This window comes from Gordionus sp. m RMFG-2023, chromosome 5 (assembly GCF_954871325.1).
Source record: "Gordionus sp. m RMFG-2023 chromosome 5, tfGorSpeb1-WG-v2, whole genome shotgun sequence".
Lineage (NCBI taxonomy): Eukaryota > Metazoa > Nematomorpha > Gordioida > Chordodea > Parachordodidae > Gordionus > Gordionus sp. m RMFG-2023.
In genome coordinates this window covers 19,837,035-19,966,006 of record NC_088779.1, presented here as the reverse complement: position 1 = coordinate 19,966,006, position 128,972 = coordinate 19,837,035, and the positions used below count along the sequence as shown (strand labels likewise).

The 128,972-nt window shown below is 26.1% G+C and overlaps 6 protein-coding genes across 13 annotated transcripts; 3 read left to right on the top strand and 3 right to left on the bottom strand.

Annotated features, from left to right (window-relative positions):
- Positions 1 to 30,373: 30,373 nt before the first annotated feature.
- On the top strand, positions 30,374 to 37,555 carry LOC135929552 (GPN-loop GTPase 1-like). Of its 2 annotated transcripts, XM_065466186.1 has the most exons (6): positions 30,374 to 30,577; positions 30,618 to 30,856; positions 30,899 to 31,068; positions 31,108 to 31,128; positions 31,172 to 31,391; positions 37,236 to 37,555. In XM_065466186.1, exons 1-6 carry the CDS (start codon positions 30,428 to 30,430, stop codon positions 37,384 to 37,386), a joined length of 951 nt encoding a protein of 316 aa, XP_065322258.1. In that variant the 5' UTR covers positions 30,374 to 30,427; the 3' UTR covers positions 37,387 to 37,555. The 2 variants fall into 2 exon arrangements, with proteins under 2 accessions (XP_065322258.1, XP_065322257.1); XM_065466185.1 differs by having other exon boundaries at positions 30,899 to 31,128.
- LOC135929553 (peptide methionine sulfoxide reductase MsrB-like) lies at positions 37,022 to 42,752 on the bottom strand. Of its 4 annotated transcripts, XM_065466188.1 has the most exons (6): positions 42,679 to 42,697; positions 40,802 to 40,891; positions 40,675 to 40,758; positions 40,540 to 40,616; positions 37,906 to 38,056; positions 37,022 to 37,789 (listed from the first exon to the last, which is right to left on the bottom strand). In XM_065466188.1, the coding sequence occupies exons 3-6, from the start codon at positions 40,753 to 40,755 to the stop codon at positions 37,691 to 37,693; spliced, it is 408 nt and encodes a 135-aa protein (XP_065322260.1). In that variant the 5' UTR covers positions 40,756 to 40,758; positions 40,802 to 40,891; positions 42,679 to 42,697; the 3' UTR covers positions 37,022 to 37,690. The 4 variants fall into 4 exon arrangements, with proteins under 4 accessions (XP_065322260.1, XP_065322261.1, XP_065322262.1 ...); XM_065466189.1 differs by lacking the exons at positions 40,802 to 40,891; positions 42,679 to 42,697 and adding an exon at positions 42,367 to 42,495; XM_065466190.1 differs by lacking the exons at positions 40,802 to 40,891; positions 42,679 to 42,697 and adding an exon at positions 41,631 to 41,655.
- An 8,874-nt stretch (positions 42,753 to 51,626) lies between these two features.
- LOC135929893 (uncharacterized) lies at positions 51,627 to 53,722 on the top strand. Its single transcript, XM_065466630.1, has 5 exons — positions 51,627 to 51,828; positions 51,966 to 52,013; positions 52,091 to 52,162; positions 52,252 to 52,488; positions 52,897 to 53,722. The coding sequence occupies exons 1-5, from the start codon at positions 51,643 to 51,645 to the stop codon at positions 53,458 to 53,460; spliced, it is 1,107 nt and encodes a 368-aa protein (XP_065322702.1). The 5' UTR covers positions 51,627 to 51,642; the 3' UTR covers positions 53,461 to 53,722.
- A 2,950-nt stretch (positions 53,723 to 56,672) lies between these two features.
- Positions 56,673 to 100,544, bottom strand: LOC135930021 (probable phosphorylase b kinase regulatory subunit alpha). 2 transcript variants are annotated; one of them, XM_065466788.1, is made up of 32 exons: positions 100,491 to 100,544; positions 97,812 to 97,942; positions 95,326 to 95,565; positions 84,318 to 84,453; positions 83,189 to 83,271; positions 81,648 to 81,728; positions 81,176 to 81,274; positions 80,902 to 80,943; positions 80,722 to 80,826; positions 79,971 to 80,024; positions 78,875 to 78,997; positions 78,448 to 78,543; positions 77,880 to 77,987; positions 77,420 to 77,498; positions 75,985 to 76,119; positions 75,415 to 75,524; positions 75,117 to 75,261; positions 74,241 to 74,316; positions 73,941 to 74,035; positions 73,324 to 73,497; positions 72,778 to 72,927; positions 72,220 to 72,373; positions 71,717 to 71,795; positions 71,244 to 71,321; positions 67,352 to 67,510; positions 66,243 to 66,372; positions 60,000 to 60,092; positions 59,626 to 59,711; positions 58,021 to 58,179; positions 57,778 to 57,831; positions 57,289 to 57,492; positions 56,673 to 57,100 (listed from the first exon to the last, which is right to left on the bottom strand). In XM_065466788.1, the coding sequence occupies exons 2-32, from the start codon at positions 97,890 to 97,892 to the stop codon at positions 56,900 to 56,902; spliced, it is 3,609 nt and encodes a 1,202-aa protein (XP_065322860.1). In that variant the 5' UTR covers positions 97,893 to 97,942; positions 100,491 to 100,544; the 3' UTR covers positions 56,673 to 56,899. The 2 variants fall into 2 exon arrangements, with proteins under 2 accessions (XP_065322860.1, XP_065322859.1); XM_065466787.1 differs by having other exon boundaries at positions 100,439 to 100,505.
- Positions 100,545 to 104,471: 3,927 nt separating this feature from the next.
- LOC135929887 (ribosomal RNA processing protein 1 homolog B-like) lies at positions 104,472 to 107,031 on the top strand. Its single transcript, XM_065466621.1, has 8 exons — positions 104,472 to 104,603; positions 104,652 to 104,731; positions 104,776 to 104,919; positions 105,790 to 105,996; positions 106,112 to 106,176; positions 106,396 to 106,567; positions 106,619 to 106,716; positions 106,808 to 107,031. The coding sequence occupies exons 1-8, from the start codon at positions 104,501 to 104,503 to the stop codon at positions 106,977 to 106,979; spliced, it is 1,041 nt and encodes a 346-aa protein (XP_065322693.1). The 5' UTR covers positions 104,472 to 104,500; the 3' UTR covers positions 106,980 to 107,031.
- A 7,950-nt stretch (positions 107,032 to 114,981) lies between these two features.
- Positions 114,982 to 121,698, bottom strand: LOC135929872 (BUD13 homolog). Of its 3 annotated transcripts, none has more exons than XM_065466607.1 (6): positions 121,435 to 121,698; positions 121,231 to 121,391; positions 121,005 to 121,183; positions 120,705 to 120,835; positions 115,914 to 116,086; positions 114,982 to 115,265 (listed from the first exon to the last, which is right to left on the bottom strand). In XM_065466607.1, the coding sequence occupies exons 1-6, from the start codon at positions 121,491 to 121,493 to the stop codon at positions 115,084 to 115,086; spliced, it is 885 nt and encodes a 294-aa protein (XP_065322679.1). In that variant the 5' UTR covers positions 121,494 to 121,698; the 3' UTR covers positions 114,982 to 115,083. The 3 variants fall into 3 exon arrangements, with proteins under 3 accessions (XP_065322679.1, XP_065322678.1, XP_065322680.1); XM_065466606.1 differs by having other exon boundaries at positions 121,005 to 121,186; positions 121,435 to 121,696; XM_065466608.1 differs by lacking the exon at positions 121,435 to 121,698 and having other exon boundaries at positions 121,005 to 121,049; positions 121,097 to 121,186; positions 121,231 to 121,254.
- Positions 121,699 to 128,972: the final 7,274 nt, after the last annotated feature.

Here is a 128,972-nt window from a genome sequence, read left to right as displayed (position 1 = left end):
AAAATTTTAGCATTAAAGACTTTATGAAAAAAACTAAAGATAAAAGTAGCAATAATCTTGAGGACCAAAGAAGAGGATTCAATAATAAAGTTGGTGATGAACAAAGTATATTTTATACAGTTTTTTAAATTCAAACTTTGATTTAGTTGAAAGACGATTAATTGTAGTTTTAAAAGATATAAATATTGAAAACAAAATGTTATAAGAAAGAAAATAGGAAAATAAATTTATATATAAGTCTGTGTCCAAAATGTTTTGAAAAAATCCTTAAAATTTTCACAAATTAATAACAAAACACTTTGGACATTTAAGTTTTAAAAAATAAAAATTTATTAGTTAATTATCTTTTTTAATGGAATGTTTCTTTTTCACTTGATCATAATTGAAGTTATATGTTTTTCCTATTTACTCCCAAATTTGCCTAATTTCTTTAGAATTTCTATTTAAGTCATTTTTCACCAGAGTATTAAACAATATTGATTTCTTTAGTTTTCAAGTTAAGCAAAAATTGCTATACAATATATTTTCAAATGGAAAATTTTTTTAAAATTTTTCTATTATAATCACATAAAGTGATGTCAAAATATTAGCTAAATAAAACATAGTAAATATTTTCTATATAAATAGTCAATATCTTAAAAAATCATACACTATTATTCTTTTTACATTAATAAAGATAATATTGGATAATTGTTTACTCAATCATTCTTTCATAATTTGATAATTATATATTTATTTGTTTATCCTAACTTAATAATAAACTATATTTTAATGAAAATGCTAAATAAATTTAGAATAGTTTGCTTATTTATATATATTTTTGAAAAATGGACACTATAATATGGAATATTACTTTTTATATATTATATTTACAAAAATAAATACACTGAAAAGAAATACATTTTAAAATTAATCTTATTTAAATTCATTGAATAATGAAGAAAGTATTGTGAATGACATGATTGTTATTTTCATAATTTCTTCCAAACATAATTTCTTCCAAACATAATTTCTTCCAAGATTTTAGGTGTTTTCTAACATACTAGATTTTGATATGAGTTAACATCGTGTATGTCATGGCTATGACTGCAAATTAACCAGCATCTATTATTTGTGTGGCTATGTAATTTAAGATTATTACTACAGCTGCTGAGAGCATATGATTGCATAATTAAGATGAGCAACAATGATCAACTGTCCAGTAGTTTATATAGGATTAAAAATGGAAGATAACCTTTTAGAAATTTAATATCTCACAATAATTTTCTCGATTACTTATCTAGCTTCCATCATGTCATCTAAGAGGAAGCTCTAACCACCATATAGTTTTATGATTTGGATTGGTCGTTTATATTCTCTTCTTCAAGAATTGTTGATTTGGTTAGGCCTATAAAATTTTCCTTATTAGTCCATTCTATAAAACTTTGTCTAAAATGGTAAGAGAGAGTTATATTAGTTTTATGACCTTTTGTTAATGTTAGTTGCTTATAATTATATTGCCTTATAGGGTTTTTAAAAACATTAACAATTGAGGCATATGTATGAATTAATTAATCGGTTTTATCACTTGTAATTCTTTAGACGCGAAATTTTTATATCAGCAATTTAAAATACTTTATACTGTAGTAAATCGATTTTGTATTGAAAAATATATAGAAATGTATTGTTTTAATTATTAATATTCTAGTTTTAATTATTTATATTCTAGTTTTAATTATTTATATTCTAGTCTTAATTATTTATATTCTAGTCTTAATGATATTCATATTCTAGTCTTAATGATCAATATTCTAGTCTTAATTATTTATATTCTAGTTTATTTTGTACGTATAATATAAAAAAAACAAAATATGAAAATAAAAATAATCTTTCAAGAGTTTAGTAATTTTTAAAAATATATTAATATATAACCCGGCCGAAGGCCGGGCTAAAGCGGGCCGAAGGCCCGCAAATTAGGGAATATGGGGGCGAAGCCCTCCATAAATTTTTTTTAGTTGAGCCCCCTGAGATTGTAAAGGCTAGCGACGCCCCTGAGTGTCTGCTCCTTTACATCGATTAAAGAGTGGGCATGGATATCAGTAGAGCAAACTACTTTGAAAAATAATTAAAGCGTTTTTATCAACTGGTAAGACGTTAATAGCTTATTCGCCTGATTTGTCGATTGTACTTGAAATAGACGCTTCAGCTATGGGTTTTGGTGCAATAATATTACATATTTACCTAGTGGCAGAACAAAAGAATGTCAAGCTGGTGGAAAGGAATGATCAAAAGAATGTTAAGCTGGCGGAATTTACTCAAAAAGTTTAAATTATCCTTGAAAATTCTGAGATAGAACTATTAGGAAACATGTTGATCAGTTGCTGGAACGAGTGGTGTCATCGCAACTTGATAAAACAGAGGGAGCAAAACTTGTAGAGTGAAAAAACTACTAAGTATCGTGCGATGTTCTTCACAAAATCCCGAGGTACCAAAAAAACTTGATTATTTAAACTAATTTTGGGGAAATATAATGTAGTATATATTATTTGTGTGTAAATTATTATTTTAGAATTATACATAATTTTAAAAATTGATGTTTAAAGTATAGATTGTATGACTAATAAAAGTATTTGATTACATAATAAAAACCAAAATTAATTTTAAGATAAATTGCTTAAGGAATAAGAATTTCCTAGGTTCAAATGCTTGTAATTTAATTATTGTAAGCTAAATTTAAAAAATACCGACTGTCTGTTGGTACAATTGACGAATATATAATCGCTGAGGTTTTTATAAATGTAAATTTACTTAGTTTTTGCTAGAGTAATCAAGTTGCTATTTATATTAATGGTGAAGGATGAGACACATGTATACATAGGCGTAGCCAATGGGGGGGGGGGCAAGGGGAAATTTCTCCACTCCCCTTCAGAAATTTATCACTTTTTGTGAATATCATTTTAAGCTAATAAAAAATATCCCCCTTAGTCCTCCTCCCACTTCCTGACCCCCAAAAATGTATGCATATATCTTAAACAATAATTTGAAATAAAGAATGTAAAAGTTGATATTTTTTTATAAAACTATTCAACATAATTTATACATTTTTGGAAAAAAGCATATAAAATAAGTGAACCAAAAATGTTTTTTAAGAAATGGAATATAAGGCAAAGATAAGTCTTAAGACAAAAGTGAAATGTATTATAATTATTAATAATAGATCCATAAAATTATTAAATAATATAATATATCAAATATAATTTTTTATAAGGTGAGTAATTTTAATTTATTTATCTTCATAAAAGTAAAATATAATTATAAAACTTTTGATAAATTTAAATCATAAATTAAATAAAAAAATATTAAAGCACAATACAAACAGTGGAATATTATATGTCGTAGATATACAGTATATTTAATTTTATCAATTATCATATGACAATCAAGTAATTTTTACCAATATAGCGCATTATATATTTTACAGAAAACTATAAAATATTGATAAGGACATCAGAAAATATCTTTTAAAGACATTGTGGGATGAATAATATGAAGATTAATTTTTAATATCATTATTTAAAATAAATAGATGGCGTTAAATATTTGAATGCAAATTGTTGCAATATTTATTATCAAGAGCATTAATTAGTAAAATTTGTTAAAATATTAACTGTAATATATTCTCTAACGTCAAATATGTTTGTAAAAGTGGAATTTTATATAGTATTTTGTAACTAATTCTATATAATAGAGGAATATCAATATTCTACTTACTTTTTATAAATAAATTTCTTATACTTGTTTGGAATAAATTATTACTATGCTTTTATATTAATGTATATACAAGTAACTTATTATATTTTATATAAACTAATAAAAATGTATTTTGAGAATGACTAACCCTTTTAAATTAAACTAAAAAGGAAAGCAGAAATTTTAATTGGAGAATAATGTCTATGATTGTTTGCGATATATAAACCCCACTCCCTCGCCCATGTAGACGCTTGATGAGTCATTAAAATGTCAAAAATATTATTACCTTATGGATGATAACCACAATCCCCATCGTAGCTCCATCATTGTTTCTTTGAATAAGACGTTTTGAATCTTTCAAACCGTTTCGAAATCCATAAAGAAAAAAACACATATCACTCCTTTTTATAAACTTAAACAAAACATTGCTATTACAATAATTCGGTCTAATTATTTAGGGTTTAAAAATTCCTACCCCAACATTCACCTAGCATTCTTTTTAATTTTATTTTAAATTTAATATATTTGTTCTTTATTTGAATATTTTTCATGATTTTAATATAAATTTATGTGTAAATTTTTAATACATTTTTTAAAACAAAAACTAGTTTACATAAGTTACGTGTACATCAATCAGTGGCTGCACTAGGAGAGGCGCAGGGGTTCGATCTTCCTGAAAAATTTTATAGCCCCATTTTTTTAATGGCTCCTTAATATCCCTTTGAACTAAAAATAAATTTTATTGATTGCCCCATGAATGATTTCTTTTATAATTCTATTAAGTAATATATAGATTTAATTTTATTATTTAATTATTAATAAGTCTATCTAAATTTAAAATACTATTATTTTAATTATTAGATTAAATTAATATATATTAATTATATTTTCACCATATCAGCTTGCAATCAAACTCTGTATTAAAAATAGAATAACAATATCACTCACTAAATATTAATTTAGCATTAACAGTTGAAGCTAAATTGACTTTTTTAAAATCATTATATAGCCCTAATTAAATAAATATAATCATTTATTAATTGAAAATTAACAAATTTTTTATTGTAATTAGCCGAGTAGTATTGTTAAATGGTTGGTTTTTTTCGACCAAGAACTCGAGTCGAAATCGTAAAAATCGGCCTAACCCTGATCCTGGGTCGAAAAATTGACAACAACTAAACCCGAGCCATGAGGCCTGTTGAGCCGACCCGGGTTGGCTTGCTGGGTTGGCTTGATGGATAGGCCTGCTGGGTTGGCTTGTTGGGTTGACCTGCTGGGTCGGCCTATTGGGTCAACTTTCTGGGTGTGACAGCAATCATTAAATACTTAATTTAAGCTTTAATATTCTCAGTAGCGTCACTGGGGGGGGGGGAAGAGCAGGTACTATAGCCCTCTAAAAAATTAGAATAGCCCCCAAGCGAAAAAAAGTTTTTTCTTAATGGCTCCCTAATATCCCTCTGAACTAAAATAAATTTTTTGATAGCTCCCTGAACGATTTCTTTTATATTTCTATTAAGTATTATATATAGATTTAATTCTATTATTTAAAAATTAATTAGAATATCTAAATATTTATAAAATGAGTGCTATTTTAATTATTAAATTATATTAATTGTAATACAAATAAATTATATTTTATCATTTAAAAATTAATAAGACTATTTGAATTTTTATTAAATGGCAATTTTATTTATTAGATTAGATTAATACATATAAATTATATTCCCTATGTCAGCTTGCAATCAAATTCTGTGTTAAAAATGGAATATCAATATCACTCATAATGTCTAAATATTAATTTAGCATCAAGTTAAATCTTAATTGATTTTTATTATTTAGATTATTTTATAACCCTAATTAAATAAATATAATCATTTATTAATTGAAAATTAATAAAAAATATAAGCCTGGAACAAATATGAAATATATTTTGAACAAATATGAAATATATTTTTATTAGTTTATATAAAATATAATAAATTACTTGTATATTTAATATAAAAGAATGGTAATAATTTATTCTAAACAAGTATAAGAAATTCATTTATAAAAAGTAAGTAGACATAATTGATATTCCTCTATTATAGAGAATTCGTTATAAAATACTAGGTAAAATTATAATTTTACAGACATATTAGACAGTTAGAGAATATATTACAGCAAATATTTTATCAAATTTTTATAATCAATGCTCTTGATAATAAATATAGCAACAATTTGCATTCAATTATTTAACGCTATCTATTTATTTTAAATAAAAAATGATTAAAAATTAATCTTCATATTATTCAACAAAAATGTCTTTAAAATATATTTTCTGATGTCCTTATCAATATTTTATAGTTTATAAAATATATAATTCGCTATATTGGTTAAAATTACTTGATTGTCATATGATAATTGATAAAATTAGATGCTATATATCTACGACATATAATATTCCACTGTTTGTATTGTGCTTTAATTTTTTTTATTTAATTTATGATTTAATTTTACCAATAGTTTTAAAATTGTATTTACTTTTATTAAGATAAATAAATTAAAATTACTCACTTTATTAAAAATTACATTTGATATCTCTATTATAATTTTCCGATGTCCTCACTACGTCATCGTTACGTCATGTCATTGGTACGTATTTATTTTTATTTTTTTTATTTGTTGATTTTATTTTATTCATACAGATGAATGGAATTGATGGTGTACACATACCTAACATGGATTGAGAGAAAAATATTCTCTCAAATTTGTAAGTATGAATGAAGCTTTTTATTTCACTTAATCCTTTCTTTATTTTTTAGATTACCTTACCAATTTTCATCACATATTATCAATTACACATTAATAAAATCTTTTTATACTCATATTTTTCTTTCATAACCAATAATTAAGAAGATAACCAAGTATAAAATATTTAAATATTCTTATCCTAACCTATTTATAATCTCCAATCCTTATAAATAACTCTTACTTTATTTTTATCCCCTCCTTTAATGAATTTACAATTAATTAACCTTAATCTTAATAACATTACATTCAATCATATTTTTAACTTTTAGAATATCATAATAGGCTTGATAAGTCCCCAAAAAATTTTATCCTGATGACAGCCAAACCTTATCTAGTGTTGTTAAAAAGTCGAGTCGCCCGACTCTGACTCAGAGTCTGAGTCGTTAGTCGAATTAGTCGACTCACTGAAGTCGAGAACTCGAGTCGTGAACTCAAATCGACTCATATCGTGAACTCAATTCGACTCATATCGTGAACTCAAGTCGACTCAAGTCGTGAACTCATGTCAACTTGAGTCGAGAACATAAGTTTTCCACTTGAGTCGTGAACTTAAGTCGACTAGAGGACGAATATTTCGAATAGGTGTATAATATTATTTTTGTTACAATTAATTTGTGGTATCATGCAAAAATTTTAAGCAAAATTTGAATTGATAAGAATTTAAAATCTTCTTTTTTAATTAATTTTTTTGTGAATTATTAATCTTTTAGTTGAAATCTTTTATGAGTTTATTTTTATCATTTTTGTAAAATTATCTTTTTTTTTAGTATATTAAAAGAACTAGTTTAAATAATTTATAAATATTTATATTAAATTTTTATGTTATTTTGCATGATCGTCTTATAATATTTTAATGTGACAATTGTCATGATATTTTTTAACATTTTTAAAATTTTTGTTACAAAAGGGTAAAAATATAATTATATTATAAATATGTTAATTTATAATTGACGCAAATAAAGAATTATCGCGCTAAAAAGAATAAGTAGTAGAATAAGAATTTGATAGTCTGGTTTCTTTATTTAATAAAACATAATGAACAAAATTATTTATCATATAAAGAAAATCGTTTATTTTTTTAACGTAAAAATTATATGTTCTTTACACAAAATCTGGATAAATATATATATCGTAAATATATTTATGATCAATCAATTGTGGCTAAAGGCTTCATATATAAAAATACAATAATATATTATTTAGTGAATATTTTTGTAAGTGTAAAAAGTAATATCGATTAAATAATATATTATGCAACATGCACCACTTCCAAAAAAAAAAATATATAAAAAAAAATATTGAAATAAAAAGTGAAAGAACCTACAATTTATAGGGAATAAAAAGCTCGCTTGGCATGCGAGAGGAAATTTAGATTTACTTTAAAGAAGAAAATAATAACAATAATGCAAAAAGAACTATAACAAACTTTGACCTTAAACAAAAAAAAACAAATTGTTTAGTCAAGTGGGAAAACATAGGGTAATAATGAGGGGACGGATTATGTATTATTTTGATTTGAAAATATATGTATAAAGGGGAAATGGCACCATAGTTGTACATGATAGTTTTTTATGTAATTACCCTTAACAAAGGTATAGATTACACTATCAATAGGTACAATTAACACTATAGGTGTCCAATAAACAATAATATATTTGGAATAAAATTGGTTAATGATGCTTATTACCAAGTGAATGAATGGAAATATTCTAAATACCAACCTAATTTGCTAAATACCGACCAAAATTTATTAAAATGTAATAAAACCCTTATTATTTAATATATTATAACGGAATCACGTGGTCGAGTCCGGCCTTCTATATATCATCCCCTAAGGATGGAACCACAAGTTAGATTAAGAAGAAAAACATAACCATTTCAGGGATTCGAACCTGCGACCATGGGATCAGTAAGTGAAGCTCTTGCCTACTAGACCATAGAGGCTTTCCAAAAATCATGCTTTTTCAAATATATATTATAAATATATTTGGTAGTGCCTATCCAAATGAAAAATAAACAAAATTCAAATTTGATAGGTAGCACCTTAAGGTAGTAAGCATCATTAACCAATAAAATTCATATAATGAAGAAAATGGCTAATGGGGAAATGGCACCATAGTTGTACATGATAGTTTTTTATGCAATTACCCTTAACAAAGGATCGGTGACCAATCATCACTAACTATATTTGGAATAAAATTAATATAATGAATAAAATTATTTAATCAAAAAAAAACAATCATGAAAATATATGATAAAATTTGAGGATGATTATAAAAAAAAATATAAGAAAAGCGTATTATCATTGACAACAATTCTAATTAAAGAAACTTTATGATCTAAATGAAAATTTTGACCTTAGAAAATTTGAATTTCCAATGACATTACTGATCCTCTCAGTGACAATACCCCCACGCCATAATTGATCGATGTTCACTTTAACAAAAACGGAGTTGTGTAAAGTTAATTCTCAAAATTTTATTCTTTTAAAATTAAGGTCGTAAATCAAAGTAATTGTCATTTAAAAAAAATCTTTTATTTATTTTTATATCAACCGATTTCTATTCGAAGCGATAACGGATTATTAAAAGTTAAAAAATTAACCCTATCTCACATCTCTTTAGTATTAAAATCAAAATTGAATCTAATCAAATCAAATTATTTGTTCCAATCTAGACCACATAAAGGTGGTCCCTCCCCTTCCAAAACATAAAAATCGAAATATTTCATCGTATTTAGAAATTTGACCTTACAATTAATAACTTTACCAATGACTGTGATAGGCGACCCTTCATCCGAGAATAATTTCTTCGAACAACTCTTCAACTCCACATCTTCATCCTTCGCAAGCTTTTCAAACTCTTTCATGGGCAAGGATGACACCGGAGAACCAGTATCTATCATAAAAGAAAAATCATAATTATTAACTTGAAGGTCAACCATAATATCATTAATAAAATTAATTTTATTTCTTGGCCTTAAATTATAAGGGGTTTGTATCATCTCCGTCTTTTTGAAATTGTTGTAATTGCTGTTGTTGTTGTTGTTGCTGCTGCTGTTGTTGTTGCTGTTGTTGTTGTTGTTGTTGGTCCTACCATTATATTTGTTTTCATTCCATGTCGTATAGCATTGTGCACCATATCTGTCATCTTTTCTCCATGTTTCTTTTTCAATGAAGGACTTTTTATTATTAATATCCAATGATTACCATTTGACAACAATCTCCTCAATGATAATCAAGTCTGTCGTGTTTTCTTCTATCAATCTTGTTTTCAATCTTTCATTGTGACAATTAATAATGAATTGAACCGCTATCAATTCTGAATTAAGGCCAGATTCGCACGCTTTCAGCCTATCCAGATATTCTCTGGATGACTCTAATCTATCTGGTTTAGCACTAAAAACTTCCATTATACGCGTAATTTTTATTCTTTTCAACTTTTTTTTGTATTAAATCCTTCATTTGCTCATAAGATAAATTATCAATCGAATCCATTATACTCACCGACAAATCTTTATTTATTGTCTCGAACAGTTTATATTTCTTAGTGGGTTCATCAGTTATGTTTTCGGCAATAAATTTTAGGTCAAGGGTTTTGAGTAAGACTTTTATGTTATTATTTCCATCCTCCACCATGACGCAAATAAAGAATTTTCGCGCTAAAAAGAATAAGTAGTAGAATAAGAATCTGAAAGTTTAGTTTCTTTATTTATTAATAAAACATAATGAACAAAATTATTTATCATATAAAGAAAATCGTTTATTTTTTTAACGTAAAAATTATATGTTCTTTACACAAAATCTGGATAAATATATCTATCATAAATCAATTTATGGTCAATCAATTGTGGCTAAAGGCTTCGTATATAAAAATACAATAATGTATTATTTAGTGAATATTTTTGTAAGTGTAAAAAGTAATATCGATTAAATTAAATAATATATTATGCTACAATAATTTCAATGATGATGTTCCTTTGTAAAAATGACAAATATCATAATCTGTATTAAAACATATTAGTTTATTTTTGACATTAATGGGTAAAAATATAGATATGTTAAATTAAAATTTCAGTGAAGATTTCCTCTAGATAAGTGACAATTGTCATAATCGTTATTTCTAAAGTTTTTTGAAATTTTTTGACGCAAATAAGTAAAAATATAGGCTGTAAATACGTTTAATTAAAGATTCAGTGAATATGTACCATTGTGACAATTGTCATAATCGTTATTTTTTAAGTTTTTTGAATTTTTTTAAAGCAAATGGGTAAAAATATATATTGTAAACATGTTAAATTAAAATTTCAATGAAGATGTGCCATAGAAAGTGACAATTGTCATAATCGTTATTTTTGAACTTTTTTAAAGTAAATAGGTAAAAATATATATTGTAAATATGTAAAATTAAAATTTCAGTGAAGATATACCATAGAAAGTGACAATTGTCATAATCGTTATTTTTGAACTTTTTTGAATTTTTTTAAGTAAATCGGTAAAAATATATATTGTAATAATGTTAAATTAAAATTTCAGTGAAGATATACCATAGAAAAGTGACAATTGTCATAATCGTTATTTTTGAACTTTTTTGAATTTTTTTAAAGTAAATCTGTAAAAATATATATTGTAAAAATGTTAAATTAAAATTTCAGTGAAGATATACCATAGAAAAGTGACAAATGTCATAATCGTTATTTTTGAACTTTTTTTAAAGTAAATAGGTAAAAATATATATTGCAAATATGTTAAATTAAAATTTCAGTGAAGATGTACCATAGAAAGTGACAATTGTCTTAATCGTTATTTTTGAACTTTTTTGAATATTTTTAAAGTAAATGGGTAAAAATATATATTGTAAACATGTTAAATTAAAATTTCATGAAGATGTAGCATATAAAAGTGACAATTGTCATAATTGTTATTTTTAAAGTTTTTTGAAATTTTTTGACCCAAATGGGTTAAAATATATTGTAAAAATGTCAAATTTAAATTTCATGAAAATGTAGGAAAGTGGCATTTGTCATAATCGTACATTTTTGAATTTTTTTTAAGTAAATAGGTAAAAATATATATTGTAAATATGTAAAATTAAAATTTGAAGATATACCATAAAAGTGACAATTGTCATAATCGTTATTTTTGAACTTTTTTGAATTTTTTTAAAGTAAATCGGTAAAAATATATATTATAAAAATGTTAAATTAAAATTTCAGTGAAGATATACCATAGAAAAGTGACAATTGTCATGATCGTTATTTTTGAACTTTTTTGAATTTTTTAAAAACTGGTAAATATATATATTGTAAACATGTTAAATTAAAATTTTAGTAAAGATACCACAGAAAAGTGACAATTGTCATAATCGTTATTTTTGAACTTTTTTGTTAAAACGAGGTGACTTTTAGCCTACGCCCGTTTATCTTATTAGGCGAGGAGGAGAGCACACTTTTTAATTACATAACCATTTAAATTTGAGGGTAAGGAGATTGATTTTCAAATCTACATGTATAAATAAATTTCTTGATTTGAAAACTATTTAAATAAAAAAAAAAGATTAAGTTTTGTTAATTGGTTAGTTGTGTACCCCCCAGACCCGTGGTTTGGGTCTAAAAATTGACTAAACCAGCTCTGATCACGAGCCTCTGGAAAAGACCCGAGGTTCACACACTTAATCGCCACATCTAAAAAATGCGAACATGTATTTACTTTAAAAAATAATACAAAACGATACTGAATTTGTTATTATTTATATAAAGTATTTAAGAATAAATTTGAGGGGGGGGGGGGGGTTAATTAAACCTTTTTTCGCAAAATCGATTTTCCTAATTCTTCCTCAAAAAAATTTTTTCTCGCAATTGATCAGACGTACCATGTTTTCTTTAAAAGTCAAAACAAATCTTTTCCTCTTTTAATAATTTTTTTTCAAAAAGGCCAAAACATAGTCATGGCACATTTCCCCTATAATGTCAATATTATTTTTAATTTCATATAATAAAATATCGAATCCCGGAAAAAACCCCCGAAAAAACCTCGGAATAAAAACCTCCTGTTGGGACCTAATAATATCGGCATATTTTTATTTGGATTTAATAAAGTATAGGCAAATTAGTATTTTAGAAAAAATTATTATAGAAATATAATTTAATAATAAATTTTTTTAGGCCCCAATTCATTACTTAAAGATTACTCATATACCCTCCATAAAAAATGCTGATGTTCAAATTGGTACTGGGACAAAAAAATACCCCAGTAAAATAACCCATGTATTACTAATTTTCGTAAAAATTATTTGCTATAGTAATAAATACAATATCCATCCTTAATTACTATATTAAGTAGACTAAATTTGACAAAATTTGCAATAAGATCTGTTTATTTAATTGAAAAATCATTATGTATACACAAATTTAATAATTTAGAATGATAATTATATCGGTTGACATCAAATAAAAGTGAAAATCGCCCTCATAAAATCTAATCTGGAAGGCTTTGCACCCTATCACGGTATTCCTCGCAAAGTTTCTTTAACCGAATCTGGGTATTATAACTCTGCGATTTTATTTTGGTGTCCAACTACCTACACGCCATCGTTCAAATCGGCAGCAACCTCGCATTTAATTTTATTAATCAATACACAAATTGATGGGCGTTTATTCCCAACCAGATATGAAAAATGATGCCAGCCTTCGCATTGATTATTTGTGGTTCTTCATCAGATAGGGTGCTCTCATTCACGTTCCAAGTTTCTGGAGGGAATCGAGGCCCAATTCGACGTGTCTGGGATTGAGAAGTGCCTCTTGTGACCTCCCTTGACTCCATTGATGTAATTTTTATCGAAATATTCAAGAATATCTTTACCATTGGTCGGAGTAACGGATCTCAGGAATGCCATTGCATTGCCCATATCACATAAAGGAACAAATGCTAAGCCGTCCCTCATGCCACAAAAGAAGCTTAGGGCTTCATCGGTTCTGTATTGGCTTTCCAGACCTAGCTTTTGTAGTTTTCTATGGGTACTTTGACACAAATGGTAAATCATCCTCTGATTATAATATGATCCCCTAATTGAAAAAACAAATATAAATAATTTAACATATTAATGATCATACCAATGACAGTTTTAACCTCGCTCATAGCAAATTTTTCGAAATCCATGTATATATATAATGGATCAGGGAATAAATCCCTTTCTTGACATTTAGATAATATTATTTCAAATATTTTTTTGCTGTGTTTTTTTGGGGGGAAAGGGGTGGGTACTGATAGATAATTGCAGAAAATTTTTTGGGGACATAAAATTTCCACCCATATTAATATAATATGCCATGAGAACTCACTTATAAATTTATCTATCAAAATTAATTATTGCTAGGTTATACTAAAAAAATTAAATGAAAATTGAGAAGAAAAAAATTGAGAAAAGATCTGAAAAATAAAGATTAAAATAGAAAATAAATGACCATCCCCTCCCCCGTCTCTCTCTCCCATTGTTATTTAAAATTTGTAACAATAGCAAGATTTTTTGGTTCTTTAAATTATTTCAATTTAAAATGTATTATTTATATATTTAGTCTTAAATTTCAATGATTATAGCGCCTCGATGGCACCAGTAAGTTTTTTTTAAATTTTAAAAAAAAAAATTCTTATTTTAATAAATGGTTCAGTCTCAACGCTACACCCTTACTAAAAATTTCATAATTTAGTAAAGCATAAAAAAATATTCTATTTAAATTATGATCAAAATATTTATGATAATATAAAAAAATTTTTTTTATTATTTACTCATATTATTTGTTATTATCATGCAAAATGAATCCAAATTTTTTGTGTTCGAAAGCGTTCCTATTTTTTTTAAAATACCATTTAAAAAATTTTAAAATAACAATATTTATTTATTTTTAAATGTTTTTTTTTTATATGTATTACATGATTTTTAAATAAAAGAATTAAGATAATATATAATTTTTACGTTGATAAATCTCATTTTGAACCTTTGCGCAAATAAACAAGAATATCTTTTAGTTCAATCTCCACTAAAAGTTCTCATACACAGTGGCGTAGTCAGGATTTTATCATGGAGGGGGGGGGGTGAAAAAAATTTCATTTTTTTGAACACTTAATTGCTTATATTTTTGGATTTGTTAAAATTGTTTTATATTTTCATATAACAAAATTTTAAGGTATTTTATTAAATATTTTACATTCCTTTATTTAATCATGTATGTAATTTTATTAATTAAAATATTTTCAAAATGTTGATATTTTATATAATACAGATTTTAATATTAAAAATTATAATGTATAAAGACTCTATTTTAAAAAAAGTAATTTTTTACAATTATATAAAGTATTTAAAAAAATATGATGGTATTATCTTATAAATAATACTTTTTTTACAAAAAAAAATTGATTATATATTAAAACTAATAAAATTTTATTGCTATTTTTTGATTTGAATTTAAAATGAGAGATCTACTTTTCTCTGAGATTTTGCTAATTCATCTAGAATCAAATATTTATCTAAAATAATCTCCTTATAACTATTCAATAGGGTTAATCCATTTAAACGTTTTTCACCGGTTGTGTTTCTTAAATAGGTTTTTAACCTTTTTAAAGTTGAAAAAGACCTTTCATTAGTTCAGGTACTAATTGACAAGGTAGCTAAAATAATTAATAATGTTTTGATATTAGGCAGGGAATCTAAAATGAAATTACACATGGAAAGGGTCTGCAGAGCATTTTTTGATCTCAAAGAATACCCTATTCTGTCAAGATTTTTATACCAAAATTCGACATCACAAAGTAACTTATCTGAACCTACTAAATCATCAGCATAAAACTCTGAGATTTTTTTAATATCCTCTCGTGTTTCAAGTGTAATCAACCGTTTAGACTCAACCGGCAAAAGAAAATAAAAGCTTTTTAAAATATAATTATGACTAATAAATCTTTCTTTTAATTGACTTAAAAATGTAACAATAAGGGGAATAAAAATGTTTATTTTATAAAAATCCTCAATCGTAGATGCATCAATATTTGATCGATTGGATTGTCTAGAGACTACTCTAGGTTTAAAAATTTCAATTCCAAACATATTAGCAATCTCCTTTACTTTTTCATATATATCATGAAATTTTTCATCCACATTCTCTCTGATATTTGTTAATATTTCAACAATATCCTTTGCTCTAAATCCAAATCAATTTTATGTAGCATTTTGCTAAAATCATATGTATAATTAAATAAAAAATAAACACATTGAATTAAAATTAAAAACTGTAGCTTAATAATAGCCTGCAAAAGATTTTCGGCATCTGCTGAATCTTTTTCCTTGCTTGATATATAAAATTCTAGTGCTGCAAAGACAACATCATATATTTCAATAAAGAGTTTCACCGACTCTTGTCTTTCGATGAATCTGGTGGGACAAAATCTTTTTAGTTTTTTTTTTTTGATTTTTTGAGTCAATATCATAATACGTTTGAATAAATAACTCCCTGGTGTGAAATAGCTGCAAACCCAAAATAAATATAAAAATAATCAAATGTGTATATCTATTATTATTTATAATAAATTTAAAACATAAAAATTAAGCGTTTATTAAGAATTTATCAAATTAAAATTAAAAAATTTTAAAAAAAAAATTATTTTTTAATTTCTCATGGGGGGGGGGGGGGGTTGAACCCTTAACCCCCCCTCCCCCCATGCCTACGCCACTGCTCATACAACTAACATTAAAAACGATCCTAATTTTTCTTCGTCTATATTATTTCTCAGCCTATTTTTTATATTTTATTAAATGTTCTCTCGCAATTAACTTGAGTAAATGATAAAGAAATGTATTTATATGTGAAAAATAAATTAGTGTATGCACTTGTGTGCATATTGTATCTTTTAAGAATTTCATACAGGTATATTAAACAATTGTTACATTATTATCACAATTCACATTCTGAGTTATTATCTTATTCTACTTTTTCATTAGACTCCTCACCTGCTCATACGATATCATCGCGTTTCATTTAATTCTGCTATTAAATCTTTGAATTCACAGGCAAATGAACACAATTCGTTACATGATTTAACATTCAATATATTTGTTGTGTCACTTTTTCCAAGGCCTTTTCAGAAATACCTTTACTATTATTTTTATCAAAATGCCTAGGATAATATTGCACATTCAAAATAAACTCTATTTTGCAGAAAACCGTTCTGATGTTTATAATTTGATCAATTATAGGACGAAATACTTCGACCCTATAATTTCAAATCAAATCCAACAAGTTTTTTTTTATCTCATTAATTTTTCCGACGATAACATCCACAACAGTTATCGATAATCTGGTATTTAAAAAAAAGTTATGAAGAATATATTTTTTAATGTTTACCTAATAAATTTTAAATAACAAATAAAAGTTGTTTATTAGCCTGCCCATTGTTAAAATTTTTCAAAGGTCCGTTAGCAGTTTTTAAATGATTTAGCTAGCCAGCCCAATTTGATAGAAGGGCGTGGGCTAAAAACCAGATTATTTGGGTAAAAAAATTCAAAAATATTTTAAATAACGATTAACTGAAATTTTAATTTAACATGTTTACAATATATATATTTACAAGTTTGCTTTAAAAATTTCCAAAAAGGTTCACAAATAATGATTATGACAATTGACACTTTTTTATGGTCATCTTCACTGAAATTTTAATATAACATTAAAACGATCCATATTTATTCATAATTATATTTATCTATCCATTAAAAAAATATAAAGATTATAAATAATAATTACCAGTTTCATATATTCTTCATCTCCACAGGTCCATTATTTGTTCCTCCCAGCTGACATCTTCTCCAATTAATCCAATATCTTCACTCCAAAATAGCTAACAAAGGACTCCTTAAAAACCAACCATGTGATGATCACGTTTTCCCCCTATCCACCAGGAAAACTTAATTCCCCTGTCAGAAAATAACTGACATTTGATGTATTAAATTAAATTTATTTCTTCTTTTTTTCAACAGCTACAACAAACATGTTTATAATATATATTTTTACTTATTTTCTTTGAAAAAATTCAAAAAAGTTCCAAATAACGATTATAACAATTCTAACTTTTCTATGGTACATATTCACTGAAATTTAATTTAACACTTTTAAAATATATATTTTATCGATTTACTTTAAAAAAATTCAAAAAAGTTCAAAAATAACGATTATGACAATTGTCACTTTCTATGGTACATCTTCACTGAAATTTTAATTTAACATGTTTACAATATATATATTTTTACCCATTTGCTTCAAAAAAGTTCAAAAATAACGATTATGACAAAATTTTTAATTTAACATGTTTACAATATATATTTTAACCCATTTGCTTCAAAAATATTCAAAAAAGTTAAAAATAACGTTTATGACAATTGTCACTAGAGATCTGCAAATTTAGGCCCGGCCCGAGTCTCGGGCCTAATTCTATTTAAAATAATCGGGTTCTGGCCGGACCTAATATTTTTTAAAAAAATCATCCGGGTCGGGCCTAATATTTAAAAAAAAATTCGGACCGGGTCGGATCGGACTTAGGATATTTTTTTAAATATATCTAAATTTAACAATTTTATATTGAATATTTTATGTCAATAAAAATATTTGATTTTATTTATAGAAACTAAACTACATATAACATATGTCTTTTATTTTGAGTAATTATAAAGATTAATTTCTATATTTAAATAAATTCGGGCAGGGCTGGGTCGGTAAATTTTTTTAAAAAATATTTCGGGCCGGGCTTGAAAAATTAGGCACGATGCAGATCACTTATTGTCACTCTTCTATGGTACATCTTCACTGAATTTATTTTAACATCTTTACAATATATATTTTTACCTATTTACTTTAAAAAATTCAAAAAAGTTAAAAAAATAACGATTATGACAATTGTCACATATCTATGATACATATTCATCGAATTTTTAATTAAACGTATTTACAATCTAAATTTTTACCTATATGCGTCAAAAAATTTCAAAAAACTTTAGAAATAACGATTATGACAATTGTCACTTATCTATGATACATCTTCATCGAATTTTTAATTAAACGTATTTACAATCTATATTTTTACCTATGTGTGTCAAAAAAATTTCAAAAAACTGTAGAAATAAAGATTTTGACAATTGTTACTCATCTATCACTGATTTTAATTTAACATATTTACAATCTATATTTTTACCTATTTGCGTCAAAAAAATTCAAAAAACTTTAGTAATAACGATTATGACAATTGTCACTTATCTAGGGTGAAATTTTAATTTAACATATTTACACTAAATATTTTTCCCTATTTCAGTCAAAAAAATTCAAAAAACTTTAGAAATAACGATTATGACAATTGTCACTTATCTAGGGTACATCTACACTGAAATTTTAATTTAACATATTTACAATTTATGTTTTTACCCATTAGCGTCAAAAATAAACTAATATGTAGATTATGATAATTATCATTTTTAGAAAGGAACATCATCATTGAATTTATAATTTAATATCTTTATAATATAAATTATATTATCCTTTTCTGTCAAAGATTTCATAAATGTTAAAAAATAACATGACAATTATCACAAAGACGATCTGTAAAATAACTTATAAAAGTTTAATATAAATATTTAAAAAATTATATAAACTAGTTCTTATATACTAAAAAAATAGATAATTTTACAAAAATGATTAAAATAAACCTATATAAATAAAAGATTTCAACTAAAAAAATGTTTATTTAAATAAAATTTACAAAAGAATTAATAAAAAAAGTTTATTAACAAAAAAGAAAAAATCATTTAAAATTCAAATCAAATTTTGCTTATAATTTGGGCGTGAAAATCATTAATTAATTGTAACAAAAATGATATTACTTAACTTACATTGCAGCTTATCATTTTTTATTAAAAGATATCAAATTTCATTAATATATTATAAAATAAAAAATATTAAATTATATCATTTCTTTAAAATATAATAAATATCTAAATATAAATAAAATAAATTATTTTACTAAAAATAAATAAATAATAATTAATGCTTGTAATTTCTATTCACGACTTACTCAAGTTGGAAGTCTAAATTAAAATAAATAATTTTATTGTTAACAATGACATATTATTTAGTTATTTAATGGAACTATTATTATTAATTATAATACATTTCACTTTAGTCTTGAGACTTATCTTTGGCTTATATTCCATTTCTTAAAAAACATTTTTGGTTCACTCTTTATATATACTAGTAGAAAGCCCGTCAAAAATGACGGGGAATCAGATTTTTATTCATTTTTTACGATAGATGTCATGCCAGGTTCTAGCTCACAATATTAGGAAGCATCCAAGATCTTATAATTTAAAAAAAGTTTATCAAGCCCAGCTCAACCCTTAATAATTTGTAAAAGATATTCCCAAGTCAGGTGCAAGCTAAGATTAATTTTGAGGTTCCAAGCCCAGTCCTACCCATTATAATTTTGAAAATTTTTTCCCGCCTCGGAGATGGTTAAATTTTTAATATCATCACATGAACGGGAAATATCTGATTTACCAATTAGTCTAATATGGAAAAAAGACATGTAAATTCCGTATTAAGGGAAACTGGGAAGGCCTGGGCAACCACTTATTAAAGAATCATGACAAATAAAATTAAAATAACCGACTCTTATACTTTTTTGTAATATGGTCAATTAAAATTATATCTAAAAAATATGTTGTTTATTATATAGGGTTATTGTTGTTTTTCAGATAAATTTAATGTATGTCTTGCATTTCTGAAATTATTTGTCAAATAATTTGATAAGGGATATATTTTTTTTTATGTTAAGTAAAAAAAAAATGCTGTCTATTTAAATTACAAAAATACCATTAAACACTAATGAAACTTATATGCAAATTATTTATATATTGGATATTTTTTTTTATTGACATATAAATTTAGGATAATTTTTTTAAAAAATAATGAGGATTATTTATTATGTATTTGGTAAAATTAAGAGCAAATCCTTGTTGGCATTTTAATTTTTGATGGAAAAAACGACAAAATAAATCTGGGCGGTCGTCTGGAGAGGAAATAATTAATGTATAATTTTATATCATTTAGGGTTGTAGATAAAAGTGATGACGGATTAACAAAGCAGTGTACAAAACACATTACGTCCTGATAAAGATGATATGCCTATGCCTTGGGATACTGGTAAAAGAAGAACGCAAAACGATATTTCTGTCAATGTCAGAATTGGTATCCCCCTCTAAAATAGAATCATGAACGACAATGTTAACTCAACCTTAAAACGGTCGTAAGTATTGTGATAAAGGCCACGACAGAACTACTGCATATATTTCCATTAATAAAGTTGATGAAATTGGCATTCAAGTTTGAACACGCAAAACGATATTTCTGTCAATGTCAGCATCGGTATCCCCTTCTAAAATAAAATCATGAACGACAATGTTAACTCAACCATAAAACGGTCGTAAGTATTGTTTTAAAGGCCACGACAGAACTACTGCATATTTTTCCATTAATAAAGTTGATAAAATTGGCCGTACTGTATATTCAAGTTTGAACATTCCTCTAAATATTCATGAAAGTTTCTCAGAGAATCGGATAAAGTAATATTTATATTAACTCCTAGTGAAGTGAATGATAGTACAGAATTAAATGTTTATATTTGTTAAAAAATAGGCGGAGGCATAGGGATTGGTGGTGATAGTATAATTTGGTGAACTGGGTGAAAATAAAATAAACATAGATATAAAACATGAGATAAAAAAAATAAATAAACCTCCAGATGAGTTCATTTCAAGCGTAGTTCTTTATTTTGTCTACCAGTAACTCTAGAACGGGTAAGGCGTTTTTTTAATCATCATTATTTTCTTTGCTTATCTTTATTAATAGATTCATAATGTTTTGTAGCAATGTGAGGGATTAGGGTTAGCCTAGACAAATAAAGAAATCAAGCAAAAATATAAATAAACTATTGTTGAAATTAAACAAACATTAAAATAATGTAAAACCAGTAGATGGGTCAATATTAGATGCATATTTCTAGTAGTTGGAAGGCCATCATCAAAAAATTTTTTTGGGGGACTTATCAAGCCTATTATGATATTCTAAAAGTTAAAAAATAACAAAGAATGTAATGTTATTAAGATTAAGGTTAATTAATTGTAAGGTAATTAAAAAATAAGATTAAAAAAGGGGAGAAAAAAGAGGGTATAAATGATTATATTATAAAAATTAAATTAAAGAATTTATAAGGTTTTGAGAAATAGTGGTTAATATTGATAGAGATAGAAAGAAAAGAATGAGATAATAAAATTTAGTGATAAATAAATTCATTAAGGGAGGGGAAAAAATAAAGAAAGAGTTATTTATAAGGATTGGAAATTAAATAGGTTAGGATAAGAATATTTAAATATTTGAATATACTTGGTTATCTTCTTAATTATTGGTTATGAAAGAAAAATGTGAGTATAAATAATTGTAATGTAAGTACTGACAAAAATTGTATGTTCAAAATAAATATACAAGTTGAGTATCTTGTAGAGATTTCATTAATGTGTAATTGATAATATGAGATGAAAATTGATAAGGTAATCTAAAAAATAAAGAAAGGATTAAGTGAAATAAAAAGTTTCATTCATATTTACAAAGTTGAGGGAATATTGTTTAATTCAAAGACGATTTTTTAAATCTCTTAATCCATGTTAGGTATGTGTACACCATCAATTCTCGAAAATCCATTCATCTGTTTGTATAAAATAAATAAAATCAACAAATAAAAATAAATACGTACCGATGACATGACGTAGCGATGACATGACGTCACGATGACGTAGTGAGGACATCGGAAAATTATAATATAGATAAATGCTTTTTTCCAAAAATGTATAAATTATAATGAATAGATAAAAATATATCAACTTATACATTCTTTCTTTCAAATTATTGTTTAAGATATATGCATACATTTTTGAGAGTCAGGGAGTGGGAAGAGAAGTAAGAGGGATATTTTTTATTAGCTTAAAATGATATTCACAAAAAGTGATAAATTTATGAAGGGGGGAGGGGAATGCCCCCTCCCCCACCCCCTGGCTATGCCTATGAACTAACTATATTATTCATTTTTAAATTTAATTATTCCTCTTCCTAAAAATATTTTCAAGGTCCAAATAAGTATAAGAGATTTTTTTATAAAAAGTAAGTAGACATATATTTGATAATCCTCTATTATATAAAATTGGTTATAAAATATTAGGTAAAATGCCACTTTTATAGACGTATTTGACAGTTATAAAATTTAATACAGTTAATATTTTAATAAATTTTACTAATAAATGCTTTTGATAATAAATATAAGTAACAATTTGCATTCAATTCTTCAACGCCATCTAAATGAATGTAATAAATTAGATATTTTTTCTTTTATTTTTTACATGTTTTTAGGAAAGCTAGTTTTTTCTTATTTGAAAAACAGTTTTGAGTTAAATTTTTAATACTAGTATATTTTTGATATTTTTACAAGCTACTAGTATTTTAAGATATAATATACCAACTAGAAATGGTGCGACAAAAATATATAAAAACTTAAATGCTTTCATCATATCACTATGTTCCTTATTTTATAGTTACAAAATGTTAATATCCTTGCCTTGTATATAACTCAAAACTTCAATATATTTGCATAATTATTTCTTCTAAAGATTTTTACTGTTTTTGTTTAATCAATTTATATAACATAATAAATTCTGATAAGATTCCATAGTGAGTGTCATGGCTATAACTGCAAATTAACCAGCATCTATAATTTGTTGGCTATGTTATTTAACATTATTACTCCTACTGCTGAGAGCATTTGATTGTATAATTTAAATGAGCAATAAGAGTCAACTGTCTAGTCGTTTATATATCATTAAAAATGGAAGATAATCTTTTAGAAATTATATATCTCACAATAATTTTCTTGATTACTTATCTAGCTTCATAATGTCGTCTAGGTCTAACACCATATTTTCAATTAATGATAGATATTGCCTCAAGGTAGTACCTATCAAATTTGTATTTTGCATTTGGATAGATACTACCAACTTTATTTGTAAAATATATTTGAAAAATCGTGATTTTTTTAAAGCGTCTGAATGCCTAGTCAGCAAGAGCGTCGCTTACCAATCTGATGATTCTAGGTTCTCGAATCCCAACAAAGATCATGTGTTTTGTCTTATTCCAATTAGATGGTTAAGTCCTTAGGGGGGGGGGTGATATATATGTAACCGAACTCGGCCACATGATCCCGTTAATATATGAGGTAATAAGGGACTTATTATATTTTTAATAAATTTTGGTCGGTATTTTTCAAATTAGGTTGGTATTTATAAAATTGCTATACATTGAATTGGTAATATCCAGTGGCGTAGACAATCCCCCCCCCCCCATAACCTCCAATTTTTTTTTTATAAATTTTGAAAATGAAATATATTTTAAAAATCAAATAAGAATTTTTAATTTTAAATGATGACATGGTTTAAAAAGGTTAATGATGCTTGGTACCTTAAGGTACCATCTATCAAATTTGAATTTTGTTAATTTTTCATTTGGATAGGCACTACCAAATATATTTATAATATATATTTGAAAAATCGTGATTTTTGGAAAGCCTCTATGCCCTAGTAGGCAAGAGCTTGGTTTACTTATCCCATGGTCCCGGGTTCGAATCCCAGGAATTATCATGTTTTTTTTCTTATTCTAACTTGGTGGTTCCATCCTTGGGGGGATAATATATAGGAGGCCGGACTCGATCACGTGATTCCGTATTAATATATTAAATAATAAGGATCTTATTACATTTTAATAAATTTTGGTCGGTATTTAGCAAATTAGGTTGGTTAGAATATTTCCATACATTCACTTGGTAGTAAGCATCATTAACCTTTAAAAATATATATTAAAAATTATATGTAAAATATTAAATAACAATAAAAATATATTGTAAATTTTTTTGGCATAGTTAAATTAGATATTTATAAATTTAATAATAAAATTTATATTTTTAAACTAATTAGATAGTTTTAAAAATTTTAATTAATTTTTTATAATTTTTAAATAAAATAAAAATTATTTAATTTGGTAAATATAAAGAGAAAGTAAAAGTGATCGCTAATGTTTGGGATTAAAAATTTTAAACTTAGAGTAGTTTCTAGGCCCTTTCCCTAATATCAAAACTTTTTATTTTAACTACCTTATCGATTAGCACCAGCACTAATTAAAGTTCTTTTTCAACTTTCAAAAGGTTAAGAGCCTATTTATAAAATAGCACCGGTGAAAGCCGTTTAAATGGATTCGCAATATAATTAAATATTTATAAGGAGATTATTCTAGATAAAAATATGATTCTAAATGAATTAGTCAAATCTCAGAGAATAGTAGACCTCTCTTTATAAACCCAAATCATAAAATTGTTTTATTATTATAACTAGGAGAAAGCCCGTCAAAAATGACGGGGAATGAGATTTTTATTCGTTTTTTTTACGATATGTGTTATCTTTTATTATTTAAAAATCATATCCAATTTATATTCTTTTTAACCCCCACCCCCTTAGGTCAAGTGCAACTAATGCATTTAGTCTAATCCATTAGGAATACGAGTGGAAACTATTTGTCAAAATATATTTAAATGAGCTTTTACCCCATATCAAAATTCTTTGTAAAAATATTACTGATTACATAAGACTAACATTTAACATTAAAAAATTTCAAGACAGGTCCAAGTTCACAATGTTTGGAAAAAATTTCCAAGCATCCAAGACCTTATAATTTTAAAAAAGTTTTTCAAGCCTAGCTCAATCCTTAATAATATGTAAAATATATTCTTAAGTCAGGTGCAAGCCAATATTAATTTTAAGGTTCCAAGTCCAGTCCAACCCATTATAATTTTGTATTTTTTTTCCACCTTGGAGATAGTTAAATTTTTAATTGATTTATCATCACATGAAGGGGAAATAACCAATTTACCAATTAGTCTACGGGTTAACTCCTAGTTAAATATACAAAAAAATAGGTTATCTCCGTAATAACGGAAACTGGGAAAGCCTGGGCAAACCAATTATTAGAGAATCATGTTGTATCATTATGTGATCATAAAAAATGGGAAGTTTTGGGGGCGCTTTTATTTTTCTTTCTACACCAAATGAATTGAATTAATTTATAATTGACTAAACATTGATAAAATTTTTAGAAAAATGCTTTCAGACGCTTATAAATCATAAATTTGTACTAATGTTTTTTTCCATGTATGCTGGTTACTATAGCGGTTAGACACTAATAAAGCACAAAATATTGACAAATTTTTTAAATAAATTTTTAACCCCTCCTTTCCCCTCAATGGATCAATCATGGCTACGCTACTGGCAGTATCTATCATTAACCCATATAGTCTTATGATTTTGATTAGTCGTTTATATTTTGTATTAAGGACTCCCCCTAAAAAAATTTATTCATTCGAGCACCCTGAGATGGTAAGGCTAGTGATCCCCTGAATATTCTTAAAACTGCTTGAAGGAAGTAATAATCAAATTCTGAAATTCTAAGCCCGTTAATTGATCCTCCAGGATCTTCAAACCGCATACCGCTAAATTAACACTTCGTGAGTTATAATTAAAATAGAAAGGTTTTGGCACCTTGCCAAAATCTAAATTAAAGAAATCATTTTTTAAAACTATTTAGTGCCTTATTAATTGATAAGTCGTATTCTTCGAATGGAATGTCAAAAATTAATCTGAAGTGAGTTACATCAAAATAAAAGAAAACAATAAATTGGCGAAAATTACTAAAACTTATGCATTTGTTCAGCCCAATTTACTTTCATATCTGATAGCGAAGTGTAATTTGAAAAAAAAATAAGTAAAACCAATAATATCTTAAAATATTAACTACAATTCAAAATTCAAAATAAACATTCGAAAAGTGAAAATCCAGCACATTAAGTAATGCAAGATAGCCAAAGGCTGAATTATGTAGACCTAAAGATTTCCAGTAAATGTGGAGACTAACCTAATTCCCTTCTCTCTAAAAAAATTCTGGCTAAGCCTATGTGCAACGTAGCGATATAATAAAAATCAATGTTTTATTAAATTATATAATCTTTATAAATATTTTTGCTTTTTCTTAATTATATAGCATCTAAAATAGAGAACATAAATATCATTAAAATTGTATGAAATATTTATAATCTGTCATTTGACCTGTCCTATATGACGATTAAATCTGACAGAGCCTCGATTTTCTGTTTTAGTTAGAAAACCTATATAAAATTAAAGTTTATGGAACGGCCTGGGCACAATATAGCGAAGACCGAAACAGCAAAAATCAGGGAACATTTTTAAAAATGTTCCCAAAAATGTTCCCAGTATGGCGAAAATTTTTGATATGAGAAAAGTATATAATTAGTTTTACAATGAAAATCCCAACAGTCTCTGAAAATTTAAAAACAATTATTAGACGTAGAGAATTAGATATTCAAGTATAATAACTTTTTATAAACTTTTATTTGTAAATAAAATATTAATTAGAATCAAAAAGGAAATAATTTCATAATCTATAAAGGCTGAATATATCTACTATAAGAAGGGTAAGAATGCAACTTATTTTACCTTAGGAAAAAGGTGTGGAGGCCGAGTAAAATTAATGGCTGATTACAAATTTATCATAAATATGAAACATGATATAACTTGCAAATTAAATCAAGGTACATAAATTTAATTTTATACAGTAAATAAATTTAATAATTTAAAGGCAAATTCAATTCATTCCTCTCATAAGAGATAATCAATCCTTTCCTCTTGAAAGTATAAATTTTTTACCAATTGTCTTTAGTATGTTCAATGATTTTAGAACCCTAATTTAATCCATGCAACCTATAATGTAGTAGAAAAAGATGCAAAGGCTTTGCTCTGCTCACTACCATTGAAAGTATATAGCCATATTTTACTTTATTTATTATTATAATATTAAATTTAATTTTTTAGATGCAAATTCAATTCAGCTTGCAAATGATAATAAATCTATATTAGATGATGGTGATTTTCCAATAGATTTAGAAATGCTCTAATTAATTTACATCAATATAGTTTTTATATATATTTAATATGCAATATAGATATGAAATATGTCTATTCGGTGTTAATATATTATATGAATGCATATTGATGATTGTGTTATTATAATATTATATATTATTCTGCAAATATAAATGATCAACCTATCTATGCAATGTATAAATACTTAAAATAATTCATTTATTAATATATAAAGAAGTCTTTAACACTAAATATAAAAAATCTAAAGCTTAATTCAAGGCGTCGCTAGCCTTTACAATCTCAGGGGGCTCAACTCCAATTTGCAGGCCTTCGGCCCGCATTTACCAGGTTTTATATTAATACATTGTACTTTTTTAAAATTTGCTAACTCTAAACAATTATTCTGAAATTCATATTTTGTCATTTATTATATTTTGCATACAAAATAAACTAGCATATATAATTAAACATATCTAAAAATAATATTTTTATAATACAAAATCTATTTATTACAGTAGACACTCTTTTATAGAATGGACTAATAAGAAGAAATTTATAGGCTTTACCAAATCAACAATTCTCGAAGAAGAGAATATAAACGACCAATCCAAATCATAAAACAATATGGGAGTTAGAGCTTCCTCTTACATGATGTAAGCTAGATAAATAATCGAGAAATTTATTGTGAGATATTAAATTTCTAAAAGATTATCTTACATTTTTTATGATATATAAACAACTACACAGTTGACCATTATTGCTTATCTAAAATATGCAATCATATGCTCTCAGCAGCTGTAGTAATAATCTTAAATTACATAGCCACACAAATAATAGATGCTGGTTAATTTACAGTCATAGCCATGACACCCATGATGGTAATCCATATCAGAATTTATTATGTTTAGATAAATTGATGAAACAAAGACACTATAAATCTTTAGAAGAAATTATGCAAATATATTGAAACCTTGAGTTATTTACACTGCATGGATGCCATATTAGAAATGAAACATTTTGTAACTATAAAAAATAACCAGAGTGATATCATTAAAGAAATTAAAATTTTATATATTATTGTCGCACCATCTCTACTTGGTATATTATATCTTAAAATATGTAATAATATCAAAAATATATTTGTATTAAAAATTTAACTCAAAACTGTTTTTCGAAAAAGAGAAAAATAGCTTTCTTAAAATCACGTAAAAAAAGAGAAGAAAAGATATCAAATTATTACATTTATCGCAGAATGATTAATAAAATGTTTTTTTTAAAATTATTTATAAATAAATAGATGGCGTTAAATGTTGAGCAAATTGTTACTTATATTTATTATCAAAAGCATTTATTAGTAAAGTTTTAAAAATATTAACTGTAATATATATTATAACTGTCAAATACGTCTACAAAAGTGGCATTTTACCTAATATTTTATAAATAATTATATATAATAGAGGATTATAAAATATATGTCTACTTACTTTTTATAAATAAATCTCTTATACTTATTTGAATTTTGACCTTGAAAATAATTTTAGAAAGAGAAATGATAATTAAATTTAAAAATAAATAATTTAGTTGATTAGGGATGTTAAACTAGGCTAATTACAATATTAATGTTGTTAATTTTCATTAATAAATGATTATATTTATTTAATTAGGGTTATATAATAATTTAAATAATAAAAATCAATTAAGCTTCTACTGTTAATGCCAAATTAATATTTAGTAAGGGATATTGATATTCTTTTTAACACAGAATTTGATCACAAGTTGGCATAGTGAAAATATAATTTATATGTATTAATCTAATCTAATAATTAAAATAGTAATCATTTAATAAAAATTTAGATAGCCTTATTAATTTTTAAATAAAAAAATTAAATCTATATATTACTCAATAGAATTATAAAAGAAATCGTTCAGGGAGCATTAAAAAAAATTATTTTTAGTTCAAGGGGGTATTAAGGAGTCATTAAAAAAAAATTTCTTCAGGGGGCTATTCAAATTTTTCAAGGGGCTTGAGCCCCTGCGCGCCTTTCCCCCCATCGACGCCACTGGCTTAATTTGAAAGGGACACTTATCAAATAAGTGAATGTAAAAGTTATTATTTACAATATTAATAATTTAAAAAAAAAACCCTTCATTTACTATGAATGAATATTTATAAGAAAGAAAGATATTGTTTACCATGCTTCTAAATTAAATTTACAAAAAATCATTATTTATAAATTGGAAATATATAAATACCATGTTTAGGATTTAAAAATGATTCATATTATATTAGGCAATAACAAGTGTAAAAAAATAATAACATATTTATTGCTCTATAAGTTATTTTGTATAAATCATTTTTATAATATATTTTATAAATTAATATTAAACATTATATTTAATTAAAAATACACTACCTAAATAAATAAAATATTAGTATTTTATTGATAATATTTAAAGAAGATAAAGTTTATATAACGGCCATATATATTAATGTAATATACAAAAAATTAATATAAAAATTATATTTAATTAAAAATACATTACTATTTTATTGATAATATTTAAAGAAGATAGAGTGTATATAATGGCTATATATATTAATGTAATATACAAAAAATTAGTATTTATAAATTGACAATATATAAATACCATGTTAATAACTTAATTTATTTGGAAAAAATTAACATATTTATTAATATACTATAATATATTTATTTATGACTTTTTAGTGGAGTAATACATTATGAGAACATTTTTTTATTTTTCGCTATTCTGATTTTCGCTGTTTCGTACCGAATTCTATGGAACTTGAAGAAAAAATAACTGCACTATCGGAGACAACTCCATCTGAAAATTATATAGGTATATCAAGTAAAATTTCAGACACCGATTTACCCATATGTTTAATTATACTTGGTATGGCTGGATCTGGAAAGACAACATTTGTTAATGTAAATACAATGATTAATAATGAATTGAATTTTATTTAAGAGTTTGGCAACATTTTTAAACAATAATCAAAGCCCTCCATATATCGTAAATCTTGATCCTGCTGTGTATAATACGCCATATAAATGCAATATCGATATCAGAGATATTATAAAATACAAAGAAGTTATGCATAAATATAATCTGGGACCCAATGGTGGTATTATGACATGTTTGAATCTATTTGTTACCAAATTTAATCAGGTTGTTGATATAATAGCTACAAAAAAGGGACAAAATAAGTAACTTATTTTTTTTTATCTATAAGTGTAATTGTATTGTAGGTATGTTATATTTGATACACCAGGGCAAATTGAAGTTTTCAATTGGTCAGCTTCTGGATCAATTATTTCTGAAACATTAGCATCCACATTTCCTACAATTATAATATATATTGTTGACACTCCTGCTATTCAAAGTCCTATTACTTTTATGTCAAATATGATTTATGCATGTAGCATCTTATATAAAATGAAATTACCATTTATTTTAGCACTAAATAAAATAGATCTTGGTATTATTTTATCATAACTATTTGAATAAACCTTTTTTTTAAGCTGAACCTAAATTTGCAATTGAATGGATGAGAGATTTTGAAGTTTTTCAAAATGCAATTGAAGATGATACCTCATATTCATCAAATTTAATGAGATCTCTTTCCTTAGTACTTGATGAATTTTACAGTGTTATTTCAACAGCTCAAATATCTTCAGTTAATGGAACTGGATTAGAAAATTTAATTGATGAAATTAAAAGTGCAGTTAAAGAATATAATGAGTAAATGAAAATTTTATCACAAAGTTACATTTTATTTTAAACATTATATAAAATTATATTTAGTTTGCTTATTTTGTGATATTAAGTTATGATAATTTTTAATATTTCTGAAAGTTTAGTTAATTTTCTTAATATTGCCCTTAAGCAGGGTTGGGAAGTATCATAATACTTATATGTATTTTAAATACAAATACTTATTTTTATTTAGAATATATATGAGTTGTAAAAATTAAAAAATATCTTGAATTTATTACAATTTGAAGTGAATATAGATATTTAGTTTTTTAAATTATATTATAAATGTCAGAGACCTACAGGCCTGGCCCTAAGCCTGGCTATAGGCAGTATTTTAATTTTTTTAAATATACCAAGACCAGGCCTAAAAAATTTTTTTTTTAAAATACTGGGCCAGACCATATATTTAAAATAAAAATTAAGAATAAATGTAATATAAAAAAATACAGGCCTGGTTGAAATTTTTTTTAAAAACAAAATATCTGGGCCAGGCCTAAAAATTTAAAATTCTGCCAGGCCATGCAAATAGTACCTCTGCAGGTCTGATAAATGTAAAATTCATAATTTATTACTTAAATATTTTTGTGATTCAAATTAGAAAGGAATAAAGTAATATATATTTTTACTATTTTATAAAAATGAGCATTGTTCATAATACTGAAAATGAATTTGAAGAAATATTTTTTTTTAAAGATGATGATGTAGAAATTGAACTAAAAAAATGTAGTCAAAGAAATACACAAAATTAGTCATCATTCATCACTGAAACAACTAAAAGATGCCAATTCAGGACACTGTACTGTTTATTCTTTTTTTTAAAAAGTACTATTATAACATTTTGCCACTTTTCAAATTTATATATAGCAATGCTGTTAAAATCTTAACTATGTTTTACTTACTAAGTAAATAAACTTAAATAGCCAAGTTATTTATATAGATATGAGATACGCTCACACCCTAATATGAATTGATAGGTTGGTTATAGAAAATCGATCATATAAATTATGATTGCCCCAAATAAACATGATAGGAAAAATTATAAAAATGCATATTTTGACATATTCTGTGTAAAAAAGAAAAATTATTCTTTAGCGATATTATATAATCGATAATGCATTTGTCATAAATATCGTTGTGATACTGGCCAGAAAAATTTAGCGGCACTATCAAAATATAATGAAAATTTTTTTGGAGGCCCAACAAGCTTTTTATAAGTTTGGTCGACCTAATATTTTATGAAAAGGGTGGGCAGGTCAAAATAATGGACTGATCATATAATATAAAAAGACTTGTTGATAATTTGTGATAAATTATTCCCTTACTAAAATGAGTTAGATATTATCTAATGTTATATTATATTGAAGGATGAATAAATTTCACATTTAAAGAAAACGTTGATAATGCAATATAAATATAAATTAATAGAAGAAAAGTATATAATTTTTTTATATTCATTGAGTTTATTATTAAAGCAAATTTAAAACCAGAGTTGTTAAACCCTACTTTTAAAAGTAGCACACTATTAGCTACTATTTTTTAAATGTAGCTTTGGCTACTATTTGATAAAAAATTTAGAAATAAATTTGTTTTATTTTTTGCTTATAATGTAATTGTATAGTATCAACATTTAAAAATATTTAAATATAGTTAGTTTTGATTATAAAAAAATTATGTAAAAATGTAATAAAAGTAAAATAACTATTTATGGTAATATTCATTTTTTATAAAATCATTTCTATACTAACATATCCAAGTATAGAGCGACGATCAGAAAGTATAAGTTTTGCCTAACTAAATAATCTCTCAACACTAGCACTTGAGGGCAAGGCAGTATTTAATTTTATATACATATTTTTAATATAAGAAAAATTATCAAAAATACACATTTGAAGCTTTAGAATTAAAAATCTCGTCTAGAGAATTTTCTATTCTATTAGTATCCTTTATTTCAAAAAATTATCAGTGAAAGTCGTTTATGTTGTAACTAGGGCATCTTTGTTTGATATGAAACTATTAAGCTTTACCATGAGCCTAACACGTTGATCTTTAGCATTATCGGATATGGCCAGTTTAGTTTAAAATTGGGATGAATCTTAAATTTTATTTGCAAGTACATCGTATGTCTGACATCCTATTATCCTTCGAGGGCTAATGCTAGAGATCTTTTTTTAAAGTCTTAGGGTCTAGTCAATGGCATGTGATTCCCAAATAAGCTCTAAAAATATTAACATCAGATCAATTTATAAATATAAATAAGTTTTTACCTTCTGTTATGTGTCCACTGCTGTGGTACATATATAGGATATCTCGATAACTCTTCTATTAGAGCATCTTTCATCACTTCAAAGTTATCTGCTATCTTAATCATTAGTGTCTGGTGACATAAAATTGTTTTACCAGGGGTAGAGAAATCATCATGATGAATGATGGATTATCAACCATGGATATTGGCTGAGTTATATAAAATTGTAAAATCGACAATGACTTTATCAGCCATTATCTGAGAAATATTGGCATGTGCAATATTATTAATCAATTTAACTTGAATTGAAGTCTTTTTGGACGTAGTCTCCCCTATACTTAAATTATTACGATGTTTTTCTTATTTAAAACTCTTGGCATGAACATTCTTATAAATAAATACTATTAGAATTTAAAAGTAACAATTACCTTTAAGTGTTTTTTGAAGTTATAGTTACTAGATTTATTTGAGGATATATTTTTTTTTTACATTTTAAACAAATAAATTTGTAGCCTCCTTTTGTTTTTACATTAACAAATTTCGAAATGGAAAATGTGCATTATTGTTATCAAGAACATTTTCTTCTGGGGTACCTTTCATTTCATTAATATACATTTTATAATTTACACCAGATGAGGTTTATATTAGAAATTGAAAATATAAATTTCAATTTCAAAATTAAATAATAAAAATTATTATTATTTAATGTTTAAATTTTCATATTTATAGTTAATTCATTATATTTTTAAAAAGTTTCAAAAAAGGAGCGCGCTAAAAAAATTAATAATTGGAAAAATAGTAACCAAGTTCATATAAAAAACAATTAACGATTATAAAAATATAGCACATATATTTGTATATAAATTTTAACAAAAATAAATAAAAATTAAATTTTCATTACGATCGCAACTTATTTTTCCCCGTAATAAGGAAATTTAAGAATTTCCTACCAAAATACCAGGAGTATTGGTGACAAGTGGGATAAAAATTACTTAAGCGATGTCTAGATATGTGTTTATTTTCAAAACTTCTGCTGAATTAATTGCTAGGGCATTCTTTCTGGAATTTTAAAAAAAAATAAAAAGAGAAAGATAAAGAGCTGGAAGCACGTAAAGGAGAGAAAATGTTAATGATTACGATTAGGAATGATATTATTTGATGAAATAGATAAAACTAAGATATTTAAAATGAATAACTGCCTTAGCCTTGCCAAAAGAAAAGTTTTTTGGGTTAATTAATCTTTTTATGAATCTATCTGTATAACTAGTTTTTGAAAATGATATAGACCTTGCTATAGGTGTAGTAGACTATTTAAAAGGACCATTTTTTTAGATAAAAACAGGTGGCGAAATAAAATTATGGGACCAGCACTACCACTCTCAAAAATAAAAATATATTAATAGAATCCCGATTATGGTCCACTCAAGGGATTTATTTTCAATCACATGACTTGCCAGATTTAAAAAGTTATTAATAAAAATGATTACCCTCAAACTTTTAATTAACCATAATCCATATCTCTCTAATTTTTAGTCCTACATATATTTAATTTTAAATATATTCCATCCTTTTAAAAATTTCCCTGAGTTGAGTTATTATACGAATCCCATATTAAAAAATAGAAAAAATGTACAAAGATCATCAAAGTAATTTTAATGCTTTACATTAATTATACTAACCATTTGTCAGATATAAATTAAATTTACAAAAATCGGGCGATGAAAATTTAAAGAAGTGATTTATAGATGGTGCACAAAAAATGATTTAAAGTTGAGAAATAAAACAAAATTATTGTAAAAAATTTCTCATATTCAGATATGGGTAATTTCATGACAAATCGACAAAAATAACGTTATTTTCAGACAATTATTTTCAAAGTGGACGAAACTTGGCATGAAGGTTTAATAGATGTATATTTTAATCAAAATTTTAATGCCCTAGAAATATACGAGTTATGGGCCTTCAAAGTTCAATGAGAGCCTTTTTCTCTTATAATGAATTCTTAATCATTTTATAGCCCTTAAAATTCTCCTTAAGAAAATGCAAAAATTATTTTAAATCTTCAGTGTAAAACAAAAAAATATTTTGAAAAATGCCCAATTTAAAATGACGAAACTCATGAAATGTGTTTATTTATTACCAATAAATTTATATATATAAGTAAAAATATTAATGGAGAATAATTTAAATTTTATTTAGTTTTTAATAATTTTAGGTATAGAAAAATCAATTATAAAGGCGTTTGAAACGATGAAACTCATCAAATATGTTTATTAACAATATATTTAAATATTGAAGTAAAAAGTATTAGTGGAGAAAATAAGAAATTATATTTTATGTTTTTTTAATTTTAGAAATAAAAAAGCAATTTTTGAGGGCGTTATTTATAATATACATTTTATATTATAATATTTATATTATAATATACATTTTATATTATAAATAACCATTAATATTTCTATGAAATTATTATATACACTAGAAATATTTTAAAACTATTTATTTTTATACTACAATAAGAAAATATATTACAATTATCTTTATAGATAGCACCCTATATAATTGCCTTTTTTATTTCTAAAATTATAAAAACTAAATAAAATTTTAATTCTTATTTTCTCTATTAATACTTTATACTTTTATTGAGTTTCATCGTTTCAAACGCCCTTTATAATTGATTTTTCTATTCCTAAAATTATAAAAAACTAAATAACATTTAAATTCCTTTTTTCTCTATTAATATTTTTACTTAAATATAAAAATTTATTGGTAATAAACACCTTTCATGAGTTCATCATTTTAAATGAGGCACTTTTCAAAATATTTACTTTTTTTACCGGAAATACAACATTGAAGATATTTTTAAAATAATTTTTGCATTTCTAAAGAGAATTTTAAGGGCTACAAAATGATTAAAAATTTGTTAAAAGATGAAAAGGCTCTCATCGAACTTTGAAGGCCCATAATTTATTTGAGCTAGAGCATTAAATTTTCTTATATAAATTATAAAATCTTATCCTTTATGCCAAGTTTCATTCATTTTAAAAATGGTCGTTTAAATACTGGTTTGTCATGGAATTACCCATTTATCATTTGAAGATTTTTTTTATCTAAAATAAAAACACTTGGAGAAAAAATAATTTATTCGTGAAATTTTTCCCATGTAATACAAAAATGCATTCGATATTCGTAGCATTATAATTTTTCTAATGGTAAAAAATGGGATATAAAGTTTTTATTTTATTTAAATAATATTCGAATAATTTGATATTTAATTTATTTTTACATATTTTAAGTTATATAATCTTTTAGATAAACAGGTTTTTGTCTACTTCGATATAAATAAATATTGTTCGAATAGATAAATATTCAATTCGTAAAATCGGAACATTATTTTATAAAAATATTTCTGCCAAATCTGATACCTACCATAATTTATTATCCCTGTCAGATGTCATTTTAATATCAATTTTATCGAAATCATACTTTTCTCCCACTAATGAATATAATTTAAAATGTTTTTATTAACTAATAAGAATGTTTTTATATAATCTAATATTTTTTTACAATTTATATTTTACAATAAGAGAATATAAAGTACAATTCGAAAAATTACAGCAAAGGAAAAAAGAGATGAAACTAAAGGAAGAAAAGGGGAACCAGGCATCAATAATAACTATACACGAAATTCCTCTAGTGAAAGATATCGAAAATCACACAAAACCATCAAATACTTAATCATTTTACTAATAATTATAAAAATATAAATAGTATTGTGTGTAACTATAAAGTCTATTATTCTGTTTAATTGAAAAGACAGTAAATTATAAATAAATAGTATATTATTCTGTTTAATTGAAAAGACAGTAAATTATAAATAAATAGTATATTGTTGCGATGATTTACAAAAAAATAATATATCTGAATAAAATATTTACAATATAAAAGGTTTGAAATAAAGTAGCCAATTTAACCGGTAGCCGAATACGAAGATTTAATTTTATTTATTTTGAATTGACAAGATACAAGATGCCGATCTTGCTTATTTTTTATGGAAATTTAGACATTTGCTATTTATGCAGTAACGAGCACCCGTTTCCGTAGGGCCATCGTCAAAAATATGGCCTAAATGAGACCCACACTACAAAATCATATAAAATATATTCACCAAATTTAATATTAATTTTTTTTGTTATATTATAAGTTTATGGGTTTGTACATCAAGTATATGCGAATTTAATCGCAATAATATATTACCTTTTTGCACATAACTTCAGTGCGTTTCATTCCGAGAGTCGAGTCGTCTTGGAATATCACGGCCGATTCGGGATTGTTGGAATCTTTTATGGCTCCGATGGCCTGGTCAAAAGAGGGCCAACCACACTGAGAAGCAAATTTGCTTTCCGAGCTAAAGATATATTATTGTACTATTAATAGTAATATTATAAATTGTATTGTAGTTTTATAGTCATAAATAAATGGAATGAGAGTAGAACTCTGCAAATGCGATTTATTTCGGTCCAAGGGTATATTTATTTTTGGGCCCGATCCAACGGTTTTTAAAAATATTTTGGAAATTATAGGCCCGGTTTCAAACCTTGCAGGGCTCTGTGAAGGGCTGTGTCGATCTACATATTTTCATTGATCCGATATTTATATTGATTTACCACACCCTTTGAATTAAATGTAATTAAAAAATCCATATTTTCTATGCAAAATATCGAATTATGCATTTAATTTTAATTTTTTTTTCCGATATATTATAATATGTGTATGTTGGTATGAATTATAAAATTGTAATATTTAATATATAAAATTATTATATTATTTTTCAAATAAATATGAGAGCCTCTATATTTTCAGGCAATAAGCTTCTACGATGTGGACTATCTACATCTTCTGCCGTACTGTAAATAGCCTCAGATGGGACATTTGTTGCAAGAGGCGTCAAAAAAAGTTTTGACAGAGATACTTTTCAGTATTAATTCTCCAATAGTCAAGTGGATCCATAGGTGATATAATATCAATGTTATTAGAGTTATCTAAATAAATAGACATAAGTATTTTAAAATAGTGGGTTTCATAGACCCAACATTTTGTTTGGTTTGAAAAATAATCAGATACCACCCAAACAAATGGGTCAATCATATTCTAACCAATTAACACTAGATAAAAATTGTTATTATACCTTCTAGATATAAAGATTCTTTTAGATATTCCTTGATTTCTTTCAAGTATGGCAGGTCATCTACAACTATCGATTTTAATTCAAATAAATAAAATTTAGGAAGTGTTGTGCATTTCCATTATTTTAAAAATAAATAAAAAATCTTTTGAAATGTTATAATTTAAATAAACTATATAACATAAATAACAAAAAAGTTAAAGAATAGGATGTTTTTTTATAGGTACCGACCCGATCCGATATTTTTTGAAAACCGTGCAGATTTGATCCGATATTTAATATCGGCACAGCTCTAGTCATGATATTAATTTTTTTCTTAAATATTAATTAATTTTCTTGATTATTATAGTTCTAACTTCAGCTTAATCAATTTTGCACGAAAACGATTTTTTTTAAAAAATGCTAAAGATCTGGATTAAGCCACTTCATCACTCTCTGAACCTTAAGATTCATCCAATAGATTATCATGAATTAAAAATTCCACCAATTCAATTTGGAACTGATGATAATCCATGTTATTTCTGCTGGGATAACCTGCCTCGATTCTGTCTTTTTTATATTATAGCCCTGCTGCCGCCGAAAAATCAACGAAGTAACTAAATACTCGAATGGTCCATTTTTTTAAAATTCTACTTTAAATTGAGTAATTTGGAAATACTTTATCTATATTACCAACTCAATCCATATTTTTATTATATTTCAAAATACAATATGGATAGCTAAAAATATACTTTTCTTTTGATTGCCGACAGAAATCAAGGTTCTGATTCATAAAATATAGACATCAATTGAACCGCGTGCTTACTCAATAGGTCAGTTGAAAATACTACTTTAGTAGGTAGGCAGTCGATTTACTTTTACCTGAAATCCCCCGTTTCCTATGGCATACTTTTAATTGTAAACTACTAAAATATCTATCAAAAAGTATAAAGGTATTAAGTGGTAGCCTATCACATAATATTAAAACTATTTTATCAGATGGATATATAATAAAATCAGTAGAGCTTCCCTTTCCTTCATTTAAATTTTCGAATGTATTGGAATATACTTAACATTATCGCTCTCTGACATATCATTGAATCTAGAAATAAAATAAAATCAATGAATCTAGAAATAAAATAAAATCAATAAATCTTATATTAACTATGTAGTGTGAAACCTTTCGCCAAAAAAATGATAAAGAGATATTATCTTCATCATCAGATTTTGAATCTGCTATTAAAAATTCACTTATCTCGCTAATATTGAAATCTATAACATAAAATGTATACATAAAGACCTGATGTATCATATTGGATACTTTGATCAAAATTGATTTTAAAAAAAATTTAAACAAATAAAAAGTTGAATAAAGTTAAATCGTATCATAATTTATCAATTATTTAGGTAAAAAAAATTAAATAATTATTTGTTTAAACTCAATTTTTTTTAACCTTTCCTAAAAATTTTACACGTCATATGATATAGCAAAATATTGGAAAATAAATTTTTAGAAAAAAACGCGCTTTTTATAGGTATTTATAAATAGTATTTTTATAATACATTAGTATTTATTAATTTATAATTAATATTTTTAAATTAATATTTCATAGACGATATCCCGAGTGTGAATGGGAACAATCAATTCCATATAAATTATATGAATAATATTTTCTTTGGTCGAAAACTCTAAAGTTTTATAAATAATACTTGCAAAAAATATATACTTGAATAATTTAGCTCCACAAGCTTTACAGGAATAAGTTCCATTAGCCGAAAAATTCCAAAAATCTCCCGAAAAGGGCTTGAATAATTTATAATTATTGGATAAAAAATTAATATTGAATATTTTTTAATAAAACCTTTTCTGTCCCCTTTTTTCTCAATATTTCATATTCCTCAGGAGTCAGTCGCTTTTTAAATTCTTCCTCCGATATGGCCATATTCTAAAAAAATGTAATATTTATAATATAATTTTTTTGTATTTGCCTAGGGCTCGACAACTGAACAAATTTAATTTGTATCCTTTTGATTTTCAAAAAAGTAGCCTTTGTTTTTATGGCACACTTGTTCGATACTCTAAAATTATAAATATATATACAAATTCTAAAAAGATCCGTCAAAATTTATGCCATTTTTTCCCAAATGTATTCGATACAATGCAGTAAAAAATCGGTTCATTTCTGATACAATTCAACCCTCTAAAGGTTAGTTGAATTACTTTTCGATACAATTTGAAAATTATATTATACTTGTAAAAAAAACGAAATATTTTTTATAATTTATTGCAAAAATTCTAGGATTTTTTTAATTTTTTTTTTATTTAATAACGGTAAACTACTCAAGTTGTCTGGCCTGCAGAGAAGTGTTCTCAACCATCGAATTTATTTTTTCTCCTTATAGATATAACTTGACAGAAGTGCATCTGGAAAATGTTATAATTTTACATGGTTCAATATTATTATTTAGGTAATAGCGATAAAATTTTTAAAAAATGTGCCTTTTTAAATAGCTCTTGGTATCTTTAAGAATGCAAAGTATAGGCTTTGGTATTGGTGCATCTCTGGTTTGTATATTGAAAGGTTTCAACCGGTTATTAAAGTTTCAAACCAAACCAGATCCCTATTTTATTTTATGAAAAAATTTAATAAGAAAATTAAACAACTAAACTATAAACCTATGTTTTCATTATGCTAATTTTTTGGTATAATTTTCTTCTTTCAAAAAAAACTTTTATTGTTTTGCTATTTGATTAGCAAAATTTGTTTTTGGTTCGAGCCCTAGTATTTTATGTTTTTATTTGTAATTATAAATTCACTTTTTCAAATTTGGAACAATATGATCTGTGTAAAATTATCGGAACATAACTTTGAGAAATTGGGTTTATAAATTTCTTAGATGTCACTCTAACTTTGAGAGTTCTCAAAAAATTCACTAAAAAATTTACAAATAAAATTAAAAGGCAAAAAAGAATGTTGAAAATAACACCATATAATAGCCCCCTCCCTCTACCCCCAATGCAAATAAAAATATCCCTACCAAATATGCATAATAAAATCAAATATAAACTTTATTGCATCAAATTTAAAATGATTGCCAAGTATAGTAATTGAATAATTAATGTATGGAGTTATATAGCAAAATTATTGAACTGTGATATATCAAGTTTAGAGAATAGTATGCTCTAGGTTGATTGATCATAGCTAAATGTTTAATACCACTGATGACATTAATCTAATATATTTAATTTTGAAAAACTATGTAAGTTGTCATCTTCTGTATTGTTAAAATAGACGACAGTATTAACATGTATTCTTGAACAGTATAAATCTTGTTAAATCTTAAATTGTTTGTAATTTCTCAAATTCTTAACAAAGTTTTAAATAAACTAACAAATTTAATAATTTATATAAATTTAATGATTAGGAATAATTATCACTTATTATACTGATTAAATGATTAGTAAAAAAATAATTAACTAGCATTTCATCAGAAATACATAAACATAAAATTAATTTTTTAAATTCTCTAAATAATATTTTTTAATTCTAAACCTTACAAGTTGAATGTAGGATGGATCTAGAATATAATTAGATCACGATGGGGCATAATGTCCATGAAAAAATATCAAAAGATGTCCTGCTATAGTGCTGTGGGCATTATGTCAGCTTACTTATCTTAACTATTAAAAAATGTAAATTTATAACCTTGTATAAATATATTTTTTAGCAATAACATTATACTAATTATCTAGGAATGTCTAATATACTGTATTTTAAATATATAATGTATAATATTCATGTAAACATTTAAATATAAACTTAAATATTAATGAATGATTTTAAAAATTGTTTAAAAAAATTTACTTTTAAAAACGCTTATCAGCTGTTTATGAAATTTTAAATAGATAGCTGTAACTTTAAGAAAGATTTTTGAAGGTTTATAAACAAAAATCCTTCATTTATAATACTAAACTTTTAATCAAAATTATTTATTCTTATTAGATAATTTTAATTTACAAAAAAAATTTGTTATATATGTAATATATGACATGGGTTAGCAACAAAGAATTTAAAGAATTATATGACTAAATTAATTATATTTATCATATAAAACATTTTATTAAATTAATACATTATCAAAAGAAAATAATTTACAAAAATCGAATATAATTTTATCATAAAAACTAAAAACTTTTAATAATGTTCTTTTTAAAAAATAAATAAATAATATCACTATTTATAATAATTTTGAACATAAAATTAATAATCCAACCAAGTATCAAGCAAGATTAACTTGCAATATATTAATCTGGCAAAAAATAAGCTAAAAGATAGGCTTATTATTATTTATTTATAAAACTATCCTTGATCGACCATATTCAGATCCGAACTCCAATGATAATATGAATGAGATTGAAACTTTTTTCAGAATAAATAATCCCAAAATGCTAATTTATTTTTTAAATGATGAATCTGTTAAAATTATGTGCAAATTTAAAAAAATATTTATAGAATATATAATATACATCAGGATTTTATAAAGTAACGACTCCATACGAATTCTGGAAACAACAAAAGGTGTCTTGATAGGCGTATTGATAATAGCAATTTTCTAAAGATAGGTGCCCAGCAATAAAGGTGTCTTGCCCAAATGTTGGAAAACCTGCCATTTCTTAATATCATATCATTCGTCTGGATAATCAAATAATGACATCTGGACCAAAGGTAATGTGGTAAATTTTAATTATGATACCGGTAATAAAGTTTTGATTATATATCATGAAATCTGAACAAAAGGGAATCAGCCCGCCTATATATCCATTGACACCATAAGGACGCCTGTTGCAGGGGCGTAACCAAGTGGTGGGAAATCCCCATTCTCATAAAAATTTGTCTGTTCTAGTGTAAATTAAATATCATTCTAAGCTATACTCCCCCCCCCCCTCCCCTCACGTAAACATTATACTTAAATAAAAATTAAAAAATAATTATTGATAATGTACAACATACCCAAAAGTCTATAATAAGTAGACCGAAAGACCTCCAATAATATATAAACCCTAAAAACACATATAATATTGCCCCCCACTCCACCCCAACCCCACATTAATGATTGCTGACCAATTCTAACAAAATTTGTCTACTATGAATTTTGGAATTTGGATTAAAAATTACAAAAAAGGTAAGAGGCGAGCCTGATATGGGTTATGATTAATTATTATTTAGGGTAGATTATTCATTAAGAATATTTTAGAATGATTTAACAGAGCACATAAATTATATATTACGTTATTAATTCATGCATTATTTTAAAAATAAAATTTTTATTTAACATTTGTCTGATTAAATAGTTAATGAAACATTAAAAGACATTATGATGTTTACAGGAGTCGTAGAAATCAAACAATTTATTCTTAAGCCCATTTCTGATGGAAGAGTAGTTTTTAGATTTTGCATAAAATTGATATCATTTCTAGAAGAAAGAATATTTAAATATTTTGCGCCTGCTGCGCGTTTGGAATGCCTTTTAAAACATAAATTTTCTGGAATGGTCCCGTATAAATTTTTCCTACTATGGTTATTATTAGAGATAAATTTTGGAAATAATTTGGCTTCCCATTAGGTATTTTATTTGGGTTGACCTATCTCTGTGCCCAATATTTTCATAATAAAATAACACATCTTACAATTTACAGGTTTACCCTGGGTTATAAAAACGTAAACACTAAGGAGAACAGCTTTTATAATTTTTAAATAGAAGTTTTATATTCCCACCTCAATGTATTAAGAACTAAAACATGGGAGATATTAATCTCAATCTGGCAACTATTATTTAATATTATCATTATACAGTTGCATGAATAAATGGAAGGCTGATGTTTCATGTTTCATAATAAATTATCCTGCTGCATGGATTGAATTCTGTTGCAATGGCCTAAATATTATTTTTTTTAAAAATATTTTGTAATTTATTCAAATAAAAATAATTTGTCAAATTAAAACAATAAAAGATCATTAGAATATCTAACAAATTCAAAGGCCCCAGGTAGCTTGGAGGTTAGATTTCAGGGGCGATCATGTAATTCCATGATTTTAAAGCAACAATATCTAAATCATTTTATGGCCAATGTCTTATAATGTGATAGAAAGTTAAGGGAAGTGATGCGTAATGAATCAAATATAGATTTATATATATATCTACAACTATGGGCATTTAAAAATAGAATGGATGAAATTTAATTCAACACACAATCTGTTTATTTAAACATCAGGCAATTATCATAAGTCAACACAAGTATAATTTTAGTGGATTAATCTATTTAATATTGTGTATTTGCATATCTTTCAGGATATGATTGATAGATTTTAAACTCATGATCCATGATAATTTTTGAGCTATCATATATTTTGGCGTCCATGAAATATTCAAACGATACTATAAACATGGAGAAAATATCATTTTAAACATACATAACTGATTGGACAAGGTATGAAGAGTGTGATGTTATAGCATAGAGAGGAAATGAGTTTCAGGAATTGATTACAGATTAAACCCTTGTTTTCGGCAGCGTCTAAATGAGTGAGGGGAGGGTGGTAGAAACAGTTTGCATATAATTTTTTGAGGGGTATAGGGGGTAGGCGCTTAAGGGGGTCAGATAAATTTATTGGGAGGTTATCTATTAAATTTTGATGATAGGGAAAAATATATTGCTGTAAAAATTAATACTATTATAATACAATGATATTGCTAATCATTGACCAAATCTATATATTGCAGGCAATCATATACATTATTTTTCATAAATGGTTTAGACATTCTCAGCAAACTCATATTCATGCCAAACAATATATTATAATAATGCATTCATTGTAAATGAGGGGATTTTTAAATTGAATTCATGATCTAAAAAATAACTCTTTTATATTTACAATATTTTGGATAATTAGTAGTAGAGTTAAAATAATTTAAGTCATTCTTTTAAAAATTTATGAAGGGATAACTATTATAATTAATAATATAAAAATATCGCCCCGAAGGAGACTAAATTTTTTAAGTAGGCATAGGTTTTTGAGAGGTTTAATTATAATAGTTATCCCTTTATAAATTTTTAAAAGAATGACTTAAATATCCATCCTGTCATGTAGACGCTGATTTTCAGATATTGTATCTCAACCTATATTTAGTTTCTAATAACCTGATCAAAGTTGAGATACCAAATTATGTATAAGTACATAATCAATAAAATCCTAATTTAAGTAATATCGCGAAAAGAAAATATCTAATTTGCCAAACAAGCTGGACATAATTCATAGGTTTAACTAAAATTTTGCAAAAGGGATGTTGGGTGGGGGGTGGAGTGGGGTCACTATTAGGTTTTCCCCCATAAATTTTATTGGAGACCACCTACATGTTGCAGAACTTTGGCTAAATTACATTTTTTAAATAATCATTTTGATTTTTAATTTTTTTTTTGAATTAGTCACTATTTTAAAGAGAACACCCATCCGACAACGCCTTTGAAATGAAAGTATCCGAACTTTTAAATCTTTTTTTGCAATAGTATTCCATCTTATTTTCTTGCTCAATGCATTAAACCCATTTTTATATATTTATATATTAACAGATCTCTAAAGCATACCCTGGCTTCTGATCTGCGCAAATTAGCATACTCAGTAGCTCAGAAATGCCTAGCATAACGTCAACTGGTTTCACCATCAAACCCTGGTAAAAGATTATAGTGATTTCACAATCAGCGTTTAAGCCATCATGGTGACGATTTAAACAAAAATAAAAAAACGGTATCATAATTTTTTTAAAAATATAATTTTTTTATTGACATTTTTATTTACTAATAAATAATACACATTTATAAATATATAATATATAAAATTTTTTTATAAAAAAAACTTAATTATTTTTCCCTTATTAATATCGACTTTTCCCAAATTAGTTTGCCGTCTGAAAAAATAGGTATGAATATGGTATTATTAAGATGTTCTTATTTAATCCTATTTATTTATATTTTCTGTAGATCTTGGAAGTTGGAATAAGTCAACAACCGACAAAATGGGCAAAAATTCTATAATTGGAACCATAATATCTGATCTATATTCAGTCCTCCTTTCTTTCTAAGAAAATTTTATAAGTGTAAATAATAGAAATTGACAATATTCCATAAAATAGGCAATTATTTAAAAAAATTTAACAAAACAATTAATTAGAGCCAACCACCTTAACCAAGGTAATGAATTTCATAAAAATGGAAACTTAAAACCAGTTACCAAAGTATGCGTTACTCGTTGGCGTTACTATGGCGCAAAAATTATTTCCCCCCATTCATTTCATCGTTATATTTATTTCACTAGTCACAAAATTCTCCTAAGAAATAATTACACTAAAATGATACACTTTCTCTACTGGTGTAAGAGATTGAAATTTATCAATTGTAAATAATAATATTACAGCTATTTCGGCTTCTTTAATTGCTTTTGATATGAATTTAACAAAGATTTTGTGGAGATCAAAATTTTTTTGGATTTGGGGAAACCGATATTTTTAGCCAATCATGAGTATTTTATTTAAAGTCTGGCCCTTATTTTAAATTTTTGTTATTTTATGGCCAGGCCAGGAATTTTTAAAATTTTATCATTTTAGATAACACTAAATCAGTTTTTAGTGATCAATATCAACACTTATTTTTAGATATTCCAGTCAGTGTTATTACCTTATAAATATAATTTGACATAAGAAAAAGAATATTTTAATCAGAGTTGTTAAACGCTATTTTTAAAAGTAGCGCGCTACCGCTATAGCTATTTGTCAAAAAAAGTAGCGCGCTATTAGCTACTTTTAAGCTAATTTTTATAAAAAAAATCAGAAACAAATGAAACAAATTTTTTTTATTTATTTTTTGCTTATAATGTAAATGTATAATAAATAATATATAAAAATCAACATTTATAAATATAAAAATATACTTAGTTTAGATTATAAAAAAATAAGCAATATAAATAAATATTTATTTTAATTTGTTGCATTTTAATAATAATATTTTAATATTATCATCCCCAAGTCTAGAGCGACGATCAGAAAGTATAAGCTTTGCTTTACTAAATAATCTCTCGACACTAGCACTTGAGGGCAAGGAAGCTCTAAAAATATTTAATCAGATCAATTTATAAATATAAATAAGTTTTTACCTTCTGTTATGTGTCCAACTATCTGCCGGTGTACATACATAAGATATATCTGATAACTCTACTATTAGAGCATCTTTCATCACTTTGAAGTTGTCGGCTATTTTATTCATAAGTGTCTGGCGACATAAAACTGTTGTGCCAGGGGATAAAGTTTTAATCATCATAGTAAATGATGGATTATCAACCAAGGACAATGGCTGAACTGTGTCAATAATAAAATCAACAATTACTTTATCAGCCAATTTTTGTGAAATATTGGCATGTTTATTATCAGTTAATTTGGTTTGGATAGTATTTGTATTTTTGAATGAAGATTCTCTTATACCAAAATTTTTTATATGTTTCTCTATTTCCTTATAGCAATTAGCGTGAACAGTCTAATAAAATAAATAATATTATAATGTAAAAATAACAATTTACCATTAGGTGTTTCTTCAGGTTATAGCTACTCGATTGATTTGATGATATATTTTTTTTACATTTTAAGCACAGGAATTTAAATCCAGATTTTGTTTTAATATTTATTTTAAAATTTTTTTCAAATCTAGGGAATGGGAAATCGTTATTAGAGCTATTAAGTACATTTTCTTCCATTGAATCTTCCATGTCTGAATCACTTTCAAGGATCTGGTTATCCATGGGCGATGCCATTTTAGATTATTAACACAGATTGAAAATATAAATTAAAAATTGAAAATATATTTAAATTTCAAAATTAAATAATAAATTATAAAAATTATAATTAATTATGATATTATATTTAAATTTTCATGTTTATACTTACATTTATTATATTTTTTAAAAGTAGTGAAGTAGCGCGCTAAAAAATTAAATAATTTTAAAAAAAGTAGCGGCTATTAGCAATAGCTACCAAAAAAGATAGCACGCTAAGTAGCGCGCTACTTTAACAACTCTGATTTTAATCTTATAAGCTTAATATAATTATTTTAGGATGAGCGCTAAAATTTAAAAAAATATAATTCTAATAAGTTTGTGTGTAAAAAGTGTCACGTTTTTTTTTTCAAAATTAAATAATATTATAATTTCTTTAATAACTGGGTCTGAACTGTTATTCTTATCTGAACCTTAACTTGAACCGAACCTACACGGTATGATTCGGATCCTTGACTAATTATTCTGTGATAAAATCATTAACTAAGGATAATAATATTAGGAGTTAAAGTTTTATTAGGAAGTAATATTTTTTATGATTGGATTATTGAAAAATTGATATAATTTATGTGTAATGAATTTTATTTTATTTTATGTTGTATAAGTCATATACAGCGACCGATACAGCTATTTGCCAAATAAAGGTAGCGCGCTACCGCTAAACCCGTCAAAATCAAATAGCGTGTAATTAACTATCGCTACTTTAAAAAAAAAATTACTAAGAAATCTTTTTTTATTTTTGGTTATGATATATAAAAAAAATCAACATTTTATAAATTAAACTAAAAGTATTTATATATTAATCTCTTTGAAAAAATTTGTACGAGTACTCTTAAAATAAAATATGAATAGAATTTAAAAATAAAATTTCCTTTATAGATGTTTTTTAAGGTTGTATCGAATTATTAAAAGATATTTTTTTTTACAATTTAATCATGAATTTATAGCCCGATTTTGATTTTTCATACTTATTAAAATGCATTTGAAATTTTGGAAATGGAAACTTTTCAAAAATTCCATTTTCGTCTTGTGTAACTTCTTCATTAATATTCTCATCTGAATTTGACTCACACGGTTTTACATCGATATCCTTTGCTTCCACAATTTTGATAATTTATACTAGTTGATTTGGGTTTACAAATTCAAAATAAAATAATAAAAACTAAAATTATAATTCATAATGAAATTATATTTTAATTTTCATGTTTAAAGTTATATTTTAAAAAAATAGCGCGTTATAACTGAAGCCTATTTTTTAAAAAGTATCGCGCTATTAGCTATAGCTACCAAAAAAAGATAGCGTTCTATGCTAGCGCGCTACTTTAACAAATCTGGTCATTTATTATATAATATTTTTTAATAATTATTTAATAAAACAATTTATTCGAATAGTTCAATTACGAATTTTATTATTCACAAGAATAGCAAACTATTTACAAATAAAAACGAATCAATATTAATGATGCACTATTTCACGATTAGTATTTAAATATGCTCGGGATTAAACAAGAGCAATAGATAATAAATCCTTTAGCTTTAATTTTATTGGCCTTCAACTTATCGGCATCTTCCAATCCCGGTCTCTCCTGGGAGATGTGATATTTCATCGAGTTTGAGGGGAGTCGAAGCTGCTTCCAACAAAATATTTCGAATTTTTTTTAAAATTATACCTAAATTTTATTTTATAGTTACTTGCAAAGCTTCTTTCCCCCTTAAAGACTCCACTGTTTCTAAGGCCTAAGATTTAAGAGTGAATGGGATGTTTGCCAAAAGGAAGTATGACAAAAAAAATAAAGATTACTAATTAGATAAAAATCAGAATAAATAAGATTATTCATTAAAAAATTTCTTTTATGATTTATAAATAAAAATTTAAAATTATGATAACCCTTTCAACTATTTATTATAGATTTAATTTTGTTTGATACCTTATACTCTATATATGATTTGATCATCTCTTGGACTGGTTACCTGCATTTACATATTATCGATGAAAAATACATTTATTTAAGGTAATTATTTGACCTTAAGTATATAATTTAATTTCATTATCTTTATTTTCATTTAAAAAAAACATTGAAAAAACACGTTTACATGGATTAAAATATCGTCAATTGAAAAATACCTGTCCTGTTCTTAATCTTTACTTGTTTTCTTACTTTATTACCTGTTCTAAAAATTTTAAAATGTGGTTTTATTCAATGTCTTTCCATATAAAATTACAATTATTACATATAAAATTTTCTTTTTTTTAATGAAAATCATTACAAAAAACACATGCCATCTTATAATAATCTTGTATAGTATTTTCGAATATGTTACTGTAATGTAAAAAAAGAATATTATGGTTTTAAGCTATTTAAATCACACTGCAAAAACTAGGACATTTGTTTACTCTTTATGATAAATATAGTTGGACCATATTTTTCAATTTTGCCACAATAAATATTTATTTTTTTAGTAAAAATTTACTAATCTTTAAAAAAAATAGTTATCAAAAATCCTTATTCAAAATTTCTTATCATCATTCTTTTATCATTTTGGACCAATCGATTGAACTAATTCTGGAATTTAAAGTATTTTTTTTATTAAGTGATGAATATCCGGTTAACTTTTACTTTTCATCTAAATGTAAAAAAGGTAACAAAAAATAAGTATACCTATAAAAAACTGGACAATTAAAAAATATTTAAATTGTTTATTCATTTTTTTCCCGGAAACATTAAAACTTTATATAGTATACCCTTTTATTAAACTAAACAAAAAATGTCACACGACTGTGTCACAAAAATCAATTTTTTAACATATACATAAGAAAAAATAATTTTATTTCTTAATTCGGCAACGACTTTTTCAAAAATCTTTATATTTCTAAAGAAAATTATCGAAAAAAAAATTTAATAAAATATATATACTTTCTTAAAAGCCTGAAAAAAATTTTATTTAAAAAGAATTATGAATTCTAGAATTCGTTTTGGCCTATTCGTTATATCATCGATCATCCTTCTCCTATCACTTCCAAAATCCATTATTTGCAAGGATAAAAAATTCAAAAATCCTAAAACTAACAAATTTCTCTTTCGCAACACAGACGTAAATCGCATTAATATTGGCAGATGTCGCACTCATTGCTTGAATCAGGTAATTTTATTTTTTATTGATAATTTTTGTAAAATTTAAAAATTATAAAAAACATTAATATATATAATAATTAATTCTACCTCTGTTAATTTTATAGTATAATATGATTTATTTTTTTTTAACATAAATGAATATAGTTTTATCCGAGTATTGGCAACGACACATATCAGAATAATATGATGATGGTAAGATTTTTTGACATAAGCCATTTTTACCTGAATGAAATATAACTAACGTCTTGATATTTATTTTGTTAATTTAGTGCTGGGATTTGTGTGAAATGTTATACATTCAACCTATATGGGAAAATGTCTGCATAGAGTCATCTATTTGCGTAAGATTATTGTTTAATATTTTTTTCAAAAAAAATTTGAAACAAAATTTATTCCTTTACCTTTTTTTAATGACTATTTATTTTTACAGTTCTCTGGTTGCCAAACATCTTGTAATTTCGTATCAAGAAACCCTAAATTAAATCCGTTAAGATTTGTAGATGGACGGGCTTACAAAAATGATATTTTAAAAATTGAATTCGAAATTAAGAAATATTCTCATCATAATTCACTCTGCTTTCACTGGAATCTCATAGAGGAATCAGCAGGATCCATAGTCTACGTTGTGTTTCGAAGAAGTTTCAAAAAATGGGAAGAACTTGTACAGGTTTTTTTATTTTAAAAAAAAATAGAATTTGTAAATCAAATATTATCATTTATCCTCATAGTAATATCTAAGATTTAGTAAAGTGGAAGAACCTTTGAGTTTTCTATTTTACCATAACTTTTATTGAAAGATTTAGGCCCAATTTTTTGGAGGCTTTTGGCAGGATTTAATTAAAAATATAATTTACCTAATTTTTTTTAAAAAACTTTTAAACATTTTAATAATAATATTATATACTAATTTTTTGGGAAGGTAGCCTGATGGGATGCAGAAGGATAATTTTTATTAGCTAAAATGATATTTACGAAATCTGGCAAACTTGCTAAGGAGGGGGGGGGGATTCCCCTCATATATCAATGTTTATAATTATTTTAACACAAAACTATTTTTATTTATTTATGATCAAAGACAACGCTAAACGAGTATTGCGAAAAGGGAAAGGTAAAGCGCCGAAATCCTAAGTACTTAATTGTAGCTGTAACAGAAACTGGTTTATTAGCCTTGGATATAAATCGCTATAAATTAATCGAAAAGTCATTATCAAACGTGATCGAAAATGGCAACCATCATTCTTCAAAATTGATGGATGACATCTTAAAAATTGAAACATCTACTAATCGTAAGAGAAGTTTATATAGCAATACTTTATCGCCTAACACCAGTTTCAAAAAACTAAAAAGAGATATTATTATGGAGGCCTGTGTTATAGTTTTTTTAACGATATCCTTGATCATCATAACTTTTTATTTATGGATATTGGTAAGATACAAGGAACCGAACGTTCAAATAGCTTTTCAACCCGCCGATGTAGAAAATGGAAAGAAAAATAACCAGCCCACCGGACATAAGTCAAACATCCGCAAATTTGTCAATCAAACGTACATTTTATCGCTGATTTTCGTTAATAAAATACCGCATAAATTCGTTACCAAATTTTTAACTCCTAAATTGACAAAACCTTTTTACGTATAAAAGATTTTTTAAAAAAAATAATAAAACGCGTCAAAATTTGGGTTTGTTTTTTTACAAAAAAAATGGATCTAAAAAAATCAGTCATTTAATTCGTAAGATGAGCAAAGATCAGAGTAGAAATCGTAAACTTAATCCACAAGCTTTCTAAACTTCCCACCAAGCGCGTTCAGCTCCTCACGTCAAGAACAATCCCTAATTATCTTATTTATAAATAATCACTTATTTTAATTTATATCTTCGAAAATATGGGTAAATGTGTGAAATAAAAATGATATCGTTTATTTATGACAAATTATAATCAATATATTACTAATAAATTATTTTGCAATATTTATATAATTATCAAATTTTTTGAGGTTGATTTAAAAAAAATTAATTCCCAAAATGGTGTTTAATAAGTTTAAAAGTTAAAATAAAATTATCCAGAAAGTATCAGAGTTAAGGTGCCAGTAAGACATTACATTTTTGAAAGAAAATAAAAATGATAATGCCTTTGCTACGCTAAATAAGCAAGAACAATGTAGAGATAATTATTTATAATTAATTGTTGTATAAAAACGGTTGATAAATTATTATTAAGGTAACAATTTTTGCAAACATTTTACACCTCATTACTTGAAAAAAAACAAGGCTTTAAAAACAATACAAAAGGTATAAATGTACATATCATTTTTAAAACAATTTTTTTCTTAATCATTATCATGTACAAAGACACAATAAGTTATATTAAAAAAAAGATAAATAGCCATTCAATTTTTATCATTTACATAATTTTTTTCATATTTTATGATGGTCAATTTCTTTACCCAAAAATAATTATTAAAATTTTTTTGTAATATTTGATTTGATATCAATCTGTTAAAAATAACACCTTCCTATTAAAATATGCCTATTTTTTGAAGATTCTTTATATTACAAGTTTTTTTTCTAACCTCACATTTCACAATCCTACTCGAAAAGACAAGAAAAAAATGATTCAAAAACTACCGCTTCTTATTCATTTATCATTCTATTTTATACCATAGCCTTGATATTCTACCCAGTATTATAAAATATTAAATTAATACAGGTAAATATTATCGTGATTATAATAATAAAAATTAGATTTAACAAAGTTTTATTATATACCGTTTTGGAGTTATTAAAAATATTGATTTAATTTTTATCTTACGTCTATGCTCTGGTCATCCATTATTTTATCTGAATATATTATTTCATTTTGTTCAAGTATTAATATTAAGAGAACTTGCTTTATACTTATTATAAGATAATTAATTTAAAAAAAAATTAAATGTAGGTTGGTCACTCATACCCATCTCGCTTCAAAAGATTTAAAACCCCACCCGGTTATTGTTTTAATTTTTGTTACCCGCTCGCTTATTAAATTTTTTTTTACTATGCTGTGGGTCACTTTTTTTCCCATACCAAGCAATGCCACTGTCTATATGAGGATTTAAAATTATAATTTGAGTTATTTTTTTTAAAAAATTATTTGCAGGTCACCAAAGCTAGGTTCGATAAATAATATAATAAGACAAAATAATGCGTCTTACAATTAGCTCCTTAGGTATAATAGTCTTTCAGCGCGGGAGAATAAATTCGTTGTTGGTCCTTTTAATGATCTTACTCAAAACCTGTACTCCTCAAATCTTTCCTCAAATTTATCAAACGCATAGAATACATCATAAAAAGCATGCGAAAACAGAGAGAGAACCAATAGACCCATTAAAAGAATTTTTGTTAGAAAAATTAGGTTTAAAAAGGGTGGTAAGATATGCTGAAAAACCCACATTACAACCAGATCTGATCGTCCCCAAAAAGGTTTTTTGTCAAACGACTTCCACGATAGATCTAACCATAATGCTGGGCAATGCTTTCAACGCTCGTTACATGTCAATCAGTAGACCATCTATGTACTCGCAAATTCAATTAAATCCTAGCACACGTTCTATAATACCAGAGTTCAAAGGCTTTATAAACGACGAAGAGTACACGTTATCAGATGAAATTTTACCTTTCGCAGTGGGCCCACATTATACAAAGGAGCTTGTTCACGTTGCCAATAAGAAAGAAATCAAAAGAGAAATCCCCCGCACCTTCTCCAAAACGACCCATAGAAAGACCCGAATCAATTCAACGATAATATCTTATTCGAAGTTAGCTCAATCTTTATCTTTGACCATCTACAACAACAAATCGACGAGTCATATTAATCAGCGAAACAAGCGTTCGTATTATCAACCAGCTCACAAAACACAAAGAAAAAACTCCAAACACTCACCCATATTTTCTTCACCCAAAAGTGAAAATTTCAAGCCTTGGAAGTGCGAATCCAAAGAGATTTGGAAGGACTTGGGCCCTGACCACTTTCCCCGATACCTGAGAACTATCGAGTGCATTACCAAAAAATGCTTTTACTCCTTTTACAATTGCGTTCCTAGGGCGTTCACCGTAAAAATACTCAAAAGAAGAAGAAAAGAAAAGGCTGGGTATTCCTGCATAGATTCGACCAGTGACGAGATTCAATATGAAAACCAATACAAGCTAGCGATAGAAAATAAAGGGGTTATGCAAAATTTTTACAATTCTTTCCTCGGCGATGGTAAGTTACAAAAAGAATTCATGGAGGAATGGCTATTCGAAGAAAGGTCCGTCGTGTTTTGTTGTGATTGTGGACATTCGTAAAAATAAAATCGATCGATTCAAATTTACTTTTTGGTCGTAATTTTCGGAAAATAAACAAATTATTATAAATTAAAAGTGTGGGGGGGGGAGTTTAGAAGTCGTTTATTTACTCAAAACCTAACATTTCCAACCAAAAGAGGCTATAAGATCCACCATTCCACCCACTTAACTCCCCTTAAGGAAGCGTCAAATGAAATATCAAGTCAAGAGATCGCGTACTATAAATTATCTAAATTTTTTTTTATATCACTACGTCGCATCGGTTGTTTAATGATAAATGTATATAGCTTTATTAAATGTTTTTTTTGTCAAATATTTATAACAAATATTATTTATATTATAATACTATATAAAAATATCGATAATAAAAATAATTTTAAAAAAATATTATTTTTTGACAATTTACTTACAACAATTATTATATTTTAATGCAGCACATGTAAAAAAGAGCGGGAAAAATATAATGATTTTTTAAAACATTTTAAAAATAAAATAGTAAATAAGATACTTGATATAATAAGATAATAAACTTTTAATAATGCAGGGTATTAAAAAAATTTTTAAAATATACATAAACTAAACTGTAAAACGAAGAAAATTTCTTTAAAATATATGTACTTGTTAAACAGAATCCTAAGATAAATAAGAGATTTTCTTAAAAAATGGGGGAAATTTTGATTTATTTTTTCGAAACAAAAAACGATCCAATTTAGAGGTAGTTTTTAAAAAAGGTACATCTTTTTTTATTATTTATTTAATTGACGTGGCATTGAGATTTTTCGTCCAAAAGTTCTATCTTTATAATACCGGCCAGGGATCTGCACATGTAACTTATGGTTCCATATTTGCCACTAGGAGCGGAATCGTAAAATATCTGGCATATACCCTCAACTCCCCCGCATGACAAGGGCTTGGAACCAGCGCAACATAGAGTCGCATCCCCGTCTACTTTTTTCTTTTAACAAAAAAATATTTTGCGGAAATACAAAAATTATTAATTTATCTTTTTTTTTAAAAATAAAACTTAATAGTAAGTATCCCATATCAATTCATTTATTCATTAACCTAATAACTATGGTAGATACTTATTCTCTTCTTTTAGAAAGAGATATGGACTGTTAGCTTATTAATAATTAAATTTACCTGATCGTTCAAAAATATTTGATTAGCTTTTTGGACAATTTTATCCATATCGATAACATTGGGAAATGTAACGCGTAATTGCGCATCGGTTAGAGCTATGAGAGAGGATAAACCCTCAACTATCAATTGCCGGTATTCTGGATGGGGTAAGAGGTTAATAATGGATTCTATGTGGAGAGAAAATTTCATTTCTTCTGGCGTCATCTTTAAAGTGTAAATAAATAAATAAAACATATTCAGTTCAATTGATTTTTTTAAACTATTCGGGAATGAATATTTGAAAAAAGAAGAGGACATGAAGATGAAAAGAATTCTGTTTCCAGAGTCAGGCATAGTTAAAAAATGTAAACAATTAATTTTTTGAAAATGTATTAATTTTAAAATACAATTTATAAAATGAAAATGAATTGGTTTTTAAAAGGACAGTGATAGATGAAACTTAGTTTTCGCCGAGATGTAAATATAATTAATATATAGATAATATTCGACCTCATTGGTGAGATTACTATCGATCAATTTTCCGGCTACCTGCAACGTATGGCACTTGTAAATAATAAATAAAAATTTAACATTTTGAGGGCCTACAAATTCATTTTTTCCTCTTCTTATCAAAATGATGAAATATAAATTATAATTAAAAGGAACGCTAATTTAATTAATAGTCCTTAATATGATGTAAGTTTGTAAACAAAAACAAAATTTATTTGATATTTTTACTATTAATAAGCTTACTTTTTCTAATATTGACCAAATATTTGGATAAAAATTGACAGGAACTCTATTCAGGGAGCCATCGAGTCTACGCCTTCTTAACCATTGCCCGTGCAAAGGAATCTCAACTTTGTTAGGATCTTTAGCATCAGTTAATGCGCCTATGCGACTGCTAATTCTCTGCGAATAATATTTAAAAAATACTTTTTTATTATAAACCCAAATGAGTAGCGTATATAACCTTATGAAAATGTAAAGGCTTATTCATTCATTTAAAAAAAAGAAGTTATAATCAAAATAAAAATCTCTAAAGATTAAAATCATCAAATATTACCTCAAAATCTTCAAAAACTTTATTGAGGGCCTAGCTTATTCCATTTTAAATGAACCCCCAACGCTAATACTGCTACAATAATTTATAGGCCAAATTTTGTTCAATGCAATAAAAGTAAATTGTAATTTAAATTTTTTTGTAAATATTACTAAGTTGTGCTTACAACGTTCAAATTATATGGGGTAGTAAGTAAAAAAACTGTTTTTTTCGAAAAAATATGGTGAGCGGCGTTTCATTTATTCTAAACAAATTTTGAATGAAAAATTCTTTTATTTCTTTTTTTTAAGAAGAGCTCGTTTATTAAAAGTTTTCATTCAATTTTAACATTAATTTTAGGAAAAACATAATTGAGTTCCTAAAAAGGAACAATAGTTAAATTTAAAAATATTGAGTTGTGTGTTCTGTCTGAGGAATAGGAATTCCCTTGATTCAGATGTTTACGATTAGATTTTGTTAAAATTTTTTTAAAAATAATTATTTTTATTATCATTGTCATAATCTTATATATGATTATGAATTTTATAATAAAAAAAAATTTGTTAACTATTTTTTACGCGTATATTTTTCATCATTTTTCCAAGCTGCTCATTCACGAATCCCCATTTTTTATTTTACGATTTTTTAATTAGGGAATTAGGGGTCTTCATTTTCTCTCCTGCCAACCAAAAGTCTTGGCACGGCCCAGGATATAATCATCTCAATTATAATGAAATGCTGTCAAAAAAGATTTGTTAGAGTGCCTTAGTCCAGTAATTTACATTTTGCCACTACTTACATTTCTACTTTAGATAGTGATTACTTTCTATAATATAATCACCCCCCCCCTCCCTCTCTTAACTACTCAAATAAGGGTCAAAAGTCATTTAACATCATAAAATGGAAGTAAAAAAAGGTGTATTGATAATTAATTTGTTGTCTCGGCTTTAAAGAATAATTTGAAAGGGCTAATAAAATTTTCCCTGATTCCCGGACATATTCTGAAGATTTTGAAAGACAAAAATACCCCATAAAAATTTTTTCGAAATGGGGGGGGGGGGGGGGAAGTGCATAAGATTTTACTAAACAACGACCAAATTTTATTAAACTCTTTTTTTAATTAATCTGGAACTTCGTCTAAGAAGTTGTCTCCTAAGTCCAGAACCTATGAACTACTTGAATTTACAACATCAACTTAACAAATTAAAACTAGGGGGATGTTCCTAATATTTGCATTTTTATGGAATTTTTGTCTTAATATCGTTTATTTATTTCATTGAAAAGATTGATCATGTGTTAATGAAAACAATGTATACCTTTTTCATAGACATTTTAAAGTCATCAATGTTGCGAGGTTCTTTAATAGAAACTGTGCCATCTTTCTCGGGAACCCAAGTGGATCCTGAAAAATATTGAATTATTTTCTCTATATTTAAAAAGACAAAATTACCGAGGGAGAAATTATTAAATAATACTGTCAAGCAAATCATTTTAAAATCGATTGTATAAATTTTTTTAATTAAAAAATTCAAGTAAAAATTTTTAGACATAATTATGGTTCCTTTTTGGGGACTCAATATAAAATTGTATTATATAGTTTTTAATTTTTATAGTGTTTGTAATATGATAGAAATTTATAAAATAATTTACTTTAAAAAAAATATATTTATAATATAATTTTTTTATAAACCTATATTAAACTCGCGCCCACTCAAAATGTTGTACAAAATCATTTTCATTTCGTAAGGACTTAGATTTAGCAAATAATCGGATGCTTCTTCCCCTATATTTATTTTTATATGCATAATATGTAAATGTAATAAAAAATAAATTAAAAATAATAATGATCCCAACCTCCTAACCCTGGGTCAAAAATGACCAATTTTCATTGTATAATTAAAGATTAGGATTAAATTGTTTGTCATTTTTGAAAACTTTTAACCAGAAATAAAATCCAAGAATTTCGAAAAAAATTAATATTTTGCTTTATTAATTAATAAACGGGCATTATATTTTTTAGAAATTGGATAGATGATACCCGCCAGTTTAACTGAATAAAAATTTTAAAATATTTCGGGCCAGGCTCGGTTTACAAAAATATATTTTAAAAAAATATTCGGAAAATATTTAAAAAAATAATGCAGGAAATATTTCAAGATGTGCGAGAATCTGTCATCCTAATAGGAGAACCCAAAAGCAATGTTTATCGGGAGAAATGATTTTGAAGTCAAAGATAATAGAGATCTCAAACCTTTTCCTATTCGACAAAAATTAGTTTTCGCGGCCTCAAACTCGACGGATTAACTTGAAACAACGACACATAAAGAGCCAACTAAATAATATTTGCCAATATATCATACAAATCTAAATTAAAGTTATTCTTAAGATCTTGATCTTTACAGGTCATGTATACCTATATCACAAAAATTGGAAAAAGACCTAAAGATTCCTTTTTCAGGAAATATTAAAGTAACATATCCAAAATTGAGCAAAGAAGGGGAGAACTATGACAAAAATTAAAATATCAGGAGAAAAAACAAAGTAATATATCCAAATTTGAGCAAAGGGGAAAACCATGTCAAAAATTAAAATAGTCAGATGGAGAAAAAAGTAACATATCCTTATTTGAGCAAGAAGGAGAAAACCATGACAAAAATTAAAATAGTAAGCAGGAAAAATAAAATAATAACCTTTGATAGACATTGTTGCCAATGATATCAATACTAACATAGACTGATGATTCATTCATTAAAACGCATTTAAAAGTGTGACATTAAAGTCTGCCATTGCTTTGACGAAATGTAAAAGGCATTTACACGAAATGATTTTCAATAGCCTCTACTTGAGCCAATTACGATGACTTAAATGTATGAACACCTTTAATATATGAGTCATCAATTCTAGATAAGTAATAATGTCTGTTTGTCACTCTTGCGCCACAATATTGAATGAGGTATTCGGAAATGCCTTCATTTATGCCAGTTTCGTTACTCATTCTGGCCTTTTAGTTGAGAATATGAGTCATTAAAGTCTATGGTGGTAAAAGGTTAAATTGGAATGTTTTCGTTACCCCCTATTCTGGCCACTTAAAAATCTAATCTATCGAGTCTACGTGAATGAGAACAAAAATTACTGTATTTAAAAATACAACAGAAATCAAGATAACTCCCGCAAGTTAGCGAATATCTATAAAATTATTTTACAAAATTCTAAATAAATTTATTTGCTAAAAATAATTTTGTGCATCAATGGTATTATATATATAATTAATGGGCGTGATGGCTAAGCAAGGATTTATAAATTCCTTTGCATGATGAAAATATCCTTCACAATCTTGAACTTATAGCTATAGATATAAATGGGGAAAAAATAATATATAAGTTTTAATATTACATATATTTTTTAGTCTTAATATTTTTACTTTTTAGATAAAAAGGTGTTAAATTAAAGTATTTCAAAATATATTTTAAAAAGTAAACAGATACCTCTAAAATAGTATATAGATATAGATACCTTTTATACAACTCTGATTTTACAAAAGAAAAAATTCTTTATTTAAAAAAAGTAAGGAAAAGAATATAATATTTAAAAAAAAATTTCTTTTATTTATTAAAAAAATAAGCATTTTTTTATTTGCTTCCCCAATACATATTTTTTAAACGTAAAATTACACAATATATTCGCAAGATTTTCTTTATTTATTAAAAAAAATAACCAATATTAAATTTGCTTCCCTCATGTGTAGTAAAAATAATAGTAATTTTTTATCGCAGTAAAATTAATATTAACATTTTTAGGTTATAAAAATAGTGTTGTTAAACGGCTCGTTTTGAGCCAATTTTTAAAAACGGCGAACTAAATATTTCATCCTGAGAAATAATATGCAAGCCTGAAGATTTTGCTCATGGAAGGAACAAAGGTCTATATATATATTATCGAAATCTCGATGCTTAGGCAATATTTTTCTGGCCAAAATATTGAGTTAGCAGTTTTCAAAAATAGGCTCAAAACGAGCCGTTTAAAACACTATATAAAAATTATATTAATTTTTTTAACGAAGTCAGATAACATATAATAAAGATTCTATTAAGTTTATTTAAGAATTTTGTAGAAAAAATTTAAAAGGAAGCAATGCTTCCCTTGCTTCTATGGAAGCTTCGTCACTGCTTCCAGCAATGCTGAATCCTCGTTCAGAAGAAGCACTAGTTGCAGGAATTGTCAATATTTTTATTGCTAATCTAATCTTGATAGCTTTGGCAAATCTCTTTCTTGTCGTTTCCACCAAAGTAGTTTTAAATATACAAAAAAGTTTATTTATTTTAAGAAAAAAGTTTTTATGATGCCAAAAAAGGACATTTTAATAATATCCAAAAAATTCATAAGAATAATTTTTTATTAATATCTACTTAAATGATTTAAAATTTTTATTTACCCACCCGTCAATTGTCTAAATTTTTTAACCCGCCCATAGTTTAAAACTTTTTTTAACCCGCCCGCCCGTTCTTAAATTTTTTTTGCCGGCCCGTTTAAATGGGCGGGTCGACCGAAACCCCGCCCAATGCAGACCTCTAATCCAAAGTGCCTATCTAGTGGCGTTTTTGGTATAAATAATAAGTTTATAATTGAAGTATTAAATATATTTTGTTTCATCGAAAAATGTAATAGGTCATCATCATTAAATTTACCTACACCCCATTAGATTTTGAAAGCTAACCTCGTCCCGCTCACTATAAAAAACACGTTAAAAATAATTGTTGTATGACAAATGAGCATTCTGGTTTTTATAAATTTTAATGATGTACAGGAATGCACACGCTACCCCAAAACAGGGAAGATATGGTCTGAATTAATGCTAGGAAGGATCATCAGACTTCGACTAGATATATTAAAAAATAAAATCTCGAAAAAAGAAAATTCAATACCTAAAAAAACATCCTAGCTAAAAGGAGAAAAATGTCCAGGGACTACATCTGCCATATATTATATTTCCTAGTGGGCCTGGGTTTTTGAAAAAAAGGACTTGGGCCTAAAATATTTAAATTTAAAATATTTAAAACAGTTGCTAACTTAAAAATATTATAAATTTTTTCTTCTAATAATAATAAATTTTAGTATTTTAAACAAATGATTTTCTAAACTAAATATATAAACACTGTTTATTTTCATTAAATACAATAGGTTAAATTTTTGGATATGGGCTTGAGGAAATTTTTTGAAATTTATTATAATCGTGGGAATTTTTTAAAATATTGTAATCTCCAAGAAAAAGGTGATTATTCCTTGTGTTCAAGAAATTATTTATTATTTAAAAATTTATTTTTTATTTTTTTACTTTCTTTTCTTTCGATATTATAGGATTGTATGCTATTTTTATTATTGATTTCTTTTAATGTATAAGAATTATAATGTTAATATTAAAGTTTAAATCGGTTTCGGATAATATTTATTTTTATGAATACGAGAAATCGACGGAAAAATCTATAAAGACTCAAAATCTTGAAATGATTATTATTATGTTTTAATTTTAAAATAAAACGAATAATATCTGTCAGTGTAAATTTATCTTACGTGAATTACCATATTTAATATAATAAGTAAATCATAATAACAATAATGATATCTATAATACAATATTATGCTGGAGATTAGTGTTGTTATCGACTTAGTTGAAAACGAAACCAAGTTTTGGGTGGAAAAATCGACCCGAAACTGATTTGTTTGAGTATGAACGAGTCGTGAATTCAAGTCGACTCGATTCGGGAATTCAAGTCGGCTCAAGTCGTGAACTCAAATCGACTCAGGTAATTAAGATTAAATTAAACGTAAGAGAGAGGCATCTTTGGCTAGAATATTATTAATTTACTTAGTTATATTAAAACAGGAGGAATGCCATTCAGGAAATTAGCTATTAATATCAGAGACCTGCAGGCCCGGCCCTAAGCTCGGCCCGGGCCGTATTTTAAATTTTTAAATATACCCGGGCCGGGCCTAAAAAATTTTTTTTTAAACATATCCGGGCCGGGCCTAAAAAATTTTTTTAAAATATATCCGGGCCGGGCCTAAAATTGTTAAACCCGGGCCGGGCCTTAATATTTTTTATAAAAATTTTTACATTATGAATTAATAGTTATAAGATTATATTATATTATAGTTATGATTAATATAATATTGGGTGATGGTTAACACTACCTAACAACCCACAGATCGATCTAATTATTAATTTCCTGCAAATTTATTCAAAGTATTAATATATTTTTTTATAATTCATATCTAAATTTTTACAACATATTTTACCAAAACAATCAAGGAATATCTTAAATAAGCCCCAATATTCAAGTATTATTAATATATTTTTTTATAATTCATATCTAAATTTTTAGAATATATTTTACCAAAACAATCAAATAAAGGAATATCACTTCTTAAAGTTTGTAATACCTTTCAAAGCGAAAAGGAGAAATAAAATTGATTTTACTTAATATAAAGCATTTTTTAATTGAAAAATTTGTTTTACACAAGTATCATTTTATTTCTCTTTTTCTCTGTCCCAAATTCAAGCAATTACGTATGTAGTCAGGGACAGATCGCAAAATGACGGAAAACTATATAAAAGATTATATTAAATTACAAGAGGCTCAGGAAGTAAATGAAATACCATCGACCAGTCAAATTACGACTGTTGTTAAACAAACTGAATCGTTTTATGACAAATGGGGCGATGGTAAATCTGGTAATATGTCAATACCCGATGATGAATATTATAATTACATAAATAATAGATAAAACATTTAAGGTGGATAATTTGTTAGAGTGGTGGGCGGCTCATCAAAGCGAATTTCCAATTTTAGCAAAATTGGCAATTCCTGCTTTAAGTGCAAGCTGTGAGCGGTATTTTTCCACTACTGGAAGAATTCTTGAAGAAAGAAGAAGTAATCTTCAACCTGAAAAGGTAGATATGCTTCTCTTTCTTCATGATAATTTGTGAATTTTTAATATCTTTCTTGAGTATAGGGTTTCGTCAATCATGCTGGTTTTTTACTTTGCAAACTGTCAAATATTTATTGCATTTATTATATTTACCTTGAGTCATGAAAGTATTTAATCCAACATTTTTCATTATTTTTTTTTACAATATTATATAATACAATTATCTTCTTTTGTTAAAAATTTATATTATAAAATAAATTATATTAATTTTGTGCAATTAGATTATATTTTCAAAATACTATTTATTATACATGCATTTTTTTAAATAGCGATTTATTTTTATTTTATAAATTAAATACAATATATTATATTCTCAAAATATTTTCCATTTTTATAAATTAAATATTAGTTTTATTTTTTTTAAATGTAATATAAAATATAGTATATGACAAATATTATTACCATTTTTATGAATATTAGTTTTATTTTTATAAATGCAATATAAAATATAGTATATGCTCAAAATATCCATTTTTATAAATAACAGTTTTATAAATTCAATATAATATTCTCAAAATATTAGCTTTTTACATGTATTTTTTAAATAATAAGCGATAATACTCGCTGAAAAATATGGTAAAATACCTCATAGGTGAATTTTTGTATATACCAAGTCGAATATAATTTAAAAAAATTCCGAGCCGGGCCTGAAATTTTTAAATCCGGGCCGGGCCGTAAAAATTTTTTTTAAAAATATCCGGGCCGGGCCTACAAAATTTAAAACAGGGCCGGGCCGTGCAAATGGTACCTCTGCAGGTCTCTGATTAATATAAAAAAAATTTATTTTTTGACTTTTGGATATATAAAAATATTAAATTAATAATTAACTTATGGCATACCAAAAAAAAATTTTTTTAAATTTTTGGCACTCTTTTTTGAGATATATTTAAATACATTTATCGGTATTGAAATATTTTCGCATTAATTGTAAATAATATTTTAGTACCTGAACAGTCCAAAACTCTGGCCAACTCTGAAGCCATAACTTGCAGAATCAGACCTGTCCTGAGTCTCAACATTTCCTTGAATAAATTTGGCTCAGTTATTATCATTATGGAAAGGTACACCAAAAGTTCCTATAGTTGTGAATACAATATAAGTTATATGAGGATTAATGATTATCTTTTTATGTAGCATAAATTGTTAAATGTAGTAGCATCGTTCGGGGGATGGGGCAGATAGGCCCAAGCTTCCAGTTAATTTATATTAAGTAAGCAAATATATTATGTATTAAGTAATCATCTTTGGATATAATAAAAGTCTGGAACAAGATCAGAGCAGAAACCTGGAAACCACTTTTAAAACCATTTATAAAAATTTCTAGAACCCGGTAATAACAAAAGTGCACGTAATTTATATATAATGTTTAAAAATGTTAAGTGATTAATTTTAGAGGGTTTATTTAATTGTTTAAATTTTTCTGTTGATTTTTATATAACAAAGTTTGCAACCAACCTTTAGAACCAAATTTAGGAACGGGAAACACACTTTTCAAAATTTTAGGAACCAGATAGAATGGGAGCCTTTTTTGATAATTTTTCTAAAAAGTGAGCCTCTCCACAAATTGGAAAAGAAAACGACGCCATTGGTTTAAAGTAATAATAAACTTCTTTGATAAACCTCTACGATTAAAACAACAAAAAAACAAAATCATTCCAAATAAATATTTTAAATTTTTTAACATTTCCAATAAAAAAATCAATGCTCCCTCGACTATCAAAACAAAGGCTAAAATATTTGATTTTAATTTCTATCGTATTTTATATTTATTTCTATACATAATCGAATTTTGAGCGCGTTATTTAAAAATATTTCCCCTAAAGATGGTGACAATATGAGATTTGGCCTAGCTCGTTTTTTATATTATTTTGAAGGCAAGATAGAATCAGGTTTTTATGATCAGCTACTTCCCGATCCTGCAAAAGGTAACAGAGTAGGCTCATTTGCAATAGAAGGAATTTTAGCCATGAATTTAGATAATTTAATTAAAACATTATAATTTATAAAAATTAACGTAGTGCTGGAGTATATATTTAAAAGAAATTAAAGTTTAACCTGAGTCAACATAGCGGTACTACTATCCCCACCGTAAACGTCATTAATGAGGTCTCTAATTTTATCTGGCGGTAAAGGGTGGGTAATTATTTTTTCCCTGGGCTCAGGTGGTAGACCCACGGTAACTTGTTTTTGATGAACCAATAAATCGGTTACAATCTGATATTATTATGTTTTTTTTTGAAAATGTGCAACAATAAGAAATATGATAAAAATATGGTTTGAAGATTAAATCTTGACATTGAAAAATAAAATTTAGCTTTTATTCAGAAGATTTAAATGTATCTGAGTTAATACTTTCAGAATTTAAATCTTGGTATGAAAGATAAACTCCAAGAAACCCATGGAAGCATTGTATACTTTAGAATACATTTATGAGCTTTATCCAAAGTTATTGAGATTTCTGTATATTAGTCAATAGCATAAATGAGAGTACGCTTTCTTCCGGAGAATAAAAACTTAACTCAGATAGGACATCAGAAAATCGATTGAATGGGTTAGAGATCTAATCCCCAATACAAAATAACTTATTGAAAAATTGTAACAATCGCAAAGAATATTAAATTTTCATATATGAACGATATTTTGATTAACTTTTTATAACATTATATTCGCTCTTAAATATTTTCATTTGTGTTCCAAATTGTCATTTTTAAAAATATGATAGATCTATTTAATTTTATATGATGAATAGTTCTAATAAATTTTAATGTTCCAATTTTTTTAAATAAATATTTAAAAATCACCCCCCCCCCCCCCACCATCTTCCCTGTTGAAAATTCCAGGCCACACGTCTAGAAGGAGGGGTAGATAATATCAAATTTAATTTAATAAATGACATGCATGTTTTTTTGGTAGTTTGAAAAATAATGTTATAGTATTTTGCGAAGAATAAAACTCTCTCAATTTAATTGTGAAGAATTAAAATATATGTCACAATGGATATACAATGATAACATTTTCCTATTTTTTGAAGAAATTCTATGATACAGCTGTAGTATTTTCAATATAATTTATTTCCTTTACATTCTTATTTTTTTTTATCATGCAGAACTTTTTTAAATATTATTTCTATTTCCTCTAGGTTTCTCTTGTTTTGCGGAATTCTGATATGAAATTGATATAAATTTAATGTCATCGGTTATTGATAACTCTTAATTTGTTTTATGTTAAATCTTTAAATTTCATCACTTTTATGTTTTTCCTGTAACAACTAGGGTAGTCAAAAAGTTCCAATTCCCTAATTAAAGATTTAATAAATATGTTTTTATATGAAGTAATTCTTGAAATATAATGTTAGAAGTATTGAAATATATTTTTCTTCTATTCGTTATCGTATCGCTTTCTTTTTCTATTCATCTATTATATTCATAATAAATATAATAATGAAAATAAACATTTTAGAAAAATACAAATATAACAATAAACAATTCAATACATAACATTTATCTCCAAATTGGTTTCGTTCGTAATTTTTTCGGATATTGATCTTGACTTGTAGTTTCTAACTTTTGTGATATTTCCTTCAGTTTCTTAAATTGTATTATTTTCCTCCCTCTCTTTTAGGTTTATTTCATCTATATTGTTTACTATCACTTCGGTTCTCTCTTCTACTTCGTAATCTTCAGTTAATATATTTTCGGTTCCTTTCCTATTCAGTATGACGTATAATCGTTCTACCCTCTATACTTACTTCATATCGTAGTGATCCGAGTATGCTTTTAATAATGGCTTTTCCCCATTTTTTCCTATATTATTGTAAATGCGCGACAACACTTCTTCATTTGTTTCAAATTTTTGAGTGTATTATTCTAACTTCTCCTTTGTTCTCCCGTTCGAATATTTGGTCTCCTCTAGTTTAATTTTTAATAGTACTTCGGCGAGACTTTGTTCATTTTCTGCCCCTGGTGTATTTAGGTAATTATAGAGAAAAATAGCTAAACTAGTTTCTAAATCCCCTGGTTGCTTTTATTCATGCTCTGTTTAAAGGTTCGAACTAAACGTTCAGTCATGCCGTTAGTTTAAGGATGGTATGGACTTCCGTGCACTAATTTTATTCCGTTTTTTTCGCAAAAATCATTATATTCTTTACTGCTGAATTGTGGCCCGTTATCAAAAACGATTATCCAAATCTGGCAAAGATATTTTTTAATATTTTTATCGTGATTTCGGTTGTAGTACTAGTCACGGGAACTATTTCTGACCAACGACTGCTAGCATCTATCCCTACCAACCAATAATGATTTTGAAATGGTCCAGCATCATCAATATGTACTCGGTGCTATGCTTTTAATGGTTTTGGCCAATTTTAAATTGACGTCTTTTGAGGCATATCGTGTTGTTCCTGGCATCCACTACATTTTTCGACCCATGTTTCTATATCTTGGTTTATATTAGGCTACATCACGTATTGTTTTGATCTCATTTTCATTTTTACCATTCCAATATCTATTTGATGTATCATGTCTAACACGATGTTTCGGTATTGTTGTGGTATTATAATCATTTTAGTTCTCCAGAGTAAACAACCTCTCTCTGTTGTAATTTCCTCTCTCCTCTGGCTATACTCCTTTAAACATGTATCATAGTTTATTTGCCATCCGTCTATTGTATATCTGTATACTTTAGAGAGTATATCATCTTGCATTTTTTTTCTTTCAATCTCATTTGTATTTAAAGGTGTTTGTTCTCCCATCTGTATTTGATTTAATGTTTCTTCTTTTGATATTGTGGTTCCCTGTATAGGTAATAGAGATAGCATATCAGCATTGACTAGTTGTCGACTATTTTTGAATTCTATTTAATATTGGTAACCTGCTAATAATAAATCCCATCTTTGTATTTTGGCAGTAGATGTTGTTGGCAGGGACCCGGAGTGAACCTTAACGAACCGTTAAACCATTATAAACCGTTATAAATATCTGAACCATAACCGTAACCGATATAATTATTTTTTGAAGGAGTAAAAAGAACCTTTATAAAAAGCTGTTAAACCGGTTTAAACCAGTTCAGTTTTTATATTTTAGAAATAGAAATAATTTGAATATCGAGAATTATATAAACTTGCTCTTAAAGTACTGGCGTTCCCTGGGCTTTTTCAGGGCTAAAATTTGTGTTATAGTCACAACGAACAAAAAGGAAACCATTTATATTAGAAAATATATTACTTATACTTTCAAATAATATATTTAAAAATGAGTTATTCTGAATCTTATATATTTTTTTTTATATATAATTCATAGATGCTTATAATAAAAATAAATTAGAAGATGGTGTTGCTTCAATAAAAAAATTTCTAACCGGAATGAACTTTATAATTAGAACCGAACCAAACCTTTATAAATTTCTTCTTAAGAACCGTAACCTTAACGTAACCATTATATTTTTTTACATACTGAACCGTAACCAAACTGAACCATTATAAATAACGGTTTGGGTCCCTGGTTGTTGGTATATCTTTTCTTGGATTTAATGGCTTGTGGTCTGCTTGTAATGTGAACTTTTTCCGATATATAAATTCTTTGAATTTTGTAACCCAATGATATTTAGATTAACTTTTTAAGTTATTATAAAATGTTTAATTTTATATTTTATTGTGATTTACATACCATAGCTATAACATTTTTTAACCGTATTATATTCGTTCTTAATATTTTGAATTTTCCAATATTTAATTATTAGGGTTCGAAATTATCATATTTCCAAATATGATTGGTTCTAATAAATTTTATATGATTATTAGTTCTAATAAATTTTTAATGTTCCAAAAAAAATCATTTCAATATAAATTACCCCCCCCCCCCCCCCGTAGAAAATTCCTGGCTAAGCGACTAATTGTTTTAAATCTTGTAAAAATCTCTAAAAAAATTTTTGTAAAATTTAAAAATTATACCTTGGATAAATTGTCAACTCTTTTTTTCAAGAGGCCAGCTGCATGCCTGACAAGCCACCATTGCTTGGCGTGACAAGCCTTAAATAAAAATCACAAAATGCTAAAATAAAATTAACTTTTCATAATCAAAAAATTATATAATCAAGTCATTGCATTATATTATGTTAATGGGAAAATCTGACAAAAAGATATGACATAAATACCCCAATTTTGACAAAATATTTTCAAATATGTGGAAAGTGAATTTTAAACAGTAGGTGAAGTTAATCTTACCTTTGAAAATAATAAATTAAGAATATTTTTGCCCAGTAGCATGTTAGAGTTTTTACCCAAATCATGACAAAACAAAATTAAAAAAAAAACTATGGAAGGGAGTTGCTGTAAAAAAATATATTTATATCTATCTATAATTGGAAATCAAACAATAAATAGTTTTGAAATAAAAAGAAAATTGATAAAAAAAATTTTCAAACCTTGTCATAGAGTTCTTGCAAAAGATCTAATACAGTAATGTTGTTATTCTCCTCAACGTTAACCACCCATTCTGGACCCCTTATTACCAACATAAAATGATATGATTTATATTTTTAATATATATTTTACCTTGTAGATATAAGCTGTTAAACCAAATTACTGATTGGCGTTCTCAAATAGACCCTAATTTAAGATTTAAAAAAAAAATAAATTCACTTATCTCTCCGTCATGTCTATAATGGTGCGAAGCGACGCTCAAAACCTTTTGATTTAACAATGCCTTAATAGTATAGCGATCAAAATTTCTTAAAAATAGGTATAAAATTTGAAAATAAATATAATTTTACCTAATTGATACATTTTAAGTTTTAACAAAATATAGTAATCACTATATTCTAAAGTCAAATAGCCCTTTCCTTCTAAATTTTTTCAATAATATTTAAATATAAGCAGTTTTAATTAGAAGGGAGAAATAAAACCCAATTTTAAAAAAAAATTTCACTTCGTAATATAGAGATAATGGATGATGTCTGCTTGCTCGTTGAGAGAATCGGTTTGGACTAACATTTTGATGAGTTCGTTAGTGTCTACTTTGTGGTAGGAGCTACTTTCGACATCTTTGTTCCATTCAGTAAAATGGTCGTAGTGGGTATCAGCTTTTCCAAAAAAATGCGAACATAGAAAAAATTATTATACTCCCAATTCCATTAATTTCCATCTATCACATTGTATGCGAGATATCAATTCGACATCGGCCAAAACTTCAAATCTTGGCACAAAATTTAATACTACTGGACTTTAAAATTCGTCCTTGCTATGAGCTTGATAAATTCTCAAAGTGAAATCATTCCTCTTTTGAGCATTTCAATATTTTAATTTTTTCAAAAAACTAGCAAAATTAATTTAGATTCTAGTTTTTTTTTAGAGAGACTAAACATTATTACTATTTTAAAAATTTCTCTTCCCATCGACACTTGTTATATTTGTGTAACTGTTGATATTTTAGATACCACGGAAGCTCAAATTAAATAAAATTTTTTTCTCTTCTCTATTAATTTACAAGGGGACGGATGAAGAACTTGATGAGTCAAGCTTGATAAATCAAGTGTTTTGGACTCTTTTTCGACACTTAACGTGTTCGTGGTGGGAATAACTTGTTTTTTGGCGGTTTCTTTCATATCCTTAAGATGAGCTCGAACCTTTAGTAAATCTGAGAAAATAATAATATTTTTTGAGATGTTATATTTTGTCCATAAAAGATTTAGCGTTATGACTGTATATGGTTAAGAAAAGTTGGTTAATAAATTTAATATTCTGGGTCGACAAAAAAAATAAGGTTTATTAAATAAAATTAAGGCAAAAAATATAGAGAAATTTTAAAAATTAATAAAATAATCTTGTAAAATAAACCGACACAATATATATTAAATATTTATAATTCAGCAATACCATATGCAATGAATATTGATAAGATTTTAAAATCAATGAAAATAGCAATATAAATAATTCCTAAATATTAAAAAAAAATAATATAATATTAATTAAAATAACATGATTAGAATTTACGTAATAATTTTACTGAGTGAATAGTAGTGTGTTAAATAACCTGGGTTCGTTTGTTCCAGTGATATTGATTTAGTCCTCTTAACCAAGCCCTTACAAAATTGCGTATACCGTCTCATATTGGCCCAATGCATTTTGCTATTTTTATGGATGGCGGGGGATAACTGAGGCTTAGTTATCTTAGCCTGTCCCAGTATGTGATTAAGCGAATGCGATTCTTGGCGGTTAAGTTTATGTTTTTATCAAATATTAAAATACCGAAAAATGTTTAAATCGATGATGTTATCGAAAATTAATTAATTCTTATAGAAATATATAAGGGAGATAAATAGTAGTGACTCTTATGTAATTATTATTTTTTACATAATTTTATCGCCCAATACGCATGCTTTTGCTTAATTTTAAGCAACGAGCCTTCATTTAAATCATGATAATAATTATTGTAGTCCATCATTTTGCCTAACTTATCTAAAGTTTTAATTAATATTATTTAATTAAAATATAAGCTTAATTATTTTAAATAATTATGCAATAAGATTAAAGGAGGCGGAAGAGCACGAGTCTTTGATGCTATAAGCGTTTTTTTAAAATATAAGACACATTAATTATCGATAACATAAGTAAAAAAATATTATCAAAAATATAGTTATTTATAAATACCAGATGATTTTCTCTCTTCTATATTATCAGTTAGCCATGAGATATTGGTTATACATGAAGTGCTCAGGAAATCGTTTAAATAACCGATTTGAACCCTTTATTCAAATGTTGATTTAAATATTATGATATTCTAACAATTGTAAATAAAATTTAGTAGTAAACAAGGGGGGGGGATTAAAATCAAAATCTAATATGATTTTCATAAAACCTTATCATATCAATGTCTAATGTTCATATGGTAGACAAAATAAATCCTTAACTTTTACTCATTAATATATTTAATTTTTTTTTGAATATTACCTAACACCGCCAAGGTATCCATCTTTGACCTTACAAAGTGTAGTTATTATCGATTTATATATTTTCCCGTTATCATCTGTTGAGTGTGTTATGTTTAAAAAGTTAAAAAAAAATTCTCACTAATAGAAAAATATATAGGGGAATGGACAATAAAAATGAAAATGTCACAGTTTACAAGTAAAAATTAATTAGAGCCCTACATAGGGTACATTTTTTAAAGTTTCATTTATTCTTTTTTTCTTTAAACTAAAAAAAGAATCATTCTTTATTGCTTTAAACTAAAAAAAGAATCATTCTTTATTGCTTTAATCGATGAAATTATATGAATCATATGAAAATATTATAAATTATTTGTAATCGTAATAAGAATTATTCGCTAGCATTCAAGATGTTACTTATGGATTTTTTTTACTATTTATCATTTTTTAAATATAATAATCCATTTTTTCACTTTTTAAAATATTTAAAAAAAACAAATTTCGAATAAAATAAAGGTTTTTTATAATTCGTACAATAAGAAATTAATCGATTTAGTATTTGTCAACCTAGTCTTATCCGAGAATTTTTTATCTGATCGACCACCCTATTTTTTTCAAAGATCCGAATTGAGTCCGAACCGAGAAAAAATTTTAAAGTATAATATTAGACTGAAAAGAAAATATGATTAAGGGGAAGCAAAATAAATTTTTGGTGTATTTCCTTTAAAGGAGTATTTATAAAAGATATCAGTAACATAAAATAATTTAAATGGCGCCGGCTTATCCGCATTAAGTCGGATCAGATCGTATTAAGATGGGTATATAAAAGGCTTTAATAAGAACATTATTAATGTTCAGGATGTAATAATGAATAAATGAATATGAAATGTATCCTTACCTACACTAGCCTTTTGTAAATGCAATAACATGGTAGGTCTTCCAACTTCTTTCCACGAATTTGAGAGCATACCAAGCAACATTTTAAACATGTCAACGTATAAGTCCTGGTCCGATGCCATGTAGAATTCAGATTGATCCAAATACTTGTATTTAAAATATTATTCGTTATTCGAGTAAAATTACAAAAAAATTAATATATTATTATTTCCAAATATTTGTTATCTTTTGTTAAATTTTGAAAGTTTTCTTAAATTTATATTTTTGATTCGATTAGTAAAATGTGTGATGATGATTACATGAGAAGTAAATGCCAATAATCGTTCTTCTAGTGTGTATAATTTACAAGTAGATAGTAGAAAGGTTTCGTTTAATGGTCTACCAGATAAATGCAATTTTTTATTGACACCTAATAATAATATATATACAAAATATATTAAATTACTTTATATTATTCAACATCATAAATAAAAATTTAATGAGAATTTTTGAGTGTCACAAAAGAATAGCAAAATTGCTTTAAGTATCATATTTCATATTTGTTCTATAAATATCTATTTAAAACATGCAATAATCAAATTTAAATTAATTAATATTTAAATATATAATTGTCAAATATTTGAAAAATTTATATGAAAATAATTTAATAAAATAAAAAAATATGAAACTTTACATAAACATAGTTTATCATAAAATAGAAGGTTCCTGTAAAAACCAGGTCAAAATATATACAGATTTTTTTTGTTGTAACAATTAAAATCTCCCAGTATATGACTTGAGGGTATCCTCCTCTTACCACGTATTTATACGGTTTACCCCAACCAGATATTCGTAAAGAAAGTATCAAAATTATATATAAACCCAATAACCTAGATAGCTGTAAATTTTAGTGAGGACCAATGAAGGATGCACTTCGATAGGATATATCTCTTGACTCGTTTGAACTGGAATGTCTAGCTCTTTTAATTCGCTCTTCATATGATCGTCTCCAGCTATAACTACAACTATTTTAAAATTTCAAAAGAAATAATTCAAAAAAAAGAGCTATGGGTAAGGAAAAGAATTGCAAATATTTCATGTAAAGGGTGATTGAGTTCTAATTCTAATTTGGTTCAAAATTGAGTTAAAGTTTGTGTTGGTAAATTGTTACACTCATGGCGACTACAAAATAATGTTTAGCCAAAAAATCACCTAGGCAAAAAAAGCGTTTCACAACTTGAGTCGTAAAAGATAACTTATTCCTAGAAGATTGGCCAAAAAAATACGCATCTTAAAGCTGAGTCATAACGCTTCATGCCTCAGCTAGTCTCGGTAAACTTCAAGCGTAACAATGTCTCATCACTAGTCAGGGTCCAAGATATAACCTTAAAAGTCCCCATCACCATTGAAAAAATAATTTTTAATATGATTTTATTTTCATATAATAAACTACATTGATTAATGATTTTTTAGAGTTAGAATCCTATAATAATATTATTATATAATTTCCATGCTTATGTTAATCCAACTTTTAAAGTTGGTAGATTTATATCCATATTATTTGAAAAATTATTTTATTTTTTTAAAATATTTTGATTTGCATTGTAACATTTTAGTATCATAAATTTTTACCTTACTTTGCATGTCTGAATCGCATTAACATTCTTTTTTCCCTTTATGAGAAAAATATAATAATAATAGATATTAGCGATTAATTGTTCATTCAGGCGCACTTTAAACAATTCTCTTCGCGACTCTTTTATTGCTAATCTCAGGAATAATGATGACATCGAATTATGTTTACTAACCATAGGCGGGCTACACTTGATTTAAATGTACATAAACTTCATAACAAAGACATCATGAAAAGTGCTTTAGACCTGTATGGGTATCGGAGGAGACCATTTCTTTCACCGCCAATTTAAATCAACAAGCTATAACTGCAACTGGTACGTTGCAATATATTTCTAAATAAAACATAAAATTAAACTATCGCCAATTCTTCGGGAGGCAACAATTTAGGCTTTGGCCGATCCATTTAAAATTCAACAATTATCAGTTTTTAAACAACTAAATTTATTTTATGTTTTGTCTAAGACAGTCTATTTTTTATATAGGGAGAAAATTTGAGAGATATGCAACGTAAAGCAAAAATTTATAAAGATAATAAAAAATATTATTATGTATAAAACACATTATACGGAAATAAAACTTATTAATTATAAAGATATAGATTAGGTAAGCTACAAACATGCCAATTTAAAAAATTGGATTAACATGAGCTTGCAAATCATATAAAATAAATATAAAACAATTGTATCAGACCTTGTACAACAAGTTCGGGCCTTTGTTCTATGTTGAGGCGACGATTCAAAGGATCAATCTCACCCACAGCTATGTAACTCTTTATTATATTGAAGAAATTAATATAAACAATTATTTTTTAAAAAGAAGTAATTTAGTATTCTTTGCTTTTAATTTAATTTTTTATTTTTTTAAATTTTTATGACACACTTTAAGTGTTATTAATCCATAAATTTCCCATCGCCGTTAAGTGATTAGCCTTCAGATTAATTTAAAATAACTCATTTATTCTATACCAGCGAAGCAGGAATAACTCCATTCTTTTTAATAAGTAAATATTCTTTGCATTCGAAGAATAAATTATAAACTTAAATACAAACCAATAATTATACAATTAAGAAAAATTTATATTTAACTATTAATATAAAAGTGCTTACAATAATAATTAAAATAAACATGCATTTAAAACATTATTATAAACTTCCATCAAAAGGCAACTGATGATATAAAGAGATTGACCAATCAGCGAAGGCAATTTACCTTTGGGCACTCGATCTTGGCTATGTGGGCATTGGTGTTCAAGGGGAACCTACAAATTTAAAAAATCATATAAAATTAGAGAAAAATAATACTAGTATTGTGCCGGGAAGATGAAACCCCCCTCCCTCCCTCCACTGCAAAAGGTTAATTTTTTTCAAATCATATTAAAAAACTATAAGTATATTAATAAACTAGTATATTTATATTAATACTTTGTAAATGAAAAATTTATTGTTCAGAAGTATTTATAGGAGAGATATGAGGAGGTTGACTTAAATAAGAGGGCATAATCTTATAACAAGGAAAGTTCATAGCTAAATTTGTTTTTTGGATGAAAAGAAACTAAAAAGTACATTTTATCAATATCAATCGTTATGAAAGTAGAAGTAATAAAAGAGAAGATGTGAGAGAGTTTGCTAAGCTAGTTTGGAATTTGGAAAGAAAAAAACACGGAATTTAACGATGAACACTGATAGATAAATATAAAAAAAACAACTTAAATGAAGTACTTTTTCCAAAGGAACAGAATATAGTTCAGGCATAATTTTGACTCCATCGCTCCGATGTATCATCACTTTTTCCAAAATTCCGTCATAATACTCGAGCTTTAAAATAATGTATAAAAAAATTTTTGATCATTTGTATCAATAAAAAGTAGAATTAGATATTTATTTTATTATTTATTCATTTCCTTCTATCTTTCCTTCAATCAGATTTTATTAAATTATATTACAAATACACAAAATAATTAAATTAAATTTATCTCGTTAAACGGATTTTTTTGAATAAACTTTGATGCCAGCCACCTCTTTTAATTCAGTTGCTGATTAAGGGATTAACACGGGAATTTCTCTTCTACTTCTACTTCAACATATATAATATACATAATATATACATTATGTATGTAAAAATTTCCAATTCTCAAAATTTATATACTCGTTCTTGATTTTTCTGGAATACAGCATCGATTTTCATTAAGGCGAAGAACATGGGCCATTCGCATTCGATGTTCTCAAAAGTTTTCAATTCGTAAGGTTCGTAATATTGCCTGGACGCGTCCTATTATTTTTTTTAATGAATAAGTAAATGATCATTTTTAATTAATATATTTTTTTTGAACATTTCTAATTAAAAAAGGACAATTTAGCAAACTGTCCAAATAATAAGCGCTAACAATGCCAATGTCTTAAATATATCCGAGAACTGATAATTTATAAACCTCTTTTAAAAAAAATAACCATTTAAAATCGTTCTAATTTATTGATGAAAGATATAATTTGACTCAAATGGTAGAAACAAATTTTCGGGATTAAAAATTATGATTTGTTATCAGTCAGGCCTAGAATTTATAACTTGGTATCGGCTAAAAATCGACTCATAGGTGTGCACCAAAGAAAATATGCTAAACACTGCGCGAGTTAATTTATTTTTGTTTTCTTTAAAATTATGCTTTATTTTCAAAAAAAAAACTAAGGGGCTTTAATATAAAATGACCTGGTTATAAATATGCAATCTCGGAATTAGTACAATATAGTAAATTTTTAGTGCATAACCATCTAGGAATATTAATAAAACTTTAAAATAAGTCATCAACCAAAAAATATTTTAAGGAGTCGGTATCGGCAAATGAAATTAGACTGTTTTCGCCGATCCGATCCTAAACAAATTTCCGATTTGATCCTAAAATTTTTTTTTGATTGGCCGATTCTAATGCCTTCTAATAATAATCTTGTCTTATAACGAGTTTTAATGTTAAATCAATATTCCAAGATGTTAATGCATAAAAAAATAGGTATAGCCCTAAAGAAACAAATGCTGAGGTGATAATGTTAGACTAAAAACGAGGATTAGCCATTTTCTAGAAAATTGGTTAAATGGGCAAATATCCAACTATAATAGAAAGCCGGGAATGCAATTTTCAAGTTTTCAAAATTTAAACTGGACATGAATGTATAAAAATTTTTTTATCTTGTATTGTGCAATAATATTTAATATAAATTTATTAGATAGCGGAAAGAAAAACAAATAAAACCTCTATAGCTGTGCAGTACCCATCTCTGAGAAATCTTTTAAAACCGTATCTACCCTAATAAATATTTTTTAAATCAAAATAAGGTTATTAAATATTGACATAAAGTGCAGATCGAAACATAAAGACTAGACTAGATCGCGGTTCGGAAAATACTGGTCAGTCAGTCGGTCCGGATTCTGTCCTATATCATTTTCAAAAAGATTTTAAGCTCGTTTTTCTTTGCTTAATTTTGTTTTGCATAATATAAATTAGAAGCTTTAATCGTTCGTCTGATATGAATGAAGTGGACAAGTTATCATTTTTACATTATATTATGCAAGAAAATTTGTTTAGTCAAATTATCGCATGTTATTTTGAAGTAAAGAAAATTGCGTAGGAAATAGTTTTGGAAAAATAACATCTTAAAAATAATCTCATTAGGAAAAATAAATATATTATTTAAAATAATATAGAATTTAAGAAATGTAAAATAATTTGATTTGAATTATGATGTGTAAAATTTTTTATATAGTTGTTTAAGTCAATAGTATATGATAACACCCAGACTAACATTTAAATGTCTATCAATACAAATCAGCTGATGGCACATTTTGACTTTCCATATAAATAATTTACATTGAAATTTTATAAACACTTTATAATTATCTGGGAAACAAAAATGGCATGTTGCCAGCTGATTTATATTTAACGACGCTTCTAAAATGCATTTTGATGAATGAATAGTATCTACGCCATTGGTTCAAATATATACTTGCAATTTTTCGATGATAACTTGTTTGGTGTGTTTAACGAGGCTAATACTGTCAATGGCAAAAGCTGGATATCCTATTAAGAACAATATGGCAGAGTCAACTTCCTAATTTAATGTTACATGTTATTTTGATTTTAAAGGAATGAGAATCCATAAAACATAATTTTAAAAAAAAGTTACTTTGGAATTAGATTCACGGGGCAGCATGGATTCTAAAACTATCTAAAATATAATAAATCAAATTGATTAAAAATTTTGAATTATTTCCATTTAAATTTCTCGCGGAGTGCCAAGTCGTTAATGCAAATTATTAATAAAAATCTAATCGTATCAGATCGAAAATAAAAAGCTATATTATTATCCATATAATTAGTATATTATACTTGTTAGAATAATCCAAAGTTTATCTTTACGGATAATAATAAGCTTAAAAATGATAAAATATAATTCATACTTCGCATTGTTGTGATTCACCTGCCACGCAATGTATAATTGAACTATTGCCCCCGGCGGCTCCAAAAAGATCTAACTCATTTAAACTGTCTAAAGCTGCCTAAGTATTATACATACAAAAAGATAGCTAATATAAATTTTCCTATTAAGAAAAAAAATAACATTTAAGCCGTGTCTTGGTTCGTCTTATTTCTAAACAGTAGTCTGTTTACCGTCTCATCTAAAAGACTAAAAAGAAAGAGTATAATTAGATTGACCCAGGTAACGCATCTTTGTGAGTCTTTCCAAACCAAAATATTTATTTAAAAAAAACCAAAATAGAGTGTCCATGAACTGGGCTAAACAGAAATAGACTTAAAAAAATAAGACGAACCAGGACAAGACATTAATATTTAAATGTAATTTAAAAACTAATTCTTGTGACAACCATATATAAAATGCATTTCATATAAATAAATTTAAAAAAAAATTACTTTAGCCATTCCTATAGAACTGGAGTTAAGTTCTGGCAAACCCTGATTAGTTTTTTGCCCTCTTTCCCATATACCGTAATCCTAATTAAAAAAATATTTTAATTGGTTCTAATATTATAAACATTAAGAAATTTGAAGGTGACCATCTGGTGGGTGCTAAACTAATGTATACAAAATTAATCAAAATAGTTTCAATCAGAGATGTGCAAAGCCCGGCCCCTTAAGAATTTTGCATAAGTTCGCCAGGGCCCGAATTTTTTTGACCAGTTTAGGCTGTTAATAAATATCAAAGAGTGCGGTCATGCAAGTTAAAATTTTACTAAAAATCCGGCCTAGCCCGTTAAATTTTTTTTACTAATTTTCAGGTGATCACATTTTTATTGTCTATATCTAAATCTATATATTGAATATTCGGAATTGTTATAATTAACTTGTTTAAATTTTTATGAATTTGCTTTTTTATTGTTTCATTAATTTATCAAAAAGAGATTCCTTTATATAATGAATGAAAAAGGAATCAAATAATTTATTCAAAATGGGTGGGTTAGCTAATCAAATTTAAATGGGTAATTGGTTAGGTAATTCGAACATGGGCAAAGGTTAAAAATTTAAAATTGATGGCTATCCACCCATTGCAAAATACTCTCCCCTAAGGGGTATAGGATTTTCTGATAGAAGGAAACCACTTTTAGGCAGATTTTTCAGAAATTAATTTTATTGGAGGTCTTTAGGACCACTTATTGCAGGCTTTTAGCTATTTTATATTTATACCAAAATAATTTTGGGGGTTTACTTATTTTTTTATAAGCTTTTTTCTAAAAATTTTGAATTACAATTCTTCTCTATATTTTATATATATACATACATACATTTTTTGGAGAGGAAGGTGTGATGAAGGGGGGAGGGAGGGTTTTATGAGGGAAATTTTTATTAGCTTAAAATGATATTTACGAGAACAGACAAATTTTCGATGGGGGAATCCCCCCTCCCGGTTACTCGCTTAACCCCACCCCTGTTTGAGGTTAATGGCTTTTCTTAAATATTATTAATGTTAATTAAGATTACAATTTATTGAATTCACTCTTTTGGGCACTAATGCTGTCTATCGCTATTGCTAAAATTTTATAATGATGAACAGTTTGAAAAGATGTTAATATTTTTATTTCATTAATAGCAAACAGTATTATATATTTTGTAAAAATTTTTGAAAAAAAACAATAAATAATAGGGTATTAAATTTTAAAAACTTTTTTGAAATTAAAATAAAACAATATAATTATAGGGTGATACAAACCAAAAAATGAGAGGAGAGATGAGAGAGGAAAGGAGATTAATATTGAAATTGAGAATATAAAATGTAATGAAGTATATAAATATTAGCTAGAAATTTAAAAAATTATTTCTTTTTGTTTGGCCTGACCCGAATATTTATTTAAAAAATTTGCCTGGCCAAGTAGAAATTTGCAGATCTTTAGTTTTAATATTTCGCAAAGTATTAAGGATTTTATAGTAATATAAACAAGTTATTAATTTTTTTATACAGCTGTTCTATAGGCTTCTTCAATATAAAAGACCATATTTTGAATGAAAGAGACTTCGTCCAAGTTAAATATAAGTTGAAGACCTAGATTTATGTTTTATTAAATAGAGTATAATACATATAAGTCCGTAGATATATGAATCTTGATACAGATTCTTTATAAAAATGTCTCTTAGATACAAATTCAAGTATCTTATTAAAAATATCCCAAAATATATAAGGTATAATACTTGAATATTTACTTAATAAGTGTAGCTTGTTACGATACTTTTTATGAAAGAAAAATTGATATCATCCTTATACACAAGCCACCAAATAAACCTTTCCAGAAGAACTATCCCAAATTTTCAAATTTTTCAAATGATAAAAGACATAATATTTCGACGACTATAATAAAGTATTCCTCTTATATTATATTATTATAATTGAAAACAAAGAGACATTAACAAAAATTTTTTTTAAAACAAATACAATCAACAAATCGATATTACCCAAATATTATAATCTTTATACCATATTATTGTATCCAAAGAGGCAATTCAAAATGTTGGATAGTGAAATAAATAAATATATTTTATTCTATACAGTAAAATATGATGATTGTTTTAATAAAATGATTAATACATATTGACAAGTAATCATAAAATTAAATTGTCTAATTTACAAACAACAGTTAAGTTTGGCATGCCAAAATATAAAATAATAAGTTATAACATAGTTAAAAAGGAAAGAAAAACAACAAAGAGAATGCAAGAATCCACAGAAAAAAAGAAAGTGTCTTATATAAAGATATGAGTATGTATTATATTAAAAATTTCACGGTCTCAACTCTGTATACAGTATTATGACGAATAGGGCTAGCAAACAAAAAAGAATTTGAGTTTTTGTTTTGAATTTTCAAAAAAACTTGAATTTTTTGAACATGAAAATTTTACAACCAAAATTAACAATTTAAAACAAAAAAAATAATTTTAAAAATTAAAAATCTAACTGCATTATTTGTCTTTTTCCTAGCTCTATCTATATCCCACTTAATATTTATATATTTAATTTTAATAAATCCCATAAAAATTGAATGGGCAAGGCATTTTATTAATCATATTTGAGAAAGCTCTAATAGTTAACAATACCTGAAGCCGTCATTTGGGCTAAAATAAGAAGATACAAAGATATTGCATCGATTTGAAGATGACCCCACTGGAAATCTTGAACTATAGTGTTCATTGTGTGAGCGTTAAACTTTGCATGGAATGAATCTTTAGTGCTCTAAGAGAAATCATATATATATATAGTAAATTATAATATAAACAATTTATTTAACTATCACTATCATTTTAATCACTTTTCTCCTATATAAATAGACAAACCCCGACAACAATTATTTAAAGAGTAAATCTGAAGAGAAAGAGGTCGGTCTGCCCAATTTTATTTTTTAAAAAATCTCGTATGGGGTTTTCAAAGTTCCTGAGGGATTTTCTTGATAATTCTTGTAAAAAATTATATGGTATTGTCACATAAAATTTACTGATGTAAATCATAAAATTGATAAAATTTAAGTCATATTAAAAACAAAAGTAAAAAAAATATTCAATTTAGTTATCAGTTTAAATTCAATAAATGGATAAAATTAATTTCCACAATAATATATTCATATTCAACTTCAGATTGGAGGACTCTAATTTGAGGTGTTTAATGCTCAAAACCTGAAATTTCAAATAATTTTTTTTTATTAGGAGAGATATATTTGTATTCCTTCTTTAAAGTAGGGTATGAAATGATTATTAGAAAATGCACAATATTCACATTATAAATTATAATTTTTAAAAATGTTTTATTGAAACTGTAAAATATTTATAAATTTTTTAATTGAAAAAATTAAGGAATTTTATTCATAAATAATAAAATATAGTCATTTTTAAGCATAATGTTCCCTTTTAATTGTCCTATTCGATAACTGAAATTACTAAATATTATTTGTCTAATTTAGCTAGAAATAAAATCTGTAAAATAAATCAAGTTTAATGTTGGCATTAGAATTAAACTAGATAGTCAAATCCTCCAAAAGTGTAAATAAGTTAGTCTGCCATAATAAAGACGATATTGAAAAGCATTTGTCTAAATTTTTCAATGGTGGACCTTGATGTATGTAAACTTTAATAAATGAATCGTAATTCTAGGTTAGTATTAGTACTGATGTCATTGATCAAATCACCTCATACCTACTAAATATATTTAATTTTGAAATGGTAGGTTCTCTCCTATAAATTTATTTTATTTTATATGCATCAATTTATACTGTCACCTCCATAGGTGCAACCAGGATTTAGCGAGGAGGTGGGAGCGAATAGGTGGGGTTTTCCGCCATAAATTTTACTGAGTCATTAGGTCTACTTTCTGTCGACCTTTGGCTATATTCAATTTTAAAAAAAATAACTTTGGGTTTCACCTTATTTTAAATAAAAATTGAATTAATACTTTTTAAAATATATCAAATTACTTATTTTCCTTTCGAATTCTTCTTTCAAGTTATAATTAAATAAATTTTTTGAAGAGAAAGTGGTGGGGATGCGTAGGCGGGAATTTTTTAAGCTTAAAATGATATTTAAGAAAATAGGGAAATTTGCGATGGCGGGGGGAATTCCCTTCATGGTTAAGCTGCCTCTTCTCTTTTTTTACAATTTAAGTAACAGCAATATTTCTGATCAATTATTAATATAGTTTTATTTGTAATAGATCTGCCCAAAGTGAGCGAACGTGAATTACATGGAGGCCCGCCCTCCATATAATTATGCCAATTTTTTCAGGGTACCTTTTGCAAAAATAATTAAAATATAGACAAAGCATTATTAAAATTTCTTTTATTATTCCTTTTGTTATTTTAATAATTTTTGCAAATATTATAATTTTATATGAATGGGTTTGGATTTAATCGTCAATATGTTTCATTAAATCATCACAACACTGTATGCTTCTTTTGATTCATAGATAAAAAGGAAATGTGAATAATGATATAATCGAAATATAATCATTGAAATAATTGTTATTATGATAAATAATTTTAATATTTATCTATTTTTTTTAATTTATAATTCTCATTCAATTCGAATTGAAATGAGAAAATTTAGCAGGATGATTTATAAAATAAACATCACTTTTCAAAAATTCAATTTAAGATCGGAATCGGATCGACCGATAAGTGATATCAAGACCGTTCATTTTCAGTTATTATATACTTACAGTTTACGTTACCTTCTTGTGGGTATTAGTAGTTAATTATTATTTTAAAAAATTTGTGATAATTTCAAACTGTGGATTAGCACTACTTTTGTATAAAACTTAATAATAATTGATGGAAATTCAAAATAATTGTAATTTAATAAAAATACCTTTTTTAAAAGGATTATGTACTCAAGTATATATACCGCCCTCTATTTTATTAAAATATATTTGTATTTATAATTTAAAGGTCAGCAAATTTTTGGAGGTATTAAATTCGAATAACATCTGTTATAAATTTAAATTATCTTAATCATTTTTAAAACATATTTTTAAAGTTAGTAATAGTTGATAATACCGTAATTTAATTTTATATTCATATAAATTTATAATAGACCTGGATAGTTTCATATAATTTTTTTTACTAAATTTTAATGAATATATTATTTAATATAAACAAGAGCAGTTAGTTACTTTAGTTGGATATTTTGCAATATTCTATGAAAATTAAAAGTTGTCAAGCATTTTACTTTTAAATTAAAAATTTGATTATTTATTATATTATTCATACTTGATCTGATATTGTTAATATAAATTACTTTTATTTTTAATAAAATGATAAATTATAGTTAAATTAGATAAAAAAATTTTTACTAAAAGAGCTAGATAACTATTCAAACGCTTTAAAACCGATTTCAAAAAATGGTTTGTAATGATATATTTAACTATTTCGGATAAAAAATAAGAAAAATAAGTATATAAAAAAACATATTGTAAAATTATAACAAACCTGGATATATATAAAATTAAATCTTTCTAAAAAAGCAATGACTAAAAAAAAAATTAAGAATGGTTAAAAATAGATGATTAAAGAAACTAAACTAATAATTTTCAAAAAAAGGTAAAGGGTTATCCAAGTAAGTGGTGGATGCTCAGGAGATCGACAGATCTCTAAGGGGAAGAACGAATAAAAAAAATAAAAATAAGATAAAATTTAAAAGTAAAAAAAACCCATTTTTTCATAAAAAAAAGTATTATCTTAAGAATTAACCTTAAAATTGGTTTTAATTTAGGATATCTTTATTCATATAAAATTTTATTAATATTTCGTTTGCACGTTTTTTTTTTAAAAAAAATCAAAATTATTTAGGACAGTGCGGGTTTTCTATAATTTTGAACCCAATGGATATTTAAAATTTTAATAAATTTATGGCCCGAATATAATTTTTAAAATTTTGTTATTTTTAAATACAAATAAATAAAATAGGCTATAATTTCGTTTAAAAGTTTCATATCTAAAATTTTATCGAACGATAAAATAGAGTAATCATGAGCCCAATTATTATGGGAGACCAGTTTATAAACGAAACTTGTAATTTTTCAGGCGTGATACGTCATAAGAAATGATAATCATTTTCCAGTTCGCAAAAGGAAGATTTATATGATTGCTCAAAAAGTTCTTACGCAGAATAAATTACTGATAGTAGAAGTTAGTGTTTAAAAACCTCACGATTTTGGCCAAAAAAATAAATATCCAGGGTTCGAGATTTAGCCAGAATAGAACCAAACCTTTTTCAAATTTCATGGCTTAGATTAATAAAATCTTGATGCCATTTTTTTAAAATCGCGCAAATAGATGTATTAAAACAACAATAATAAAAGTGCAAAACAGTCCGAAGCCGGGATATGGCCTAAAGTATGAAAAAAATATAGAATAAATTTTTAAAAAAAATTAGAAAGTTTTTTTTTCTCCTAGTTAATTCAAATAAAAAGAATCGAACTTTTGCGGAAATTAAGACAAATCAATTAGGGATTTATTTATTTATCTTTTATAAAAATGCGTGAATTCATTATAATTTTCAACTAAAAATTTCGGATAAGACCGGGCTCGAACCAATTTATTTTACATACCTCCAAGCAGAGTTGTTAAGGAGCGCTACATTTTCTCAAAAACAGCTGGAGCACCCCTCCTTTTTAAAAATGAGGAGCGGGAGTAGCTCCTTTTAAGGCTGGAGCGGAAGAGCGCCGCTCCACCGATCCTTTAAATTTAATATATAAATTATATTATTTTTTAAATATTAATAATATTTGTTAATTAAAATTTAATGAAAATAAAATTTTATTTTATTTAAATTTATTCATTATTAAATGTTGAGCCGAGTTTTATATTGATTTTTCATCTAATCATTTTAAACATTAAACATCAGTTTTTCCTTTTTATATATTGAAAATTTTTTGAAAAATCTTGTAAGTCATATTAATATTCATTTTATAGATATATAATAAAAAATAGTTTTAGATATTATGGATTTAGAGATCATAGAAGAAGAAACCGAATTTCCATTTCTACCATATAAAAAATATTTCAAGCTTATAGATGATACAGATGATAAAGTCAACTTAAAGGCGAAATGCCTATTATGTATTAACAACAAAAGGATATCTTTCTCTAAAATCTCAAGCTTTAATTTAAAAAAACATTTAAAAGTAAAATCAATTTTGGTTTATTTTGTAATAATTTTTTTAAAATGGTTTTAATTATTTTTGGGCAATTCATTATATTAGTTGAGCTTGGGTTGTCAGATATGATGCTTTTTTATATTTTAATATTTATTTTAATTTTCTCATTACTTGTTCAACCTCCTTTTTATACATTTTTTTTCTAAATTTAAAGTATTTTTTTAAATTGAATTGTAACATCCAAATTAAAAATATACATTTTATTATGGTAAAATTTATATTTTATTTAATCTTAATTTGATTTTTTCTTATTTTATTTTGATCAATAAACTTGGAAAATAATTATTTATTTTTATTTTATATTAATAAAATAAGTAAAACAAAATAATAAAAAAATATACAAAAATAAAAAAAAATAAAGTACCTAAAAAGATATTTATACTGCTCATTAAATATTTGTCAATTTCTTATTTAAAAAATCTACCTTAATAATTTGATGTTTTAGATTATCAGTTAAAAATAAAGTTGATTAGTACATGTTAATCAATAATCAAAAATTGAAAATCATATCAATAGTTATAATAAAAAAGATATTAGCCAAAATATAAAGTCTTCTGAGAAAAAACAGTCAATATTAAATTTTAGTCAAAAAATATATGAACCTACAAAAACTGAAGGAGATAATGCAATCATTGATTATGTCATTGAGACACTAGTTCCTTTATCAACTGTAGACAATCCTAGCTTTGTCAAAATGATAAAAACGTTTTCCCCTTCAGCAAAGGTAATGTGCCGCCAAACACTAATAGCAAAAATAGGTTTGGGTCATTCCACGTCAAATGAGCAAAAAAAATGAGATTTTCGGCCGACCCCCTTCGATTTTTTTAAAATTTGGTAAGCAAAGAAAGGTCGATGTAACTAAGAAATAGCCAAAATTTTAGCCTACTAACATTTATATTTTTGAAGATATTAGGGTTCAAAGTGTCAAAAATGACGTATTTTTACCATTATCTGCCTTCATTCAATTAAGCATATCTTAAAAACTACATAATTGTAAATAACAAATTTAATATCAAAATTACATACAAAGATTCTACTTTTATATAAAAAAAATTTTTTATTTTTTTTCCCAATTTCCGGTCATTTTATTTAATATATAAGGACTAAAAACGATTTTTTGGAAATAATACGACCTTCAATTTTTTTAAAAAATTTAGTAGACATTATTAAACTCTTCCTTTATATTTATAAAAAAAAATTGGTCTGGGACGCGGCCATCTTCATTCTCAAAATCGATAAAAATGTTTAGAAAAGTGTATAAATATTTCCCCGAAAGGGGGCGTCTTTGTATAAAATTATATATTAATAATTTTTTAATGGTTTTTCTTGGACTATTTGATATAATTTAAAGGATTATTCATCTTGTAAGTGAAAATAACAATAAATGGGGCTTTCATTCAATTATAGAAATTGTCTAACGATAACAGAAATTCAATTTATTACTTTATTTATAATTTATTATAAAAATTTTTGCCCATATAACATATATTTAATAAATATTAATAAAATATGTTTAATTAAGTTTCGAGTTCTTGAATATATGAATCAGAATCTTGTGCATTTCATATATGGCGCCCTAAATATTAAAAAAATTACTATAATTTAAATTTAAACTTACTTTTAAAAGATTCTAATTTTTCGGTAGCGCATTTACTTTCTTGTGACGACAATGTATAGTATAACTACGGCCAGTAGCATTTAACAGTGAAACTAATGTTAAGATATGACATTTGGGCAAGCAAAGAGTGTCGTCTATCTTGGAAATGTAAAGGAATTTGAAGGTCCGGATGGGTGTAGAAACTTTATATATATTTCTTCCTGCTTTTGATTTTTCACTAAAACAAAGCTAACCACCAATTAGAATCATAAAAATAAGTTAGGTATCATGATATTTCTTCAATAATTATACTTTCATCATTATATGATAACTATTCCAAAGTACTTTCTATTAAATTGCAATATATTTTACTTTTAAATTATGTAGATCTGTTGGAATCAAGGTGTATTTTGTGTGTTCCAGGTATAGATCTAGTTTTTGAAAATCTTTCCCTGAGTAATAGATCTTCGTAATCATAATTTATTTTGGTCATCTATTTTAATATTTTCTTTAGCTAACTCGTACAATTCATATGATGTGTACTTTGAGTAAGGCCTTGTAAACTAGCTCTAGCGGCTCATCTTTTAACAGTGCCACCAATCCCATCACAAACACTTTTCCCGTGTGCTGTAGCAGAAAAATGCCATTTCGCCTGTACCCCGAAATCCATCTCATGATGGCAAATATTAATAAAATTTTTACGTTTTTGTACTGTGCAGCGGATCCACCGAAAAATAAAAAATTTTATTAATTAAAAAATTTAGCAATGTTTTTTTAAAATTATGTACTGCTATTGTATTGTGTTGCAAAGATTCGGATATCATTACATAATTTAGGCAACAAATATTGGCAAAATTATCTTTAAGTTCAATTTTAGATTGTTTTGATACAACGATTGTTGCGTTGAAATAAAAAAATGATAAAGATTCCATTTATTTTAAAAAGGCATTAATAAATTCACCTACTGGTTTGGTTATTGTTTCAAGGGTGGTTCTATCTACGGATAGCCATTGTTTGTATGTTATAAATTCGATGTCCTTAGAACGAAACAATATTTCTATTTGATCGCGTAAATGTGTTGACCCTGGACAATTATCACATTTGCCCATATAAATGGATGGTTGAGGCGAATTACAAATTATTAAGTGTAAAATATGTTTGTATGTTTTAAAGGGCAACATATCATTGGTTAAATTTGATCCAATGATCATTAATTTAAATTTTGGTGGTAGCTGCAATCACATACATGTGTACCACTACCTTCAACGAGTATACAATTTTTGGGCGAATGCTTGCGAATTTCGAAAAACCAATTTTAACATCAGGCCTCATTTCTTTAAAAAATATATAAATTTTTTCCAAATTATCTAAAATTAATCTCTTATGGTATTCTTTTTTCCGTCTTTGGTCAAAATCGAAACGCAATCTTTCTTGTCTGGTATGATTCTGCTTATTTCGTCCATACAATAAAATTCTTGTACAATTTTAACTGTATATTCATCTATAGTTTTTCCAGGCTTGGGGTTAGGTGTTGATAGAAATCAAAATACCAAGAAATTTATTAAAAAATGAATTAATATAGTGAGTATGTGTTATTGAATGAATAAAACCCTTTCGCGCTTGAAATATTTCCCATAAACAAAAAATACTTGTACTTTGATATAATAAAATAATCATTTTGACATAATAAAATAATGATTTTGACAGGTTAATGATAAAATATGAAATAATAAATATTGTTTTATAAATTAATATCTCTAAGTACCAACCATTAGTTTCTTTAAATATAAAAATTAATTGATTAAAAATTTTAATGACAAATGATCTCGCTGGGCGCGAAAGGGTTAATCAATTTTAAAATTTTTATTTATTTTATTGATTGAAACACTTATTTATTGTTATTCTAATTTAGAAAGACTATGCCGATTTTAGAAAATCCGATCCAATATTTATATTGTTTTGGGTAATTTTATGATAATACTTTTATTTTGTATATAATTTCATAATAATAATAAATTAATATTTGTAATATTTTAAAAATTTCAAATTATTTTAAAAAATTGAGTAGAGAAAATTTTGATATTATTTTTGGCGTCTATGAAATGAACAAGATTCTGATTCATATATTCAAGAACTATAAACTTGGTTGAATATATTTTATTAATATTCATTAAGTATATGTTATATGGGCAAAAAATTTTATAATAAAGTAATAAATTGAATTTCTTTTATCGATAGACAATTTCTATAATTGAATGAAAGCCCCATTTATTGTTATTTTCACTTACAAGATGAATAATCCTTTAAATTATATCAAATAGTCCAAGAAAAAACATTAAAAACTGATTAATATATAATTTTATACAAAGACGCCCCCTTTCGGGAAAATATTTATACACTTTTTTAAACATTTTTATCGATTTTGAGAATGAAGATGGCCGCGTCCCAGACCAATTTTTTTTTATAAATATAAAGGAAGAGTTTAATAATGTCTACTAAATTTTTTAAAAAAATTGAAGGTCGTATTATTTCCAAAAAATCGTTTTTAGTCCTTATATATTAAATAAAATGACCGGAAATTGGGAAAAAAAATAAAAAATTTTTTTTATCTAAAAGTAGAATCTTTGTACGTAATTTTGATATTAAATTTGTTATTTACAATTATGTAGTTTTTAAGATATGCTTAATTGAATGAAGGCAGATAATGGTAAAAATACGTCATTTTTGACACTTTGAATCCTAATATCTTCAAAAATATAAATGTTAGGAGGCTAAAATTTTGGCTATTTCTTAGTTACATCGACCTTTCTTTGCTTACCAAATTTTAAAAAAATCGAAGGGGGTCGGCCGAATCGTGGTTGATTTGTCATGGAATGACCCGTTTGCGTTATGATAAAGTGATGGATGATATTATAGAAATGCTTTCTGGAGTATCTTATGTGTGTACCACAGCTGATTTCTGGAGTGGATTTAGAAGGTAGTGCCTATATTTTTAAATGTGCTTGATTAATTTAACTTGTAGAGGTCTTTTTTGGGTGTAACAGCTCATTGGATTGACACAAAATCATTGCAAATAAAATCAGCAGCTTTAGCCCTAAGACGTGTTCAAGGCAAGCATACTTTTGTTGTTTTGGCCAAGATGATAATTGATATACATAAAAGCTTTAAAATTCAGAATAAAGTGATAAAAACCATTACTGATAATGGTAGAAACTTTGTGAAAGCATTCAGGTAATCTTAAATATTTATTTTAAAATTATAACTTTCCTTTTATTTTTTAGAATGTTTGAAGATAAAAGTTCTGAGATGGATGATGATTTCCAATTTCTGGATATTGATGATATCCTAAATAATAGGGCAGAAAGCTTTGATTATCTCCCTCAACATTCACGATGTGCTTGCCACAATCTCAATTTGGTGGCAACAGTTGAAGCAGAGAAAGCTTTAGGTGATAGAAGCTTTCAAATAGTATCTCAAAGTTTATTCCAAAAGTGTCAATCTTTGTGGAATAAACAAAATATGTCTACAAATATGGCGGACGATATTATCAGAAAATTGGGTAGGTATCTAATATGCCCAAATTCCACTAGGTGGAATTCGTATTATGAGTCTATGGTTTTGCTAGATAAAATATTAGATGAAAAACAAAAGGACCTTGATGAGTTGTGTGATAACCACGGGCTTATACGTTTTAACTCCCAAGAACGTAAATTTATTAAAGAGTATAGTCAAGTAAATATTAATATAATCGTTATCTTAGTGAAATAAATAAATTTTAGGTTATGGAGCCTATGAAAAAAGCTCTAAAAATCCTTGAAGGGGAGCTTCATATGGACATGGGTTTCCTATGTCCAACCATTTCTAAACTTATTTCAAAATTAAACGAATTAACAGATTTAGAGTTTTGCCAACCTCTTGTAAAGTCTCTTATAAGCGGTATTAATAAAAGGTTTATAATAAAAAATAAATTATATCTATTTAAATAACTTTATTGCAGATTTTCAAATATTTATAATGATGATAATATCATTGCAGCGATTGTCCATCCTGCATTCAAATTGAATTGGGAATGGATAAAAAATCCAAAAAATATGGAACTAAAAGGCAGATTATTTAATTTTTTAAGGAAACAAATACCCGACGGAAAAATAGCTACTACTAGTTCACTGGAACCTTGCAATGATTTGGAAGATTTCTTTGGATTCCATGAAATTGATCACCATGATGATAATATATTGGATAGATATTTTTTAAATAATGATAGCAAAATTACTATTTTTGAACAATTCCCTGAATTAAAAAATATTTATATAAAATACAATACCCCGCTTCCCTCTAGTGCTCCTGTGGAGCGCCTATTTAGTATTGCAAAACAGGTCTTAGGGGAGAGGCGTGGGTGTTTGTTAGATTCTAATTTAGAAAATTTATTACTTTTAAAAGCTAATAAAAGATTATAAATATTATGATATATCATATAATATAAATAAAACGTTTTGATAAAAAAATATGATTTTGTTTCGTGTACCTTCTAAAAAAATGAAAATCAAAGGAGCGGTTATGGAGCGACACTCCATTAGTTGGAGGAGCGCTCCTTTTATTATGTAGTAGCGGGAGCGGGAGCTCGCTCCTTTTGAGAAGGTAGGAGCGGTAGCGGGAGCTCGCTACTTTTAAAAAGGAGCGTTAACAACTCTGCCTCCAAGTATTATATGTTCGCAATCAATTGCTACATCAAAAATCATAAATTGGGGTTTGCCCTATCGTAAACCGCAAAATTAAGATTAAAAAAAAATTAGAAGAAATGAAACCTGGGAATATTTGAATTTCTCCAGTTTGTCCCTCTGTTTAAGAAAACAAACTAACAAACTACGCATTAACTTTATACAATTCTGTTCAAGTTCGTAGGTTTTGGCCTTTTCCTCATCCTTATCGGCCACTTTCTTGTAAGCTAAAGCAAGACTCCAAATTGCCAGAACGGCGAAACAGTTGTCTCTAACCCATGCGTCCTGGGTATTGGGGATGGATGGTATAAGGCTTGTTATAGGGTCCTTTTTAAAAATTAAATATGATACAAATTGATATTTTATTTGGTAGAAAAAAAAGAGAGAGAAAAAAAGTTCGAGAATTTGGAATCGGAAATCAAAAGAAATTTAAATTATGAGCTTAGATTACTAAAAAAAGAAAGGAAAAAGTTTGCCTATAATTAAATATGTATCGAATATAGTGTAAAAAGTATACCCCAATTTCTAAGTGACCTCGTGATTGAAAGAAATTCTAAAAATTCGATCGTAATAAGAAGTGAAAAATTTAATTGGCAGTTAAAAAAATTTTTTAAATCAGAGGTTTTAGAGTGGGCGATATTTTTTTAAATTTTGTTTTTCAGGGTATGATGGACGTGAAAAAATAATAATAAATTGTGCGCCTATATATAATGTGGTAAATTTATTCCAGAATAAGAACTAATCTGGATTTTTCTCATGGTGATTCGGAATCTTTTAATTTTAAACCAGTTATGGTAAATATTTTCTAAGCATAGAATACGGTAATATAAAAAAAAACCCGAAAATAATATCACTCCTTAAAAATTTCAAATAAAAATACTAGTTTTTTTTTAAAAATCAAATATGACGCTTATAAATAACACTTTTTGAAATTCTCACATGTAATAGAATTTCTTCTATTAAATCTTCTTCAAATCAAAAATCAAAGAGTGGTGCGGAATTATTAGGGATACTTTATCATAATAATATATTGGGCTTGGGTAATGTAAGAGGGGGGAAGAGCGTGTTCCCGATTTTAGGCCTATTCTACCCCAAATTTCATACTGCCCCCCCCACCCCCCAATATTTTAAGAATGTAACTGGAGAGAAATAATTGTTGTTCAAACCACTAGCAGTTTAAAAAAAAACAATATATACATGTCTATTGAAATATCTAATAGCGCCAACGCACCTCATATTATAATGGGGAGGGTGAAAATGTAAATGTAGTTAATTTGGTGGAAGAATGAAATGATCAAGATGACAAGATTGAGAATATGAAATATGAGCCTGAGCCTGCAAAAACAAAATGGATATATTAGATTTTTAAGTTATTCTTATTGTAAATATTTTACAACTGATTTAAAACAGGTAAATCACAAAGGCCAACATCTAGTGGTGTTTTTGTGGCATGATGGAAGGCTTAGCATTTGTTTCCTTTCGTGATATGGGGAAGGCAATGACATTCCTGAGATCGGTTACTCCAAGCAATAGTAAAGATATTCCTGATTATTTCGATAAAATTATATAAATGGAGTAAGGTTACAGAAGCAATTCTCAGTCCCAGACACGTCGAATTGAGCCTCGATTTAGTCCGGAAATTTGTATGTAAATCAGAGCATTAATCTGACGAAGAAAGCACGAATAATCAATGCGGAGGATAGAATCATCGTTTTTCGAATCTGGTTGGAAATAAACACTCATCAATCTGGGTGTTGATTTAAAAAATTAAATGCGAGGTGGTTACCGATGAAACCAAACTTGAACGATGGCGTGTAGGTGACACCGAAAACAAAATTGCAAACTTATAATACTCAGATTCGAAGAAACTTGCGAGGAATAGCGTGATAGGGTGCTAAGCCTTATAGATTTTATAAGAGCGATTTCTTTTAATATTCGAATTTGTATATACTTAATGATGATTTATTAATAAAATAAATATATCTTATTACAAAATTTAGTCTACTTAATATCGTAATTGTAGATGGATATTGTATTTTTTATTATAATAAATAATTTTTACAAAAATAAGAAATACGTGAGTTATTTTATTGGGGTATTTTTTTCCCATTTACCACTTTGAACATCTAAATTTTATCTTGTTATGGAGAGTATATGAGTAACCTTTAAATATTTAGCATATTAATAAATTATATTTAATATTTTTCTAATTATGAGTGTTCCTTTATAATGCAAAAAAATATGCCTTTATTATTAAAACTTAAGTAAATTTTATAAACATGAAAAAAAAATTCCAGGGGTTCTTTGTTCTGGGCGTTTTTTCCCGGGATCCATAGAATACCTACCCTATTAATAGTTATATATTATGTTTTTTTTTCCAAAATTTATAATATAAATCGTAAGTAATTGGATTTAAAAAAATTAAATTGTTTTTGAATATTTAAAAAAATTGATTAAATATTTATTTTCAAATTCAAAAATTGTTATATACCGTTTTTTGGGGACTCAAAAATATAAAACTTTTTTAAAAAAAAACAATCTGTAGTTAAATATAGATTCAAAATTAGTCAGACTTGATATTTCAGAATCGTTTCCGAAAGCAATCTTTCGTAATATTCTAATTTAGCCCTGGGCTTGCAAAAATTTGGCTCCATTCAAATCAAGAGCACTGCAATGCAAGATTATTTCATAGTTTGTTGACTATCTATTTAATTATAAATAAACATAAATAAAAAATTAAACAATTATGGCCATTTATATTATTGGTGATAAGGTGAATCTAACATCCAATATTTGAGAAGTATATCGATTAAATAATTGTAAATTTTCTCAAGCGCAAGATATCTGCTTACATTATATATTATTCAATTCCGTGTAATTCTATTTAAACTTTATTGTTATATCAACAAATATTTTAAAGCATAAGTCAATGGTGTTATTAGTCATTACAATCTCAAGGGGTTCAATTTTTTTTAAAAAAGGAAAAAATTATCTCCTCTTATTTTAGAATTTTTTTTAAGAGAAATATTTTAAAAATTATCCTTTTTTCTAAAAATTTCAGGGGCTCTTCAAATGTTTCAAGGAGACTTGATTGCGCATTATCTTATTATGTTTTTGTGTGCCTTTCTTTAAATTTATTATAAAACCGGAAAAACCCTAAAATTTTAGGCAACTGAACCGTAACGCCGAACAGGGTTTTTTTGCATTACGATTTGGGTATCATTTAAATATAGTTAGGATGAAAATTACACTTTGTTATAAAACTTATATTTTCATTTTTCTTCTAAAAAAAATATATATGGCTCCCTGTACCATTTTTTATATTTAAAAGTCAGTCCTCAAAAAACTTTTGAAGATTATTTTTTAAACTTTGATTTTATCTATTAAAATATATTAAATTCAACAGAATTTCACTCTCGTTTATAAAAAAAATGGCTATAATCAAATAAATTTTTTAAATATAAAAAAACCTAAGAAATAAAGGGCGACTTTTTAAAAATTTTTCATTCATTTAGCACGTTGATCTATGGACCTGCCCTGATAAGAACTCATCTGATTTATGCAAGGCCTTTACTCACATATGGTGCTGGTTTTTTATAGCAAGTAAGCTGACAAAACCTAGTTACTCAGATTTATCAGATGATTTTTATATTTTTTAATAACAGACATATTAATTCATTCATTATCTTGGCAGATAAACAAATTTTTTAAATTGATAATTTATACTAGGTTAAATATTAAATTATTCATAATGATGAAATGGCAGAATTTGATCAAGAGTTATGGTAGGATTTGAGAATTCAAAGATTGGAATGGAGGCCAGAGAGATGGGGGCTAGGCTAGACAGAATTGTAGAAAGAATTCTAGTTAAAGAAAAGATTTTCTAACTCAGACTATCCTTAAAAATTACTAAAATAAAAATATTTTCGATTTCTTTCTATGCCAAACAAAAGTAACTCAGCTCAAAAGATGGGCTTATTTGATAATATTTTGTTTTATATTAAAGTCAACTTTTAATTAAACCAGAACCCTAGAAATAAGGAAAAATCTGGGAACATTAACTTATTTTTAAATTTATATAAATCAACCTGAAAAATTCATTTGCTATATTTGGTTTAAATGAAAAGATCTTATATTTGGGATAAAATCTGAATTTAGCAAGTGGCGATAGTACATATTAGATATTTAAATGACAAAAGTCTGATGTTAGCTAATTTTCCCTCAAAAGTATAATGCCAAATGTTAGAAAAGGTTATTTAACTCATATATTTAATTCAACATTAACACATGTATTAAAATAATTCTTCCAAGGATATACTATACTGACACCAGTTGCCTGTAACATGAGTTATAAGATTATACATGTGTGTCTTCATTCCCTACAAATATGAAATTTAATCTTCAAATTTTGACAAATAGTTTTTTTTAAATAATTACTTTTAAAAGGCATAAGTCTCAATACTAAACACCTTATATAGCAATTTTTTTTATATAGACAAAAAATTCAAATTTTTAGAAAAATTTTGGTTTCTTTTAAGGAACACATTTAACCCTTGTAAAGTTTTTCATTTTGTCTTAATATTGCTATATTTTATATTTATGTCTATACATTTCAAATATTTTAGACAATCTTATTCTAAATATTTTAATAGAAGAATTAACATATAAAAACACCTGTACTGAAGAAAACTTTTAAGACTTAAATTAATAACAATCAATTTAAGCTTTACTAGAACATAGGAAAGGTTTAAAAGTTTATCCTGTTTAAATAGAGAATGACATCATAACAATTGGATCAAAATTAATATAAAATTTTAATAAAAAATTTGAAAATTTTTGATGAAATTATATATATATATTTTTTTTTGTATCGTATATTTTCTAAAATTTTAAATTATCCATTATTTAAGATCAATAGCTTATATTTATTTATCTTTTATTCATCATTTAATGATATTATATTCATTTTTGGGGAAGAAAGGGGTAATCTAGGGGCAACTTGAAATGAAACCCTAAAAATAGTAAATTTTTATAGAGAAAAGGTCTTCTTTTCGTTTCATTTTTAAGCTGTTTATATAATATCCCAAGACCATATAAAACCCTCTCCCCCTCATCAATGCTGGAACTCAGGCAACTTGAGTTGATTATAAAAGATATTAAAAAGGATACCCCCATCCCCCTAAATTTTAAAACTCTTCACCTTCGTGCTACAGGGCTTATATATATCGTATAGTTAGTTAGCTTAGCGTTACCATGAATCATGAATCAGGTGGAAAATATGAATGAATAATGTGCCCCAAATTTAGTTATTTATTTTATAGTTGATCTAAAACCCATCCTCTGAAAACTTACACGAAATATGCGAGGCTTTTAATAGCAATATCATGCTGGTTTTTTTTGCAATCAAGCTGACAGAAATCAATTGCCCAGACAATATTCAAATAGATGGGAGGGAACTTAAAATATTTTCTAATTGCATATAAATTAAATTTGATATCATATAATATAAAAATCTTACCTTTTTAAAATTAAAATATTTAGACATACAAAAGAATGCTTCTTTTTAATTTCTGATATGGAATTCCATTTTACAGGTTACATTACATTTCTTAGAAAATATTGCCTATCTAGAAAAAACACATTAAAAAATTTTTTCCCTGTTTATTAGTCGTATAAATAAACATATCCTCAAGTGTATCTAATAATATTTTTTTGTTCATTTAAAGTAATCAATATACTGGAATTTATGAATATACGAGATTTTGGCGAAAATCAGGCAATTCCAATTTCAGGATCTTAAAGTAATAAAGATTACACCATATACAATTATAAAGATATAATTATATGAATTGTTAGTTTAAAATAAAAGCATTGTATATAGGAATTAGACTATGACGAGGATGGTAAAGAAAAGTGTGGGACGGAATAATTATATAATCATTACTATAAAAATAAATGTAATAATCAATTTTAATAATGCATTATCGTAATCGTGTTCGCATTTTCACTCTCCAACTTAACCATATTGTAATAAATTAATAAATGATTATTTATGTATATTGTATATTAAAAATAGAATCGAACATTCGAAAAATAATAAATAAAATTTGATATCAAAAATAAATTGAAATATAAATCAGTGGTCGTATTGTTTATAATTAGTAGTTGGTATTACTACAAATGGCGACGATAAATGGAGAAAATAATTCCTTAAATGGAGATAATAATTCCTTAAATGGAGAAAATAATTCCTTAAATGGAGATTCAAAAAAAATAGCGGATTTATCTACGATTAAATTTGATAAATTCGAGTTGGATACTTCTATTCACAGATATTTTTCTCAATGGGAAGCCAGTTTTCGGTTAAAAAACGTAAGCCCATCTGAATGTCAATATAAAGATATATTTTTAACATTTTTTGGCAATAAGAATATTGAGTTGGTGGACCGTTTTTGTTATCCTGATTAGATCGAAACTTTATCTTTTAAGGAAATTAAGTCAATATGTTTTAAACTATTTAAACCGACGTCAACAGCTTTTGCTTCTAGATTTGATTTTGTTAGATTACGGAGAACAACTGAAACCATAACTGAATTTGCAGATAAAATTAGAAAAATTGGCAAGCGTTGTCATTATCTTAATGATATTGACGAGCGTTTACGTGATCAGTTTATGGTTGGCATGGAAATACCGGGATTGGAAAGAGATCTTAGAGCTTTGTATCCCGACGGTCTTGATAGAGATAATAATGTACTGACTTTTCAATTTATTCTTGATCTGGCATTAGCTTCTGAGCGAGCAGATAAAGAAATGGCAAATAAAAATATGCCAGTTGTTAATAAGATAAATGTTAATAACAAAAGAAATGATAATGATAATAATTATAAACATCCAATAAAAACGACGACTACAATTGATAAAGGCTATAATAAAGTCAAGTATAATAATACATTTGATAAAGAGAATAATAACTACAATAATAATAATGATAAAGATTATAATAAACTTAAATGTTATAAATGTGGTTTTATTCATAACCGAGAAGTGAGATGTCCAGCTACAAATGCGGCATGTAATAAATGTAAAAAAATTGGTCATTTTGCAGTTTGCTGTAAATCAAAGAATTTAAATTATATAAGAGTGTCATCAAGTGATTCTATTCATAATATTTGGAAGATTCAACAAAATCGAGAGAATCGAGCAAAACTAACTGCAGAGATAAATGGGTTAGATGTTGAATTTGATTTTGACACTGGTGCACAAGCGTCATTGATAGGAATTGATATATGGACAAGTATTGGGCGACCAAAAATTAGGCCAACCAGTCCATTGACTGCATATGGTGATCATCCGTTAGACGTCAAGGGCGAGACCCAAGTCAATGTTAGAATTGGATCACAGACAAGGACTCTACCAGTGGTAATAATGAATACAACTGGGGTGCCTCTTTTCGGATTACCATGGATTATAGCATTCAATTTAGAAATGCCTCGTCAGGTTATGATTAAACAAGTACGCAATTTGGTCAACAATATTGAAAAAGAAAAATGTTGCATAACACTAGATCCTAGAATTCGAGATTTGATTAATAAACACCAAGAAATTTCGGAAGGGAATCAAGATTCTAAACATGCTTTGGATATTCGAAGTATTAATTTAGATGATATGCAATTGTCAGAAAATATTCTACGAAAAGAGTCGAAGCAAGATTTAATATTAAAAAAAGTAGCAATACATATTCAGCAAAGTTGGCGAAACTTTGATCGTCATAAAGATAAAGAAATAGTTAATTTTTATAATCGACGGGAAGAGCTTTCTGTCAATCGTGATATTATAGAATGGAATGGGAGATTGGTTATTCCTAATAAATTAAGAAATGCAGTGTTAGGAATGATTCACTGGGGACATCCTGGGGAAAATGTAATGAAATCTATTTTTAGATTGTATTGTTGGTGGCCCAGATGTGATGTTGATATAGAAAATTTTATCAAAATATGTTCTGGATGCCAGAAAAATAGACCATGGTTAGAAGTTGATCTAATGCAAAATACCTCTGCTGATGCTATGATAAAACGACTAAAAAAATGGTTTGCTAGGTTTGGAATACCCAAGTACATTGTGTCAGACAATGGACCACAATTCTTATCTGGGGAATTTCGTAGGTATTGTGATTTAAATAACATACGTCATATACGTTCAGCACCCTATCATCCAAAAACTAACGGATTAGCTGAACGTACAGTACGAACTTTGAAAGGTCGGTATTATGCAACGAGAGATTCAATTAGCGATCCCGAAGAAGCTATGACACAGGTTTTAACAACCTACCGATTGGGAGAGCATAGTTCCACAGGGAGATCTCCTGCTAAAATTATGTTTGGGAGGCAATTGAAAACAAGTCTGGATTGGATCCGACCAAATGCCGAACACGAAATAGTAAGGGCTAATGATAAACAAAGCCTTCATCATGATTTACATTCAAAGGAAAGAGAATTTGAAATCTCACAACCTATATGGTTAAATAATGAAAATACCAATGGTTGGAGAGAGGGAGTAATTAAAGAAAGAATAGGACTTTATTCTTATATTGTTGAATCTTCCGGGAAAACATTACGGAAGCATGCAGATCAGTTAAGAAATCGTTTAGTTATCCCAAATCATGAAAGTTCTTTGGAAGTTACAGAAATGGTTGTGCCAGTGAATGAAGCAAATACAAACACAAATACAAATACCACATTACGTTGCTCATCAAGAAACCGTAAACCTACAAAGAGGTTTATTGAAGAAATCTAACTTTAAATTTTTGAAGGAAATGTAATAAATTAATAAATGATTATTTATGTATATTGTATATTAAAAATAGAATCGAACATTCGAAAAATAATAAATAAAATTTGATATCAAAAATAAATTGAAATATAAATCAGTGGTCGTATTGTTTATAATTAGTAGTTGGTATTACTACACATATGATTTATAAATTAAATCTGTCATTATTTATTTAAAAATAAATTAGATATTAAGGAAATTTTTTCCATTTAAACTTAAACTCCTCTGAAAATCCTATTGACAGAATTAAAAATCTGGAGTGAAGGGGCATGCAACGCCTATTTGAGTAAGAAAATCAAGGCAATTTAGTAACCTCAGTATCTATCCCACAGAAGGATTTTCGTCTTATTTAACTATTTTTAATCCGTTGTCTTAAAGCAACATCACATATTTTTGTTCGGTACATCGCCTATAAATAAAAATTAAAATTTTAATGGAAATACATGATACTTTAAATTTATTATCATCAAATGATGAACACTCTCGTACTATAAGCTTTGAAAAATTGGCAGGAATACTATCTCAAATTGACCTAAGTATTATTTAGAGTTTTTTTAAATGTAATTTAATTCATTAATTTTCAGAATATGATGAAAAGGATTATTTTAAAATCTGGAAAGCCCTTTTTTTTCATTTGTGGATGACCGATAAAATGATTAATCAAGTATTCACATTTATTATTATTAATTAATAGGCATAATTTTATAGGAAAATGTTGCATCAGATATATCACAGATACTTTTAGATTTTCATGAAACTAGCAACTCCTTTTTATTTTTTGACACATTTTTACAAACCATCGATAGGGAGTATAAAGTTATAGACGCCTATAGAATTGATAAATTTTTATTGGTAAAGCATTATATATAAATTATGATCATACTTGAAGCCAATTTATATTTTGCTTGATATTTAATGGCAAATATGAATTGAATTATTATATAAAGTTATGTTGATTCTTGATTATTATTGAATAAATAATAAAATGAATATAAATATAATTCATATAAGCAAAGTTAAATATCTTTAAAATAATGGGGGCATGGCACAAGATAATCATGAAATTGAAGAGGAGTAGGTACAGGTTTGCTAATGTTATTTGTATTTATTTAATTTGTTTAAATTTCTTTTATGTTAATTTGATAGAAGGTTATATGATCCATAGGCTTGGGGTGTGGGAGGGGGGGCATTAGAAGTGTCAGGTTTAACTGCTCAATCTATTACGATAAAATAACTTCAAGCTATGTAAAAAAAAATTGAATTTTTAAACAACTTCCTGTTTTTGAATTTCTTGGTTTCATATTATTCAAAAAATAACTTTGATTTTTATATAAGCATTATTAAACTATTATATTAAGATATAAAATCAATTTTACCCATTATGGTTTTAAAGATACCAAAACAAAGTAATTGAATGAAACTTACAACATCAATATCATTGCTGTAAATAAAAATTATGTTTTATCATTACTTACTCTGCAAAAAAAGAATGAACACCTTTTAAATTAAATATTATATAAAAAGATTTTTATTCTATAATATAATATTTTTTAAAAAAGCAAATATGACATCTAAAAAAATTTTTCATTTTTCAGCAATGCCTTATAAATTTAATTAATCACTGATAAGATAATTTTTCTATTTATGGTATTGAAATGTAAGCAAGCATGATTTATATACAAATATTATTCATCTATTATTCTAAAAAAAATATCCGATAAGTTAACAAGGAAAATGATATATCAATCTTTCAAGCTATTGGCAAATAATGACTGGGAAGGAGCCTATTGCAAACCATTTTTTGATATTATAACAAAATCTGTTTTGACAAAATCTCAAAACGTAACAGATACTCCCCACAATATTTCTTTTGTTTTTCATATCATTGACATTTATTTACCTGAACTTCTTCAAGTTGGGCGTTCTTCGGTATTATATTTACATTTTATATTAATTTTTTTTAATTGGGAAAATTATAATATTATTCATTTAAAATATCTTATTTAAAAAATTGATTCTCTTTTTTAAAAAATATAATTTTTAGATTACTTGTTCAAAGGCTCTCAAAATGCTCACACCTTTCTTCCACATCATGTCTATCGAAAAAAGGTAATAAATTTGAAATCAAAATGGGGTAATTATCTCCTTTTTAAAAACAATAAAACCACAATCAAATAATTTAATAATTAAATTTGATTTTTATTTCATAACGCTAAATTGTTTCCATCAAAACTTGCCATTTTTTTTTGCAAATAAAATGAAGTTGTATTTTTTTCAAGAAAAATTGAAAATTAAACAAACATATTTTTATTATTTATTGATTTAAAGTCGACAGATCATTGATCGGATAAATTTAAATATATTCGAATACATTATGACACAATCAGAAGTTGAACAGAAATTATGCCAAGAAGCGGAAGGGGAGATAAATTTGGATCTGCCTTATTTTCACAACAAACATTCAAAAAAAGAATTTCGTGCTGATAATACATATATATTTGTAATTATGAAATTTTTATTTTATAATTATTTTGCTTTTTTTAAAAAACAGATTAATTATGATGAAATTGCTAAAATTTTGTATCAACATGGCTCCGATAAAAAATGTCCTCCAAAAAACAGAAAAATTATATACGATTTAACTCAAAAGTAATTTTTTATTTATAAAATAATTTTATTTTTTTTCTTAGATATTTTTTTTTACAAGTTATATAATTTACATCAACTAAAATTTTTATAGGTTTGAAAAGCTTGCCAGAGGAGAGTATCCATTGATAGAAGAATACAAAGTTCAAAATTCATTGAAAAGAGCTCATAAGAAAAGTGCTTTTTTAAAATTGATTACGTCAGATGAATCTGGAATAAATAAAAAAAGGCAAAAACTTTCCAAAAATAAAAAGATCAAAACATGAAATGAAATTGGTTTACGCATGTGTTCATAATTTTATATAATATGAGAAATAAAGTGAGTCTTTTTATTTGTTTGAATCGGTATTATATAATACATTTTGAGAAAATAAATACATAATTTTTTATAAAAATTTAAACGATATTCGTCATATTTATCTCACTCCACACTTATAAGATATCGCCTAATGACAAATAATAATATTGATAAAACAATTGTTACGCCATAAATGTTGAATATAATAAATATTGCGGAATGAGACGATCGGCTCTAATATTTTAATCCCTTGAGAATTGTAGCTCCGTGAAGTTGGCATAAAGATTAGAAGCACTAACGATGAATCATATGCAATAGTGCTTCATTAGTGCTTCAAACCATTTTGTAGCCAAAGTTATAGAAAAAAAACTTTGACCAACTTCACTCTTAAGAGCCTATTGAAAGCACTAACGATGAAACATATATCATTCTTTAGTGCTTTGTTAGCAGAGGTTAGTGTTTCAATCACAATAACCTACATTAAGAATAAAAAGTTATTTGCAAATAAAAAACAAAAATAAATAATAATTGGCTGTTTTTCAAAACAAAAACTATAATAGTAATAAACATCTAGTTTTCGCTATTATTTTGTGCTTATTTAGTAAATTTTAATTCCTTAATTTGGTTAACCGCCATATAAAAAAAGTTTCTAAAGAAAAATTATGACATCATGATTTAGGCGAGAAGTTGGTTGAACGATTTGAAGTGCTAACGATGAAACTTATATCATACTCTAGTGCTTCGTTAGTAAAGGATAATGCTTAAACCAGTTTAGTAGCCCCTATTAAAATAAAAAAGTTATTAAAATTAAAATAAACAATAAATGGCGGCTTGCCAAAACAAAAACTATAGTGTTATTTAACATCCAGTTTTCGCCATTATTTAATGCTTATTTAGTAATTTAAAATTGCGTAACTGATTTGGTTAACTGCTTTATAGCAAAAAAGTTATGACGTTACGATTTAGGCGCGAAGTTGGCCTAACGATTGGAAGCACTAATGATGAAACTTGTATCATTCTTTAGTGCTTCATTCAGTTTAGTAGCCAAATTTAAAATAAAAAAGTTATTAATAAAATAAACTATATCAATAACAAGCATCTTTTCAGCATTAATTAAGTGCTTAATTAGTAAAATTTAAATTCCGTAATAAATTTGGTTAAAAACCCTATAAAAAGTCAAAGTAATTAAAAAATGCATATTGTCCTTTTGCACTAAGCCTATCAATTGTTTCCAAATAACTACCATATTTGAGTACTATGAAATGTTTCAGAAGCCAAGATATATTAATGCCCAAAATACATCAAGAATAGTTATGACATAGTCACAAAGATTATTCCCACTACTCCCTAAATGGGTCCATTGAACCCTATTATAAGTGTATTATTTATATAATTTTTATCGGTTTTTATTATTTTATTGTAACAACTTCATTTTTTCTCCAACATTATTTTAATTCATATTGTTCCTTTTACATAGTTTTATTTTATTCGGAAAAATTATGCTATAAATATATCTATCATATATTTGAGTTATATATCACTATAATTAAGCAAGAATTCTGATAGTTACCCTGATTCAATAGTGTGTGTAGTGTCATATCAGTCTTTCAAATTTTATTACACCTTTCTAGACGCTTAAGAAAATTTTAGAGAACCCATATTAAATTAATTATATTTCTATAGATGAAATGAACAATTATATCCAAGCTCCTCTCCAGAAAATATCAAAAGAACTAAAAATATTATTAATAAAAATACTAATCCATTTCCATTTTTTGGTCGAAAATATAATTCTCAAGTGTGTTCTCTTTTTAATCGAAACCTCGATAATATATATAGATATAGATTGTGGAATAAGAGTGATATATTTTTCTTCGAATATTATTACTAGAATATTTAGATGGAGGAATAAAGAAAAAAAATATATGAAATTGAACGAATAAAAGAGAAAATAGGCATATAATTAATAAAACATTCTATATAACAAATTATAAACAAATAATAATATAATAGGATTGTAATTTGTAACATTGTTATGGCTAAATTATAGATATTATATTTTTTAATACATATAATGCAATATAATTTTATTATGTTGTATAGGATAAAATTCACAATTTCTGTTGTCACAAATGCCATATTTTATATAGGGATCAGTTCAAAACCATTTGATTTGATAAGCCCCCAAGATAAAATCATTTTTCAACCATATAATCATATATTATTCATTTGATATTTTAAAATATACCTTATTTTATAGAAATAGGGAACGACAGCAAATACCCTATAAATAATATATGATCGGTATAAATATCGAATATCTTATAATGAGAGGTAAGTTAGTTTGATAATTCCAATGAAACATTCAACTTCCACTATAAATGAAATTCTAAATATTTTTTAATGCATAGGCATATTCAAGGGCTAAATTGACTATGTAACAAAATGTTGAAAAATATTAGTGGTATAACTTTATTTTTAATGATATTCTATATTCTGATAACTAATTATAACAGTACTAGAAGCTAACCCGTCAAGAATAAGGGGCGAATTGACTTTTTGCCTACAATTTTTTACCTTTTTATTTATAATTTAAAGCCAAATAAAGTTATTATTGTTAAATGAGGGTTTTTCATACCTTATTTACCCCATTAACTTCTCACATTATCTGAATACCATAGATCCCACTAGTCAGCATAGCTGTTCACTCCCCATCGCGTCAAGGTGGGAGTTTGAAATTATGGAAGCAAAGTGGATAAAAAAAGATTTACTAAAAAAAGAAAGAAATATAAAAAAAAGAGACAAAGATATAGGAGAACTTTAAAAAATTTAATAATTGTTTATGCTTTAGAAATTGATGCTTATATATTTTCAAGCCACTAGTATTTGTAGACACATTAATATATCTTCATGGGGATTTATAATTGCCAAATCATATTAAAACACAGGCACATGCTGATTCGTACATCAATTTTTGTTTAAATTCAGTAATCATTATCAAAAAACAGATACATTATCGATTTAGGTATCAAATTTTTTATTAAATTGAGGAATCATAGCGAATCTTTTTAACCAAATTGATGAATCATAGCTAATCAATATAAAAATACATTTCTGATTCACTCATCAAATATTATAATCCTTTTTCGAAAATTTTTCTTTCTTTATTTACATTGTATATAACAATGGCATATCACATCTTCTTGGATGCCATTTCTTTTGCATACCATGGATTAACTTCCCAAGTTCCATCTATTCTTTTAATTTCCTATCCCGTGGACATGGCAGGTGGTATAAAAATATTTCCTTATCTTAAAAAATATGTCAACAGAAAGATTTATAAATAACGGGAAATCATTTAATTTAAACATTTCAAGATTCTGTTGTTTTAATGATGATTTGTTCATGAAATTTGTATTAATGCACAAGATTTAAACAATTAAATATTGATGAAATTATAAAACCTTTCGCTTTCTATTCCCCTAATTTATCTAAATTATTAATTTAAAAATAATATTTATAAAATATATATTTTTTGCATTTTATTTATATTATATATTAAAAATTGATGCAATAAAAATTATTTTTGAAATTTATGGGTGTCATAAAATAATTATCATTTTTTAGGGGGGGGGGGGGTACTTTTCAAGGGGGTACATTACAGGGGGGTATTCTGCTTCATTCGTTCAGAAAGTGTAGGGGCCATGCCAGGTATAATGAAGTTTCATCTGACTGGTGATGATTTTCTCAATGATATGATTCCAGCTAAATCTTAGCTTTGCTAAATCATCGTCGCATTGATATATTTTATTCCATTCACCGATTAAAATAAACTAGTTCAAACTGTTCTTTTCCTATTTTTTCGTCTTTTAATATATCTTCCCCTGCCAACAAGTAATCATTAAATTCATTTTTGGAAACTTTTCTTACCAAATAATATAACATTTATTCAATATAACATAAGAAAGAATAGAATATTAAAAAATACTACTTACCATTATCACATTTATTTCTAGAATATCTCAACAACTATTTTTATTGAAACGAATAATATAAGACTTCGGTGATATTAATCACCTATTTTTATCCATGTATCAGCTAATGCTCGATTAATATCCTTTATTATATCATTTTGAAAGTTAGAAGCGTCTTATTTATAAGTTCAACTGGTACAGCTGCTAATCTAGGCATCGTAGTTTTGTTTGATTTACTAATTATAAGTACATATATTCAAAATGAGACAAATAAGTTGCATTTAAAAAAATGTAAAATAAGAATTAAAGACCGGAGATGTTAACCAATATATTGTTTTATTAAATTTAAAAACTGATAAGGGGACCGAGGAAGATTGAAACACTTTTCGTTCAAACCTGTATAAATCAATAATATGAAACTAATTTAAATAAATAAAACATATTGGGAAATAAGGTTGGCAAACCGGTCTATTGGGTCAAATACCTAACCCGGTTCTGAATCTTCAAAGTATAGGATATTTTAAATAGTTATTATATATTTATAGAAACTATTTTTTAAAAATTATCATTTAAAATTTGTTTAGCCCAATGCTAATGTACTTTAAGCACGCTTACCAACAATAAGTGATAATTGGTACACAAAATAAAAGTCTAAATATAAAATTTTATTTTTTTTGATATTTAATTATAGGCTTTAAATATTCATGATATGCATAAGTAAGTTGAATTTAGGGATTTTAAATATTTTTGTAAAAATTATTCTATTTTAGATGGATTTATTTTTATTATAACTTGTTTTAATCAAAAATATATAAATGCAATAATTAATAGGACCAACCAACCTTTACCAATTATCACCATTTTTAATGTTATATATGCCATTTAAAAGCGTATTAATTTATGATTTATAAATCCGAAAAATTATTAGCTTAAAAAATTGGGTTTAATCTTTTTTTAAATCTATTTATAAAGATTTTAAAACTTTATTTATAAATCTAAACGATAAAGTTTTTCGGTATAGTTAAGCATATTTTCCTCTGTAAAAATATAATTGTTAAAAACTTTTTACAATTTTTAGCCAATAATGTATTACATAAATATTTTTATTGGGTATATATTTCTATTCGTAAGCAATAATAGTTTAGATTATAAATGGGGTGGATGATGTTTTCCTCTACCCAACGTGCTCAGCTTTCTGCTTATTGAAATTTATATAAAAAAATATTGAATAAAAATCATAATTTATAGTGTTATTACATTATGGATTGGTAAATTTATAACTCAACTCGACTGAAAACCGATTTAGAAAAATAAATAATATGTCGAAATATTTAGGCCAAAAAAGCATATTACTTATAGTTAGGATGGAAATAATGTAACAGAATAATTTTTATAGGATAGGATAAGAATATAACAAATTTTTTTATGACAAAAAATAGGGTGTTTATTGCGGAATTTAAATATAACTAAAAATAAAGGCAAAACAAGATGTTTGTAGCTGATCTAGTTCTGTTTTGGTGTGCCGGTATTTTTTTTTATTTAGTTAATAACTATATAAATTTTTGCTATTAAACTGATTATAGCACTAACCTCTACTAACGAAGCACGAAAGAATGATATAAACTTTATCGTTAATGCCTCCAAAATTTTGCTGGCCAAAATATTATCTTGAAACTATTTTCAGCTTATAATTATTTTTTAATTGGTCGGTTAGCTAAATTACGGAATTTGTATTTATTAATTAAGCACTAAATAATAGCGTAAACCGGACGTTTAGTACTTCATTTTTTGTTAACCGTCATTTGTTTTTTTTTCTTTAATAACTTTTTTTATTTTAATTGGTGATACTAAACTTATATGGCATTAACCTCTACTAAATGAACACTAAAGATTAATAAATGTTTCATCGTTAGTGCTTTCATAATTTTGCTGGTCAAAATTAACCTTGAAATATTAATTTAAGTTATAGCATTTTTTTATAAAGCGGTTTAAATTAATTAAGGAATTTTAATTTACTAATTATTCAATAAATAATAGTGAAAATAGGATGTTTTTAGTTTCTCTAATTTTTGTTTTGATGTGTCGCCATTTTTTTGTTTATAACTTTATTACTTTAACAGGGGCTACTAAACAGATTAAAGCACTAACCTCTACTAGAGAAGCACTAAATTTTTTCCGTGCCGATCCACAAATTTTCCACCGATCCGATATTACTAAAAAACAGATTCGATATTTATATTGATTTTTATTTACCAACTATCTTTGTTCAATGTAATAAATATATCAATATTTTCTACTTTAAAAAACCAACTAACTTTAATGAATTATTTTATTTTCACAATTTAATATTCTCATTTAATTTGCAATGTTTACGGGTGAATGTAGTATTGTTAAACAATTCCATTTAGCTGATTTTTAAAAAGAGCCAAATCAAAATTTTAACTAAAATATTATTACCTGTGCGAAATTTTGCCAATAGAAGTTTCTGATATCTGTGGAAAAAATTGACAAGCATGGATATTTTACTCTTGGCCAAAATTCTGAGTTAATCGTTTTTAAAATTGGAGAAATCGAGCCGTTTAGTAACACTAACTGAATGTAACTCGTGAGATATTCTAAAATACTTTTCTTTTTACAGGTAATATAATAAAAAATAGTGTAAAATTTTAGGCAATTTTTTTAAACATTACAACAAATAAATCGAATATTAGTTCCTTTCATAATTTATTATTATGAAATTATTTATAAAATAAAAAAAATTATGTGATTATATATACAATTATAAAATAACCACAAACGATAAAAAAAAGAAGATACGCATCCGATATTTTTTGAAAATGTTAAATATAGGTGCAGATCCGATATTAAATATCGGTATAGCCCTACATTAAAGAATGATATAAATTTATCGTTAGTGCCTCCATAGTTTTGCTGACCATTTGACCTAAAAACATTTATTTAGCGTATAACTAATTTTTCATATAGCGGCTAACCAAATTAATAAAGGAACTCAAATATACTAATTATGCACTAAATAATAGCGAAAACGGGTGTTTAATGGTACTATAGTTTTTGTTCTGGCAAGCCGCCATTTGTTGCTTATTTTTTTCTTAAATAACTTTTTTATTTTAATAGGGTCTACTAGACTGATTGAAGCATAACCTCTACGAACGAAGCACGAATAATATGTTTCATCGTTAGTGCTTCCAATCGTTCGACCAATTTCACGCCTAAAACGTGAAGTTATAATTTTCATTTAGCTTATAACTTTATTTTTATACGGCAGTTTAAAATAATATGAGAATTAAATATGGCGAAAATAAGATGTTCGTCCCTGCTCTAGTTTCTGTTTTGGTGTGCCGCCATCTTTTAGTTTATTTTGTTAATAACTTTTTTATTTTTACAGGGGCTACTAAACTGATTAAAACACTAACCTCCACTAACGATGCACTAACCTATACTACCGCAGCACTAAAAGAATGATATAAAATCGTTAGTACTTCCATAGTTTTGCTGGTTAAAATTTGACCTCAAAACATATATTTAGCGTATAACTATTTTTTCATATGGCGGTTTACCAAATTAATAACGAAATTCAAATTTATTAATTAAGCATTAAATAATGGCGAGGATGATAAATACTACTATAGTTTTTATTTTTGGCAAGTCGCCATTTGTTTATTTTTGTTTTTCTTTAATAACTTTTTTATTAAAATAGTGGCTACTAAACTGATTGAAACACTAACCTCTACTAACGAAGCACTAACAAATGATGTATGTTTAATCGTTAGTGTTTCAATCGACATTTAAGCGTGAGGTTTGTCAAAGTTTTTGTTTTTGCTTATAACTTTTTTTCCTTAACCTCGGAAAAACGGTTTAAAGTACTAACGAAGCACTAAAAAATGTCATATGATTCATCGTTAGTTCTTCCAATCGTTCGACAAACTTAACGGAGATGAAAAATGTTTATAATTTTTTCGGTCATTGCCTTATAACACTTTAGGTTTATATTTTTTTTAATGAAAATTATTTACAATCATTTAAATTAAATATAATAATGAGACAATTGCATTATAACGAATGTTCGATAAATTTCTCCTACATATCCTCAACCATCCATTTATACATTATTTCTTTGTTCGAGATTTGATTGGAAATTTTTTGGAAATATTTGTTTTCGAAGCCATTAGACCTATCCACCCCGTCCCATCTGTATCCTGGAGGAATATTAAATCGATTTTCTTTGTAATTGCCTTTAAATTTGCTAGGGTTACCTTTAGCTATCATATTGAATCAATGGTAAATATAATTGCAAAAAAAATGTTAGATATATTTTGCAGAATAAGTTCATTTTTTGATATTAATAAAAAGCTAATTTACATGCATATAAAATAACGTGTAATAACAATTTAATTTAATAAATATTTAAGCGAATTGTCATAAATTAATGAATAAATAAAAAGAAATTCTTGAACCTTAAATTTAAAAAAAAAGTTTGGGTTTTCAGCTAAATCTAAGGGTTCGAGTTCCCAGCTCTGATTTGAGGACCTAAATATATGATAAACCTTACCAGTTCTAAATCAGAATTTAATATAGTTCTAAATTTTTTAAACTACAACTGATATTCTATTTTATAAAAAATTAGATATATCTTAAAGTACAAAAATATTATGAATTGGGAAAAAGAAAAAACAACCTTAGCCTGAACTTGCTAGTTCGATAATTAAAATGTAAATATAACATAACACCCAATAAGAATTTTAATAAATGAAATTGTACAGACCTTCCTTTTCATTAAACTCTAACCATCAAAATAATTCTGACAAAAATAACACCATAATTTGATTCTAAAAAAACTTTTTTATTCTATATTAGAATTAGCTTAAGGAAGATGATCAAAATAAATGAATGGATTTATGATGAGGAACCTTTTATAATAGGAGTTTTAGCTTTAAATACTGATGCCAATGGATCATCTTCGTGTACTTTCTCCCTTAACATTTTGTCTAAATCTTTTTCATCTATATATCTTGTTAGGGGTTTATTATACAAAGTTTGAATGTCTTCTAATCCAGTTTTTTTCTCTTCTATTTGTTTAGCACTTAAATATATTGAATAATATGTTTAAAAAGAAAAGATTAGCATGACAATTAATATGGTTTACAACATTTTAGTGCTGGGAAACAAAAAACAATGAATTTTAAAAACAACAAAAAATTAAGATTTTTGGTTTTGAATTTTTATTTTTTTAAAAAAATGTAGAGTTTTTATCTAAATACTAGAATATAGAATCTAACTGTTGGGCCAATAATATTTTTTGAAACTTAAGTTAAAATAGGTGATTTTTTGAATAAATTAACTATAAACTATTTTAAAACCAAAATTGTTTTTTAATTTTCCCAGTCCTCACATATAATTAGCAAATTTTTATAATAAAGAATAACTAACTTATATAATTCCACTCTAATATACTTCCTCGAATTACTGCAAAACATTTTGCAGAAATATTAATTTTAAGCACCCTTAACCATAAATACCTGTGTTGTAAAGTAATGTCATTACTTTTTTACTTGCTTAAAAAGGTAAAGTAAGGCATTGCTTTTTTGAGTAACGGAAATGCAAAACGTTACTCGGTGCTTAAATTTATTCTTAAAAAAATATTTTTATTATATTTTTTAAATAACCGAGTTTTTAATTCAGGTCAACCACCAAAGATCTTTATTTTTATTTCATTTATTACTATTTATTGTTAAGTTTTATACAATCAAGATTGTTAATCTAATTAATAGAATGAATCAATAATTTAATATAAAAATATACTGATCCAAAAAACAAAAAAAAATTTACATCATTATTTTAAGAAAAATAATACAAATTTTAACAATTTAAGATTTTTAAATATTTTATTTAGGACAAAGCTCTATGTATGCAATCCTGAAGGTATCAAAATGTGCATAAATTTAAGTTCAGATTAAAATTGTTTTTTAAATTTATCAATTTTTTGTTACAAAATTCTATCCAGGTCTCTACAGCTCAATGTATGATTGTAGAAATATCTTCAATATCAATAAAAATCAGAGACCTGCAGGCCCGGCCCTAAGCCCGGGCCGTATTTTAAATTTTTTAAATATACCCGGGCTGGGCCTAAAAAATTTTTTTTTAAACATATCCGGGCCGGGCCTAAAAATTTTTTTTTTAAATATATCCCCGGGCTTAAGATTGTTAAACCCTGGCCGGGCCGGGCCGGGCCTTAATATTTTTTATAAAAATTTTTACATTATGAGTTAATGGTTATAAGATTATATTATATTATAGTTATGATTAATATAATATTGGGTGATGGTTAACACTACCTAACAACCCACAGATCGATCTAATTATTAATTTCCTGCAAATTTATTCAAAGTATTAATATATTTTTTTATAATTCATATCTAAATTTTTACAACATATTTTACCAAAACAATCAAATAAAGGAATATCTTAAATAAGCCCCAATATTCAAGTATTATTAATATATTTTTTTATAATTCATATCTAAATTTTTAAAATATATTTTACCAAAACAATCAAATAAAGGATTATCACTTCTTAAAGTTTGTAATTGATTTTACTTAATATAAAGCATTTTTTAATTGAAAAATTTGTTTTACACAAGTATCATTTTATTTCTCTTTTTCTCTGTCCCAAATTCAAGCAATTACGTATGTAGTCATGGACAGATCGGAAAATGACGGAAAACTATATAAAAGATTATATTAAATTACAAGAGGCTCAGGAAGTAAATGAAATACCATCGACCAGTCAAATTACGACTGTTGTTAAACAAACTGAATCGTTTTATGACAAATGGGGCTATGGTAATTCTCAGAGTTGTTAAACGCTATTTTTAAAAGTAGCGCGCTACCGTAAAAGCTATTTGTCAAAAAAAGTAGCGCGCTACCGCTTTCGCTATTTGTCAAAAAAAGTAGCGCGCTATTAGCTACTTTTTTTCAAAAGTAGCTTTAGCTACTTTTAAGCTACTTTTTATAAAAAAAAATTTAGAAACAAATTTTTTTTATTTTTTTTTTCTTATAATGTAAATGTATAATAAATAATATATAAAAATCAACATTTATAAATATAAAAATATAGTTAGTTTAGATTATAAAAAAATAAGTAATATAAATAAATATTTATTTTAATTTGTTGCATTTTAATAATAATATCATTTCAATATTATCATCCCCAAGTCTAGAGCGACGATCAGAAAGTATAAGCTTTGCTTTACTAAATAATCTCTCGACACTAGCACTTGAGGGCAAGGGGGTATTAAATTTTATATATAAATTTTTAATATATGAAAAATTATCAAAAATATTCATTTCAATATTTTTTGATTGAAAAAAAATATCAATTGGATTTTCTATTAAATCATCTTTAATTTCAAAAAACAGATCTTCTTTTTAAAGTCCTAGGGTCTAACCAATGGCCTGTGATTCCCAAATAAGCTCTAAAAATATTTAATCAGATCAATTTATAAATATAAATAAGTTTTTACCTTCTGTTATGTGTCCAACTATCTGCTATGGTACATACATAAGATATATCTGATAACTCTACTATTAGAGCATCTTTCATCACTTTGAAGTTGTCGGCTATTTTATTCATAAGTGTCTGGCGACATAAACTGTTGTGCCAGGGGATAAAGTTTTAATCATCAGAGTAAATGATGGATTATCAACCAAAGACACTGGCTGAACTGTGTCAATAATAAAATCAACAATAACTTTATCAGCCAATTTTTGTGAAATATTGGCATGTTTATTATCCGTTAATTTGGTTTGGATAGTATTTGTCTTTTTGAATGAAGATTCTCCTATACCAAAATTTTTTATATGTTTCTCTATTTCCTTATAGCAATTGGCGTGAACAGTCTAATAAAATAAATATTATTATAATGTAAAAATAACAATTTACCTTTAGGTGTTTCTTCAGGTTATAGCTACTCGATTGATTTGATGATATATTTTTTTTACATTTTAAGCACATGAATTTGAATCCAGATTTTGTTTTAATATTTATTTTAAAAAATTTTTCAAATTTAGGGAATGGAAAAACGTTATTAGAGCTATTAAGTACATTTTCTTCCATTGAATCTTCCATATCTGAATCACTTTCAAGGATTTGGATATCCATGGACGATGCCATTTTAGATTATTAACACAGATTGAAAATATAAATTAAAAATTGAAAACATATTTAAATTTCAAAATTAAATAATAAATTATAATTAATTATGATATTATATTTAAATTTTTATGTTTATACTTACATTCATTATATTTTTAAAAGTAGCGAAGTAGCGCGCTACTTAGCTACTTTTAAAAAAAGTAGCGCGCTAAAAAATTAAATAATTTTAAAAAAGTAGCGGCTATTAGCTATAGCTACCAAAAAAGATAGCGCGCTACTTTAACAACTCTGGTAATTCTGGTAATATGTCAATACCCGATGATGAATATTATAATTACATAAATAATAGATAAAACATTTAAGGTGGATAATTTGTTAGAGTGGTGGGCGGCTCATCAAAGCGAATTTCCAATTTTAGCAAAATTGGCAATTCCTGCTTTAAGTGCAAGCTGTGAGCGGAATTTTTCCACTACTGGTAGAATTCTTGAAGAAAGAAGAAGTAATCTTCAACCTGAAAAGGTAGTAGATATGCTTCTCTTTCTTCATGATAATTTGTGAATTTTTAATATCTTTCTTGAGTATAGGGTTTTGTCAATCATGCTGGTTTTTTACTTTGCAAACTGTCAAATATTTATTGCATTTATTATATTTACCTTGAGTCATGAAAGTTTTTAATCCAACATTTTTCATTATTTTTTTTTACAATATTATATAATACAATTATCTTCTTTTGTTAAAAATTTATATTATAAAATAAATTATATTAATATTGTGCAATTAGATTATATTTTCAAAATACTATTTATTATACATGCATTTTTTTAAATAGCGATTTATTTTTATTTTATAAATTAAATAGTAAATTAAATACAATATATTATATTCTCAAAATATTTTCCATTTTTATAAATTAAATATTAGTTTTATTTTTTTTAAATGTAATATAAAATATAGTATATGACAAATATTATTACCATTTTTATGAATATTAATTTTATTTTTATAAATGCAATATAAAATATAGTATATACTCAAAATATCCATTTTTATAAATAACAGTTTTATAATTTTTATAAATTCAATATAATATTCTCAAAATATTAGCTTTTTACATGTATTTTTTAAATAATAAGCGATAATACTTGCTGAAAAATATGGTAAAATACTTCATAGGTGAAATTTTTAGGTCGAATATAATTTTAAAAAATTCCGAGCCGGGCCTGAAATTTTTAAATCCGGGTCGGGCCGTAAAAACGGGCCGGGCCTTAAATTTTTAAATCCGGGCCAGGCCGTAAAAAATTTTTTTTTAAAATATCCGGGCCGGGCCTAAAAAATTTAAAACCGGGCCGGGCCGTGCAAATGGTACCTCTGCAGGTCTCTGATAAAAATAAATGATAAGTATATTTTTAAATAATTATAAGGCATTTGTAGTGTGGTTGATTTGATGATTTTATTACATATTAAAGAATTATTAAAATTTCAATTTAGTAAAAAAAAATGCTTATTAGTAACTATGTTTGTATAATTATTGATAAAATATATATTACCCCATTTTCCATATTTTAAAAGTTTGGGCCTTTTTGATCTTTTCCTTTTCATAAGCTTTAATTTTTGAATTTTTCAAATTGTCCTTATCATCCACCATTTCTTCTTTTATTAATTCTGTAAGTGGATTATTCTTATAGTTAAAAAATATATTGTGTAATAGTAGATAATTTTTAAGTGCACAAAATTAAAATATGAAAATTTAAACAAAGTGTAGCCAAAATTTTTCATAATAAGATAAATTAACAAAGCAGAATAAATTTAAATATAACATTCTATAACTATATAAGAGTAATATTTACTTGATTCCTTGTTGGGGAAAGATCTGAGTCAGAATCCGTCAAAGACTTTTCAGATTTGATATTATAGTTAGTAGGATTTTTAATATTTATACCAAAGGTAATATCCTTTCTAATAGGATCAAAATCTTCATCTGATTCAGTATCATGGCGTGACATAATATTGTATGGATCTTTTTCATCTGCTAATGAAGGCTTATATATTGATAAAAAAATTTGTATATTGTACACAGAGGCTTCCACAAAGATTGTGAAAATGTATTAATATTTGTAGATAGATAATTTTCAATTACAGGCTCATTTTCTTTTAACCCTTGATAAATATCTTCATGGTCAAGATTTTTATTATTTAATACAATATTTACGTCAGCATCATCATCAATAATAAATCTATTATAGAGTTTAATATAAGTTTACCTAGAAATATTTATACTTTTTCTTAATTTTTTTCTTTTTTTTAGGTAGGTATTGTTTTTTAATGTAATCATCCATCAAATTGACTAAAGAAATTCGGGTTTGGGCCTAATTATACCATCATGTTTTTAAAAATAAAAGCTAATGGGAAGTAAAAGCTTATAAATTGGACAATGAGCATATAAATTTTAAGTTAGGCGAAATTTAGTGAATAATTAACCGATAAAATACCTAATTATAACTGTACAATACGTCTTTCATCATATCAGTTTTAAATATTTACAGGATTTTGCAAAAAGGCGAAAATTAAAAGTGATAGGTATCTAATATTGACATGTAAGATTAGCATAATATTATAATCCACTATTATATAAAATAATTATAGAAGAAAAAATTGATGGTTCTTAAGGAGTATTTTATTCAGTTAAAATTAGGGAGCATAGGGGCTCAAAGGGGCGAGGACATAATTTTTTTCCATGGCTCGTTCACTCACAATCACGAAAAACAATATTTTGATCCTGCTAGTAGTGTTGTTAAACAGCAACTCAATATTTTATCCAGAATAATATTACTCAAGCATGAAGATTTTGTTTGTAGGAGGAACAAAGGTTTGGACAACTATTAGCGAAATCTTGAGACTTAGGCAATATTTTTGTGGCTGAAATATTGACTAAAATATTTAGTTAGCCGTTTTTAAAAATCGGCTCAAAACAAGCCGTTTAACAACACTACCTTCTAGTCAGGTAGGAAATAAAACTTAATTGTTAACCTTTACGCTTTTTGAATTTATTCAATCATAGTTTTTATTTCTTTAATTCCATATTAATAACAAGCATAATTACTTATAAATATTTATTTTAAAAAAAGAAAAATAACCAATTTTATTTTAATTGTGTTTATCTTTCCCTTATTGACTATGAAAAAAATTATCCTACACTGGAAGCCAAACTTGCGAGTTTAATAAAATTTACTTGCTAATTTTCACAAAATAGGAGGTGAATTTTCTTACTTCCAAAACTTCAACATATTTTCATTGTTTTTTGTTTTATGAAGGATGAATCTTTTAAGTTCATCCTCACAATTTTCATCGATAGATGTTGCCTCATCATTAGATTCAGAATGATTTAGAAGTTCTCTAAATGTTTAGAATATGCGATTTTTTATATGTGCTGGATAAATTAGATAAGTATATCATAATAATTGGCATTGTCTTATGCTTATTATCGAATATAAAAACATTTAGAATTTTTTAAATTGATTAATAATATCTGCCTTTTCGTCGTCTGATAAAAATTTAAAACTTTTGAAATTTGAATTTAGAAAAGACTACTTTATATAGTTGCTACATAATAAATATTTCTTTAAAAGAGATATTATCCTGTTTTTTAGAGTTTTTATTATTATATCTCCTTCTGAAGGCTGACAAAATTTTATTAATTTTTGTTTTCACTAAAAATAAACTTAATTTTTAGTGAGATGGTGACATTATCATTGAATGGTGAATAGTGATGAAAAATAATATTTAACTGTATAAGTATTAACAAAGTAGGTAACGTTTTATAAATTCAAAATAGGTAATATTTAACAAAATAACTTCTTTGTGATGGATTTACTTTATTTATATTATATATAAAAGAAAATAATTTGAATCTCCTCAAACAAGACATCTATGTCTATGGTATTTTTAATAAATTTATTAAATTATAAAACTATCAATTGATGGTTTCTGTTCTAATGTCATAATATCTATCCATTTGTAAATCGAGTGATTGAAATAATTTTTGATTACTAATTCTAAAATTGTCTTGATAAAAATTATTGCTTCATTTAAAAATACATTAATTAGAGTAATATTTGAACATTTTAATATTATATTTTCAGCAATAGAGTCAAAAAATTATTGCAAATTTTTAACTGTAAAGATGAACACAGCTGTAGCATAATTATGTGAATCTTATTTAAAAAAGATTCTATATTAATAACATGTAGTAGATTTCCTATATGTGAAATCATTCCTAAATATACCTCTGCCATTTCATTCTCGAAAAAATTTTTCAATGTACTAGACAGCTTTTATAATCTTTAATTAAGAAGTATTTTTTAAAGGTTCGTAAAATTTTAAAATTCTTGCTATGGCGGGTATTAATGATAATCACCTGATAGGTACATGTCACCACAACTCACACCATTCCAAGTCAGACCACCCCACCAACTCTTTTGAATTCATTAACTCTTTTAGTTGATGAACTAAATTCGTTAAAACATTTCATTACAATTATTTCGACATCCACATATAATATATTCATTTCCTTCTTGCATGAATTATGTAGGGTATGGCATATAGAGTCAATTGGCATTAAATCAACATTATACTTTATCAATTATGTTAATCACTCTGGGTTTTGCCAAAATTCACTGAGGCATTATCAGCGCAGCAGTTGACATGTAACTCATTGATATTCTCGAATCTGCAATATTTACCGTCATATGGTTAACTATGTCTTTAGATATTTCACTATCTGAGGAAAAAAATTTAATAGTTTTATTGAAACGCCTTTATTTTTGTTGAAATAGCGGAAGATCAAGGGAAATGTTTTAATATTTCCCTCATTAGATGCATCTGTAATTATTGCATATGGATGTCCATCTTTCAAATCATCAAAAATTGATCTCCTGGATTCAGATCCTAAACATTGGTAATAACCTCTCTCATTTTTGTTCCACCACAAGTAAAGTTATCACTTATCTTGAAGTCGTTAAATATTATGGGGAAAAGATTCGACCCACATTGTGATGATAAATAGCGCTGTGTATGTTGATTTACATGATAAGTGTATACCATTTCCGCAACTGTAGTTGCATCTGTATTATTTCTTATTTTTGGAGCATATTTTTGTATTGTAATAGATGTAGATACACTCCCCTTCACTTATTATAATAATAATGTGATTGAACTATAGAAAATAAAATAATCATCATTGAAATGAGTACAATATTACATGCATTTAAACGTAATAAATAGGTGATAATTAAGCAGCTAGTCCTATATAACACACATGAAAATGATAAAATATGAATGAATGATGTTGATTTATTATTGGATAAAAATAAAACATATTATTAAGGTAAGGATAGAAAGATATACAAACTAGTCATGTTTTTTGAATAAATATTAAAAATTTATTATGAAAAATAAAAAAATAATCAATTATTTTTCTCAAAATTATTATTTATATATTAAAACGTTAAAATGCTAAAAAAAATTGTGCGGGAGAAATTTACAAATTGCGGTAGATTTCCAATTACGGTAGTTATGTTGGAGTGAGATGTCTGCGTGTAAACTAAAAGATTGCGCCGTTGATGGGGGTAGATCTCGCAACCCTGATCATGATATATAAAAGTTCCATCTCGTTATTATATCTTCCTTAATGGAGTGGCTAAGCTTGCTGTATGATGCTGATTGCTTAAAATATTGCACTATCTTTTTTACATCATTAATATTTAAAGCTATTTCAGGTAAGCAATTACCAAAATTATAATACATCACATCATTTAATATAAGGCTTGAATATGGTATTCATTCGTCATCTTTCAATGCATTTATTATAATTTAAACAGCATGTATGAGGCAATTGCATCAATTTTTAGATTTGTAGGTAAATATGAGATTATTTAAACAATCACTTATAAAGATGATGTTTAATTTACTTTTTAATTTAGACATTATTACCTTTTCAAAAATATATATTATAATTATAAAATTGCAAATTTATATTCTTAAAAAAATAATTATAAAAATTAAAATTTCCGTTCTTCATGCAAAATTGGTTAATGATGCTTGGTTTAAGGTACCATCTATTTGAATTTTGTTCATTTTTCATTTGGATAGGCACTACCAAATATATTAATAATATATATTTGAAAAATCTTGATTTTTTGAAAGCCTCTATGGCCTAGTAGGCAAGAGCTTGGTTTACTTATCCCATGGTCCCGGGTTCGAATCCCGAGAATGATCATGTTTTTTTTCTTATTCTAACTTGGTGGTTCCATCCTTGGGAGGATAATATATAGGAGGCCGGACTCGACCACGTGATTCCGTATTAATATATTAAATAATAAGGGTCTTATTACATTTTAATAAATTTTGGTCGGTATTTAGCAAATTAGATTGGTATTTAAAATATTTCCATACATCCACTTGGTAGTAAGCATCATTAACCTGCAAAATTTATGTTCAGGCTAAATCACGCCAGTTAGAAGGCCTGTTACGCCCACGCCTAATAACGCCATGACCAATTTTGCCGTGAGTAATTTCATGACTCGCGCCCATCTCTAAGCTCACGTCCTTTGAAAAATTGTAAGTGACACATATAAATTTTGGAATTTTTTTTTCTATCTAAAAAAAGGTCATTTATAAAATCTAAAAAAATTTTTTATTTTTTTTGAACCCCCGAGATTGTAAAGGCTAGTGATGCCACTGATTGTAAGGTAACAAAATTTTCGGATAATCTTATATTCTTTTCAGTTAAGATAAGACTCTTGAGATATATTTTTTATCTGAATTCGCTTTTCATGACCGGCTTAGCAATCGGATCTGCAAATGGTGAAGAATAAGATATTGTGATGGATCACAAATAGAGGTAATTAGCAAATGGCGATGGATAAGAAATCGTGGAGAATCAGAGTTTTAAAAAATATAATATTTTTGGGGCTGAGTGCAAAATGACGATGAAATGTCTCATATCTTCCCATTCATTAAGCTGAACTTTATTGAATTTACACATCCCGCTTCCTATTTTTTGGTACCACCATAAAGTCTGGCCCTAACTAATTGTCTCACTGGGTACTTTACTTGTTCGTGCCTTTCAGACACTAACCCATTAATTATTGATTTTATTATATCCACTTCGTTGATCCAGAATTGGAGTGTTCCACTTGATATTATTGAGTAGGAGTATATTATAATTGATTAATTCCTAATTAAATTAAAACTAGATTAATATCAATCTTTGAGGGTGTTAGAGCACTATAAATTTTGGGATATTTTCGTAATTATTGCTATATAAGCAGTAATTTTATAGTCACTCGCGGTGCACCTTTTTTAAATTTAATAAAAAAATACGGTTAAGTATGCATTGCATAGAAAAAATAAATATTTATTTCTAGGAATTTCGAATTAAATAATGTTTTTGTCTATATTATATTATTTGATGATTTATAGTAGAATTTTCCTCTTAATAAATTCTCGGGAAATGGAGACTTTGAGCAAAAAATAATTCCCAAAGTGTTTATTTTGCTACACTTACATTGTGATTTTATCAAATAAAATTCTCATTAAAAATTTTTAAGTAAATAGCTATAAAAATCAAAAATAAATATCATATATTTTAAAAATATCTGGGCTGGGCCTGAAATTTTTTTTTAAAAAAACCCGCGGGTCGAAAAAAATTTTGAAAAAAAATATCCGGGCGGGGCAGTGCAAATGGTACCTCTGCAGTTATTTGTAAGTAGTGCTCCGTTACTTTAAAAATACCTGTTACTCTATACAACTTGGTTTAAATTCCACATTTTTCAAGAAAAAATTTGATAAAACGAGTAACATTTTGCGTTATAGTTACTCGAAAAAAGAAACGGGTTACACGTTACCTATTGAAAGAAGCGTTAGTAATGACGTTACTTTATCGATTACAGCACTATTTGTAAGTAGTATTGTGAAATATCTCTCAATTTTACTTATATTAATCTCTAAGGTTATTTGATTACTTTAAAAATTATTTTACCCAGGTTTCAATAATTTTGCAGGTGGAGCACTCCAATTTCAGAATAATGCAGTGGCATATCCATCACGTGTCTTCGTATCATTGTAACACAATAGAGACACCCAATTTTCACATTTTTTAACCAATTTTTCACAATCGAAGCTATCTTCTCATATTGTCCATTAGACTAGATGATACAGTAATGCTAAAATACTTTTACCAGTATATTATAACACAGTATTTTTTCAAATTTTCACATGATTTCTGGTCTTCCATATGTGATTGGTATTGACTATTCCAAATCAATAAATTTTGTCTTTAACACCATTACTTCTTTGTATTCAATCTATTTTGATACGCATACTAAAATAGCTATTTTATCAAAATAAAAAAAAAATTCAACTGGATACGCTCTCATGGTTCGTGTTTCAAAGATTTTTTTTCTTTATAAGACATATTGAGATTGATAAAGTATTATATATAGGCCATACATTTTTCCTCATAAATATCTTTATCAGGTCATCAGACATATCTAGCCCCAATTGTTTCATACGTTTAATCACTTGATTTCCGGTAAAAAAAACAAGTCCATCACTTTATCCCTCAATTTCAAAGGTTTTTTTTCAATATTATTAAACTTTCTAGTCATGCTATTCCACAGTTTATTTCTAACTAACCATTCTTTCAAAAGGCTTAATTCAACCTTCTTCTTTAATTCTCCTCTCTTAAACCCCGAATTGATGTGGGACTTTTCTTCCCTTCCTTAATTTTTAAATGACGTCATCGCGTATTTCTTCTTGCTCTCAGTCTAGATCTGGTAAGAGGTTTGATTTTCCCTGGCGGTATTATAATTATAAATAAAAATTGCTCATAAGCATTCTCCGTTGCAAAATGGGGAATAATATATATTTTTAGTCTTAAAAAAAGATGAAACAACAGTTTATGACCTCTGTGTACACCATAAATTTTACAGCACCTTCCTGATTTATTTATTCCCAATTAATTTTCTATTTTGAAAAAAATGTGAATCTTTCGATCCCTTACATCCTTTCTAATAAAGCCCCCCCCCCAATCTTTGCTAGAGGTTAAAAATATAATTGACTACAATTTTTATACTTTGAAATATCTTTATTCTTTCAATATCAAATATAAAATTCATTTTAACACAAGAATTAAGTAGTGAATAAATCTCTGGTAAAATCTATTACTTATAAAATTATTACGATTTAAATAAATATGAAAAAAAAATGACATATGCAAATTCCTATAAAAAATTATAAGAGAATGTAGATCACATATACAATAATTACCTATAAGGACAAAATTTATATATAAAAGTAATTCTAACTAACCGAAAAAGAGCGAGGATACATCGTTTGAAATAAATAAAGGCCATTTGAAATCTAAGATGGACTATAGGTAAATCCAAACCTTTAAGAGCGCGAAGGTATATATATTTGATAACAAAAATAAAGTAGAGACCGACGCTTAGGAAAACCTCATAGAAAAAAGGGTGAAAAAGAAAAAGGACTACTAAAAATGATGGGATTTGATTAAGGAGATTAGGTGGTAAGTGGAACGGTGATAGCTTGCTATAAATAAATAGAGGAAAATATGGTTTTAGGCGTTTTTTGACCATCCTTAAATGGGATATAGAATCGTAATAAAAAGAATTTGGGGGTGGAATTCATTTTAGCTTTATCAAAAGTGCGTTTAAATCTTGATGGTCGAACCAACAAGAGTATATTATAATAATTATAAGGTAGTAGTTTTTTAACTATTTTTGACATTGCAAAAA

Bases quoted from the DNA above. Each gene is read 5' to 3' on its own strand.
- LOC135930021 (XM_065466788.1), bottom strand. From the start codon at position 97,892: ATGGAGCCAAATTTTTGCAAGCCCAGGGCTAAATTAGAATATTACGAA. The intron at 84,454-95,325 runs GTTTCATTTCTT...GATTTCTCTTAG, and splicing joins AGAAATTCAAATATTCCCAG to AGCACTAAAGATTCATTCCA. The intron at 57,493-57,777 runs GTCGAATATTAT...TACACTTTAAAG, and splicing joins ATAGTAATCTCACCAATGAG to ATGACGCCAGAAGAAATGAA.
- LOC135929552 (XM_065466185.1), top strand. From the start codon at position 30,428: ATGGAACTTGAAGAAAAAATAACTGCACTATCGGAGACAACTCCATCT. The intron at 30,857-30,898 runs GTAACTTATTTT...ATTGTATTGTAG, and splicing joins ACAAAAAAGGGACAAAATAA to GTATGTTATATTTGATACAC. The intron at 31,392-37,235 runs GTAAATGAAAAT...TTTTACAATAAG, and splicing joins GCAGTTAAAGAATATAATGA to AGAATATAAAGTACAATTCG.
- LOC135929553 (XM_065466187.1), bottom strand. From the start codon at position 40,755: ATGGCCATATCGGAGGAAGAATTTAAAAAGCGACTGACTCCTGAGGAA. The intron at 38,057-40,539 runs GTATATATTTTT...ATATATCTTTAG, and splicing joins TGTGGAGCTAAATTATTCAA to CTCGGAAAGCAAATTTGCTT. The intron at 37,790-37,905 runs GTAATATATTAT...ATGATTTTGTAG, and splicing joins CTGAAGTTATGTGCAAAAAG to TGTGGGTCTCATTTAGGCCA.
- LOC135929893 (XM_065466630.1), top strand. From the start codon at position 51,643: ATGAATTCTAGAATTCGTTTTGGCCTATTCGTTATATCATCGATCATC. The intron at 52,014-52,090 runs GTAAGATTTTTT...TTGTTAATTTAG, and splicing joins ATCAGAATAATATGATGATG to TGCTGGGATTTGTGTGAAAT. The intron at 52,163-52,251 runs GTAAGATTATTG...TTATTTTTACAG, and splicing joins GCATAGAGTCATCTATTTGC to TTCTCTGGTTGCCAAACATC.
- LOC135929887 (XM_065466621.1), top strand. From the start codon at position 104,501: ATGGAAATACATGATACTTTAAATTTATTATCATCAAATGATGAACAC. The intron at 106,177-106,395 runs GTAATAAATTTG...ATTGATTTAAAG, and splicing joins ATCATGTCTATCGAAAAAAG to TCGACAGATCATTGATCGGA. The intron at 106,568-106,618 runs GTAATTATGAAA...TTTAAAAAACAG, and splicing joins CTGATAATACATATATATTT to ATTAATTATGATGAAATTGC.
- LOC135929872 (XM_065466606.1), bottom strand. From the start codon at position 121,493: ATGGATGATTACATTAAAAAACAATACCTACCTAAAAAAAAGAAAAAA. The intron at 121,392-121,434 runs GTATAAATATTT...ACTCTATAATAG, and splicing joins AAGAAAAAAATTAAGAAAAA to ATTTATTATTGATGATGATG. The intron at 120,836-121,004 runs GTAAATATTACT...TTTAACTATAAG, and splicing joins TTTCCCCAACAAGGAATCAA to AATAATCCACTTACAGAATT.